The following is a 144179-nucleotide window of genomic DNA, read 5'->3' on the forward strand; positions in this document are numbered from 1 at the left end:
AGGCGCGTTCGGCTGGACTGATTGCCCAGTAAATATCCTCAGTGTTGTTCGGGCCTGGACTCCAGCTGGACAAGAATTGGTTGGAAGTACAGACGAAGGTCAAGTCGTCAGTAGGGACTTGGATTCATAGGGAATTGTCCTTGAAGGGTCGTGCGGAGGCATGTGCTACGTACGTATTTCCGTTGATCCTTTACCGCTTGTCTGTACTTCTCCTGCCTGCAGATCGCTGTAAGGCATTAGAGCGCCTTCTATTCAAACTTCTTTGGATGGGAGGAAAGCCGTATGTCCGCAGACAGGTCTGCATGCAGAAGCTTAGCGAGGGAGGCTTGGGAATGCCGGATTTGCAAAGTCACAAGCACGCAGAAAGACTGGCGTTCCTGAGTCGGACACTGATGGAGGAAACGCACTGGGTACCAGTCGTGGAAAGAGCTTTTCCACGGCTCATATCCGCCCCTACCGCTGAAGGTCGCAGAAGACCGGTGGGGGAACGGCGTTTCCTGACCAAATGCCGAGCCGTCCTTAGGGCATTGCCGAGGTCCAGAGACCTTGCACGGCCTAGGAGGAGGGTATATGAGGAGTTAGTTGTGGGTACCGCAAAAGATCCGCTAGTGGAGCGGCTACATCTGTCGAGGGGGGAAGTTCTCTCGCTGTGGAGTTCATCGCCTGCCAGTACCTTTATAAATAATGCGGAATTTTCCATAACATGGAGGCTAGTCCGGGACACTGCCATTCTTCGGCAGGCTAGCCAGGGATGGTAGGGATAGTGAATATTATTATCCCCCGTACCCACGCTGCAACGACGAAGAGGATGACGCGAGAAGAGAACACGCGCTCTGTCATTCCAGCGGGGTGCGGCGTCTCTAGGAGTATGTCGGAGAGGTAACGGCTCGCATCGACCCCGAGCGGTCGGTGCCACTTGATTTAGCGTATGTTGTTGACAATGTGGACCCGCTGTTTGCCAGGGAGAAACGGGCAGTGTTTCTTGCGATCCTAGCGGTAGCTCGATTAGTGACGTGGGTTACACGTCTGGCCATTGTCTATGAGGGGGCGATCTGTTTCGGATCAGGATCTGGTCGTTTATTTTAAGCATCAACTTAAAACTTCAAATAAAGATCAGATGTGATTGGCAAAGATTGCACCGCATAGACTTTGATAGGATATGGGTGCACAACACTAGCTTGTGCATCCGACGAGGCGCTAGGTTCGAGATTGTGTTCCCACCCTAGTGGTATTGGTCCTAAGGTGCTGGGGTTTTGTTTTACTAGGAACCCAGCCCTTCGGATAATACAAGGTTCACCTTGTAATATGGGTAGAGGGTTTGGGTGGTTACTCATCCTAACTAGCCTGAGTTGAAAGTATGTACTTTATTAGGGCCTAGACTAGGATAAGTATGTGTGTCGATCCTGTTCCCGTAGTCTTTATTTTTTGGTAGTCGGCACTAGGAGAGCTTCCAAAGATGGTCAGTCCACTTGTTTGTTTTGTCCCCGGGCTGTTTTACCCATTACGCATTTTATCTTGGAAGACGCCATCCATCCCTGTTGTCCCCAATCCCAAGTTATTTTCGCACGCAAAAGTGCTGTCCTTTTAGGTCCTCCACTCCCTACTAAGGAACGACCTGCTTGCTTTCACCTCTCCCCTCGGGGAGGGAACCGGAAGACAGTGGGCGTTTCATATGACAAACCAGCTGCTAGGAAGGGAGGGTCCCCTTACTAACCCGCCCCCATAGGCATTTTGTTTGTTTTCTTTTTGGGTGTTTTCTAGTTTTCTCCAATCCATATATATATATATATGATAGGGAGGAGAGCAAAGAGTAACAGGCTTTCCAAACAGATGCGTAGAAGTATTTATGACTGCTTTTATTCTGTGTCCTTACGAGACCTGCATTTCCTTCTATTCGCAAGGATAGTTTGCCTTACATCCAAAATAGCAATATTGTGTATCAATTTAAATGCCAGTGCGATGCTGGTTATGTTGGGCGAACATCCTTGCGCCTTTTGACTCGTGTAAACCAGCATGTTCCATCGAAGATCAGACAAGGGATGATGGGGTCTGGTAGTCTCCTTCCTTCTGCAGCCTTGGACTGCTATTGGCCAGCATTTGGTTGACAACCCGTGCTGTGTCGATAGATATAAAATTGAATGGTTTGAGGTGCTACATAGAGCAGACTCCAGAAACCATTTGAAGATTTTGAAGTCTGTCTATCGCGGTGCGGAAACCTTTGTGCCGGTAGAAAGAAACATCTAACACATTGTTTCTCTTTGGGGAACTGAATCTTTTCTCCCGTCTTTTTATTTTTTCGTTTTTTAAACGTTAATAAACTTTATTTTAGTGTCCCCGTAATTTTTGGCACATTGAATAGTTCTATCAGAACTCTTTACTTTTGACATAGTATTATTTTTACGCTATCGATTTTCTCCTGATGAGATGATAGCTGAAAGAGCTCTCCGTCAAGTATCAACTGAAAATGTGAATTAAGCTGGAGAAGGTGAAACTCGCTCCGGCAAATTTTAACGACAGGTGAATGAAAGTTTCGCGACTGTGTAGAGTGAATGGAGCTGATCTTGAGTTCCTTTCTTGACTTTGCTTAGGTTTCAAGAATTTGGGGTGACCTGAACAAACAGACATGCATCGGACCACTTAGAATCGGCTAGTTTAGCATTTTTGCCTGATTTTTAACTTAGCTAGAGTATGCATGTTGTCATCGTCCTAATCCCTTTTTAGTTTGTCCCTGTCCCATCGCCCCCGTTTTTACCACCTCTTTTGGTTCGATAATCCCCACTCCCAGTCCCACTAGGTGACGGATAGGCTGTTTTGTCAGTGATGTAGGTCCATTGTGATGTTTATTTAATAAAGTCAGTTTTCGAGGGACCTACATCTTTTCGATAGACAAAACTTTCTACCTGCCACAATTATTAATGAGGGGGTTCTTTTTACTAACCAACTTTTTTTCATTCGTCATTGTAAATAAGATTTTTATCCACACACACACACCCCACATCATGTATATATTTGTATTTTTGGGTTTTAATTAGGATGTCTACGGAGTGATTCTGGTATTTTGATGAATGAGTCTAGTTAATGTTATGTTAGGTTAACATTAAATCCCGTCCCCCCCACTTTTGGCCTTGTGCCACATTTTTATTTTCAATAAAATTAATATTTACCCCATTATAAATCAGCACTTCAATTGTCTGTGAGATACGTTATTTTCTCCTGTTCCTATTGTTATTGCTGCTGTTGTTACTTTTATTGTTATATAATAGGACTTTTACTGTGAAAACAGTTTTTGGACTATTTCCTGTTGTTTTAACTGTTCGGCTATGGCGGCTGCTGCTAGCGAGATGCCTGGGGACCCCACAAAGTCAACTATGGACACGGTAGAAGCTGCTCCGAACAATTGGAGTAAGCAGCCGAAAATTAAAATTAATGTCGATAAGTTTATTGAAAAAGCTAAACAATGCCCCCATTTAGTAACTGAGAAAGGCCTAATTGTGGATCTGCCAAAATTGGAAGAAATTCGGAAGCGTTCTTTAACCTTTGTAGACAGAAAAACTAAAAAGTTATTAGAGCTTCAGCTCACATCATTAATACGCTCTTAGCTACCACTGGATACAGAGTGCAAAGACTAATTAAGTGCAAAGGGTATAACACTTAGAGCGCCCTTTTTAACTTGGTCAAGACTGGATTACACTTTCGCAACAAGAAATCATCACTACGAACTACATTTTGAGATCTGAATATGTGGGAAAACGTCGAATAACAGTGTCCATATTCGATGTCCTGCATTACGTAAAATTGTAAACACTTAGGCGCCTTCCTGCTAAAATACGGAGAAATAGTATCCATATCCTGTGACGAATTCGATGGACTTGGTCATTAGACATCCTTTTAGATAAAGAAAACTTCTCCAACTTAAAGGGGGGGGATGTTGGCGAAGAGAAATTACCAATCACTGTAGCAGGAAGGCGCCCATCATGCTCGCACCGCGGAGAAATAGGCCACTTAACTTCCGAATGCCAATTTAAAATGCCTACACCTAACCCCAAAACCAGAGTGGGACAGCATTTGGAGATCAACATTGACACAAAAGATCCCCTCCCCGAAAGAATCACCTAAAGAACGAGAGCCCTGGTAGATTGTGATTGGTAAAAAAAACTCCTGGTCGACTATCCCTGGAACAAAGAGAGGGAGCCATGCTTGAAAAAGACCCTGCTAGAGACAAGTATGTGGAAATTGTCAATTTGGAAAAAAGACTTGATGGTAAAAAAAAAATAAAAAAATAAAAAAAAAAAAAATCTCCCCTAAAACCTCAGACCCCTTCACCTAAATTAAGACTTAAAAACAAACCTCAACCCTATCACGAAGTCTCCCACAAAAGCTAAAACCAGCTCACCTTCTAAAATGCCTCCTCTCATTTTATCTCCCGCTGCCAAAATGCTTAAACTTATCCCTCTCAGTTCCATTAAGTCTTCCACTCATGTCTCCCACGTCAGCCACCCCTCATTCCACCCTTCCCGCATCCCCCGCAAAACATCCCCCCTAACGCCATTCCCATGGACACGGAAAGGGGCCCCTCCCTGGAAAGAAAAAGGTTACATTACCTACCTGGGAGGGAAATTTGCTAACTTAGCGACCCCCAAATTAACTCTGGGGTCGACTTAACAAAATTAAGAGACTTTAGGGGGTGACAGGTAAGCCCATCGATGACCCCCTTAATTTCACCCAAGCAAAGAGTGCTCCCTCATCAGGAAAAAGGAGGCGGCAAAAGACCTATTGGCTTCATCTAGCATTGCCCATAAGGCGTTTAATCTAGCATTGCCCTTAGCAATCTATAAGGACTCGGATATTAGAAACCTGCAGAAATGTATTGGGAGGGTCCCTGTCAAACGGCACCCTTCCCTCTACAGGATAGCCAAATTAACTTACCCTTCGCATGTCGGCGGTATCACTCGTGACAAACTCATCGACAGTCAGATAGGTTCTTATTCCCTCACGAGAGCTGTCGGCACGCTTGCGACTGCGATGTTTGTTTCTGTTTCTCAACCCTAAGACATAATCATGGATCTCAAGTTTGCTAGGGTAAATGTCCGGGTGCCAGGGCCGACTCGCAAAAATGGCGCTCGAGTTTACACCTGCAGCACCTCGGAGTGGATATCTGTTGCATGCAGGAAACAAACTTTATTCCTGGTGACCATTTATGTCTAATACCTTTAGGGCTTACTCGGCGTACTTTAATTCTCACTCTAGATGGGTTTCCTGGCCAGTTAAAAAGGTTCCTAGATGCGCCGTATGACCCGTGCTACATCGATCCCGAGGGAAGACTATGCGTTTTGGATGTTACCATAAAGGGTAGGGTGTTTCGACTTAATGGGGTTTATGCACCCAATAGCCACGTTGATCTGGCTGCCTTTTTTCAGCGAATCGAGCAGTTCATGAATACTTCTCGAACGGTTATCTTAGCGGGAGTAGCACGCAGTCTTGGATCCCGAGTTGGATCGATTTGGGTTACCTTCTAGGGGAACTAACAGATCGGGATGCCGTTTTATTTCGTGAATAAGTTTGATCTTATCGACAAATTCCGAAATGAAAAGCCCCGTGACTTAGTGTGGACTTGGACAGGTAGACGCAGCTCCGGTCCAGTACAGCTCTCGAGCTATATCGACTGGTTCTTAGTTATGCGAGTCGATGTAGGAGTATTGAATTGTCCAAGTTTCCACAATATAGTTTACTCGGATCACAGACTTGTTATGATTTAATTTGTTGTTAAGAGTTATCCCCCTTGGGATTGACATTCATAATAAAAGCGTCTTGTTTCATTTTCCCGCTCGATCCTTTCAAGAGCGTACGTGTATTTTACAGTTAATAAAACCTTTCTAAAAGGCAATTCTTTACTTACTGATACTATTCACTTCAATTTTATTAACTGTAAAAAAAAAAAAAAAAAAAAAAAAAAAAAAAAAAAAATGGATCGAATCTTACGTCCCGACAGATTCGAGGTGGAACCTACATGCCCTAATTCCGAAAAATCCTATAGGCATTGGAAATTAACCCTCCAGAATTATATCCGCTCACATAATAACGGATTAATCGAAAACACTTCAGATAATTTCTTTGCCTTGATCAATTGTATTTCAGCCTCTGTTTTCGATTTAATAAGCGATAAAACCGACTACGATAGTGCATTAAGAACATTGGACGCCGCTTATTTAAAACCTGAAAATATTGTTTATAATAGATATCGATTGATGACGACGAAGCAACAAACAACACAAAATATAGATGCCTTCATACTACAATTGGAAATGCTTGCCAAAACATGTAACTTCGAAGCGGTTTCTGCTGAAGAAAACAAAAATCAATACATTCGGGAAGCTTTCATCGGTGGAATTTCTTCTTCGTCCATCCGACAACGACTGTTAGAAAAACCCATCCTGACTTTACAAGACACATATGCCACGGCCAGATCTCTTGAACAAGCAGAAAAGCATTCGATAAGCTACGCAAATAACTTTACTGTAGCAGCTACAAATAATCCTTCGGGCTACAATCGTATAGCTGTGACTACAGAAAATATGCATCCAAAAGGGGTTTGTTTTTTCTGTGGAAAATCACGTCATCCTCGATATTTATGTCCTGCACGAAACGCCGAATGTAAAAAATGCAAAAAAAATGGTCATTGGGCTAAAGTGTGTAAATCTTCTATTTCTAACACTCATACTGCTGTTCTTTATGACGACTCTGACTACCCCTCACCTTCTCTATCCTGACTAGGAACTAACTCCAAAGATGTCACATTCACTCAATGCCAAATTAACGGGCACTTCGTGAACGCTATGGTGGACTCCGGCAGTGTAAAAACATTCATTAATGAAAATACGGCTAAAAAACTTAAACTCTTCACAATACCTAAAAACAAAACTATAGCTCTGGCTGCTTCCGATCAACATGCTAAAATAACTGGCGAAGCTGTCGTGGATTTAATACTGAAAGATAAAACCCATTCTGGAATAACAATTGAAATCATTGAAAACCTTTTCATTGATTTAATAATCGGAAAAGATATTTTAAAAAAATATAAAAAAGTAACACTTAAATTCGACGGTCCTAGAGACAAACTTATAATTGGAGCTATAAACACGAATAATTTTTTTCCTACCATAAACGTTCCACCCCCTCCTCTCTTTTCTAATCTTTCTCCTCATACTACTCCTATTGCGACAAAATCCCGACGTTACACTTTTGCCGCCAACAAATTCATAAAAGAAGAGACTGCTAGAATGTTGAAAGAAGGCATAATTGAACCTTCGATATCTCCGTGGCGAGCGCAAGTTCTTGTAACTTCGAATGAGAATCATAAGAAAAGAATGGTAGTCGACTACAGCGATACCATTAATAGATTCACGGAACTAGACGCTTACCCAATGCCTAATATCAATAAGATGGTAGACGACATCGCTCAATATAACATCTTCTCTAGTCTCGACCTAAAATCTGCTTATCACCAAATACCTATAAATCATGCTGATTGTAAATTCACTGCGTTTGAAGTAAGTGGCAAACTTTTTCAATTTACTCGTCTTCCTTTTGGCGTCACCAATGGAGTAAGTGCTTTCCAGAGGAGCATAGACTATATTATAGAAAAAGAAAATCTAACCGATACCTTTGTGTATGTTGATAACGTAACTATATGTGGAAAAAATCAAGAAGAACACGATTACAATCTTCAAAAATTCTCCAAAATTGCTAAACAATATAACATCACTTTAAATGAAAATAAAAGCATAATTTCTTCTAGTTCTATTACTCTACTCGGCTACACCATAGAAAATAATCAAATAGCTCCCGATTATCAAAGACTAAAACCATTACTCGAAATGCCACCTCCGCTGAATCTTAAATCTCAAAAAAGAATAGTTGGAATGTTTTCCTATTACTGCAAATTCATTAAAAAAAATTGATAAAATGTTATTACTAAATCAAAACAAAGAATTTCCACTACCTCCATCTGTATTAAAATCTTTTCAAACATTGAAAAATGATCTAAAAGACGCCACTTTAATAACGGTAGATCCAAATAAAGAATTTGAAGTAGAAACGGACGCTAGTAACTATTGCATTGCTGCAACACTAAATCAAGAAGGTCGTCCTATTGCATTTTTTTCAAGAACTCTCAATACTAACGAAATTAAGCACCATGCAGTAGAAAAAGAGGCAGCCGCTATTGTAGAAGCTCTCCGTAAGTGGCGACATTTTCTACTCGGCAGGCACTTTAAAGTCATCACAGATCAGAAGAGCATCAGCTTCATATTCGACAATAAAAGAAAATCTAAAATTAAGAATGAAAAAATATGTCGTTGGCGTATAAAATTATCCCAATACAATTTCACTATAGTTTATCGACCTGGACCTGAAAATATTGCTGCTGACACATTCTCTCGCATCTCTGCTCTTACTTACAATCTACAAGATCTTCGTGATTTACATAAACAATTATGTCATCCTGGTGTTTCAAGACTAAGCCATTTTATAAGAACGAGGAACCTCCCTTTTACTTTGGATCAAATTAAGAATATTACTGACTCTTGCTCATCCTGTCAATTACTGAAACCCAAATTCGCCAATACCAATGGAGGGACTCTCATTCAAGCCATATTACCTTTTCAACGATTAAATCTTGATTTTAAAGGCCCTCTACCTACTTCTATACATGGCAACAAATATCTACTTACTCTAATTGATGAGTATTCCCGTTTTCCTTTAGCTTTTCCTTGCAGAGATATGACAAGCAAAGCCATTATCCACTGTCTAAACAAACTCTTTTCAATTTTTGGTTTGCCTGACATGATACATACTGACCGTGCTTCTGATTTCTTAGCAAGAGAAATAAAGGATTTTTTACACAAAAAAGGAATTGCTACTTCTAAAACAAGTAGGTATCATCCTGAAGGTAATGGACAGATTGAAAAACTCAACGGTACCTTATGGAAGGCCATTCAAACAACATTACATTCTAATCAAATGAAACTACCTTATTGGGAAGACATACTACCGGACGCACTTCATTCAATTAGATCATTACTTTGTACTGCCACTAATATGACTCCCCATGATAGACTATTTAAATATAGTCGTAAATCTGCTTCCGGAATTTCAATTCCTTCTTGGGTTAAACCAGGCCCAATATATATTAGAAACCACACTAAAACAAGTAAACATGACCCTCCTGTAACGCCTGCCACCCTAATAGATGTCAACCCCCACTACGCTTATGTTCAACTACCTTCTGGTACTGAAACCACTGTCAACGTTCGAGACTTAGCTCCAAACTCATCAAATGAAGAAAACTCTAATAATAATCCTACTACTTCAGAGACTTTATTTGAACCTTCTACTAATGAAAACATTGGTCATGAGGAAGACAAAAATCAATCGTCTGATCTTGAAGAAAATCAGATTTCACTAAAAAATAATACTGAAAATCAGCATTCCTGCCAATCTGTGCGGAGGTCGTCCCGAGTTCGACAATTCCCTAGTAAATATAAGGATTTTGTGACTAAATACTGAAAAAAACTGCAGTTTGGGTTCATATGTTATTTGTAAATAAAATGATTCTTATGTGATTGTAAAAAAAAAAAAAAAAAAAAAAAAAAAAATTTGTCTATAATTAATTACCCCTTACTTGAATACTTTAGGACGGGGAAAATGTTATGATTTAATTTGTTGTTAAGAGTTATCCCCCTTGGGATTGACATTCATAATAAAAGCGCCCTCTGTTTCATTTTCCCGCTCGATCCTTTCAAGAGCGTACGTGTATTTTACAGTTAATAAAACCTTTCTAAAAGGCAATTCTTTACTTACTGATACTATTCACTTCAGTGTATGAGTAAACTTAGACTTAAGCCTAGATTAGCCGGTTACTGGAAGCTCAACACATCGTTATTCGATGTGGAGGGCTTCCGTGACGGGCTATTACTAACCCTACAGCGGGAATTGATGGGGACAATTATTGGAAATAAGTGGTGGGTAAAAATTAAGGAAGCCATTAGGTTCTTTTCTGCCAACTTTAGTAAAAAAAAAAACTCAACCTAGATTCTAGGGCAGCTAAAGCGACACTAGAGTCTAGATTAGATCGGGCGGTGGAGGAGGGGGATAGTGCTAGCGTTAATTTAATTAAAGCCCAGCTTACCTCCCTTACTGAAAAGGAGCACCAAGCTTTAGCGCTTAGGGCTAGGTTAAGAAGAATGCCCCAGAAAGCAACAAACATGGCCGATGAACTGCGTGCAGAGGAGTTTAGGCAAGTGGCTGATAGGCACATCGCTCCTGTCACATTGCCGGACGGGTGTACCGTGAACACAAACCAGGGTGTGCTGGAGGCGTTTAGATCTCATTTCCAGGAGCTTTTTTTCCATGTAACCCGGTCTGTCAGTACAGTTCGATACCTATTTGGCTGACTTTTCATCTTTCGACGACCGAAGCGGCTAGGTGCGAAGGTGGCATAACGGAGGATGAAGTCATTGAAGCCTTAAACCGGGTCGGCCTTAATAGGTCTCCGGGGATCGATGGTCTGCCCTACAAAGTGTATTTGAGGTTGTCGCACATCTTTGTCCCTTTGCTGACGGTTTTATTTAACTCATGGTTTAGGAACGGCTCAATCCCCAAGTACTTTACCATAGGTGTGATAAAACTTGTTCGTAAAAGCAAAGATGGTGAGGATGGGTTAGGTAATTTCCGGTCCTTAACACTGAGTTAAAGATTTTGGCCAAGATTCTCACAAATCGTCTGCAGCTTGTCCTGACTCGTCTTATTAGCCCCAAGCAAACGTGTGCCGTGAAGGGCAGGACAATCCAGGATAACTTGCACGCGATACGCCTGATGAAAGAAAAAGTCGACACTGAGGCCGCGCTGATCAATTTAAATCAGTCCAAAGCCTTCGATAGGGTTGACCATCGGTACTTGGGGGCTGTTTTGTCGGCGGCCGGTTTTGGCCCGCAATTTTGCTCATGGGTTCATCTTCTCTATGCTAACCCCGCCGTGATGGTAGAAGTGAATGGGAAGGGGTCGAGACCCTTCCGTTTGTCATGTTCAATTCGTCAAGGGTGTCCGTTATCACCCATGCTATGTGCTTGCGATCGAGCCATTTTTGTGCAGGCTAAGGGTGAATCCGGTCCTACGCGGAATCACTTTGCAAAGTGCGGATGCCCAGGTAAAATACTCCGCGTTTGCCGACGACGTAACTGTGCTTGTAACGAGCAGTGCTGAGATTAGTGTCAGTGTAGAAACCAAATTGTATGAAACGGTAACAGGAGCCAAAACTGCAACAAGTCTTCAGGTTTGCGCATCAGTGCCTGGAAGGGTATGCCCCTTCAGGGACCCTTTAGTTGGAGCGACGAGTCTTGCAAGATAGTCAGCGTCTGGTTGGGTCCTGCACTCCAGCTGGAGAAAAATTGGTCGGAGGTTCTGAAAGCGGTTAGGTCCGCAGCTGCGCTGTGGATCAGTAGAAACCTTTCATTAAAAAAGGGAGAGTGGAGGTGTGTAATACCCACATCTATCCCATCTTTATCGTCTATCAGTGCTTCAAATCCCATCAGATACACTGATATACTTGCAGAGGGCTCTTTTCAACTTCTTATGGCTTGGAAAGGCCCCTATGGTCTGTCGCGATGTCTGCTATCTACATCCTTCTGAAGGCGGTCTAGGTATGCCAAACGTGGAGATTCTGCTCCACACACTATGGCTCTACTACCTAAATCGAATATGCACACAAGATAGGGAAAACGCTGACCTCTAGATGAAGGACACGAAGAAAGCCTTTCTGGCTTTGAGAGGGGGGCACGAGTCCGAGAGGAAGGCACACAGGTTGCCCCGAGGTGAATGCCCCTTCTACCGCGAGTGCCGGCGCGCGCTGAAGTTCCTCTTAAGAGTTAAAGAAAGCCTCTCCAACGTTCTGCTGTTGTCCCGCAAGGCATAATATCGGGTTTTACTAAGGGGATTCGTAAGGGACGGTGAGGGGCTCCCTTTGACGAAGGAGCAGCTTCGCTCAATCTGGCCTTGGGCGCCTGGGTCAGGATGCCTCACTAACGATGAGGCATCTTTGACCTGGCTGGTAATTTGGGATGCCCTCTGGGTCGGTAAGAGACTTCACTATGCTGGCTTGGCGACTTCGCCTATTTGCAAACGGTGCGGCGATGAGGTCGAGACTGTCACGTCTTCGTTTATTGTCGCATCGTGGTGCTGCTGATTCTGTCTGTTACAGGTCTCATGGTCCGCATACTGAACACATCTTCATTTAGCTTTGGTTCCTATCAATGGGCTCCGTCAACAGATAGGCTTAGAAAAGAATTGTGTTTGACCTTGCTAGTAGTGATGTGAGGTTTTATCTGGAACACACGCATGAGAGTGGTCTACGAATCTGAGGGCTTGACTTCCCTCGACCTTATACGAATCTTCTGTTATCATTTCAAGAGTCGTATCAAAGCCGAGAAGGTTAGACTTCGCCAAACTTTGTTGAAAGGTGGGTGTCAGTTGCGCGTGTGTGTCTGGTGAGAGAAGCAAGTCTTGACTGGTTCTTGGATGTTCCTTAGGAAAAGAATTTTGGGTAGCAGAAACGAACGTCAGCTCTGACTCGTTTTTAGTCCAGAGTAGGTCAGGGCAAAAGTAAGACCATTTTTTAGGCTCCTGTGTTCATAACCTAACTAGTGTGTGATAGGGATCATTAAGTTTGTCCTGTTTTAAGCCCCCATTAAGCGATCATTAGGCCCCGTTTTAAGTTTGTCCCGGGTTGTTTTTTTAAGCCTCATTCCCCTCCCCAATTAGGTGACAGATCGCTTGATCTGCCAGAGATGCGGGTTCCCTTTCGAAGTTTTCTAAAGAGGTGTTATAATGAAGCGTTCGGACCCGCATCACCCTTTCGACTGGCGAATCGGCGCATCTGCCACAGTTTAGTAACGGGGGAGAGGGTCTTTTGTTAATAACATTGTAAATATTTCATCTTTATTTTTGTACATAAAATTTTTACTTTCCCAAACACCTCTTTCTTATGGGTTTTAATTAGGTTATCATGGTACGATGTTCTTATGGTGACTGACGAAGGATTTATACGCTGATGGATGTATAGTATGAATGTGATATTGTGGTGGAAGTAGAGTGAAAGTAGGAACTAGTTAGGTTGGATTAAGTAGTATTTGACAGAAGACCGCCTCTTCCCCTCCATGTTCGGCCTCGTGCCAAATTTTTCTATTTTTTACTTTTGTAAAATTTCGAAATAAATATTTACCCCATATAAATCAAAAATATTGTAATAAAATATCTGAAAATAATTCGTTCTAATTCTTCGGCTTGACGTTCATAGGGAATACGAGTTTGAATTGATACATCGAGAGCATTGCCAAGGTTAATGCTAAGAAGGTGGGATCTCTCTACCGTGCTAGAAACTTATGCCTGAAAGTATTCTGTACCTCTACAAGGCCACCATTCGGCCATGTATGGAGAATTGTTGTCACATTTCGGTTGGTGCATTTCTGGACAGGGTTCAAAAGTCAGTCGCCAACATGATAGGTCCTGTCATCTAAGCGTCAACCTCTGTCCTTTCGGGGAAATGTTGCATCCCTCTGCCTGTTTTACAAGTATTTTAATGGTGGATGCTCCGACGAACTACAATCCCTTGTAGCCCTCGACATAAATACTCCCGACAAGTAAAGTCCCACCCCTACACAGACCTCTAGATGTAAGAAAACCTACCCTGACAGATTCTTCCCCAGAACTGCTAGGCTTTGGACTTCCCTTTCGAGTACCTGCTTCCCAACTGTACTGACATGCAGAAGTTCAAGTGTAATCTGAACAGACATCTTGCTGCTCAACTCCCTACATAGTATCCATGCAATTTATGTGCCTGGTAGTAGCCCCCTACATCAAAGTGACACTACCTTGTTTGGAGTGAAAATGTAATTTAAAAATATATCTTACTTGCAAACACATTTATTATTTGATTGTTTGGGAATGTAGGGAATATATACACATATGTACGTTTGAAATCGTGTTTAAACCAGTCATTTTTTATACATCTGTTTTAAGTTTTGCTAATTTGTGCCGTTTTATTTTCAATCTCCATTTCTTGGGGTTCCTCAACTTTGATGTTATCACATCAAGTTGTATTATTCTTTTACTTGAATTCTGCTTTTTAATTGTATTTTATTTTTTTTTTTTTACGTCTTTGTTAAAATCCGGAGAATTGGTGATCTTTGCTGCCTTTCACTTGTAGATTCAACCGTTCGAGATCTTTTGGGGCGTTTCTACGTTGTTAGCCACGTTTAATGTTTTCGTAATAGGCTCGGTAGGTTTTATTTGTGTATCATACATCTATTTAATGTTTTTTTTGTAATGATGGCCACTCATTTGTTTAAATTTGTTAACTTTTCTAAAAGTTTTTATAGATATCTACTTGAGTGGTGTCCTTGCAATTTTGATTTGTTTTTGTATAACATACGCAAATGTGTTCTCGGATAGTTTGCAACAATTTTTCTAACGTCTAACAATGTAAATTATTAATTCAAATATAGTCGCAGTGTCGACTATGTGGGTCGAACGTCGTTAAGATTAGATAGTAGAGCCCAGAAATGCATATCTAGCAGTATCAGTAATTGAGCCTACTTACCAATGGACGTTCCGAGTAATACATCCGGGTCTTCTATAGCAGATTATTTGCTTGAAAATCCGTTTTGTGCAACTTTAGCATTGACTTACTATTTTTAGCCGTGCTCATTCAGATTATCACCTGAAGATCTTTGAGACCATTCACGTTCTCTTTGTAATCAATGAATGTCTTAGTTTTTAACGCGATTGGCCTCTAGAAAATGTTATTGTACATTTATCATACGCAGGTTTATTTTAGATATATATCATTTCCTTGTTTTTTTTCTTGTTATTTTTGTCCGTGAGCACACTATTTTACACGTATATTTTTCCTCTTTAACTTATCTCCCTTTTATTTTTAACTAGCGGGGGGTACCCGGCGTTGCCCGGGTTTTTAGAGACGTGTGGTTGGGGGGGGGTAAAATGAAAACAAAGCGAAGTAATAACCCTGTTTAAATATTATAAAAACAATGTTGTGAAAAAAGAAAAAATGAACATGATGCAATACGAACGGTCCGGCGAAAACAAAAAAAAAAAAAAAACGTGATGAATTAACTAAAAATGAATTAGGTCAAATATCAATTCCGCGGTGAAGTTTGTTTTGGTTTATCGTTGCAATAATAAATATTAAAGAATGGATTCTTTGTGTAAAAGTAAATGTTTAGTTGGACGCACTAATAAATAAAGGTCATAGTTAGATTTCACGGTGAGAGTCGTTAAAACCGGAAGTAAAAAAAAAAAAAATAATAATCGCGTTTTCGTTTTTATTTTTTTATTTCTATTTTATTATGGGAAAAACAAAGCATAAATCAGTAAAAAAGATGAAAAAAAATACATAAATAACCTTGTACGATTCCAAACCGGTGTTTCGTTGTACTGTTCCTTGTGAACGCATCCGCTGCGGTGTAAATGAGGGGCGGGGAAAGGAGGAATCTAATAGAGAAAGATGTTGCAACTCCCATTGAACTCATCAGAAAAAATATAGGAATGTACCATTGTCGAGGAACAGTAGAGCTAATAGGCCTATATAGCATACCTCAGATAATGTGCTACAGTTTGTACGCATTACATTTGCATGTAATGTCATTTTTAATCCTATTAAGGTCAAAGTTGGAGGGGGAAAAGGAGTTCATTTTATTTATATAGAAAGATAGAAGATAAAGAGAAGATAAATCCTTCGATCCTACTGTAAAAGAGCGAGAGCGAAACTCGTCATAGGTAGAATCGACTACAAAAGAAAGGATCTGAAATGAATTAGAAAAAAATATTAGATGTACTTGTTCCAGAGGGGTAGGCACAAGTGCAACGAGTTCAGAGCATATTCCATTACAATATTTGTAAAACAGGCACAAAGATGCAACATTGTGGTTATGGGACAGGCGTTACATCCAAGTTGAGAAAGTGGAACCTATTTGACAGTAAACTTTTTAGGGCCTTATCCAAGAGGGAGGGGCCAGTGGCAGATGCACCAGCCCGGATGTGGCAACAAAACTAAAGTTTATCGCTTAATTATATTACGCTTATAACTTTTTTCGCATTGGTAATCTTTGTTTTCAAAATGATTGGCACTCATTTTTATGTGCTTATCAAATAGATATTAGAATGCAGTGGTTGAGGAATATTTTATTTTTATTTTGAAGCGTTATCTTTATCTTCATGGCAAGTGCTCAGCTTAGCTTCAATCTATGGTCCCCCCCTCGCCAAACTTTCACGAAAAACACTCGTCTAGCCAAAACCACTATCAATTTCCTACTTTATCTGTGCCTAAAACCTAAACGTAGATTCCATAAACAAAGCTTCTTTCTTAGAACTGTACGCCTGTGGAACTCTTCCGGTTGCCTGATTGTCTTCAAGTCCAACGTAAACAAATTCTTGAACTGTCCCCCTAAGGAATCCAATTTTCAAAATTCCGACTACTTATGTTTGCTACGCTATAATCACAATAACTAATGTATCTCCATTATCCCTTACTCTTGAGTGGCCTCCATGCCTTGATAAGTGGTGATTCCTGTGTAAAAAAAAAATCAGATCAAATACAGTTGGGATTCAATTATGGTATGACATGGCCAACTAATTGATCGGATTGGACCTTTTTAATCTGTCTAGCCAAAGGAAAGGCCGAAGTGGAAGAAGGATTTAGCCCACCAGGATTATGTCTTAAAGCACACCAGGCCGTTGCCCACGATCTACAGATCGACCCGTTTTCGGGAGTGGGGAGAGTTATTCTTCGGCATGGGGTTACAGTCAGCAAATTTGTGGCCAGCCTACAAGGCAGAGTTTCAGTTTGTTACAGACATATGTAAACATAACAAGCAGGCTACAAAGCTATTCGAATGGCACAGGTGTAGTAGATAAATATAAACTGTTCCTCAACACAAAAACGTAATAAATGCATATTGATTAGATGCTAAACTTTATATTTATAGTTTTTAATAAACGCATTATAGAAGATTCCGCAAATGAAATACTGCAAACGCTTCAATTTCACAAATACAAATCGTGTGTAACTCCACAAATATATACGCACACACAACCTATATCTACTAGTGAATATACTCGGCATTCTCCGGCAACAATTAGCTCTTATATATTCCCACCCAGATATCGTTTTTAAGCTTCTAACTACCCCTTTAAGTAAAATTGTTTGAATCTTTCTTGCACTTGAGTCATTTTGTATATTTGCAAGATAGCTTTTTTTAATGTTTTCTCATGAGTTCGTTTGCTCCTATAATTCCTGGAATTATGGAGATCTTATTAAGATCTCTCTATAGTAGAAAAGTCATTCTTGAAGTGGAGAAATATAACTCCAAGCAAAGAATGGCAGCATAAATCCGTTTAGAGAAATTTCCCCACGCAATGAATTCGGTCCCCATCAACAGAAACGTAGTGGTCTTCTCATTTTGACACGGAAACGATGAAGAATAATATTTAGTCGCTTTATAAAGCTTCTCGGCACCAGATGAGTTCGTTCTTATCAAACATCGTTATAAATAGGATCACAAATTTGTGGGAGCATACTCTTACACTAGTGTTTAGGTAATTGTTATTATATTGGGTAGTATATTATTGTTAAATTTTCATGTTATACTATTATTGTAACAGATATGATAGTAGCAATAATAATATAACAATCGTTCAAACACTAGTGTAAGAGTATGCCTTCGTATATTAGGGTGATTCTATTTAAAACGAGGTTTGACAAGAACCAACCAATAAGGTTGAACAGCGTTATAAACTGAATCTTGAACTTTTTAGCGTTTCCATATCAAAAAGATCATTTGGGTTTCTGCTGATTGTTATTTTACCGTCTTTTGTGGTCATCCATGGAAACCAACAACGAAACTGCGGATAACCCTGCTGTATCGAACTGGGACAAAAAGAAATTATGGCCATAGACGTGAAAACTTTTTTGGTTAAGACCGAAGAGTATAATGTGACTGATAATGGAATCATGGAAGATATTCCGGTTTTAGAATTGTTCTCTTAACGAAAACTTAATATCTGAGGGATTTTTTTTTTCAATGAGAGTCACAAAGGGCATAGTTCTGTAACTAAAAATATGCGAATATAATAACAAGAGGGTACAATACATGGGCCACACTGTTCCTCTCAGGAGGTTTACAAGAAACTCATAAGAATGGAGTATTTGGAGGAGACTCGGAACTACAACTTCCATTCTATAAGTTCCTTCCCATTTACGTTGCAACCTTTAATTGAACATGACAAATTTAATGCGATATGGACGCTTGACATTTTATTGAACCAAAAAGCGTTTAATGACGTCCCACATTCCATTTAGAAGGTTCTCCAATCAGCAGTAAACCATCCTGTTTTCTGGTCTCCTCGTCGCTGACGACTAGAATGCTCGCACTGGCGCTCGTAACCCGTTTACTAACTACAATGACGACGGCAGCCATTCATGTAGAAGACCGACAAAAATGTACCGCTTTGCATCTAAGGTTGCTATGAAAATGAATATCTCTGCAGGGTTCCTACCCTTCAAGACGATACGATTTTTTCCAACAGGGAAACCCTAGGAGGTTGATCGCTTTGAATACTTTGGCTTAATATTCGTTGCTACGAGTCAAGGATACGAGTACACCGGTGCCTTCATCGACAACACCCGGTACACTTTCAGTCGCTTTTAATCCAGTTTGTGATTGTGACGGAGATCAGTCACGAAACCACTCCAAGATTGGCATAGACGTCCGAGAGGTCAGCTGAATACGTGGTTGCATACAATCAAAGCAGACCTAAAACCTAGTCTATGTCCACAGGTGTATGCTGTTTACCGCTTATCCTGGAACTGACTACCCAACACTATGCCGGTCGCTACAAACGGTCATGCGTAGTCTGCATTTATCTGGGACGCTGTGTGTTCTACTGGGGTTGCAAACTCAACCCGTCCATTAATAAAAATTATCAAACGGAATTCTTTACTTAGGTTTTCTGGGAGCAAAGTATATCCCGACTTTTTAAGATTACCCACAATCATGCTAGGAATCGACTCTGACAGTTGTGAATATAATTTCATATAAGTAATATGCCAGCATATATAGCATTCAAAATACATTTCCCTTAAAACACATTGCTCGTAATAATCTACTGAGAGAGAAGGGGGGGGGCGATTAATTCAGATCAGACCATCCTAAACCTCATTAGGAAAGAAACATATTACATGTTTTTTTTTTGGGGGGGGGGGGGCGACAAATCTGGTCTACTTGAAAATCAGATGTAAGCATTTGAAATTCTTCACCATTCGAGTTTTGGGGTGAATCAATGAACTAATTGTTCAATATCTTATTTCATAGGTTATTTTTAGCAACGTATAAAATGTCACGTCGTATTTTGAAACATTTCCGTGTAGGAATAAAAATGCCGCAAACTAAAATGATTTTTCTTAAAAATTTGTGCGTTTTTTAATCATGAATTCAAAAGTAGACGTAATTTGAACGATTATTCTCATACAAAGTTTATACCCGATTACATAACATTTTTGGAAAGATAAGATTTGTCAAGTGACCTCTCCTACTTCCACGGCAGAATTTTAAGGTCATGATTCATCACGTGTAACTTTAATAAAGATTCAGGAAGACGTAAACATTTAGTAGGCGTGCTTTTTGTTTTGTTTTGTTTTTTTTAGTCATACCTTGCTTTCAATTTATTAGTTTATATATTTTGGTTTAGTTTCATGATTCTTTGAGAGAGAGAAAGAGAGAGAGAGAATAGACAGGTACATAAGGTAATAAAGCAACATTAGCTAATTAAAAAAATCTTGCACTGATTGATCCACTCAGTTAAGAACAAGTTGAATCCGATTAACAGGGCTAAATCCAAAGGACATTGCACATCTATGATTGTTCAAAATATTACTTGCTCCTCATACTGCATTAGATCCAATGGAAAAATGCAAAATTTGTCCACACTTCCAAGAGCTATTAAAACGTCCAAGTGTGGAAATAGAAGAGAATATTTTTATAGGATTACGTTGGTTCGGTTGTGGCGCCATCCGAACTGATAGTGAAAATGGTCGATGAATTACTATGATACGAAAAAAAAAAAAAGTATCAAAAGCTCAAATATTCAGTTCTGATATCAAGATGCTTTTTTGGTGACATCTTGTTAGGTTAGCCATCATTTGTAGCTTAGCATAAGCCTCTCATGATTGAAGATGTAGTGCAGGCCAGGATGAATGCTTTTGCAACAACCTATATTAGAAATATTAGAGTTTCACAATTTCTAACAGCAGCTGTTACTGAACACCATTTCATATGAATCAAATGATTTGCTGGCATTAGTTTCACCCGATACATTTCTAGTTAGAATTTTTTCTGGGAAGATATCAGGTACTTATTGAAGGGACAACGTGATAGTTTCAAACATCTAAGTGAAAGTGTTTGTGAAATTAACTGGATTCGAACTTGGAACACTCGGGAAGGAAAGGAAACAATTGAAAAAATGGTTTCGTTGACGGTATATCAACCAAACGTTTTATTTAATGCAGAATAATATTTAGTGGGAGTTGTTTGTATTTCTAAAAATACAATGATCTCGGCATATGTTATTTGTAAAAACAAATATACCGAGAATGGAAACATTAAGAAAAGACATTACTCTAAAAAGAAAATCTTACAGAAAGAAAGGTAAGATATTCCTCTTTAGCATTGATAACCTTTGTTCTCAATGTATGTATTTGGAAAAAAAAAATTTTGAGATACTTCCTTTATTGCGGAGATTTTAGCTCTCTCCAATGTGTTGCAGTCGGCGAATTCTCGACTCCCTGACATGAGTAGATGTTAATTGGAAACGCATTGTATATTGCCCAAGCTATAAAATAAAATATCACAAATAAACAAAACATTTAAAACTAAGATTCATTACAGGAAACCGAGACAAAATACGCCTTTATAATTTCGACATTCTAAATTCAACACATGAAATGGTTGCTTCAAGAACTAGTAAAGAAATACAAGTCCATGTAAAATTTATGAACAAAGATTTTATCTGGAAAAAATCATTTTCCAGATAAATATTCTTACTGAGTGTTATATTCTCTGGAATAATCTATTACCAAAAAGTTGTTCGCTATCCACGTCATTATTTACCATGATTGAGAGCACTGTGGGTGAATGCTGGTAAAATGAATATGAATACGTTCCGGTTTTGTCCAGAACAAAAAATCTTTTTTCGATGAAACACTGACAGGTATTATCACACGGCAAATAGACGCGGAGCATTGTTAACTAAATTTCGCATACCTTTCAAATTGGTATCTAACCAGACACTGATTTTAGATCATACTTTCGAATGTAAAATGTTTCCGCAATACGTTGTACAGAATTAAGTTTTCTAAAATTGTGGGTGTAATATTTCCAAAAAAAAAATAAATAAAATAAATAAAATAAAAAGGGGGGGTAATACTTAAGTTGTTTTTTTTTTTTACAGCATACTATCCATCTATGGATCTAATGCCTAATGTTATTAACTATAATTTTTATGTAAAGTGTGTGTATATTACATAAAAATTGGCGCGGTAAGTAGAACTGCCGACTATCAACGCGATAGTTCCAGGTTCAATCCTTGGCTAGGGAAAGGTGTTAATCTAGCTGCACTGATGCGTTTTGATACAACGAAACGGTATTGTATGTGGATGACTAATTGATATATCACTTATTTCTCCCAGAATGTATTGCATTATTCTTAGAAAACATAACACTAAGTTTTCCAGATAGCGAGAGTTCATTAATATATATATATATATATATATATATATATATAAAAGATTCTATGGGCATAAAAGTTCTTTTACTAATCAAAAATACGAAAAAGACATCATTATCACTTCAATATTGGAAATTAATAAAGGAGAATAAAACTCCAAAGTTAGAATGGCGGATCATAAAAAGATCGAAAGTATGTAATTCATTACACGCACCGTGCTTTTTATGCCTTCATGAAAAATTAGAAATAACGAATTTTAAAGACCGGGAGAAACTATTGAACATTAAACAGGAAACAGCAATTTCCTGTAAACATTTCCAAATACATTTACTGAAAAAATTATAATATTAACGAATTAATCATACCATCGACTTATTCTGGTTTCTGATTGGTTTGTAGCAGAACGTGAATTATTTGATTCGTCAGTTCTTAGCAGCATCGTTTCTAAATAGAATCGTTCGACTGTGTGGGATAGTATACGCTGCGATTATTTTGTAAGTTTGTTATCTCCTCTTTGTCTTTTTCCTTTTCTTCCTCTTCACTGAGCCGGATTTTTTTCTACACAACTTTTTTCCCCTCTCCTACTGTTTTTACTGTTATTATAACAGTTTTTGAACTTTTTTTTTAACCGTTTTTTAAAAACGGTTCGGCTATGGCCGCTTCTGCGAGCCAGACGCCTGTTGTAGTCGACACTATGGAAGCAGAATATACTACACCTGCTGAGACCAACAACACATGGAAGAAACCACCAAAAGTTGAAATTAACGTCAAGGACTTTATAGAGAAAGCAAAACAATGCTTGGAGTATGTTACAGAAACTGGGATAACCATAAACCTACCCAAATTACAGGAAATACAGAAGAGATGTTTAACCTTATTCGTGGTAGATCGGAAAACCAAGAGAGTAATAAGAGCCACAGCAGATATTATCATTAACCTATTGGCTTCAACTGGCGTCAGACCCCTACGCATTATAAAATTCAAGGGATATAACACTTGGAGTGTTCTGCTCAACTCGGCGGAGGAATGTTTAGCATCATCCCAAAAAGAGATTATCACGCAAAACCACATACTAAGAACTGAATACATGGGTAAACGGAGAACGACTGTCTCCGTTTTCCACGTCCCACACTATGTAGAAGGGGAACAAATAGGAGCCTTTTTCCTTAAATGCGGAGAAATAATATCTATTCAAGTAGATGAATTCCACGGCATTTGGTCTTTTGACATTTTGCTAGATAAAGACAACTTCATCAACATACCATTTTTCCTCGAAATATGAGAGGAGAAAATACCCATCATCGTAGCAGGCAGGAGGCCAACCTGCTGGAATTGTGGTGAAATTGGTCACCTTACTTCAGAGTGCCCCCTTAAAAAAAACCCTGTGAACCCCAAAACAAGAATTGGTCAGCATTTGGGAATGCCACGCTCAGTTAATGACTCCAACCCCCCCCCCATGAAAAGACTAATAATGACACCCCAGATGGATTACTTAAAGGAGAACCATGGCAAATCGCCACGGGTAAAAAAAACTCCTGGACGTCCGAGTCTTGAAAATATGAGAGAGGAGGCCATGTTAAAAAACGACCCAGGCAAAGCCAAGTACATTGAAATCGTGCAACTTAAAAAAAAACTTGACGCTCAAAGACAAACAACATCAAAATCTCCCCCTCCCTCTCCTTGTAAATCACAACACCTTCCCCCAAAACAAAGCCCTAAATTCCCTACCAACCCTAACACAGTCTCCAACAAAAGTAAAAACTCGCTCTCCAGTTAGAATGCCCCCTCCTGTCACATCTCCTCTTCCCCATAAACTTCCCAAGTTAATTCCTCTTAGCCCGATGGCAAAAACAGTAAACCAGCTTCTCCTGTTCCCTCCACCTCAATTACTCCTTCTGCCTCACCTGTAAAATCATCTTCCAACACACACACATGGCCATGGAGATTGAAAAAAAGCCCCTCCCTAGAAAGGAAAAAAACCCTCCACCTCCCGGGAAAAGACATATGCATTATCAATAACGCAGCCCTAAACAATCAAAAACTTTAAAGGGGTTGATATGTCCAAGCTGATTGAATTTAAAGAGGTAGGTGGGAAACTCATTGACATACCCACAAACTTCCCTAAAGCAAAAAGGTTACTGACAGTAATAAGGAAAAAGGAAGAAGCAAGGGACCTGTGGTCAATGCTTGAGGAAGCAAATCAGACTTTTAACGTTTCTCCTCCCCTAGTTGTTTTTAGAGATACTGATATAAAAAATTTAAAAAAATGTTGTGTTGGGAGGGTCCCGGTAAAAATGCACCCCTCCCTGTATAGGATAGCCAAATTAACCTATCCTCTGCATGTCGGCGGTATTTCTCGTGACGGACTCATCGATACTGCGATGGGTACCTATTCCCTCACGAGAGCTGTCGGCACGCTCACGACCGCGATGTTCGTTTCTGGTACTCAACCCTAAGGCACAATCATGGATGTCAAGCTTGCAAGTGTGAATGTCCGAGGACTAAGGGCCGACTCGCGAAAATGGCGCTTGTGTTTGGACCTGCAGCACCTCGGAGTGGATATTTGCTGTGTGCAGGAAACCCATTTTATTCCTGGTGACCATTTATGTGCGCTGTATAAGACCTTTAAGGATTATTCAGCGTACTTTAATTCTCACTCTAGAGGGGTCTCTTGGCTAGTTAAAAGGTCTCTAGATGTGTCGTGTGACCCGTGCTATATGGATACGGAGGGAAGACTATGCGTTTTGGATGTTACCATAAAGGGTAGGGCATTACGTCTTATTGGGGTTTATGCGCCCAATAGCCATGTTGAGCTGGCTGCCTTTTTTCGGCGAATCGAGCAGTGCATGGATACTTCTCGAACGGTTATCTTAGCGGGAGACTGGAACGCGGTCCTGGATCCCGAGTTAGATCGTCTTGGGTTACCTACTAGGGGTACTAACAGAGATCGGGATGCTGTTTTATTTCGTGAATTTGTGGATAAGTTTGATCTTATCGACAAATTCCGAAATGAAAAGCCCCGTGACTTAGTGTGGACTTGGACAGGTAGACGCGGCTCCGGTTCGGTACAGCTCTCGAGTTATATCGACCGGTTCTTAGTTAGGAGAGTCGATGTAGGGGTATTGAATTGTCCAAGTTTCCACAACAGTTTACTCGGATCACAGACTTGTCCGTGTACGGGTAAACTTAGACCTAAGCCTAGATTAGCCGGTTACTGGAAGCTCAACACGTCGTTATTCGATGTGAAGGGCTTCCGGGAAGGGCTATTACTAACCATACAGCGGGAACTGAGGGGGCAATTATAGGGAATAGGTGGTGGGTAAAAATTAAGGAAGCCATTAGGTCCTTTTCTGCCAATTTTAGCAAAAGACTCAACCTAGAATCTAGGGAAGCTAAAGCGACACTAGAATCTAGATTAGATCGGGCGTGGAGGAGGGGGATAGTGCTAGCGTTAATTTAATTAAGGCTCAGCTTGCCTCCCTTACTGAAAAGGAGCACCAAGCTTTAGCGATTAGGGCTAGGTTAAAAAGAATGCCACAGGAAGCAACAAACATGGCCGCTGAACTGCGTGCAGAGGAGCTGAGGCAAGCGGCCGATAGGCACATCGCTCGTGTCACATTGCCGGACGGGCGTACCGTGAACACAAACCAGGGTGTGCTGGAGGCGTTTAGATCTCATTTCCAGGAGCTTTTTTCCATGGAACCCGGTCTGTCATTAGAACAGTTCGACACCTATTTGGCTGACTTTTCTCGTCTTTCGACGACCGAAGCGGCTAGGTGCGAAGGTGGCATAACGGAGGATGAAGTCATTGAAGCCTTAAAGCGGGTCGGCCTCAATAGGTCTCCGGGGATCGATGGTCTGCCCTACGAAGTGTATTTGAGGTTGTCGCACATCTTTGTCCCTTTGCTGACGGTTTTATTTAACTCATGGTTTAGGAACGGCTCAATCCCCAAGTACTTTACCATGGGTGTGATAAAACTTGTTCGTAAAAGCAAAGATGGTGGGGATGGGTTAGGTAATTTCAGGCCCTTAAAGATGCTTAACGCAGAGTTAAAGATTTTGGCCAAGATTCTCGCAAATCGTCTGCAGCTTGTCCTGGCTCGTCTAGTTAGCCCCGAGCAAACGTGTGCCGTGAAGGGCAGGACAATCCAGGATAACTTGCACATGATACGCCTGATTATAGAAAAAGTCGACACTGAGGCCGCGCTGATCAATTTAGATCAGTCCAAAGCCTTCGATAGGGTTGATCATCGATACTTGGGGGCTGTTTTGTCGGCGGCCGGTTTTGGCCCGCACTTTATTCCAAGTGACCATCAGGATGTGCTCCTTAGAGACTTTCAGCTCTACTCAGCACATTATGATACCCACGCAAGGGGGGTTACCTGGCTAGTTAAGCGCACTCTTGATGCATCGTGTGACCCTATTTATGCAGATCCAGAGGGAAGATTGCTCGTTCTGGATGTTACCGTAAAGGATGTGGCATTTCGTTTTATGGGGTTTATGCGCCCAATAACCGTACTGAGCTAGTTTCCTTTTTTCGGCGAATCGAGCCTTTCATGAATTCGTCTCGCCGGTTAGTTTTAGCGGGTGACTGGAACGCGGTCCTGGATCCAGAGTTAGATCGCGGGGTTAATACCACAAGGGATACTAACCAGAACCGGGATGCTAAAGCGTTTCGAGACTTTGTCGACAAGTTTGATCTCGTCGAATAATTTCGGAACGAAAAACCCGGGGATTTAGCATGGACTTGGACAGGTAGACGCGGCTCCGATCCGGTGCAACTTTCGAGTTACATCGATCGGTTCTTAGTTAGGAGAGTCGACTTAGGGCTTTTAGACTGTCCAAGTTTTCATAGTATAGTTTATTCGGACCATAGGCTTGTCCGGGTTCGAGTAAACTTAGATAGTGTTAAACCTAGGATGGCTAGTTACTGGAAGTTCAACACGTCGTTGTTCGATGTGAAGGACTTCCGGGAACAGCTTCTAACAATACAGAAAATTGACGGGGGCTATCATCGGGGATAAGTGGTGGGGCAACCTTAAAAGTCATTAGGTCCTTCGCTGCTGATTTTAGTCGCCGGCTCAACCGTAGTTCTAGAGCAGCGAAAGCGGCGCTAGAAGATAGATTAGAAAGGGCGGTGGAGGAGGGGGATAGTGCTAGCTATACTATAGTTAAGGCTGAACTGGACTCCTTGGATAACAGGGAGGACCAGGGATTATTAGTTAGGGCTAGATTAAAAAGAGCGCCAAACGAGGCAACAAATATGGCCGCGTCACTGCGTGCGGAGGAGTTTCGACGTTCTGCAGATCGACACATCGCCAGTGTCACATTGCCGGACGGACGAACCGTAACTTCAAACGACGGAATCTTGGAGGGTTTTCGGACTCATTTTCAGGAACTTTTTACCAAGGAGCCCGGTCTGACTATTGAACAGTTTGACACCTATTTAGCCGACTTTTCTCGCCTGGAGGCGGCCGAAGCAGCTAGGTGTGAAGGTAGCATAAAAGAAGAAGAAGTCATTGAGGCCTTGAAACAGGTCGGGCTAGACAGGACCCATGGGATAGATGGTCTGCCCTACGAGGTGTATTTGAGGCTGTCGGCCATTTTTATTCCTTTGCTGACCGTACTTTTAACTCCTGGTTTAGGAACGGGTGCATACCTGAGTACTTTACCAGGGGGATCATTAAATTGTTACGCAAAGATAAAAATGGAGGGGATGGGATAGGTAATTTCCGGCCCTTAACAATGTTAAACACAGAGTTAAAGATTTTGGCCAAGATCTTAGCAAATCGTCTGCAGATTGTCTTACACCCTCTAATAAGTCCTGAACTGACTTGTTCTGTTAAGGGCCGGACGATTCAAGATAATTTGCACACGATACGCTTGATCGTAGAAAAAGTCGACACAGAAGCCGCGCTGATTAATTTAGATCAGTCCAAAGCATTCGACAGAGTAGACCATCATTACCTAGAGGCTGTTCTTCGCTCGGCTGGGTTTGGTCCCCAGTTTCGCTCTTGGATTTGCCTCTTGTATGCCAACCCCGGTGCTATGGTAGAAGTAAATGGGGTGAGGTCGAAACCCTTCATGTTAACAAGATCGATCCGTCAAGGTTGTCCGTTATCCCCAATGCTATATGTGCTGGCGCTTGAGCCATATTTGCGCCAGCTTCGGATGAATCCGGTCCTTCGCGGGATTAATTTGCCAGGTGCTCTACCCCGGTAAAGTATACCGCCTATGCTGACGACGTGACTGTGCTTGTAACGAGCAGTGCCGAGATTAGAGTCGTCGACATAGAAACAAGTCGGTATGCCAAGGTCACAGGGGCCATAATTAACTACGTTAAGTCTATTGGCTTACGTATCGGTGCCTGGAGGGGTATGCCCCTTCAGGGACCCTTTGGTTGGACTGATGAGCCATGCAAGCTACTCGGCGTCTGGTTTGGCCCCGGTTTCCAGCTGGAGAAAAATTGGTCGGAGGTATTGGAAGCGGTCAAGGGCGCATCTCATTTGTGGGCCTTGAGAAATCTGTCTTTGAAGGGTCGGGCGGAGGTATGCAATTCTCATATCTACCCCCTGATCCTTTACCGTCTATCAGTACTTCCACTCCCGGAGACCACACTAGTTGATCTGGTGCGTGCTCTTTTCGCGTTCTTATGGCACGGAAAGCAAGCCATGGTTACCCGGGAGGTCTGTTACCTGCATCCGTCTGAAGGCGGTCTGGGTATGCCTAGTGTGGAAATACGTGAACACACTCTTAGGCTGATATACCTGGATCGAATGTGTACACCAAGTGAGGGAAACGGTGTCTTCTGGATAGAAGACACTAAGAAAGCCTTTCAGGCTTTGGAGAGTGTGCATTCGGCTGAGGGGGAGGCACACATGTTTCCCCGAAATGAGTGCTCTTTCTATCGCGAGTGTCGACAGGCCTTGAGATTTCTTCTACGGGTCAAAGAAAGCCTCTCTGACACCCAGCTGTTGTCTCGCAAGGCGCTATATCGGGCCTTAATGAGGGGATCCCTTAGAGACGAAAAGATTGAGGAGTTCGGTTTTACGAAGGAGGAGCGTCGCTTAATATGGCCATGGGCGCCTGGGTCGAGCTGCTTTGATAATTACGAGGCACAACTCACCTGGCTGGTAATACGAAATGCCCTCTGGGTCGGCAAAAGACTTTACGCAGCGGGTTTTACGGAGACACCCAATTGTGTCCGATGCGGAGAACGGGAGGAAGACCTTGATCATTCTTTCTTCCACTGCGCCATCGTTCGACCGTTGTGCGAGTTAGTTGAAGGCTTCACGGTTCGCATGCTGAGCGAGCGTTTTTTTTGTGCTGGAGTCGGTTTCCCCGTGCTGCAATCATGGAGAAAGAAGAACGCTATGTTTTTCTGTGTTTACTAGCAGTTATGAGAGGCGTGATTTGGACGACGCGACAGAAGGAGGTTTACGGAGATGAGACCTTCACTGCTCCCCAGCTTGTCCTCATTTTCAAATATCGATTGAAAATGCGAATTAAGCTGGAGAAGGTGAAATTCGCTCCTGTGAATTTCAACGACAGGTGGGTGAAAGTTTCGCGACTGTGTAGAATGAATGGAGCTAGTCTTGAATTCCTTTTTTGAGTTGTTTAGGTTTTGTTTAAGGAATTTGGGTGACCTGATCAAACAGACATGCATCGGACCTCCTAGAGTAGGCTAGTTAGGCATTTTTGTTCGATTTTTAACTTAGCTAGAGTATGCATGCTGTCATCGCCCCAATCCCCTTTTGGTTTTTCCTGTCCCAGCGTTCCCCGTTTCCCCCCCCCCCCGCTTTTGGTTCGATAATCCCCAATCCCGGCCCCATTAGGTGACGGATAGACTGTTTTGCCAGTGATGTAGGCCATTTTTGTGGTGTTTGAATAAAGTTAGTTTTCGTGGGACCTACATCTTTTCGACTGACAAAACTTTTTATCTGACAATTATTATTGAGGGGGTTCTTTTTACTAACTATTTTTTATCATTGTATATTTTTCATTCAATTTTTGTAAATAAGATTTTTATCCCCAACCTCCCACATCATGTATATATATATTTGTAATTTTCGGGTTTAAAGTAGGATGTCCACAGAGTGATTCTGGTATTTTGGTGAAAGTCTAGTTAAGTTAACGTTATGTTAGTTAGGTCAACATTAACCCCCATCCCCCTTTTCCGGCCTTGTGCCACATTTTTATTTGTAAAAATTTATTTTTGCCAAATAAAATAAATATTTACCCCATTACCACTCTTGTGATGGGATGTGTGTCCTAGCGGCTTCGTCTGCATGGAGACAGGGTAGTACACGTCAAGGATTCGTCACTTGACACTCAGCCCAACAGGTAAGGGGCCGGGAACCGGCCCAGCGTCTGTTGGACTGAGGTACACCGCCTGGGTAATACCTAGGAGGTCCATCCTCCCAGGCCATGCCACCGGGCTTTCCGGTTGGGCAAGTTTATTGCTTGCTGCCTGAGGCGCCCTGACCGGGGAATGCCGACGGGGTTACTCAGGCAATTTTTAAAATTTCAGGAGTGCCCCTTCTTTAGGGGAGCCTGCGGGGTTCCCACTTTCTGGCCTTGTGCCACATAATGCTGATGTGGGCAGCATTTAAATAAATACCCCATTATCACTCGTTTTTTTTTATTCTGCGACACGTTACACTGTAAGTTATTATTATCTCCTCTCTGTTATTTTCCTTTCCTTCTTCACCGAGTAGGATTTTTTTTTCTTCCACTCGACGTTTTTTCTCTACTTTTTACTGTTTTTATAACAGTTTGTTTGAACTTTTTTAACCGTTTTTTAACGGTTCGGCTATGGCCGCTGCTGCGAGCCAGACGCCCATTATTGTTGACACCATGGAACAGGAAAATACCACACCTTCTTTGCCTAACAGTTGGTCTAAACCACCCAAAATTGACATCGACGTTAAGGAATTCGTAGAAAAGGCAAAACAATGCCTGGAACTCGTCAACGACACCGGCTTAATCGTCAACCTGCCAAAGTTGGAGGAGATTAGAAAAAAGTGTCTAACACTATTTGTTGTGGACAGGAAGACTAAAAAGGTTATCAGAGCAACAGCTGAAATCGTCATCAACCTTTTGGCCACAACAGGAGTTAGACCCTTACGCATCATTAAATGTAAGGGTTATAATACCTGGAGCATTCTTCTGAACTCTCCTGAAGAATGTATAACAATATCGCAGAAAGAAATAATTACAGCACAATACATTCTGAGGACAGAATACATGGGGAAACGACAAACCACGGTTTCAGTTTTTCACGTTCCGCACCATATCAAAGGAGAACATCTCGGCGCCTTCTTTTTGAAATTTGGCGAAATGGTATCCGTCCAAGTTGACGAGTTCCATGGCATATGGTCCTTTGACATCCTCCTCGATAAGGAAAACTTCATTAACATTCCGTACTTTCTGGAAGTGGGAGAGGAGAAGTTACCAATCATAGTAGCTGGTAGAAGACCAACCTGTTGGAACTGTAGTGAAATTGGGCATCTGACATCCGATTGCCCCTTTAAAGAAACCTACATCAAACCCCAAAAGACTCACCGGACAACACCTGGGAAGCACAACCACCACAAGCTTTCCTAAACTTACCAGCAACTATACAAACCCTGATGAACCACTCAGAGAACCTTGGCAGATCGCCCCGCAAAGAAAACCCCTGGACGCCTGAGCCTCGAGCAACAAAGAGAGCAAACCATGCTCCAAAACGACCCGGGCAAAGAAAAATATCTTGAAATTGTCAAGCTAAAAAAGAAGCTGGACTAAAAAAAAAAAAAAAAAACAAACAAACACCCCAATCCCCATGCAAATCACCTCCACCAAAAAACATAAAATTAATAAGTCCCCCATACAGCGGGAACAGACGGGGGCAATTATAGGGAATAAGTGGTGGGTTAAAATTAAGGAAGCCATTAGGTCCTTTTCTGCCAATTTTAGCAAAAGACTCAACCTAGAATCTAGGGCAGCTAAAGCGACACTAGAATCTAGATTAGATCGGGAGGTGGAGGAGGGGGATAGTGCTAGCGTTAATTTGATTAAGGCTCAGCTTGCCTCCCTTACTGAAAAGGAGCACCAAGCTTTAGCAATTAGGGCTAGGTTAAAAAGAATGCCCCAGGAAGCAACAAACATGGCCGCTGAACTGCGTGCAGAGGAGCTGAGGCAAGCGGCCGATAGGCACATCGCTTTACATTACCGGACGGGCGTACCGTGAACACAAACCAGGGTGTGCTGGAGGCGTTTAGATCGCATTTCCAGGAGCTTTTTTCCATGGAACCCGGTCTGTCATTAGAACAGTTCGACACCTATTTGGCTGACTTTTCTCGTCTTTCGACGACCGAAGCGGCTAGGTGCGAAGGTGGCATAACGGAGGATGAAGTCATTGAAGCCTTAAAGCGGGTCGGCCTCAATAGGTCTCCGGGGATCGATGGTCTGCCCTACGAAATGTATTTGAGGTTGTCGCACATCTTTGTCCCTTTGCTGACGGTTTTATTTAACTCATGGTTTAGGAACGGCTCAATCCCCAAGTACTTTACCATGGGTGTGATAAAACTTGTTCGTAAAAGCAAAGATGGTGAGGATGGGTTTGGTAATTTCAGGCCCTTAAAGATGCTTAACGCAGAGTTAAAGATTTTGGCCAAGATTCTCGCAAATTGTCTGCAGCTTGTCCTGGCTCCTCTAGTTAGCCCCGAGCAAACGTGTGCCGTGAAGGGCAGGACAATCCAGGATAACTTGCACACTATACGCCTGATGATAGAAAAAGTCGACACTGAGGCCGCGCTGATCAATTTAGATCAGTCCAAAGCCTTCGATAGGGTTGATCATCGGTACTTGGGGGCTGTTTTGTCGGCGGCCGGTTTTGGCCCGCAATTTCGCTCGTGGGTTCATGTGATGGTAGAAGTAAATGGGAGGAGGTCGAGACCCTTCAGTTTGTCACGTTCAATTCGCCAAGGGTGCCCGTTATCACCCATGCTGTACGTGCTTGAAATAGAGCCATTTCTGCGCAAGCTAAGGGTGAACCCGGTCCTACGCGGAATCACTTTACCAGGTGCGGATGCCCAGGTAAAGTACTCCGCCTATGCCGACGACGTAACTGTGCTTGTAACGAGCAGTGCTGAGATTAGTGTCGTCGGTGTAGAAATCAGATTGTATGAAACGGTAACAGGGGCCAAAATTAACTGCGACAAGTCTTCGGGTTTGCGCATCGGTGCCTGGAGGGGTATGCCCCTTCATGGACCCTTTAGTTGGAGCGACGGGCCTTGCAAGATACTCGGCGTCTGGTTTGGTCCTGACCTCCAGCTGGAGAAAAATTGGTCGGAGGTTCTGAAAGCGGTCCGATCCGCAGCTGCGCTGTGGATCAGTAGAAACCTTTCAGTAAAGGGGAGAGCGGAGGTGTGTAATACCCACATCCATCCAATCTTCATTTATCGTCTATCAGTGCTTCCAATCCCGTCAGATACACTGCTTTATCTGCAGAGGGCTCTTTTCAACTTTCTTTGGCTTGGAAGGGCCCCTATGGTCTGTCGCGATGTCTGCTATCTACATCCTTCTGAAGGCGGTCTAGGTATGCCAAACGTGGAGATTCGGCTCCACACATTACGGCTCTACTATCTAGATCGAATGTGCACACAAGATAGGGAAGACGGTGCCCTCTGGATGGAGGACACCAAGAAAGTCTTTCCGGCTTTGAGAGGGGTGCACCAGTCCCAGGGGGAGGCACACAGGTTGCCCCGAGGTGAATGCCCCTTCTACCGCGAGTGCCGGCGCGCGCTGAAGTTCCTCTTAAGAGTTAAAGAAAGCCTCTCCAACGTTCTGCTGTTGTCCCGAAAGGCATTATATCGGGTACAAGTGAGGGGATCCGTAAGGGATGTTATTGATGAGGGGCTCCCTTTGACGAAGGGACAGCTCCGCTCAATCTGGCCTTGGACGCCTGGGTCGGGATGCCTCACTAATGACGAGGCATCCTTGACCTGGCTGGTAATTCGGGATGCTCTCTGGGTCGGTAAGAGACTTCGTTTGCAAATAGGCGAAGTTGCCAAGCCAGCTGAGTGATGTGGCGATGAGGTCGAGACTTTATGTCACGCCTTCGTCTACTGTCGCATCGTGGTGCCGCTGATTGTTACAGGCCTCATGGTTCGCATACTGAACATATCGTCATTAACTTTGGTTCCTATCAATGCATGTAGCAATTGGGCTCCGACAACGGATAGGATTAGAAAAGAATTGTGTTCGAACTTGCTAGCAGTTATGAGAGGTGTTATTTGGAAAACACGTATGAGAGTGGTCTACGGATCTGAGGACTTCGCTCCCCTCGACCTTATACGAATCTTCCGTTATCATTTGAGGAGTCGTATCAAGGCCGAGAGAGTTAGAATCTCTTCGTCAGACTTTGTTGAAAGGTGGGTGTCAGTTGCGCGTGTGTGTCGGGTGAGAGAAGCAAGTCTTGACTGGTTCTTGGATGTCCCTTAGGTAAAGAATTTTGAGTAACAAAAACGAACGTCAGCTCCGACTCGTTTAAAGTCTAGAGAAGGTCACGGTTAAGGCAAGATTAGGACAATTTTCTAGGCTCTTATGTTCATAACCTAATTAGTGTGTGATAGAGACCATTGGGCCCTTTTTAAGTTTGTCCCGTTTTTTTTTAGCCCCATTCCCTCCCCAATTTAGGTGACAGGTCGCTTGATTCGCCAGAGATGCGGGTCTCCTTTCGAAGTTTTCGTAAGAGGTGTTGTATTAAAGCGTTCGGACCCGCATCACCTTTTCGACTAGCGAATCAGCGCACCTGCCACAGTTTAGTAACAGGGGGGTCCTTTGTTACTAACATTGTATATATCATTCTTTTTTTGCCGTATTGTAAAATTTTTATATCCCAAACCCCCCTTTTTCTTATGGGTTTTAATTAGTTTATCATGGTATGATGTTCTTATGGTGAACGACGAAGGATGTATACGCTGATGGATGTATAGTATGAATGTGGTATTGTGGTGAGAGTAGAGTGAATGTAGGAACTAGTTAGCTTTAGTCAAAGAAGACCGCCCTTCCCCCTCCCTCATGTTCGGCCTTGTGCCAAATTTTTCTAAAAAATAACATATATTTTTTGAAAATAAATAATTACCCCATTATCACTCCGGTGTGATGGGTTCGCCGTTCCCTACTCGTTAGTGACGGCAACGCTCGGTCTCTGCCGGTCAAGACCAAAGTCTATACTGCAGTCCACGCTCTAAGAGTCAGAGTTCTTTTTTACGCTTGACTTCGCAAGGACCAGCCCCTTCTTGGGAATTTGGACCAGCAAAGTTTTGCTTGTTTTACTTTGTTTTTGTTATTGCCTTCGGGCAAATTACTAATTGTTTTCGTTTTCCTTCTTTGTTACAGGTAGTCCAGTGTCTGGACCCGACTTAAGCAGCCGGCAGGGCTAAGGGAAACCGACGTGCCTTTTTAGGCGAAGGTCCCCTTAGTTTCCAAATCGGCGGGTCGGAGAAGGGCACTGGGCCATCAAAATAGATGGAGCAGGCCGCTGCTCCTGCCACCTTGGGGGACGCCCCAGGTGTAGAGAAGGGTTCGGAGGGTGCCGTCTCGCTAGGCACCCTCAGGTCGAGAAGGTTTTCGGGGGTCGCCACCCCCAACTCAGAAGGGTCGTTGTCGGTTGTGTCGCGGTCGGTTTCCACCCCAATAGCGTCTGGCAGGGTTGCAGACGCCGTGCAGGGCATCCCCAGTGCAGGTGCGCCCGGTTGAGTTTCGGGCGCTGGGATGACCTCCCAGGAGGACATCCCTAGATCAGTAAATGCAGGATGGCCTTGGATCACGCCTGCCACGGGAACAGCAACGTCCAGGGAGGAGGCTGTCGAGGCCTGGAAAAGATTCGTTGAAGAAACCCCAGGTGGACCGTGGAAGGGGAAGAAAAGGAGGCGTCCCGCAAGGCGTTGGGACAAAGAAGCGCCAACGATTTCGCAGTCGGCTAGGAGTAGCCCTAGAAAGTCGGCGGAAGAAAGCCTAAGGAGAACGAGGTCCATGGAGGTGTTTGTGGTGGATGGGTGCTCCCCGGGTGTGGGGGGATCGAAGATGGTGGAGTCGGAAAAGAAAGAGGAGTGGCCAGCTCTCTCATTTACGGATTCCCCAATACCGGCAGCACAGAGGGCAGCAGCAGCAGTAACACTGGAGGCAACAGCCAGTGAGAGCAAGCAGAGTTGGGGCCCGAAGCAATCAGCACCAGCGAAGTCCCAAGAGTACTACAGAAGGCTCTTTGAAGAAAAAGGACATTACAAAAGGGAACCAGATGGAGGTGGTTCCAGAGGCACTGACGAAGATAAGGGAGAGATCAGTGTCCCTACTGACGCTGGATGCCACCGGAAAGGGCCTTCTGGGAGTACCGAAAGACCGCATGATGGAGCTGCTGGGGGAACTGAGGATCCCCGCTCAATACGCCGTTAGACGTTTTAACGCCATGTGGGAGGTCCTCTTGCCAACAAAGGAGGATGCGGAGAAGCTGGCAAGAGGGGATCTCACATGGAAGAACATCAAGGTACGACCAGAGTACCTTTCAAAAGGGAGAACGCTGGTCACAATTACAGGGGTGCCGTGCTTTCTTGTGGAGGAGCAGCTGGGGGCAATCATGTCCCAATATGGAGAAGTTGAAGGCATCGAGGCGGTAAAGGGCCCTCGGAATATAATGTCGGGGGATTACAAGATCAAGAGGAGGCTGTCCCGCAAGGAATTCCACGAGATCCCGGCCAATTCACCTGCGAGGGCTGGTCAATGGCCGTCATTGTGGAGGGCAGAAGACCCCAGTGTTGGCAATGCCAAAAAACGGGCCACATAGCGAGGTTCTGCCCTCAAAGACAAGCTGGAATAGCCGAGACGGGCAAATCGGCGGAGAAAACCCCCCACAGAGACCAGGAAGGAGGAACAGCCCCAGCAAAGCAAAAGTGGAGCACAGTGGCGGTCAAAAAGGGGGCAAAGAAACAAGAGCCGGCTCCACAAACAACAACAAGAACGGTGGCAACAGCTACAAAAAGAAAGGCGAGAGGAAGCTCCTCGGGCTCCGACAGCGAAGGGGCCGAGGACAAACAGATGGAGAAGAGAGAGAAGAAAGAGGACAAGAAAGACCAGATTACTGAGCTTCAGCCGCAAAGCCCCCAGGAAGAAGATCAGCAAACCCCTATTCACCACTCCTAACGAGGAAACGGAGCAGATGGAAGCTCCGGTAGAAGAACAAGAGGTCCAAGAGGTAGAAGTACAGAAGAAAATGCAGGAACAAAAGTCGGCAGCCCCGAGGGAGGGGAAAACCAGGAAGTACCCTTTCCTTCCCGGGGAACAAATATGCAACGCAGTCTCTGATCTAAATGGGAGACAGAGGCGGTACCTGAAGGAATTGGAAAGTCTCTGGAAAGTGGACGGAAAAGAGGTGACAGACCCCAGGAACTTCCAGGATGCTCCGTCTATCATCACTTTCGTCCGGGTGAATAGGGGAGGAAGGGCGAAAGCGCTATGGCGCATGATAGAAGCAGCCAAGTCGGCCTTCGGGGGCCTCAAAATCGTGGACGGGGAGCACCCATCACTTGGTAAAATAACCACACAATGCGAAGGGAGGGTCCCGCTTTATGTTCGCCCCTCCCTTTATAGGGCTCTGAAAATGACGTTCCCTTGGACGTGGGAGGCCTGGCTCGAGACGGACGGCTTACGTCCGACCTGCCCACGGGCAGTCTTGGTCAGGCCTTCGACGTCCTCACTCCCGATGACTTTAGACCCTTAGTAGAAGAATATTACTAGTTAGGGAAACATGGCCTTGAACCTAGCTAGTTTTAATGCAAGGGGCATGAGATCTCGAAGCAAGGCTGCTCGCGTGCTGAGGGATCTCGTGGCCCTTGAGGTAGACGTAGCTGCCCTACAAGAAACCCACTTTGTTGGGGATGGGGACTGCGATGTGCTGGTAAACGATTTTCATGTTTACTCAGCATATGGCAGCCTCCATAGCCGGGGGGTTTCTGTACTAGTGAGTCGCACTCTGGCTGCGACGGTTACGCTTGTTCACGCGGACGCTCATGGGAGGCTGGTCGTGGTCGATGTTGCCGTTAAAAGTGGCGCGTTCCAGATCGTGGCAGTTTATGCGCCCAACATCCAAGGCGAGAGGGTTTCCTTTTTTCGGCGGGTGGAGGTGTTTCTCTCTTCGGGTCCGGAGCGGGTAGTGCTAATGGGGGACTGGAATGCCATCCTGGACCCCAAGATAGATAAGGTCGGGGGGGGGCTAGTGGGTTGGAAAGGTGTGACAACACCCTGTCTGGCTTGATGGCCTCGTGGGATCTGGTCGACAGGTTCCGTCTGGATCACCCAGGGAGGGAGATGTGGACGTGGCAATCTAGTTCGGCCGCCGGTCCGAGTACATACTTGGACCGGATATTAATTAGAAGGGGCGAAGATTTCCTATCTTGTCCCACGTTCCACTGGCTAGGTCATTCGGACCACAAACTTGTGTTGGCCCATTTGAAATTAGGTAATAGGCCTAGGTTGGCTGGCTACTGGAAGTTGAACGTCTCCTTGTTGGAGTCAAACGACTTTCGGGAGCAGCTGACAACACTAATTCAGAGGGAGTTAGTGGGGGCGGTTACCGGGAGTAGCTGGTGGGTTAATCTTAAGGTCACCATTAGGCACTTTTGTGTCCAATATAGCCAACGCCTCGCGCTAAATAGGGCTCGGACCAAAAGGCACCTAGAGGATAGACTGACCCGGGCGGTGGCAGGGGGGGGGGGATTCCCTAGATCTAGCTCTAGTTAAGGGGGACCTCAATCGGTTGGCTAGCGAGCGATATGTAGGTCAAGTAGTTAGGGCTAGGTTAAACAGAGTCTCCAAGCCGTGAATGTTGACGCTGTTGAGCGTAAGGCTGCTCTAAGACGTGGCTCGGATGGGTACATTCGGGAGATGAAAAACCTGGAAGGGCGCTCTCTCGTGTCGGCACGGGAGATCTGCAATGGGTTTCGGCAACATTTGGAGGAACGCTTCACCCAACTACCCAGACTCCGCGGCCAGGAGTTTGGCGGCTATTTAGCTGGCTCGCCCCGCCTTACTGTGGTCCGAGCGGCTAGCTGCGAGGGGATGGTTACGGAGCGTGAGGTCATTACTGCGTTGAAGCAGGTTGGCCGCAACAAATCTCCGGGGCTTGATGGTTTACCCTACGAATTGTTCTTGAGGCTGTCGCCCATGTATGTGCCCCTTCTGACGGGCGTGTTTAACCACTGGTTTGCCCAGGATTCGATCCCGAGGCAGGTAACCAAAGGAGTGGTCACGCTTCTGAAGAAGGGGGACCAACATGGAGGGGGGAATCTAGACGATTATAGGCCCATTACTCTGCTTAACGCAGATTTCAAGATTTTGGCCCGCGTTCTTGCGAACCGACTGCAGGTTGTTATCGGTGACTTGGTCGAACCGGATCAGAACTACGCTGTGAAGGGTCGATCAATTCAGAACAATCTGCACTTGATTCGTACGATCATAGAGGGGTTAGAAGACGACGCTGAAGCCGCGCTGATCAATTTAGATCAGTCCAACGCGTTCGACAGGGTGGACCATGGGTTACTGACGGCTGTTGTGGAAACCGCTGGCTTTGGTCCGGACTTCCGCAAGTGGATCTCCGCCCTGTATCGTGATCCCGCGGTAGTGGTGCAGGTAAATGGTAGGTTGTCGGAGCCCTTTGGGGTCTCTCGGTCGGTGCAGCAGTGTTGCCCGCTGTCGCCTCTGCTGTATGTCCTGGTGTTGGAGCCCTTCCTTCGCAAATTAAGGGACGAGGCGGCGAGACCAGTCCTGCGCGGCATAGCTCGGCCTGGCAGCAAATTTGCCAGGGTGTCCGCGTACGCTGATGACGTCACCGTGTTCGCTGCGCGGCGTAGCGATATTAGAGCGGTGATAGAGGCGATCGCTGAGTATGAAGTTGTTACAGGAGCCGTGATCAATCGCAGCAAGTCTGTTGGCCTGCGGTTGGGCGCCTGGACCGGGGTAAACTCGCTTCCAGGTGCGTTCGGCTGGACTGATGGCCCAGTAAAGATCCTCGGTGTGTGGTTCGGGCCGGACCTCTAGTTGGACAAGAATTGGTCGGAAGTACAGACTAAGGTCGAGTCGTCGGTTGGGACTTGGATTCGGAGGAAATTGTCCTTAAAGGGTGTATCTGTTCTTCCCCTGCCTGCGGATCGCTGTAAGGCTTTAGAGCGCCTCCTTTCAAACTGCTATGGAAGGGAGGAAAACCGTTTGTCCGCAGACAGGTCTGTATACAGAAGCATAGCGAGGGAGGCTTGGGGATGCCTGATCTGCAAAACCATAAACATGCAGAAAGATTGGCGTTCCTTAGTCGGACACTGATGGAGGAAACGCACTGGGTACCAGTCGTGGAGCAGGCTTTTCCACGGCTCATATCCGCCCCTGCCGCTGAAGGTCGCAGAAGATCGGCGGGGGAACGGTGTTTCCTGACCGAATGCCGAGCCGCCCTTAGGGCATTGCCGGGGTCCAGGGACCTTGCACGGCCTAGATGGAGGCTATATGAGGAATTAGTGGTGGGGACTGCAAAAGACCCCCTGGTGGAGCGGCTACATCTGTCGAGGGGGGGGGAAGTTCTCTCGCTTTGGAATTGGGCGCCTTCAATATAATTCTGAATTTTCAATAACGTGGAGGCTAGTCCGGGACGCGCTGCCACTCTTTGGCAGACTAGCCAGGGATTGTAGGGATAGTGAATATTATTATCCCCCGTGCCCACGCTGCAATGATGAAGAGGAGGAGGAAACGAGAGAACACGCGTTCTTTCTTTGCAGCGGGATGCGGAGTCTCTGGGAGTATGTCGGAGGGGTAACGGCTCGCATCGACCCCGAGCGGTCGGTGCCACTTGATTTAGCGTACGTAGTCGACAATATGGACCCGCCGTTTGACAGGGAGAAACGGTTGTTGTTTCTAGCGATCCTAGCGGTAGCTCGGTTAGTGACGTGGTATACACGTCTGGGGATTGTCTATGAGGGGCGATCTTTTTCCGATCAGGACCTGGTTGTTTGTTTTAAGCATCAACTTAAAATAAAAATCAGATTTGATTGGAGGAGATTGTCCTGCATCGACTTTGATAGGAGATGGGTGCACAACACTAGTTTGTGCATCCGATGAGGAGCTAGGTTCGAGTTCGTGTTTCCACCCTAGTGGTATTGGTGCTGAGGTTTGGTTTTCTCGGAACCCAGCCCCTTATGTAAAGTAATATAAGGTTAACCTTATACGATGGGTAGGAGTAGGCTAGGTAGGTGTGTAACCACCAAGAGTGGATAGCTTATGCTTTATTAGGGCATAGAATAGGGTAGTATGCATGTTGTCCTGTTCCCGTAGTCTTATTTGTTCATTAGATTGGCACTAGGAGAGCTTCCAAAGATGCCCAGTCCACTTGTTTTATTTTGTCCCCGGCCTATTTTTGCCCATCCCTGTTTACCCCAACCCAAAGTTATTTTTCATGCAAGTCCCTAGTTCCATTCCCCTCTAGGGAACGACCTACTTGCTTTCACCTCTTCCCCCCGGGGGCAGAGGAGCGGAAGACAGTGGGCGTTTCACACGACAGACCAGCTGTTAGGTAGGGAGGGTCCCTTACTAACCTGCCCCCCCATAGGCATTTTGTTTATTTGCTTTCTTTTTTCTTTATTTTTGGGTGTTTTCTAGTTTGCCCCCCTCCATCATCTCACCCCCATTATTTAAAAAAAAAAAAAAAAAAAAAAAAAAAAGAAAAATACTTTATTTTGTAAATAAATAAGTTTTATTTTGTTCTTGTATATATTTGTTTTTAAACTTTTTCAGCATGAATGTCGCCCGCCATCCGAGTAAGCTGGGGAGCTGTTATTTTAAGTAGGTCCTGGTAAGGCGGTTATGCAAATAGTGCATGATAGAAACTAGTGTAGGTTTTACTTAATAAAGTACTTGCTATCAAACGCAAGTCTAGCCTAGGACTAGCAAAGACCCCTATTTTTCCCCACTTCCCCCTACTGGCCCTGGTGCCTAAGTTGTTGCGGACCCCAAATAAGGCCTTGGCAGTAGATAATGCCAAGGTCGGGGTCGTAACGACTAAATACAATAACTCTGGTGTGATGGGATGTCTCCTAGCGGCTTCGGCTGCAAGGAGACAGGGTAGTATCTGTCAAGGATTCGTCACTTGACACTCAGCCCAACAGGTGAGGGGCCGGGAACCGGCCCAGCACCTGTTGGACTGAGGTACACCGCCTGGGTAATACCTAGGAGGTCCACCCTCTCAGGCCATGCCACCGGGCTTTCCGGTGGGGCAAGTTTATTGCTTGCTGCCTGAGGCGCCCTGACCGGGGAATGCCGACGGGGTTACTCAGGCAATTTTTAAAATTGCAGGGGTGCCCCTCCTTTAGGGGAGCCTGCGGGTATCCCAATTTCCAGGCCTTGTGCCAAATATTGCCGATGTGGGCGACAATTAAATATATACCCCATTATAGGATCAAAATATTGCAACAATATAGGTTGCTAGTACCTATCTTTCTTTTTAGAATGGTTCAACCCTGTAAAGGTTAATATAAAGGTTTAATATAAAGGGATGGTCTTTATTGAAAGTTTCGTGGATGGTTTTTGGCCTGATCAAGTGATTTTCCCTGCTAGGGGGTCATTGAAACACGTTTGCTAATGTGTAGCCAATAGCTCTCCAACAATCAATATATTGCTCTGTTTCATGCATTGAGCACTCTTTGGAATGACATATTGTGTTGTTATGAGTTACTGAAGAATTCTACTAACAGTACATATATATATATATATATATATACGCACATACTCGCAGAATGCATTGTCTAAAAAAGACAAATTTACAGAGGGTGCCAGCATTACAAAATTGGAAAACTGAGTACTCAAAAAAGAACACGACCAGTGACTCCTTGAATACATTACTCCTTTGCATTAATAATCTTTGTTCTTAAGCAGATTGACCCTCATCCAATTTATTTGAGTATCAATTTGAGGGGAAATAAGGTTGATATTTAGGAAAAAAGTTTGAATAATACGGTTGGAAGTTAACAAATTCCAAGGCATGGCGTGATCAGCTGACTAATTGGATCGGACACCAACGATCTCCCAAAGCAGGGATTAGGTAGAGTTACATATCGCGCATCACTTATGCAATAAAACCATAGACTATTCAACCACCAGGTACCTCAACTAAAACATGACCGTGTGCAAGCCACGACCTACTAGTGGTTCTGCTCGATGAATCTATTTTAAAAATGACGAGACTCCGTAGGTTCGTCTATGCCGCTTGTCTCAAACCAAGAGATTTCATCCATGAAGCTATATTTCCAAAACCACTCCAAAAATCGGCGTAGATGTGCGATAGATCAGCTGAAGAGACGTGGTTGCACACTATCAAACAGACGTCAAACTTTGTGTGTCCACATGTGTGCGAGGTTCACCGCTGTCCTGAGACTCGCTGCCCATCACTATTTCACAACTGCCGAAGTCTATTTACCAAAATGGAGTTAAGTTTGCTTCTACAGTAACACACAACGTCCCCAATGATCGCAGACCAAACACGACAGTTCGCAGCGAGCGACAATTTTATATAGGTATCATAATTAATCATATTCCAGAATACATTGCATTTATAATACATTGTCAGAATTTCTACGAGCAAAGGGAGAGATCAATTCAGATCAGACCACCGTAAACGCCATAGGAAAGGAAATATTTTACATTATTTCAGAGCCGGCAAATCTAGTTTGCTTGAAAATAAAAATGTAAGTATTTGCAATTCCTGTTTTCGAGTTTTGAGGTGATTCAAATTAAGTAATTGTTCAAATTCTTTGTTATTTCATAGTTTATTCTTAGCAACGTATGAAATAATGTCACATCGTATTTTGTAACATTTCCGTGTATGAATAAAAATGTCGCAATCTGAGGATTTTTCACAAATAACACTCATACTTATTTTTAAAATGAATTAAAAACTATATTTAAAAAAATAAAATGGACAAGAACAATCGTTTAAACCGTGTAATCCTGATTAGATACCATGTTTTTCTAAGATATTCTGATTTGTTTCCCCCTGTCAAATGTATACTACTTTAGTTTTGCAATAGCTTGTTTATAATTATGCAAAGTTTACGTAGACGAACAAGCGACCTCTTCTACTTTCGCGGCAGAATTTTAAGGTCACTGATTGATGACGTAAGTTTATTACAGACTCGGAGTAACAAGTGTTTCATAAGTGTGTTTTTAATTTATCCTTGCTTTTAATTTACTTAGGGATTTAGTTTTGTTTCATGATGTTTGTTTATTTGTAGTCTGTAAGGAGTTTATGGCCTAGATATCGAGAGAGAGAGAGAGAGAGAGAGAGAGAGAGGAGAGATACTTAACACTTCTTCACTGGGCGGAACATTCAGTGTAAGTTGAACCCGATTAACAGGAAGAAATCTAAAGGATGTTGCACATCTATGATGATTAAAAAAATGTCACTAGCTCTTCATACTACATTAGATCTAAAAGGAAAGTGCAACATTCGAACACATTTCAAGAGAACCATTAAAATTCCATGTGTGGAAGAGGATATTTAAGTTTACAATATAACAGTAATTATGAACGCAGGATCACTTGACAGCCGGCCTGCTAGTAAAATTGGTCGATGAATTATTACCAAGACGAAAGTAAAAATATCAGAAGCTCAAATATTCAGTCATGGATATAAATGTCCTTTTGGTGTTCATGAGAAAGAAACAATTGTAAGACCATTTTGTTACCTATTTGCAGAATAAAGTATTTAAATATTTTAGGTGTAGTAGAATTGTTTGTTCCTAAAGTACAATGATCTCTGAATATATTTTTATTAACAAAACTGAGAATGGGCGTATAAATAAAATGAAAACATTACTCTAAGTATTACAGAAAGAAAAGTTTAGACGTTACTCTTTGGCATTAGTAACCTTTATTTTCAAAATGATTGACCATCAGCCACCTCACTCTAGTATGTATTTGGAGAGAAGTAAAGTTTTGAAATGCCTTCGTTATTACGGGGTTTTAGCTATCTGCAAGGGATTGCAGTTGTCGAATTCCTGACAAAACGAGAGGATGACAAGAATTAGAACCGCATTGTATATTTTGCGAATGACATAAGATCACAAAAAGATAATTTAAGACTAAGATTCATTGCAAGTAACTGTAAGAAAAGATACGCCTTCATATTTTCGACATTCCAACTCCAACGTCTGAAATTGTCACCTCTAGAAAGAACCAGCAAAGAAATACGAATCCATGTAGAATTTATGAGCAGATATTTTAACTGGAAAAATATTAATTTTCCGATTAAAAGATCATACCGAATGTTATATACTCTAGAGTAATCCATTACCAGAAGGTTATTCGCTTTCCACATTTACCATATAAGTCAAATTAGTGAGAGCTCTGTGGGTGAATGTTGGTAAAATAAATACAGAATACTTTACTGTTTAGTCCGGAAATAAGGTTTCAAATTGATGTCTAACCGCGAGATACCAATTTAAGCTCATACTTTGGAATATGTAAAACACTTTTTCCCAATTGTGTTCCTAATTATTTTTTTCTAAAATAAATCTAAAATCTTAAAAATAAATAAAGTAAATAAATAAAATAAAAAGGGGGATTACTTAAAAAATAAGGTTTGTTTTGCGGCATATCAGTCATCTATTGGTTGTCTAATGCCGAATTACTAGAATATCTTTCTCCAATAATGTATTGCATTACTCAAAAAAAAAAAAAAAAAAAAAAAAAAAAAAGAATTACACTACAATGAAGTTTTACGAGGGAGGGGGGCTTGTAAAACTATATATATATATATATATATATTCGCAGAATGCAGAGGGCGCCATCATTACCCAATGTGAAATCTGAGTACTTCCAGAAAGCACCAGACCAGTGACGCTACTCCTCTGAAGATATTACTCTTTCGCATTGATAATTTTGTTCTCAGCCAGATTGATCTTCAATTGAATTGCGGTATTAATTCGACAAGAAATAAGGCTTTGATTTTGGACAGAAAATGTTGGAATAATACGGGTGAGCATAAATACTAGTACAGTGTGTCGGATCGGATCTCTACGACCTCCCAGAGAAGAGACTACAGTAAAGTTCCATATCGCATATTTATGCAACAAAGTTATGGACTGTTTAACGACGGGGTACCTGAACTAAGACATTGTTCACGCCACGATCTACGAGTGATCCTGCTAGATGGATCTATTTTAAAGAAGGAGACTTCGTTGTTTCTTCCATGATACTCGTCTCAAACCAGTAGATTTCATCCATGAAGCAATAGATCCAGAATCACTCCAAGATTAGCATAACGCCCGAGATATCAATTGAAGATGTGGTATCACTATCAAGCAGACTTCGAACCTAGTCTCTGCCCACAGGTGTACGGCATTCACCGCTGGTCCTGGGTCTCGCAGCCCATCATTATGTTGGTCGCTGAACAGTTGTGTGGTCTGCGTTCATCCGGAACGCTGTGTCTTACTGAAGAAGCAAACTCAACCTATCCAGTAGAGATAAAATTATCAAACAATTCTTCAGAATAATAATTTACTTTCAGAATATCCAAACATGTGAGGAATCAACTTCGAAACTTGAGAAATAATTTTATATAGTTAGGATAATTACTAAATGCCAGAACACATTGCATTTATATTCCATTGCTGTTAGATGTTCTGAGAGATAAATTCAGATCAGACCATCCTAAACGCCATAGGAAAGATACAAATATTTTACTTGTTTTCTTCCTGTGCCGACAAATCTGGTTTGATTCAAAATGAGACAAGCATTTGACATTCTTTTTTCGAGTTTTGGGGTGAATCAAATGAACTAAACGTTCAATATCTATTTTATACGTTGCCAAAAAATAACCCATGAAATAACTGTTACATCGTATTTTGTAACAGTTTTGTATCGGAATAAAAATGTCGTAAACTGAAAAAATTCTTCAAATAACACTCATGTACTAAAAAATAAAGTGAATTAAAAACTACATAATTTGAACGATTATTCTCTTACGATACGTTTAATCCTGATTAGATTAAATGTTTTTTTGTAAGATATTCTATGACTAACTGGACGCCCGGCGTTGCTTGCTAAAAACATATTTTAATTCATGCAGATTGATTCTATAATAATACATATGCAATCCTCTATTGAATATATATTAGAGGAATAATTTACCCGCTGTAGTAATTCGCAAAAAAATTAAAAAAAAAATAAAATAGTTCAAATTCCTTGTTTGTTTACAATATCACGTCAGCTGATATTTGGGTTTGACAATGAATGCCCTGGAAACTCATTTCTGATTAATGTTTAGTTTTAAAATATGAAAATAAAGAAATGATTTGCGGCGATTTAAAAAGGGTATCTCTTATCGTAAACTGAATTCATTAATAAGAAAAAATTAAAATGGTGAGATACACCCGGGCTTGGAGACGGGATCATTCGAGCTGTAGTCAAATGCTCTATCGCTATGTTTCCAGAAGTCAACAAATTTGATGTTTTCTAAGAAATTATTTGAGATTTTATCTCCTTTGCTCTAAAATATTCCCCTGTAAAAATTGTTTCAGCTGCAAGAAGGAGACTATTTTTAGGATTGAATTTTTTCGATTTTCGATACTTATCGGACGAATTTCTGTATATAACATGTTCAAGAACACTGCCAGACATAAATTATCTTTGTGAAATTTGCAACAGATAGGTTCAGAAACGGCTGAGCCTATGAGGAAGGAACTCACACACACAAAGTGACTTTCATATAATAGAGATTTGTTTGTACTTCTGCAAAATGTATACTTACTTTATTTTGCAATATCTTGTTCATAATTTTCGTAGACGAACAAGTGACCTCTTACTATTACTAGTGTGTCTTAATTATGCCTTACTCTTCGTTTTCTCATCGATTTATATTTTTAGTTTCATGATGCTTGTTTGTCGTTTATAAGACGTTTATGACTAGGTGTGTCAGAAATTTCGTGGAAAATAGTGAATAATTCCATTCCGTCTTTCCAAGCTTATAACTCCTCGAAAAATGTAATTCAAGCCCTAATTTATTTTTCAATTAAAAGGAGCAAGGACCAAGGTTTCATTAAAAAAAAACCCCAAAAAAAAACAACGTGGTTAAAAAAAAAGGTTTTAAACTGAACTTTACAGGTAAATTTCTAAAAAACACTACTTTTGTTTTAAACTTAATTATTTATTGACCTTTTCTCTTCAATTTGTGATATATAAAACTTTGGTGAGCAAATTAATTATTTACTTTTTAATAGACACTTGAAAATGGGGGGGGATGAATTTAAAAAAAACAAGTTTTCTAAATTATATTCGGTTTATTGGAAAGAGCATAAAATTTCACATTGACCCTGAAAATATCGTAAAAATAGAATCCATAGAAAAATTGATAGAATTTTAAAGTTTAAAAATTGAAAAATATTGAGTTCGTAAAATTCATTACTGTTTTTTAAAAAATAAAAATATTTCTATTACTTTTAAAACAACTTTAATAATTTATTTTGGAAGTATAATCCATACAGAAAATAAACAACCCACTTTTAAAAGAGAAACGAGTTTTTTTATATTTTATTCGCAGTTTCGTGTTAGGGGTGTCAAAAATTCCTACAAAAATTGATACACCTAGTTTATGGCCTATAAATATATATTGAGAAAGTAGTGACAGAGGTAATAAAGCAATTATATAAATTAGATAATTAAAACTGTAGGTTGAATCAGATAAACAGGGAATGAATCCAAAGAATGTTGCACATCAATGATCGTAAAAATATCACTACCTCTTCACACTACATTAGATCCAATAGAAAATTACAGTATTCCAAGAAAACAGTTCAAGTGTGGAAATAGAATATTTTTGTATGTTTACATTATATGTCAGTAAAGATGAACGTTGGATTAATTGTGGCGCCAGCCGAACTGATAGAATTGTTCGATGAATTACGGCTGATGCGAAAGTAAAAATACGAGAAACTCAAATATGTAGTCCAGATATCAAGATGTCTTTTTGATGTTTATTATAAGAAACTTTTAAGACAAAAAGATTGTTTGGTATACAATCTATAAACACTTATTTAATGCAGAATAAAGCATTCAATTTTATATATAGTTGTATTGTTTGTATTCCTTAAAAATAAATAAAATGATCTCGGAATACATTATTCTTCAAAAACAAATTTCACGTTGAGAATAGGAAGATTAAAAGAAAAACATTACAAGAAAATCTTACAGATAGACAAGGTAAGGCATTAATCTTTAGAACTGATAACCTTTGTTCTCAAAATATTGACCGTTAACCACCTCTATGTATTTGAAAAGAAATAAAGTTTTGAAATACCTCCGTTTTCGTGGTGATTTTAGCTACCTACAAGGGCTTGCGGTCGGCGAATTCCTGACAAGACGAGTAGACTACAAGAAATAAAACGCATTGGGCAAATTTTGAGGCTTGAATGCCCGTAGGCTTAGAACAAACTTAAACGATGTAGAGTCATTTCTCCTAGCAAACTCCCCGAATATCTTAGCGCTAATTTACATTTCTTTAACCCTTTTAACTAATTTAACAGGTCTGGTTATCTTTTCGATAAGAACCGACATATGCGCAGACAGTGTCTATTTTTGAAACATCCTCCCCTTGACTAGATAATCCAAACTAGAATCAAACAACCAGGTTTTCACGTGTTTCAGACTAAACATGCAACATTGCGTTAGCTACTTATATTTTCTCAACCATGTTCTTTTGATCCAGGCCTCTACCCTAAGAAACCAGGTCTCTGAAAGCATAAATGCAGCATTTTTGGCGCCCAAGTACATGTATTTGGTGACTGATGCCAACCACAATATTGAGCTTGGTTTCTCTAGTTATAGAGGTAGATGGTAGAATAACATTTTATATCACATTTTCTGACCATGTCAGTCACGTTCCTTCAGATTAACAGGATCAGCAGGCCTCACTTCAGTGTCCCGAGGACTGTATAACAAATGCCCATAACCTACCCCGGAATGTTCATTGTGATACTGGTTGGTTGTTTTACGGCATATCAACCCTTTTCAGTTTATTTAATGCCGAATCCAGTGATTTTGAAGTTTTAATAGAATATATTTGTTTGTTTTTTTTTTTTTTCAAGTCGATTTCTATTTAACCCATAGTTGGAACCCTAACAGGTACTATCACTCCGGGTCAGAGTGGACCTGGGAGCAATGGCAATTAAGGGTGGCTCCACACTCCAAACCCCGCAAGCTGGAGCCTCACCATCGGATATAGTTTAAGGTCATATCCAGGACCGTGATACTGGTAGAAATTACCCTAAACTTTCGACCCCAAGTGGAATTTTTACTTTTAACTGTTGTAATTGAACGGATATGTCGGTATATGGAGAATTCAGCAGAGAGTATGGCCATTGCACTTGCCATTTCGAAATCGTTCAACAGTGTGGCATCATTCTGATCATCTTCATAAACTTCGAGGTTATGATACTGGTAGTAAAGTTCTTGACATTATGAAGTCTTCTTTAGGAAGCTCGCGAGTAATTCTGGATATTGCCACTTAATTCTATTTTCCTATTAATACTATTGTTCAACGTGGCTCCGTCGATAGGACGACAGTACTTAGTGGAAAACAATCTGATCTCAAGCGAGTTGAGATAAACTTGTTAATAGCAAAAAAAAAAAAAATGGTAAATTCAACTACAGTTTATAGATAGGCAACGAATTGCTAGCAGACAGAAAAGATGCGGATATGATTCAAATGAAGGAATTATGCAGAAGTAAAGACACAAAACCAAAATGCAATTTGGTAAACAGGTGTGTACCATGCGCAGCTATTTCATACAGTAATACGTTACATGAAGTAATCATTGAACAGAAAATAATTGAGAAGTTTGAACATGTAAGATCCTGAGGCGTTCGACAAATGAATTTCTTGGGATGCAGGTGCGAATGGATAATGCGCCTTTTCAGTCAGATGCCCCGAAGTGATATTTTCTCTCTCATATATATATATATGGAACTCACCCATGCACAATATATGAACCATCTCCGTGGAACCAGCTACCCGATGAGATAGTAAACTAGCACACACTACAGGGCTTCAAGGCGACCTTGGGCAGGCGCTGGTCAGACCGCCACGGTTTTCTCCCTGTATAGTTTCTTTGTGCATAGCCCCCTAAATTCTGATTGACTTTCCCCCTTGTAAATGGCAATCGCTTATGCGTTTATTCTTTGCCAATTAAATGAGTGAACTAACGGTATAAATATACAGATAGGTACCACTTAAGGATGTCATTCATAGCACACCATATTTGTATTAAGTACTACAACTCTCGTTCACTGTGTATTCTGTCAGATACAAATAACTTTTCTAAATCATATCCGTGCCAGAGTCTTAGTGAGTTTTCTGGGCCACAACGTTAAGTGTACATTCTCATCAATTCATTTCCCAACCTTGTCGTTCTTTCGGACCTGTATCGGTCCACAACATTCGTGACGGATGATTTTTAAGGAACTTTAAAAGAACCCTACAAAAGGACGCTACAACACGAGTGATAAGGATTTTTAAAGTTTTATTCGGGGATAAGAATAAATGTGGAATTTTTCCGTCTTCCATAACAGAAAATAGAATTATCGTCGATATTATGAACCACTTATGACTAAAACTAACCGTAAAAACTTATACGAAAACGTACTAAAGTGATTTTTCTGGCGAGAAAAATGTTTTATATATTGCTTGCTTTCGTGTTAGAGAAATATTGAAACCTCTAAAAATGCTTTCAAGGCATTTGAACATGACCAATTTCAAATATACAATATTATAGTAAAATGCAAAATTTACCAACAGCAACCGAAGAAAAACCTAGAAAAGTAACTACAAATCGAAGAAACATTAAAAACACTTCTTCGCTGTCTTTTCGTTTTTCCGTTGTTGCAGTAGGTTTGAATCATTTTTCACAATATATTTTATATAAATTTTCATACCTTCTGGCACATGAACTGAACATCTTGCCCTCGTGTAGGAAATAAGTGAAATTGTCAATTGGACTCCAAATGGTATTTTGGAAAAATATGAGCAGGAATATCTATAACTTAGATGCATCTGACTGAAAAGACACATTGTTCGTTTTGTTTTGTTGAACGCCTCAGGATCTTAAATGTTCTAACTTTCAGTCATTTCGGTAATGTTGGTAGTAATGAGATCGCCTATGACATTATCTTGTAATAAATTTGAGCGTAACAATTCACATTGCAGAATGAACTAACGAAAATAAGTCTATAAATCCACAAAATAGATGATCAGTATAAACATAAGCACATGTAGGTAAAAATTTTTGAATAGAAAAGTCGGGCTACTCTGGGGGTTGATTTGTTTATAATCATCCTGTATACGTGAAAAATGTTGAATAAACCACCCATGCTTTAAAAAAAAAAAAAAAAACTTTTAGTACCCTAGCACCCCTTCAATTGTTGGCAAGTCGTGGTTGACAACGACGCAATGATAGAAAAAGGAAGAGAGATTGACGGAAGAAAGGACCTCTATGCGCGTTCTAACTATACTTACATACTTCATTAGATTATTCTTGGTTATTAAATTTTGTAATGTTAAATTTGGTTTAGGGGGCAGAGAAAGGGAGTAGAAATCCTAACCGGACTACATAGTTCAACCTTCATTACACTCACCTAAGCAGAAATCCTCTTTATATATATTATGTCGAAAAACTATTAAAACACATCCTAATTGAATGTAAAGAATTCGAAACAATAGAATCCTAGTTCTTTCAAGTAAACAACCTAGAACTTCAGCACTGTATAAATAAAGGATTAAAATTTTCTAAAAACAATCGGATTGTACTATAAAATCTGAAAATAGAATAACCACCTGCATTCTACAAGACAAAAGGGTTTCACAAATCAGAGACGCATCTACAACCTTCTCGTATTTGTCTCTAAATATAGCACCAGTGATCCTTCGCCCTGTAACAATTTAACGTAAAATGGATAATGGTGGTAGATCAACAACACCTACATAAAAACTTGTTTTCTGGCGATTTTCGGCTGTACTGAAAGCGAATATCGCATTCGAAATTTGGGCTGGAAAATAGTTTGCACGGTATTAAAAATGATAACTTTCTGCATGTTTCATGTAAGAAAATATGCGCGCTAGCAATTATAAATTATAACATTGCTTAATATCCGGAAAATTAATGCGATATTTTATAAGTGTTTATTATAAGTGTTGATCATTGTTGTACGCGCAAGCACCGGCATATTTTTTTTTACGCGCACGCAGTAAAAATATGTGCAAAGAAAAATGTCTCGAGGAATATGCCGGAATGTCATGTTAGTTTAACCTGAACTACCAAAGAATTGAGAAATGTAAAAGTAACAGAACGCAAGAGAGTTGTGTGCTCAGTCCGTCAAGTCCGAAAAAGCTGAGCAGCAGCTTTGTTCCCGCCAGTTTTGGCAAATAGCCAACGGAATCCTGAACAGAGGCGTGCGTTCTATCCCAACTATTATCAATGGATCCGAGATAATCTCGTCAGCATCAGACAAAGCCAAACTATTTGCCAAGAACTTTGCAGCTAATTCTACCCTTTGCGATCAAGGCCATCATCTCCCGTATTTCCTTCTATAACAAACACGCTATGCAACATACAGATATCTGTGTGTGATGTCGCCAATCAAATCAAGAACCTTCATTTCAGTGAAGCAACTGGCCATGGCGGCATTCCAATTATAGTGTTGATAAAAGCTTCACCCAAAACTAGCCCCCATACTTACAAAACTGTTTAAACGTTGTCTTAAGGAGAATTGCTTCCCATCACCCTGGAAAACCTCATCAATATGCCTTGTATTTAGGAATTCAGTTGATAGGTTACCTCCCTCTCAGTACAGACCGATAAGTCTCCTGTGTGTAATGAGCAAGTTGCTGGAATCCATATTAAATAAATTAGTCAACCACCTCAGCAAAAAGAAAAATTTAGTGACACGCAATACGGTTTCCATTCTGCTACATCTACAGCATGTGCTTACAGTTATATCTAATAGGATTAGCTAATCTCTCGACAGAGGCAACCTTTCTAAGGCAATTGCTCTTGACATATCAAAAGGCCTTTGATAAGGGTATGGCATAAGGTTTACTTCACAAGATCTCCAGCTATGGTATAGCTGGAAATGTCTTAATTATTAAATCATTTCTCCGATAGGTTCATAAGAATAGTAGTTGATGGGCAAAAATCAGAAGCTCACAGTATTAATGCTCTAATAATCTACATCAATGATCTCCCAAAACACCTACTTACATCATTCGTAGACATTTATGCTGATGACACTGCCGTCTATGGTAGCACATCTAAGACCGTAAACGACCAAGTTCTCTCCGATTCTCTCTCCTCTGATCTTGAGCACGTGGTACAATGGGGAAAGTTGCTAGTTACTTTTAATGCATCTAAAACTAAGCTTCTATCTTTACCTCACCAACGCTCTGATCCTCATCTGGCATCAATTGAAATGAATGGCTCTCGTCTTGGGGGAGGCCTCATATTTTGATAAGCTTTTTCTTTTTAACATGGAGTCACTTATCAAGGCCCGGAGGCCACTCGAGGATAAGAGTTATTGCGTGTACAGTAATTCGATAATATAGTAATCGTTAGTAATGGAGATTTGATAAATTGGATTACGTAAGGGGGCGGTTTATCAGGAATTTGTTTATGTTGGACTTGAAGACATCCAAGTTGTAGCCAGGTGGGAAACAGGCAAACGGAAAAGAGTCCACAGGCGTCCACTTCTAAGACAGAAGCTTTGTTCATGGAATCTACATTTTGATTTAGGCACATATAAAGAGTGAGGAAAATTGACAGTGGTTTCAGCTAGACGTGTATTTTTCGTGATAGGTTGGCGAGGGGGGCAGAGATTGAAGCTCAGACGAGCACTTGCCATGGAAATAACGATAAAGACAGGCTCCTAATGTCTCTTCTTTGGGAGAGAGGTTGCAGGGAAAGAAAAGTGCATCCCCCACTAAGCTACGAAGTCTATTTTGTACTATGTCATGGCAGGATGAGCTGTTTTGCAATTCTATATCTATATAAGAGCCAGGTACGTCCAAGGATTAAGTATTGTTGCCACATCTGGGCAGAAGCTGCTAGAAACGACATCCTGCGTTGATAGAGTTCAAAATAGACTTCGTAGCCTCGTATGAGATGTGATTTTCTCTTCCCTGCAACCTCTTTCTCACAGAAGAGATGTTGCGAGTTTTTCTTTGCTTTATCGTTATTTTCATGGCAAGTGCTCGACTGAGTTTCAATCTATGGTCCCCCCTCGCCAAACTTTCACAAGAAACACTCGTCTAGCTGAAAACACCAATAATTCCCAACTCCTTATCTGTGCCTAAACCTAAATTTCATGAACAAGGGTTCATTAAAACTGCACGCCTGTTTAACGTGTGTGTGCGTTTAACGGCATGTCCACCCTTGTTGAGTTATTTTATGCCGAATCGTGGTTTAGTGTTTAAATATATTTTTTATTTATAAACAAAAATATGTGAATGAATATATTTATAGTTGAAATATAGTTTGCATTAAAATTTAATTAAATTCGTAAACGTTTTAATACAAAATTTAAAAAAATAAATGCATGAAATGTATTAAAATGAATAAATTTGTAATAAAAAAATTTAATGAATTTGCGTTATGTGTGTAAATTTGTGATAAATATTTGCTACTTAGGTGTAGTTGCGTTTGTGTAAATTTGTAAAAATATTTAAAATAAATTTTCATTACGTGTGTTAAATTTGTATTAGTAAATATTTACTACTAAGGTGTAGTTGCGTTTATGTTAATTTGTATAAGAAAGTCAAATTTTATTTAATTATACTTATGTATGCTAAAAGTGCAAAGGATTAGTTTAGAAATACTAATTCATATCGATTTGTATTAATTGTATTGCTTATTCACATGTATATGAAAATCTATTTTTTGTATATATACCAATTTCTTTAAGGTTCGACTTTTATGTTTTTGAAAAGTTTTTATATTGCTGTCTTTGTAATATTTTCGTCTTATTTAGGCAGAAAATCAATGCATTCAGTAAGAAAATGTTTTGTCAGCAGAACCTGACATGCAATACACATTGGCTGGTCTTCTCCTTTAAGTAAATATGATTGGGTTAGGCATGTGTGACCTATACGCAATCTAGTTGAACCTTTCTATTTTTCCTGGAATGTTGTTTCCAGTTACCAACAGTTGGTTAATGTCATAGTTTATTGTTAGTGTAACCATTCTAATAAATGTGCCATTGTTTTTTTAATACATTCATCTATTTTTTAATCCTTATTTAATGTTGCATCTACCTGTTTTGAGCCTGTTTAACTCATCCGTTTTCCTGCTGACTGCAATATGATTATCTTCAAGTTCAATGTAAACAAGTTCTTGATGAGCCGTTCCACTTAATTCAACAAATTGACTGAATTTCCATTACTAACGATTACTATATTGTCCAATTGACTATTGCACACTCTTTAACCCATTATCCTCGAGTGGCCTCTGGGCCTTGATACGTGGTGATTCCTAAGTAAAAGTGTGAAACCTCAATTTGTATAAACTGGATTCAACAGTTCAATTTATGCTATTTACCAGTCAAAACTTTTCCAGCAAATAAAATCTAACGACTGGTTCGATGCAAAAAGATATCACCTTAACTGAAAGAACCTGTATTTAAAAATATACTTTTTTTATTCGTTACAAAAAAAAAAAAAAAAAGGAATTATATAGGTTAGTAAGGATCGGTATTTTATGAAATTAGCACAATGATTACATTATCCATTTCTAAGCCAGAATTTTTACAAAACAAAATGGAAACAAATTCATCTTCAAAAATTGAAATTGGTGATGCCTACTTCCAAATAACCGTTAAATAAAAAAAATACACGCATCGCACTATAACCTGAACCTCGAAAGCATAGTTGCTAACGACGCAAACATGTACGGAATATGAGCATGTATCTTAAAATGCCAGAAGGAAATCACAAGCTCATCACTGACGCATAGAGGACTTATAAATCTAAAAGAGGGTATTAGGAATCATTTTCAGTCATTAAATTCCGTTATATACAAGGAACAATTTTAATGTTACAAATTTCTCAGTCATTCACCATTTTCAGTTCACAAAACGTGTCTGCCTATATGTATGGAAAATCATAACTTACTTGACCAGCATGTGATGTGTGCGTGCTTCAAATGGTCGGTCGTGTAACAAGGAAAGAAAGGCTAAAATGACGACACCTTTGTCTTATGGTTGACGTCACGTGAGCGACTCAAGCTGTCGTCGTTCCTACGCGAATGACAGATGAATAAAAACGGAAGTGAAGTGAACAGGGTAACGAGTTGGAAGGCGTGCTACGTATGTAGTTGTGCGCAAGTCTGTTTAGGGGGGGGGACCACCCTCCTAATGGACTAATCCATCGTCCATATAGCGATCCCGGGAAGGATCTAATTCCAGAGCGACCCTCGCATACTCGGTGAATTACCAACACTTTCCGTTGTTTTCATGTAATACATGTTTTAAATTGTTATCCGTTGTTCTGTTCTTGTAGCTATTTGCGAGCCATAATACTGGCGACATTGGATTCGAGAAACATACGTCTGAAATAGTGTTCCGAAAACACTAACGACGTCGGACTCAAAAGTTTATCACATCTAAGAAAGTGTCCAGCATAATACCTTCGACTAAAGGATTCGCAGAAATTTAAAATCAGATTAACAACTGTGATAATTGACCCTTAAGAAAAACAAAGATAAGGAGTTGTGGAAAAAAAACGTTCGCTGCTTTTCTCTATCAAGGTAAATCGCTGCTTTTTTCTAAAGGGAAATGCACTTTATTTTTTGAACGATGAACTGTTTCCCTAGATTAATATTTTTTGGAGCTTGTTTTGTCTTGAGAGAAAACAAATCAGAACGTTTGTTAAATCTAACCAGATAAACGTTTTTCCAACCAGATAACGTTGGAAAATTGCTAAATCCAGACAGAATTGCAAAAACTGTCGGCCGAACGTCAATTACGAACAGAGGAACTACTTTTAGAAATTGTCAAGAATAACGCGCATGCAGATGGCAATTCAGCTTTTTCTCAAAATACAATATGGTCTGCAATGGATAATTTTAAGTACGACGATGAAAATTCATTCGCAGCATATTTCAAGAGATATGAGGATTTTTTTCTAGACCAGACTGCTGCTACGAAAACTTGAAACGGCTGAACATGACTACATCTTGCCATGGAAAACTGAGACGGTAAATCTATTAATAGAACTACTCTCCCCGAAAACGTCTTTTTCATAAGCGATGGAGATGTTTGACTGTGGCCATAGACGATAATTACGACTTTGCCACGTACGCAGCAGTAGTGAACAAACATTGTGATGACTTAATTGTATAATTAACAGACAATTTTAAATGCCTTGTTTTTGCACAAAGTTTAACCTCAGGAAAAGATGTGGAAATCAGGCGCAGAGTTCTTTCGAAGTTAGAAAACGAACCGAACTTAACACTGCAAAAATTGACTGAGGATTGTCAAAAACTGGAAATAAAAAAAGATGCGAGAACTATCGAAACAGGCATCGCAAATATAAAAAATGACTAAGAAAAAAACCGTCGAGACGGTCCACAGAGCCGCAGAAAACAGGAGGAAGCAGAGATCTACCAACACAGCTCCTTCCGCCTTTTCCACTACCCAGACGACCACCCACACATGCCCCCACTGCAATAAAGTCTGTAGGTTAAGAATCGGCCACCACAGCCATCTGAAGACCCACAAATGACCAGACCTAATCTCACCGACGGGAGAACGATCATACTCGTCACGAGTAATTGCCGATGACACTTCCCTATCAAATAACTGTCAATTTTCGATCTACAGACTCGCAATTTTGGAAAATCTTTAATCAGGTGTCGGCCAGAAATTTTGCTGTTAAGGGATCAAAGATTTGACCTTTGAAAACTATCAAACTCCTCCGCCAATTTTGGGTCTTAACACTTGAAATTTTAGATATAGGTTACTTGGACAGATCTAACTTTATAATTTGATTTGAGCCCAAAACTAAATGCTAAGGGGTCATAATTGGGATTAAAGTTTTAAAAGATTGACCTGCGTTCTACGAAATTACTCGGGCAATTTTTGGTCTAAACATTTCAAATTTTACATAAAGGGTATTCAGATATGCAAGCTTTTTAATCAGTTTTGGGGGCGAAAATTTCGCTGCCAAGAGGTCAGAGTTGAAAGAGTTGCCCTTTGCAGGCTCTACTAAATTCCGATAATTTTGGGTCTAAAAGACTTGAAATTTTACATGTAGATTACTTGGACATGAGTCAAACATTTTAATTTGATTTTAGCCCAAAACAATGTTTGGGGTCAAAATTGTGGTTAAAGTTAAAATTTGACCTGTCTACCAATTTTTCTCTATGGTAGTTAAGGAAGCCTATTATGTAAAAAGGTATTACTGTAAATATGCAGACTTCAATATATACATTTGCACATGAAGTTATGAACAGTGCATAGGGCCCGAGCAAGGCCGGGCTGAACTGCTAGTATGTAATAAAATCGGACATAAAATTTCTCACTGCAGGAAAAATCAGTACAAAAGGCATGTACGTCAAATAACTAGAGACGTCGTAGATGAAAACATACGCAAATACGTAACGGTCAACATTCTCGGCAAGGATATTAAATTTCAGTTAGACAGCGGGTCGGATCTTTTAATAAATTTCAAAACTTGGAAGAAATTACGAAAATCGACTATGCTAAGAACCAACAGAACGACGGCGGCGGCCGCCAATGCTACAAAAGTGAGAACCTGTTTGGTTCCGACAACATGGAGTTTCATCTGTGGGATCTTCCTATACCCACATTTTGCAAAAAAAAAAAAAAAAAAAAAAAAGTTCCGTTCGCATCCCTGAACAAGATAAATCAACTGGATAGATTGGAAAACATCGGTATACTGGCTAAAATTGAACATAGTGAGTGGGCTGCTCCAGCAGTCTAAAAAAAAAAAAAAAAAAAAAAAAAAAAAAAAATTTTTTTTTTACGTAAAGTCCGGAGAAATCCGCGTTTGCGCTGACTTCTCGACCGGACTCAACGGATCGTTAGAAGACTTTCACTATCCATTACTCAGCCTAGAAGTGTTCACGAAATTAAATGCAGCAAGTTTTTTGTTTTTGTTTTCTTAGATCGATCTGAGCGACTCTAAGAAATTCCTGTAAACCACAAAAGCGCTAACCTCTGTATTAATACTCATCGGGGTTTGAAAGGCTCGCGTATCTAGATGACATCATTATAGCGAGCAAAAGCAGGGAGGAACACGCAAACCATATCAGACAAGTATTCAGTCGAATACAAAATTATGGGTTTAAGGTCAAAGACGACAAGTATGGATTCTTTTTACAAAAAAAAAAAAAGAAAAAAAAAAAAGCAAAGGACATATCATTGATAAAGATAGCAGACGCTCGGACCCAGACAGAACGACCGCTATTAGAGAAATGCCGGCACCGAAAAACACCATTACAAAGCTTTTTAGGCTTGGAAAATTACCAAGGGTTTATCCTCAACATGCACAAATTGCGTGCATCGCATTACTAAAAGATAAAACTTGGACAGAAGATTGCCAGACATCATTCCAAGAAATAAAAATTCTTACTTCAAAACTGTTCCTAGCTCATTTTAACCCGAAGTTGGACATATTAGTGGCTAGCGACGCTAGCCAACATGCCGTTGGCGCGTGCATGTTACATAGGATGCCAGATGGCTCAAAACAGCTAATCGATTTCGTATCTCGGACTGCTTCCTACAGATAAAATTCTCAGATCGAGAAAGGGCTGGGCATTATTTTTGATGTTTCGAAATTCCACCGGTTCCTGTACGAAATACATTTTATCCACAAACCGACCATAAGCCTCTGATATCCATTTTGGATTTTAAAAAATGGGGGGGGGACTTCCCACATTCACGGCGAACCGACTATTAAGATGGGGAACTATTCTAAAGAATTTTACAATAGAATTTCTTAAAACTGGCACTGTCGAGACTAATTCCTGCTCAAATGGAACCTCTGGATGACTTGGTAATCGCGGCACTACGTATTAATAGTGAATTTAAAACCACGATTAATAATATCCGCCAACTGCTGGTCACACTTCAGGAAATTAAGGCAGAATCCGTGAATGACGATTTCATCCAAACCACTAAGTTAACACTGGGTGATACCGTTTCAGACATCCCGGGGAGGGATTTAATTCCAGAGCAACCCTCGCATGTCGGTGAATTACCAACACTTTCCGTTTGTAGCCTTTCCCTCGTTTTCCTGTAATACGTTTTAAACGGTTATCCGTTGTTCAGTTCTTGTAGTTATTTGCGAGCCATAACAAAGTCAACTTTAAAGAGTGTCGCATTTACCCGAGAAATTGTTAGTTTAACCATACCATATACCCGGTAAATGGACAGTAGAGGTGGGGATAATACTAAACTACAATATTGAGAGAATACCTCACCTCAGAAAGAAATCTCACACTGGTAGGTTATCAATACTAGTTCCGAAATGGAACCATTGGAAGATTCCGTGATTGCTTCCCTGCTAACTGAGGAAAATAAACATGAAGTCCCCGCTGGAGAGTTCAATAACCGTTCAAAAACAATTACAGAAAAATGAGAAATATACTTCAGTTTTCCTTCATGTGACTACATAATCCTGTACAGCGATGGAGTAGTCATTGTGAACTCGCTTGGTTGAGGTAAAACCTTTTCGATATACAGTAAACCTGGCAACATGGATGAAACAATTTAAAACCTCGAATTAAGAGCGAAGTAAAAATATATTCGAATTCAACGAGTAAAATTTCAAAATTTCGAAAAGAAACTGCTCTCTATGACAACATAACTTTTAGACTGAGATGACTCAAACTGGGAGTAAGCAATGAACATATCGAAAATGTATTTACCTCGTTTAATATCACAGATGATAAACGAAAGCTATGACTTGATTTTACGGGTTACTTAACTAAAAGATATCCTCAAAACTAACACCGGATATATATACATACAAATATCACTGGACGAATGCAAAGGCATGTGAAATGACGTCATCGTAAGGAAAAATAAATCATGTTAGCTACGTTATGGCCGTAACTAAAAACGCGTGGCGAGAGAATGAAAAAAAATAAGTGTTACAAAAAAAAAAAAAAAAGTTATTGTCCTGTTTTGTTGCGACGTGTTAACATTAAGGATAACGTTAAAGATAATTTGGTGCCGTATCGACCATGATGCTTCTAACTTAGTTTTATTTAAAGAAAAATAAATGAATATTTGCTCACGGAATTTTCCTATTTAAATAGATCGTTTTTATTTATATGCGTTTGGTCTTTTGCCTTAATTATTACTGTAGAATTCAGTTGAATAAAGCCTTCAGTCTTTCATTTGTCTTCGTGACTACAAGTTATTCCACTGATTTTATTTTTTTACTAATTTTTTTATAGAAAGGGTTTATTTGACTGGACAAATTCGATGTATCTTCTGCAGACCCTCAGTCTAGAAAACTCTGGAGATTATGGTATCGTAATTTACCCACTATTTGTCTACTATTGCTCCTTTGAATCCAGTCAAACTCGAAGTTCTTTTAACATTAATGCTACTGTTGATATTATCGAGGGTTGTTCTGGGTTCGAACATGCTATTGAATTACTAAAAGCCGCCTCGATCTTTCTACGCGCCTACAACAGGAAAAGGAGTTGATAGAATAGTATCTTCAAGCACTAATCGCCTTGCCGCTAACTTGCTTCAGATATGTTCCTGTTGCTACTTACAAAATATGAATCTGCTTTTGTACGTGGCATTCGGTCTTGTGATACGTGTCAGACTGCTTGAAAATGATATGTCAAATCTCCAGAAGACTGCACAATGTGCTAGAGCTTTGGAACAAGTTCACCTTCGTGCAGAGTTGTATACCTGTCAGGTTGTATCTGCCGCTGCTTCTACGACAAAAAATGTTGTTGATTCTGCCAGCACTTCGGAAAGGATATCTTGTGCATGTAATTTTATATGCAGTAATCATGTAAAAATGATGTAACAGAAGACCTGAAATCAGGATGGCGGCGACTCGAGTTTGGTGAACCGGACTGAACGGATCGGAGATTATAACAGCGGACGAATTGATTAATGTACAAGAAACCTATCTCATTTAATCTGATCATTTTGGGATTGCGTTTACTCAGCATATTTTAATTCTCATTCGATATGTTTCTGGGCAAGTTAAAATGGTCATTAGATGCGTTGTTTGTTACCCGTGATACATGGATCCAGAAGGAAAACTGCGTTCTGGATGTTACGATAAAAAGGTAAGGCTTTTCGTTTCATCGGGTTTCATGCTCCTAATAACCATATTGAACGAGCTTCTTTTTTCTGGTGAATCGAGAAGTTCATGAGTACTTCCGGAACGATTATCTTAGTGGGAGTCCTGGATGCCGATTTAGATTGCTTTGGCTTACCATCTAGGGGGGTACTTATCGAGATTGGGGTTTCAGGAGTCTGTCGATAAGATCAAGCCATCGACAAATTCCAAAATTAGCATTCAATATATCCCCGTCATTCAAATTTTCTAATGTGTTTGATCACTAACTTGTGCCTTTATTCTAGATCTACCTAGTCTATTTTTTCCGTACTTATTGCCAGGCGAAGGACGAATTCAAAGATCAGTTATGGCCAAGCAGACTGCAACAATGAGTGGAAATTTTGTGCACTTTGATCAAGGCAATATCAAAGACAATAGTTCTCTTGTTAGTAGTCCAAGGAAGGGGTTGCATCAATAGTTATGTTGCAACTTTTAACTGCGGGAAATAGATTGCCTCCAATGGTTTCGTAATAGTATCAAAATTTAGTGAGCAATTTATGTACTCATTCAACTAATGAAAGCGGCCGTTACATAACGTACTATATTACAGATAGGGAGTTGTGATTAAATTTCCTTTTTCCTAGAACTGCAGGCAAGTCTTAGTAATTTTGAACATCAAAAGACACTTGCAGAGGACACCAACTATGTAGGAAATGTGATGAACGTGCCCAAAACCACAGTGAGTGCAAAAATATAAAATGTGCAAACTAGCATAAAGATCACCATGCCTTCAAGGAACTGCAATGGCTATAAGAAAAGTAGACAATTTATGTAAAACACCCAAAATTTACTATTCCCAGAAGCTAGAAAAATTGAAAGCTATATGGGAACAGAAACATTTGTCAATATTGTACAAAAATAAAAACTAAAAGACCTATAGAAAAATTTGAACACAAATGAATGGCTATCATTTCCAGATACTTTTTACAAAATGTATTCAACAGAAATAAAACCAATCGACCCTATTACGTAAACAAAATTAAATGCAGAAATACCCAAAAAGATCTACAAGTAAAAGGCACCAAAGATCAATGCAACTTCCAGATTCTAACAAAGACAATTGTATTTTTTGTTTTTCAATTAAGAGTTGAATTTGCATCACAAAATGAAACAATTGCCTACCCTTATCAATAATCTTCAGGAGCTGGATTACAAACTTGATAGGGGTCTGGATGAATCAGCTGATAATACTTGGATAGTTGGGGGTTGATCTCTTTCAATTTATGGGGCCATGGGAGAGTTTAATGTATGTATGTATGAGGTGGCCTGGTAAACATCAAGATGAATAGTACCGTTTAGAGATACAAGGAATTTTTTGTATCCTCACCAAAATTGGACAACAGCCCCTTATGATGAAACTGAATTCTGTAGTGTGCCCGATTTCTATGGTTAATAATGTTCTTGATTCTTGTCTATCCAGACTCATATCAGGATATTATAGCACCAACTCTTAGACTCGATTAAGAATCCCTATTCGACTATGATGCTGTAAGAGTTCATGAATGAAAAAAAAAATTCAAAACAACGTTATTGGGTGCAACTACCATGGTACACAGAAAAATTAGCTAGGGTGAATTCTAATTATCATGTAGCCCTCGAGGTACAAGACTGAAGGATTTAGAAGAAAAGGGCTTGTATAAAGATTACTTACAGGTGTTTGCTGAACAGGAAGCAGAGAACTTCCTTTACTAGCAATCCGAGAAAATTTAGGTTATCAGGAAGGTGAGATCACTGACCACCTGGTATATGTAGCCGGGTGCTCTCGGGAGGGAGAGGAGGTACCAGACAAAAGACTAAGAGAGTGAAGGAATGGCCAGCCCTAGATTGATGGAGTGGATGAGCAAGAAAATATAAAAAATTTTATGGCCGAATTCATTGAAGACGCCTAGAGTCACTCTCCAAGACATCGGAAATAAGTTGATCGAAAATTATGAGATTCGTGTGACAAAAGAGTACATAACGCACCTATATTCGATGGCATTTACTTTAAAAGCGGTTCATTTTGAACCAGAAGCTGCCAATAATATCAATAAGGCGAAACCAAAGGATTATACTTGCTTTATCAGAATCAGTCCTAAAAGGTCTGCCAATTCTGTCTATGGATGAAGCCAACTTTAATCTTCATATTTCAAGAGAATGTGCTAAAAAGAAAAAGATTCACTACAATTGCAGTTATTGGATGTTTTACTAACAATGGATCAATTCATCATAAAATTAGAAGAGGCTTTTTCAAAAAAAGTGGATGCAAGAGAATGGAGCAGGGAGTGCCTTAGAAAAGCGAATGAAGTTTATGAAAGGGTTTCATCTTAGTTATTGATAACGCCTCTCGTCATACTTCAATTGACGGCGGATGAATTTTCATAACAAATTTGCCCCTTTAGTCCAATAACGTAAAGAGTATGGCAGACTCAATTGCTGGAATTTTAAGGGGTGATGGCCAGGGGTCTTTAACGAGTTCGCCTCAGCAAGTAAGAAGCGATGATCTCCGAGGCTATTAATATTTCCCGAGACTTGCACTAACGTCACATCATTACTTCCCTATGTCATTAAATTAGATGATATTTTAAAATTTCTTTGGAACACTTATATAATTTTAAGTAAAAAAGAAATAAATTTATGTATTATATTAATTCAAAATTTGAAGTTGATTAATTCTTACTTGAAAAATAAGTTCATTTTGGAGTTGATTAGCATTCTTAGCAATAAGGTGTCTTGACAATCCAGGGTGTTCCAAAAGTCTTGGGCACATTAAGCAGATATGAGGACTTGAAATGTGCTCAAGACTTTTGGAACACCCTGTATTCTGAGGAGAACGAGATTCTCAAATTGTTCAAATGGTTGCTACCTAAAATAACCAGTAACAAGAGTGTATTCGTCAAAAATGGACTCCAGGATATAAATGTATGGAGGCTCAGAGTCGAGAGAAATACAATTTCACCATAAGGTATGAACACATCCCTTTTAAACAGAATCCAGCAAATCTAATAACTATACTATAATTCTATACTGAAAACCCAAGTTCAAAGAAAATCTCGCCTTTTGGTGCTCAGGACCCAGTTAGCTTGCTAGCAAGAATATGTCATGGCCTAACAGCGATTTTAGTTGAAGTACTCGTAACCAACAACTGATCCGTGCTGATTTTTTGTATTCTTGGAGAGTACTGCACAGAACCTATTGTCAGTTTGGATAGATTCTTTAGTTACAAAAATCTAGAAGCTGTTGTGTCCAGAGCGTAGGAATTTGTAAACAGGAGAACTTAAATGTTACGCAATTAGCTTCAAACATTCGTTTAAGACAATGTAAATTCAAGCATTTCCTGTGGAACTGGAGATTTTGTATTACCCCTCCGACAAACCTGTCCCAGCCAGAGTTGTGCAATTGAATCTAGGGTCTAGGATTATTCGTGCCAAGAATCTTTCCCAGATATGAGGTGCTAAACCTAGTAATATTCGTAAAGAATCACTTTCAGATCTGAATGTGAAAGATATTCACACGGAAGTCAAGCACCTGGGTGTACCAAATACCCTTAGCAGAACTAAGAACTAAGATAAAGGCATGCTGTCTGTTTCGGAAATTTAACATGTCCTTCACATATCCTATATTGACGGATCTACCTAAGAACAGACTCAATCTTATAAGATTTTCTTCACACAGGTGTGGATTATACTGGACATTTGTGGATTGGCGAGCAGAGCCGGCGGTTTAAGTTATACATATTGATATTGACTTGTCTGGAGATCAGAGCGATTCATCTGGGATTGGAAGACATGACAATTCGTTCCTTTGTTCTGGCATTTACCAGATTTGCTAATATATGGGGTTGTGTCTTATTCATAGTGACAATGCCAAGCTCTTCATTATTGGAGGAGACTTAATTCCTTAGGAGTTTACTGCTGACAAATTGGAAGAAAAATACAAGTCTTACAATTGAAAACATGTAAAGATACGCCTACATTCTCCTTGGTAGGAACGTGTTTGGGAAAGAGTAATAAAGACTTTGAAGGAATGTCTTTATAAGTCATAGGGAAATCCGTTTGCTGTAAGTTGGAGCTTCTTGCTATTTCAAGCATCCAACATGCTGTAAATGAGACCACTGACATACGTAAGTTCAGACACTTCCGGGTGGGAGCTGATCACACCCAATCACTGCCTTCACCCAGATCAGAAACCCAACCTTCTGGCATGTTTGGAAAACACTGATTAATGAAAGCGAGGTGCCCACTAAAATACTGCCAGAGTCACTCAGAGCTAGAGATAAACTGCAGAAAGAGTCTAATAGAATTTGGTATGAAGATTACCTGCTCTTAATAGAATAACATTGAAAATTTAATTTACACCCTGATGTTCTAATTAGAGACATGTCAATAAAATTACCCAACAAATCGAGACCCTTCTGGGCATCATTCAGCGCAAGTAGTGCGAGGTTATGGAAACGTGTATAATCACACCATAAAACATCTGTAGCAGTTAGAACTTCAGGCCGTACAAACCTCGGATCTAAATGAAGTTTTGGCATCAGAAAGTAGTCGGGAGGAAGAGGGGATGGAGCAAATTAACGAACAACTCTGGATCTGTTTGAACGTAACCTTCCAGTTGATGATTGGTTGTTTTTGTTTTACGGCATATCAACCCTTTTTAGGTTATTTAATGCCGAATCCAGTGATTTGGAAGAAAAATTTAATAGAATATTTTTTTTTTAAAGTCAGTTTGTATTTAACCCATAGTTGGGACCCTAACAGGTACTACTACTCCGGGTCAGAGTGGATCTGGGAGAAATGGCAATTAAGGGGTAGCTCGACACTCCAAAGCCCGCAAGCTGGGGCCTCACCATCGGATATAGTTTAAAGGTCATAACCAGGACATACAGTTGATGGATCAGCCATGATATGCCGTGACCAATGCGATTTTTGGTTCCATTTTGAATGTGCGGGTCACATCGATATAGTACGGATGATTTTTCCACGGTTGTTTGAGGCGAAATTAACATTTAAAGTAATATGGAGTTTGTTTAAAATTGGTGGATTTTTATTTCATCTGGTGAGTGTTAAAAATAAAGTGATTTTAAGAGGAAAAAAAACGTTACTAAGTGATAAACTTTGCTTAAAAGTTATTGTTTAGTGACAAGATAAGTTTCCCGATTGAGAAATTTTGTAATTCAGAAATATCTTCAAGGGAAATTAATAAGTAGTTGATTCTTACTTTGGTGGAGAGTGCGTTGGAAATTACAAAAAGACTTACCTGCAGTTCTTGGTAAAAGGAAATTTATCCACAACTTTCTGCAATATACTATGTTGTGTACCGACCGCTCTCATTGGTTGAACGAGCACATATAAAGTATCTACTGAGAGTGGTCGAGGGTAGATATTTTTTGGCACCAGTTTGGATTGTGTATTTCTTCCCCAGTCACTAAATTTTGATCCTATTACGAGATCATTGGAGGAAATCTATTTCCTGCACTAACGTCTTTGAGTGGAAATTTTGCACAATGATAACCAAAGTTCTGGTATTTGAAACATCGCAGGGGAGCTGGTATAAATTGCTCTACCCTTTCTATTGCATAACCAATCCAGATATCTTCTGGTATTGATAGTGTGGTTAGAAGCAAGAAAGAGAAGTCTTACCGTGGGTGCTCAGCGAGTGAGTTCAGGCGAAGAAAAGGAAGAACAAACATGGCGGCCAGCATTTTTATTTCGTCCGTTCTCGCATAATCTCATGTGTGCATGAAGATGGAAACTATAAAACGATGTTCATTTCTCGGTGCTCGGAGATTATTCCCGATCAGCCAGGAGAGAAGGCAACGAGAGTAGAGACAGGACTGTAGCGATAATCTTTCTTGAACATTCCGTTTGTGTATTTGAGGTGAGCCCCCCCCCCCATTATACTTCAGATAATTTATCAAAAAGGTGTATATACGTGTGTCTGTATGGTTTCATTTGTTGCTAAGGAAAGTCCCGATTCTTAAAACGCCATTTGGAGGTATTTAAGGAAGCATGTGGATATGCTTTGCATTTGATGTGGAATGTATTCATTGAGATTTTCTGCATATATTTTTGAACTTCCATTAACAGATTGCCATTTTGGAGTCTTAACATTTTTTTGGATTTGAACTTTTTTTTTGTTTTTTCAATCAGAAAAGGAATCATTTGTTCAGTTTAATTTCATCCAGTGATTAAATAAATTTTGGAAATCTAATTCAGTTTCAGAATCTGAGTGATTAATACTTTTTGGATTGTTTTGAAGAGGAAACCATGATTGAGTTTATTTTTATTGGTCCTATTCTTCACCACCATTCACAGAGTCCAACTACAGTTGGGAATGAACTAAGGGGACAACCCTTAACCTTGGCCGAGACAGGGATGCAATATCCATCCGATTCTCTGCCAAATTCTGGGTTTTGTTTTGCTCAATAATTCAGCAGGAATCATCAGATCTTTTATCACAATTGACCCTCAGTCCTCGCCGTCTAGCTCATAATACAAGGGGTTGGAAAGTGTTCCACAAGAGCAGATTGGAAATGCAGTGGGGGAGAAAAATTATATAGACTAGGGCATGTCGGGATCAACCAATTGATCGGATTGGGCCTCATCCGACTACCCATCAGACCAAGTAAATGTTAAAGTAGTGTTGCAAGCCATTGACCACCGTTGCCGGATCAACTACCAGGATACCATCCTAACGCCTTACAGGTGGCCTCCTTGGGTCTTAATCCTCTACAGAGGTGCAATCGGTATATTCTACAGTCCTAATCGACAGGATGGGCCAGATTGGTATGGTATCTAGAAAGGAACAAATTAACCAAATATTAATAGGTTTTTAGAAGTCGAAGAAGCCCAATATCTGATCAGAGTGCTCAATATTTCTAGAAAGGCTTCTGTTAAGTCTTACCCAAAGTATAAATGTAGCGATATATTGGGTAATAATTTTTATGTTGATAATTTAGTAACCAACAATGATATTAATGAACATAAGGATGCTGAAAAAATAAGGGAAGCACCAATGCTAAGGGGGTGGAGGATCTGAGAGGGTCAGTTCTACCCTAAAGCGTATTCGACTGCCATTTTATGTTTGTGAGGGTGATTAACGTATGTCCTGGGAGGAGGGGGGGGCTTGGATATGTATTAAACGTGCCTTGGGCCAGTTGGGGTGAGATTAGTAGATTAGTTAGTGTACACCACTTCATTCCATAGAGTTCTGAGGGATGCCAACATCGAACGTGTTCTGCGGTGTTCCCAGTCTGCCTTTATAGCTTCTTGCATTTTGCCTATTCATGTAGCAGTGCCTCAGTGAGCATTTCATTTGTTACCAATTGGTTGCCGATGTACATGCACCATATCGAGTCTGGGAGTAATAATGAGGTACACTGGGATGCGGGTGTCATTGGTTCCTTTCCGAGCTTGTCCAGCAACTCAGAGTCGATGTGTCATCTGTTATCCTCTAGGTGTTAACTGAATTTCGAATTAGAGTCACGAAATAACCATTTCACAATCCTTTATACTGGCGCCATCTCAGAGCATTCAGTCCATTAGAGTCTGAATTAAATTTGACATTATACAATGTTATGATAGAATGCAGGAAGGTGGCTTCACTTTAAGGTCATGGAATTCTAGATGAAACAAAATCTAATGGAGGCTGCAAGTGGATTAGTAGAATCCCAATATTGTTGGAAAATTTGGGAATTGTGCTTCGTAATTTGCATATGTGAGTTGATTGTAATTTATCAACACTAATTGAGAGTAATTATCTCAAAGAACTTTCAAATAAAGGAACTCTCCTATATGGGAGAAAAATTTACCTCACCTCTATCAGACAGACTAAACTAAAGGAACATCTTCCAGAACAGTTTTTGGAAACCCACACCGTACATCTTTGTTGGTTTGTCACTACCTGTAACGGAACTAAACAATCCATTGGTTCTGCAGAGTTGAGAAAATAGGATTCACAAAAGAACCGCTCTCATTTGAACCCAGCATCCGTCCAGTACAAAGAAAAGATGCAAAGGGATTAAGTGACTGCATATAAGGACGGTTTATTTTTGCGAAAGAGAATGAGATCTTTGAATTTATTGCTACGGTACGCACTTTGTTATATTGTTTTCATCGTTATTCTTACAACGCCAGATTTTTTTACATGCCTCTTATCTTTTGGAACTGAAACTCCGAGTCTCTGGCCATGGCGGTTGCAAGCCACAAGGAGCCAGAAATGACCACGGAGTGGGGCAGGGGAGACGTCTACACCCAACTAAATTGAGGAAACCCCCAAAAATGATTAACGTTAAAGAATTCGGGGGGGGGGGCTGAACATTTGCTCATAAAAGGTTTATTAATCGACATATCCAAGCTGGAAGAAATCTTCAAAAGGACAATTGAAATGTTTGATAAAAACAAAAAATCAATTTGACAAGAGACTTAGTTCTCAAACTCATGGCTACAAGAGGAATAAGACCTATAAGAATCGTCAAGTGTAGAGGTCTACACACGTGGAACCTACTTTTCACAACACTGGAAGACTACATTGAGCTAACACAGAAGGAAATTATCACAATGGAATACAACTTGTGTATGGAGGATTTGGGTCAATGAAGGACCTGCATCTGTATTTCATATTGAAAGAACACAGGGCAGCATTCCTAATGAAATACGGAGGCATAACCAAGATCGCCTGTGGTGAGTAATTATCGACATGGAACTTTGAAATAATTCTAGACCAACAGGCTTTCAAAATTACCTATTTCCCTGTAAATAGAAAAGATCCTAGTGATCGTTGCAGGCAGGAGGCCCTCATGTTGGACGTGCAGACAAATGAAGCACAAGATCAACATAAGCCCCCCCCCCACAAAAAAAAAAAAAAAATCAGCAGGTCCAACAGTGAACCCTAAAAATAAAGTGGGAGTTCACCTCGGCACTAAGGTCGGGACATCCATAAGAACATCTTCACCTGAGATCACTCCCCATAACAACAACGATTTCCAACCTTAGCACAACAAAGCCTAATAGAGAAAATGAGTGGGTACTAGTTATCGGAAAGACCCCGGAGAGACTTACTCTGAACAGCAAAGAGAAAAAAAAATTAAAATGCCGGAAAAAAGACCATGAGGAGTAAAGTTTCTTGAACTGAAAAACCTTGAAATTTCAAGCTACGAACACTAGTACCCACTCGTCTCCAAGCCCAAGTACTCCCTTCAAAATCATCGCCAGCCCTATTAAACAAACCTAAAGAGAAAAAAAAATCATCCCTCCACCTACACGAGCATAACCTTTTGCCACATCACTTCCAACATCAGTTCAAGAGGCAAAGGACAAATACATCGGCCTAAGAAAACTGAGACTAACATAAATGGGGTCGGCATTGAAGATCCAACAAAATTCCCAAACGCCACCAGGATTGTAACAATTATACTTCAAGATGAATCCAAGGATCTCTGGAGGATGATCGAGGAAACAATCTTTACTTTTGACATTCCCATGTTTATAATAAAAGACCCCAATTTGCGTGTTTTGCGAAAGTCTTGTTTTGGAAGGATCCCATGCGAATTTACCCATCACTATATAGGGCAGCAAAACTAACTTTTCCTTTTTGTGTACCAGGATGGCCTTATTAATACTGCCATGGTTGAGTATTTCATGAGACGTGCCATTGACATGTTCGTTCTAGGTACCCAACTGTAAGTTATCACAATGGCACTCAAATTAGCAAGCCTGAATGTCTGAGGGTTGAGGGCTGCCTCTCATAAACTTCAACGCCTTAGTGTGGATATTTGTTGCCTACAGGAGACAATTTATTCTATCGGATTATCACCGTTTGCTGGAGAGACTTTCAGCTCTACTCAGAACATTTTGATATCGAGTCCAGGAGTCACCTGGCTATTTAAGCAGACTTTGAATGCATCATGTGACCCAGTTTTTGAATCCTGCGGGAAAGCTGTACGTTTTGGATGTTATCGTAATGCTTGTAATGAGGGTTCAAAATCGATAAAATCTGATTCCTTCGTAATTACATGGGCTGTTGCCCCAGAATCGACAAAGTTAATGTTTGTTGAAGTGTAAAACGTGCAAAATAAATGCATGTTTACTCACATTAAAGCTTACATTTTTTAAATCCCCTTTGAAATTTTTGTATCTATTAGGCTAGTGCAAAAATATTTTTTATAAGTTGAACGTCAAAAATCGACATTTTTGCACCAACCTAATACATTGAAAACTTTAGGCCGACAACCTCTTGAATTGAAAGCCATGTTTAACTTCAGAAGAGTTTCTGATGGCTAGCTAACCTGTGTAAATATTCAAGATGAAAAAGATTGCCGACAAAGAACAAAGATCTTTCTGGTGTGGACATGAAAAATGTGAGAATTCTAAAAGACAATATTTTTATGAAGCAATTCAGGTTTCTGATTGCTAGCAAAACGTGGCTCCATTTGATTGGTCAGTTATCGCCGAGGTCTAAGTAGAAACTTAGAATTTTCTTTAATCATACCCTCTTCATTATATCAAAAATATTACAACGCACTGTTTGTTTTAATATCAAATGAACAGATAACAAATGCAACTTTACAATTATTGACGAGATAGCAGTGACATGACGGAGTGGTCGGTATTGATGTGTCTGGGGGTAGGCATGCAATGCAGGGCGACACCGAAATGTCTTCGCCTCATGCTGGCTCTCTAATCTGTTATGCTCGTATATTAACATTTTATCTCATTGTTTCCCGTTGATATTTCAACTCTGGTTAGAACGTAGGACAATCTCATTGTTTATGTTTTAGGTCATTTTCTAGGACCCCAACTCTCGCTATGATTGGCGTCATCGGTTCTGCAATCGGGCGATATCTGGCATTGTGTGTGTACACATTCGATATTTTCCGGCATCGTCTCGGGACAATATTCAACAGTAGGTCAGATTTATCTTGGAAAATAATTTAGATGAGGTCGTTAGTGAAATTACAAAACTGATAAAGATCCTCTCGACAATTATGACTACATCAGAAGCAGAACATTGTTTTTCGACTCTGAAAATAAAAACTAAGGAGCACTACGAGTTCTAAAAGACTAAATCCACTTGCAGTGCTTTCAATTAAAAACGTCATTTAGAAGTCAAAAAGAAAATTAATCATTTTTCAAATTAAAACAAGAATGGAGTTTACTTTTAAATGCATTAAGTAAAATAAAATGTTATTAGTAGATTGTATGAATTTTTATGCGTTTTGTTTTCCTTTTCCATGAAATCAAAATAGGCAAAACTTTTGATGCAACAACTTTACCAATCTTAACCATTGCTTCTAACTAGGAAAATCCTAGACAAATATTAGGTATAGTTACAAGGATGACCATATACCTCCACTCCCCATAGTTTTTAACTGCCTTGTGCTTAATTTTGATAATGTAACATTTTTAATGAATATTTTGCAAAGAATAAATAGTAGCAATGACCGAACGGATCACAATTAAATCTCAGTTTTCATTCTTTTTTTCTGTTCAATAATTTTATTAGATTATTGATAATTCGTAATATCACTGGAATTAGCAATTTGCAATGTGAATTAGCTATTCAGAACCATGAATCCATCATTTCTTGTATTTTTACGTTTTATTTGACATTCGAGAGTATATAAAACGAGACTGTTCAAAATCGTTCTGCAGACACCGATATCAACCCATAAAGAACTTTTGTACAACTTGGCTAAATTCTTTCGACGTAAATGATTGATGCGACATGAATGTCATCTTCCATTTTGGTCAAACGAAAACGTATTGATCGCCGACAGCACTCCTCTCTGCACTTTTGTGGTAAAGGATCAGTTCAACCGGCATTTGTGATTTTTAAATAGGATGGTTTTATTTTAGCCTACATTTTCGCAACAGAATACACAGTATGAAATGTTGGTTGTAATCTAAACAGATCTAAAAGGAAATTAAAATGTTGGAAAATCGGATATTAAAAATATTGTATGTACATATATTTTAAATATCGTATATAAACTGGATATTTTAAATAGTTTAACTCCATAGAATGGTTGGTTGGTTCTTTACGGCATACCAACCCATTTTGGGTCATTTAATGCCAATTCGGATTTTATACAAGTAAATTTCAACAAGTTTATATATTTAAATACATTTAAGAGATTCATATATTTAAATCAAATATAAATGATAAATTTTCAATAGATATGCATTTTATAAACAATTTTAATTTAACTGTTTAGATTCTATGGCATATCAACCACTATGAGTTATCAAAAACAAAAATCAAATCCAGTCTACATCCGTCGTGTGCATATATATATATTGCACATACTACTTGCAAATACAACATATTCCATACGATGTAACTTAAACAGAAATATTAAAGGAAATTAAAAGGTTGAAAACTCGGATATTTAAAAATATATATTGTAAATATTGTCAAAACACTTGGATATTTTAAGTTGTTTAAGTTCATAGAGTGAATGTGGTATTTTGGTGATTGAACTAGTTTAGGGAATATACTAAGTGAACGATCTCCTAGACTTTTCCTCCCCCATACCCGTTTTGGCTTTGTGCCACATTTAGAATTCATTTTATAATTTAAAAAAAAAAAAAAAAAAAAAAAACTTTTGCAAAAATTATTATGTATTAAACAACCCTTTATCAAAAAAAAATAAAGACTAAGCTTTGCAATTTCAAATATCCGAGCCAATTTTGATTGTATGAAGCCTCACCATCAGTTACAATTTACTGACATCCGGATCCTTATTGATCAGAGTAAGCTCGAGTAGTTTGTGTAGAAAAGGGAATTGTCTTAGCACGAGACAGTTATTGTTTAGAGGCTATGAGCATTATTTTCATAAGCTTAACAGCTTGATGCTTATATGTAGCTGAGAGGACAGTCAGGCGATGTAATAAAAATTGGCATTATTCCACCTACCCTAACGCAGATTAAGTTATACTTAGCGAAAGTATTATGCCCATCGTTAGTTTTGGCTTGTGGCATGTTAACCATCTATGGGTTATTTAATGCCGAATAAAGTTGTCAAATATAATTCTGTAGAGTAATTATTTATATTCCTAGAATACACTGCTTTAAAAAAAAAAATTTTTCAAGATGGTAATATTACTACTAGAAAGTGAGGGAACTAAAAATTTTAAGTTTTGTGGCAGTTATAATCTGTTCACAACGTTACTGACACTCAGCTACCGCCTTATATCTAGAGTAGAATAGAGGGAAAGAGAAAAAGGCTTTCATTTTTTTCTTAAGATATAAATACTAGGACATTGGCGGAACAGAAGATCGGAGAAGCCCGATCTGATCAATTCACATAAAATAGACAAATGTCTATCCACTAAAACTCAGTTCTACAGCATCACAGATTGCTATTCACGGCCAACAGGTGGACTCGTTTTCAGATGGTTAACGGGGGGGGGGGGTCAGCCCTCTGCAAATTCGTGATCTCACCAACAAGATGTTTCCTGTGGTGTGAGAGAAGTAAACAACAAGTAGCAGAAAGGACACTGGCGACATGGTATTACTGTAATATAATCTTCCATTCTTGTCAGCATGTTTGTCTTTAGTGTGCCGTTTCAATGATGTAATAGCAACCTTCATAGATACCGTAAGTGTTGCAGGAACAAATCAAAGAAACAGATTCGATCTTATCGACAGGGGAGACTATCGTGGCTTTCTGATCTGCTTTAAACTTGATTTGGTAATATGAAATACGTTCAGAAGTATGGACGAAAACAAAAAGATTAGGAACTTCAAGTGAATGTCCCGTCTTTGGGAAGAAGTTAGTTGATGGTTAACTACTCGAGGCGCCCCCATCAAGCAATTTTTAAGGAACTAGAGTGCAGTTGTTGCACTGGTTTATTCTTTTTTATCTCGTGGCCTTGTGTCACATCTTTCTGCAGTGGAAGAGTAGTAAATAAAATAGCAGAAACTATAGTTGCACCATTGTATGTAATAACAGAATCAGATTAAATGCAGAATAGCTGTTGTGAGGAAAATGTTTATGAATATGAAAGGCGTTCTAGATGCATGAAATCCGAGTCTTGGAATCAAGAAAAGGCTGCTAAAGTGTTACGTCTGGTCAGTTCTGACATATGGATGCGAGTCTTGGACAATCAAAGCAATGAGTGGACGTTTGGAGGCAGCTGAGATGTGGTTCTATCGACGAATGCTGAGCATTTCTTTGATAGAAAGTGTCAAATGAAGAATGAAGATCGATGGCTAGCTGATGCAGATCAAGGAAAAGCAGTGCCGCTTTGAGCGGCTATTGTTATGTAGTAGGTCGAACGGAAGAAAGTGTCTATTTCTGTATTTATCTTGATCTATCTAACTGGAGAGATAAACAAGAGACGAATATGAAGAATATTCATAAAAACTGTCAAAATATAACAAAGCTAGATCATAGAAGGGTGCCCTAAACATGAACTTCACCTTAGCAAGAAAAAGGTTAGAGTGTGTCGTGGCATGTTCATGATTACCGGAAAGTCTGGCCAACTGATCGGATCTACGTGTATGTTACGTGGATCAGGTTAGCTGGAGATCATAGAGTTGGAATTTGGGCGTAAAGAAGAGTGGACGGTTTAACAGGTCGTTCCCCCTTCACTGGGGAGGGAGCTGACGTGTGAAAATAGAGACTTAGAATTAACCACACAAGCAAATATATTCACTTTCCATTCTTCTGCGATCGACACCTGGAAAGTGAATAAAAACTATAAAACCAACCAACGTTCTTGGAAGTGATTGAATATTCGTCCAAACAGGTTCCAGAACAAGATGAATTCCAGGTGGACAAGATCATGAAGGCATGTCCAAAGTACATGTATCACACACACCCGCATATAAACAATTAGATATGAATATAATAAATAGACAGCAACAATTCTAGGGTTCAAATAGTGAAGAAGCAATGATAGACATTTAGGACACGCACACACATCAGGATGAACCCTTCATCTCAAGTACACATATCGACGTGTTATGGTACACATTACACAAAGACTCCTTTATGGTCCATCATACGTTATTGAGTGAAAAAGAGGGCATCGAATGGCACATCTTGGAGAACAAAATAACCGAAAGAGAGCCAGAGGAAGGCAAAGGATAAGGATGTGCAGAGAAATGGGTGTCAATAATATCGGACTCCGAGAACAAGAAATGGACTGAAGCCTCAGGATTTTGTCTACGGCATGAACATGCCACGACACAACCTTATTCTTGCTAAGGTGAAGTTCCTGTTTAGGGTACCCTTCAAGAATAACAATCCTTCAGATACCGTAATAGTTCTGCTGGAACAAAATGAAAATGGAGATTTGACATAATTGACAAAAAAATATTCTGGTTTTCTGAACTGCAATCATTGCATGTAGATGAAGATTATGTAAAAAACACTGATTCTCTGAAAATAATTATACCAACATTTTCTATATTTTTCATCCTTTATTGCCTTTTCAAGCTTGTAGTTTTACATAAAAAAAAAGTATGTTTAACATTACTTGTAACAAAGAAAAAGGTTTACGGAGAATTAACCATTTATGGATTATTTGAAGTTAAGATTATCACAATTCCATAGATTGGATAATTATATTCTCAGAATAAATTGTTCTGAACATATTACTGAATGAATAAGAAATTTTACAGCATTTGGGAACATTCATTTTAAAAACATTCATTTTAAAAACATAACTCAGAAAACAATGAAAGCATTACTCTTTGGAACATCTTACGGCATACATTATTCGATATGGCTCTTCAAAAATCTAAGACAAAAAACATTTATCGATATACTTCAATCCTAGTAATGAGCGGATCAGTTATTGCAGGAAGACGGTCTTCATGTTGGACCTGTAGACAGATGGGCACCTGACCATGAAATGCCCCAAAAGAATTACAAAAATCAGCAGGTTCAGTTAACCCAAAAATCCTGGGTCTTAAGATCAGATATCCAATTAAATCATCAGCATATACCCCCCTCCACACACACACATTTTCCGATCTTAGCAAATACAATAAAAAACTATTTGGTACTAATCATGTAAGAAAAAGCCTTGGTTGACTCTCAAAGAGATGAGGGAAGAGGAAAGGATAATAGTATCAAAAGATGCAGGAAAAATCCTACAGCTCAGGCAACTAGAAAATGATCTAAGAACCGGAAAAAGACTTACCCACTCACCACAAAGCCATAGTCCCAAGTTTTCCCCCCGAAAAATATAACTTTACACCCGTCAATATTAAGTACATGACAATGTAGTTTGATAGGCAGTAATTTGCATATCAATGAAGCTACACACCAAAATGGGGTAATATAAGCCCGGAAGTCAAGATGCGGGAGTAGAGTTCGAGAGAACCGGATTAACAGGTCGGAACTTAGAACGTTGTTCGAATGCTGACAAGAATCCTTTTAAATAAGCTATTTTGGCCTGAAAAATAAAGGCGCTGTGACAGACGAAATTTGAAGGTCGTTGAAAACTGAAAACATTGAGAAAAGGGAAAATTAAATGAGTTGATTGATTGGTTGGTTTTGTGGCATATCAACCCCTTTTCAGGTTATTTAATGCCGAATCCAGCGATTTTGAAGAACAATTTTTTAATAGAGTATATATATATATATATATATATATATATATATAAAAATTTTTTTAAGTCGTTTTCTATTCAACCCATAGTTGGGACTAACAGGTACTACCAGTCCGGGTCAGAGTGGACCTCGGAGCAATGGCAATTAAAGAGTGGCTCCACACTTTCCAAAGCCCGGACCTAAACGAGTTGTTAGAGAGGTTAAGATATGACAATGAAACAATGAGATTGTCGGACTGACTTCCTCATCTTGGTTGTTATCACAACGTTTCGGCCGTTTTGCCCTCCAGCCTTCATCAGGTGTTTTGTATCGAACTGGGGAACCGTTCGTTAGGAGTCTCGAACTCAACCCTTTATTATTACGGGGGTACCGTGTTCAGACTCCAGCTAGGCTCTGGGACATAGTTGCTGATTCTGTTTTGAATGTTACTTTTTACTGCCTTCATTCAGGATTGAACTCAGCACCTTTGGGTAACTAAACTTTGATACGTCTAGGACCATTCGGCCATATGTCCGAGTTTACAGTTACCCAAAGTGCTGAGTTCAATCCTGAACGAAGGTTTGTATTCCCAGGGGGGGGGGCAAATTCGTTGGATTTTCTATAATTGTCGTCGTGAAATGAAATGGCCGAGTATTGAGGGATAGCTGTGTCTGACCGAGTAGTGTGGGTTAGTAGAGATACTAGCAGGGTTTTAAGTTTGAGGTAATTTATAGGATCGGGGGGGGGGGGGATGTTTGATAGACAGTAATTTGCATATCAATGAGGCTACACCAAAATAAGGTAATATAAGGCCGGAAATGGTGGGATTGGAGTTCGGGAGAATCAGGCTGAACGGATCAGAACTTAGAATGTCATTTGAATGCTGACAAGAATCAATTTTTTAAATTATACCCATCTATTACAGCACCCATCAAAGATGAACACCCTTTTACTTGAGATGTCGAATAAGGTGTTTTGTAATAAAGTGTTTGCGCTTGTATCACCTTTTTCGACTAGCAAATCGGTGTATCTGCCACAGTTTATTAATAGGGAGAGGGGTAGTTTTACTGTTATAATTTTATGAAAACAAAAAAAATTGTTATAATTTTGTTCACGACTTATTTAAATAGGTCTTTTTATTTATACGCATTTGGCCTCTTGCCTTCTGGTTTCTACTGGGAACAGGTTTTGATGACACACCTTCACATAGGCCATACGTACATCATATACCATTGTTTACTGGAGGACAGAATCCTCAAGATGTACCGCATGTCAAGATTTAAGTGTAAAACATTTTAGAACATTAGAGTATACAAACTTAGAGTTTGAAAGGAGTATTACCAAGCGAATAATTTGAAAGCGTTAAAGAAACAAGACCAAGCAGGATACTCGAACTTGTAAAAGAAATTGGAATGTAATCAAAAATATTGAAATTTGAATTTGTTAAATGTTTTTAAAAGAATTTAGTATAAATCTGTTAAATGTATTGATTTTAATATAAACTTGTTGAAACTTTAATATTTGAGCGATTAAAGAGTCAGAAATGTTTGTTAATGAGTCTATGATCTAACTAAAAGTAAAAAATAATCTTGTTAGATCCTTGATATTCCAGGAAATGACAGGGCAAAGAAAGCAATGAAAGATAAAATAGCAACAAGTGAAGCATGCATGGTCCCCCGTGAATGCACAGTAATTATTTTATGCCTTGTTCACTAAGTTTAGCATCCCCCACCCCTTTAGCCCCAAGTCCCCAGGGGACGTCAAATCCTGGTGAAAATGAAGAAACGGTGCAGTTTTAGGCCTTAACATATGTAAATTCGAGTTCTGCACCAAAAGAAATGACTAAGTCAATCATTTAAAATTCGACCTAACTGTTGACAAAAATCCTGTCTCTACTGGACTAACCTTAAAATAACAAAATGAAGATTCTATAGAAGAGATTGAATCTGAAAATAGTTATACCAAACCTTTCTAGGCACAGTCTATATTTTCATGTACTTCTTTCCATAAAAGAACAATCTTACTAATGTCTAAAAGGGACAAGAATTGATTTTATTGGTTTTAATGACAACCTTGCCAGGAGGGTTTTTTTTTTTCTTTTTTTGCATCAAATCACTGTAGTTAGTAAGAGCTGAAGTGGAAGAAAGACTTAGTGACCAGGATATTGTCTTTTAGGATCATGAGTCACTACACATGATCCTTTCAATGGCCTTGTTTCAATTGATGCAAACATTCTGGTGGGTAGTGGAGAATGTGAGTGATCATTAATGATGGCCTAGCAGCATTATCAGGTCTATAAAGTAGTTATTCTTACTATAGACTCGGAATTGGCTATCAATATTGTGACTGAAAATGGATTTGGATGGTCAGGAATGAGTTATCACAAGTATAATCTATGTCAAGCTTAAGAAAAGTGTTTAGTGATTGTTTGCATGTCACTCAAACTGAAGAATGGGGCAGTCAAATATGCAAATATTAATTTCATAGCAATAGATGTAAAGAGGTATATTTTATAAACGATTTTATGAATTGGTTTCGATAACTTTGCTTGGAGATTTTATTCTTTACATCAAATCAATTTGGAGTTATTTACTTTAGATGTCGGTATGGTTTAATGCTTGTGATAAGTGTCTTTTCATTCTAATTTCGATTAAGAATATGAACACATTTTCGATATTTACCCTTACCAAGCTAGAGATGCAGATCAATTTAAACAAATTTTGATTGGGTTTAGGTGTTTTACGTCATCAACCATCAATGTGATTTTTATTTCTCATGCAAAATGAGACATGGTTTGAGAAGGGAGATTGAAAAGTCAGAGCCCTAAAAGAAGGAGCACTGACCCCTACAAAAAAAAAAAAAAAAAAAAAAAAAAAAAAGATGCCTGTGCAGCCCTGTCAGCATTTCCCGGCAGAGGCACCTCAGATGATTAGAAATAAACTAACCTCTCAAAGAGAAGACAAAATCTGAGAGTGGCCCTCCTATAACTGAATAAACAGCATTACAAGCAGCAGGTAACAGATCATTACAGGAATTTTCTAATCTCAGTTTTGGGTTGAAAAGATAAATTCCCAGCCAAATACAATTTTATATTTCTAAAATGATTTATTCTTAGAATACAAGTTTTACAGAGGCTAGGAACAACCAGAAAACATTACTGCTTGGCAATCTTACTCATATTTGATCCTCAGCCTTTGATTTCTAATATTTGGGAATAATTTAGCTTTTTAAAAAGAACCGGATTGAATATGGTTGAGATAAAGTGAGATACTAAAGCAGGACATGACCAGCCGAGTGATCAAATTGGGGCTGAAGTGGAAGACTAACTCAGCCACCAGGATCTTGTCATAAAGGTATCACATGCCAGCCAGGTAGCCCCATTTTTGAGGAGGCAGGAAGTTACCTCTCTACATGTTTTTTGTGTATTGATATTCATATTAAAAACCCCTTTTTTCTATTTAAGAAAATTATATATGGGTCGTGGAATTACATTCATCTGCAAAAGATGAAGTTAATTTGCATATTCTTTTGAACATGCATTTTAATTCCTATTAATTTTTCGGTTTTATGGGATGATCATCTTTACTTAACTATTACATGTAATTATATTCATGCAGATATTCTACTTGCGTAATATTTGCATAAATAGGTTATAGTAAACAAACCTTTCTATATGTACATGTATAAATGTTTAAAAAATTTGCTGACTAAACTCAATTTTTGGTCTGCAGACAAAACTTAATATATAGGGTATTCGAACCCATGTGAAATTTTATATTTGGGTTTAAGCCGGGGAAAATCAGTTCAAAAGTGAAAATTTAAATGGAATTTGCTAGGTGAAGGTCGAACGACGGCATTACGAATATGCATGCATAAAGTAATAGCTATTGGTTCAGGTTTTCATTTTTAGCCTTGCAAACAGGTCTATAGCTTAGGCATTAACGTCAAAGGAATAAAATCTAAGCTAAACGTTTTGGTTTCAATTCTCCGTGATAGCACACAAGCGTGTTTTTTTTTTTTACTTTTTAAATCATTACTATACATTGGGTCCAATATAATAAATACAAAGTCTGCATTAATTAAAATATATTTAAATGTATTTTACTATCGGGCAATGCTGGGCAGTCTGCTAGTAGTATAATTGCTTTAAATAGGTGTAATGATTTAAGAGAACCTTTTTCTTATGAAGGTGTTAAAAAAAAAAAAAAAAAAAAAAAAAAAAAAGAAGTGCTAAAGTTTAAGCTGTTATTTTAAAAATTTTCATAACAGTTCAGCATAGGATCTGTCACCTCACATAACAAAGAGGGTGTAAATATGGGAACTATTAACTTCGAAATGAAGTTAATTGGATTTACAAAATTGAGTACTGCTGGTGGACTACTAAAGCTTATTCAAATACAAAAATCATAAGTAATTGCTTCCATACAGCAAGAAAAGGTGACAAATACCTGATACAATGCTGCACAGGAACTTCCATTTTCCCTTAACGTAATTAAAACTTCAGATAAATTCATAAAATATGAAAGACAAATTTTAAAATAAGACAACTTAAAAATTTAGAAAAACGAATTTATTAATGTTATTTATTAACTCGTTTGTTACTTAAAATTCATATTTTGTTTTCAGTTTTCTCCATTTTAGTCATGAATAAGCTCAGTTTTCTAAATTTTCAAATTAAAGTTGCGTAATTTTTTAAAGATGTGACCAACTTTCACAATTTGTGCCAAACAAATACACAAGCAGACTTCACACCAATCGTCAAACTGGTACACTTAGAGGCTGAACCACCAAGAGCAAAATTAATGGGGGGGGGGGAGAAAAAAAAAAAAAAAAAACTAAGCCTATGAATTGTTTTCACAAGTTAAAAAAATGATTTTAATTAAGTTCTCTAAATTTGTAGATAAAACTTATGTTTCCAAAGTTTCTCCAGGTATTATCTGCAACAAATGTATTAAATGTGCTGTGAACGAGTTGTAATATTTATTATTACTTCAAAGAGTTTCATTTAAGAAAATTGTCCGAATGAAGAGCTACATTAACAGGATAAAAATGTTATTTAATATTAATGTTATCAATTCATTAACCAATTGACAGTTAAGTTACAAGATCTAAGATCAGAAGCATTTTTTCTTTCTATCTTGCTTTTTGGCCAATTCTAGTTTGAATTATCTAATTTTAATCTCTAAATGAGATGAGGTTTGCCAGACTAAGAATTGCTTATAGACCAGGAGAAAAACAAATCACATTGAAAACTAAGTTTTCCCATGGACACAGTAAATGGCAGTGTCGTTATTTCCTCTTGAGTAGAATTGGACAGTATTTTAATGAGGAAAATCCAGTTAAAGAAAAAGGATTGTGACAATAAAATTAGCAGTCTAAAAAGATTGAGATTGACAAGACAGAAAAGTGCATCAGAACAGAAACTACACTTTGTTCCTAGCCAAAACGTTGCTATGTTAGCCATAACATTAAAAATATTTAAACTTTCCCAAAAATCTTATGAATTAATTTTTATATTTCGGACTATTATTCTCATCTTTATTAGTTGTTTTTGATCAAAAACAAAGATGAGAATAATAGTCCGAAACAAAAAATAATGCTCATCTCAAAAATGAATTCCAATAAAGGAATAATATATATATATATAATTAATTTTTAGTAAAATTTTAATTAACATTCTCTTGATAATTATCAATTAGATATTTATGGGATCAAGAGGCTAAATTTTAATCGAATTACAATTTTTAAATGCAGCTAAAATCCAAATGTTTTAAAAAGCAAATCTGGTAATCCTTAACCGAGATTAAGATTTTTTGCCAAGGAAAGAATGCAAGGGCGACAATCATGTAAAAGTTGCCTCCCTTTATTCTTTGCGCACGAGTTGTTATACTTATGCGTTTGACTGTTTTTGGCATAGCAGTTATGCTTAAATCCGCGTCCCAAATCAAACTCAAATTACTTGATTATTTAAGTCGGATTTTTTTCTTTTTTTAATTACACTTTAGAGTGGTAAAAGATCATTTCAATTTTTACATAATCAAACCAATGTAATTTATGGAACTCAATAAGCGAAATATAATTATCTTTAAAATTGGAATCCATTAAGATAAGCTCAAGCAAGATTGAGCAATTAAAAGATGAATAAAATTGAATATTGATCAGATTCAAGCAATAAAAATCCATAGATTAAAGACTTTACAATTCTTGGTTTGAATTTAATGAATCAATTTTATGTGTCGGGAAGTTTTTTTCTTTTACACACAAGGTAGTCACCCGGAAGCCACTCGGGGAGAAGGGTTATTGTGTGTACAGTACGTTAGTGTTGGAGATTTGAGAAAGTGTCTTAAGGAGGCGGTTCATCAGGAGTTTGTTCACATTGGACTTGAAGATATCCAGGTTGTAGTCAGGTGGGAAATAGGCAACCGGAACAGAGTTCCACAGGCGTGCACTTCTAAGAAGCTTTGTTCATGGAATCTAAGTTTTGATTTTGGCACAGATAAGGAGTGGGGAAAATTTTTGACAGTGGGTTCGGCTAGGCGGGTGTTTATCGTGAAAGATTGAGGAGGGGGGCAGAGATTGGAGTTCAGACGAGCACCTGCCATGGAAGTAATGATAAAACAGACAGGCTCGCAACGTCTCTGTGGGACAGATGTCGCAGGGAAGAGAAAAGGGCATCACCCACTAGGCCACGAAGTCTATTTTGTACTCTGTCAAGGCAGGATAGGCTGTTTTTAGCAGCTCCTTCCCAGATGTGGCAGCAGTACTCCGTCCTTGGACGTACTTGGCTTTTATACAGATAGAGAATTGCATCAGGGGTGAGATATCTTCTGGAGCAGTAGAAGGATCCTACCATTTTTCCAATGATCTTGGCAACTGACTATGTACATATTCCATTTCTGGTCAGGAGTAAAGGTCAAGCCCAGAAGCTTATCAAAACATGGAGCTTCCCCTAGAAAGGAGCCACCCATATCAATTGATGCCAGATGGGGATCAGAGCATTGATGATGTAAAGATAGGAGCTTGGTTTTAGATGCATTAAAAGTAATCAGCCACCTCCTCCCCCACTGTACCACGTGCTCAAGATCAGAGGAGAGAGAATCTGAGAGAATTGTTATTTACGGCCTTTGAGGTGTTGCCATAGATGGTCGTGTCATCAGCATGCATGTGTTTTGGGAGATCATTGATGTATATCAAGAAGAGAGTTGGGCTCCGGATGGACCCCTGAGGGACTCCAGCATTAATATTGATGGCCTCTGATTTCTGCCCATCAACTACTACTCTTATGAGCCTATCGGAGAGAAATGATTTTATGATTGAGAAAACATTTCCAGTTATACCGTAGCTGGAAATCTTGAAGTAGACCCTTATGCCATACCTAATCGAAGGCCTTTGATATGTCAAGAGCAATTGCCCTAGAGAGGAAGTCTTTGTCAGGAGATTCGCTAATCCTATGAGATAATAGCACATCTGCTGTAGATCTGGCAGAACACTCAGAAAAAAAATAAAATAAAAACAGGGGAAGGGGTAAAGAAATATAAAAGTCTTATTTCAAAACTAAGATTTTAATTTACAAAAGTTTGCAAATTTTTCCCTTTGCAGTCATTGAATACAAAAACAGAACGCCAAAGTAACACAAAAAAATGCTGGTTCTTATATTGAAAATGTATCACTGAACAAATACAATATTATAATCCAAATAGGAGTAGTTCCTAATTACTCTTAAATGCAGTAAATTTTAGGAACATACTCATAAATTGATGGCGGTCATGCATGTGCGTTTTTCTTTTAATTTAAAGTCTTAAATTACACTCCTTCAAAATACATGCAAACCATAGTCACATAAATAAAGTCTTCAGAAGTTTGCTTCGTCGCATCTGGTGTTCTGTTGCCGGGTTATACTTCTGAAGGAGGGCTCTGGAAATTCCTTACCTGCACCGGGCAATGAATTTATATCCACTCTCCAGGCCACCGGAATTCAAAAGAGGCCGATTTTTCATGCTGGGCTCGTGACGTCATCAGGGAGCTAGCACCGCTCTCATTCAAATTAAAGGGAGTTTTGTACGAACCCAAAATATACAAAACTAAGAATCATAAGATACAAAATACAGAAAATCAAATATAAATGTACAGGCATAACTAGCTAACAGTTGATAAAAACAGCGGGCGGAATCTCTAGTGCAAAAACGTGAAGTATTTTTTTTTTTTTTCTCTAAACTAATCCTAAATGTTTTGTTACATTGTTTTAATTTGTTTTTCGTGTTTTATGTATTTTGTCTGTATTTCTCCTGTCTTTTTGTCTGTATTCCGTATAATCCGTCCCCCCCTCCTGCTACAAAGCTGAACGTTTTAAAAACAAACAAAATGCCGGCAACTAACGATAAAAAAAAAATGCCAGAAATTATTCTCTAGAGTAGATAAACTTAGGATTTTATTTAAGTAGTATACTTAATATATATTACTTCAAGCTTGCCTGTATTGAAAATACTTTCTTGTTTTCGAATCCTACCTTATATAGTTAGCTTTATGTTCAAGTACATTCGAAATATAATACAGTGCAAAGAAAGTCACTCATGAAAACGGACCTCCTAAATTAAAACCTTGAATAATTATTTAAACTCTAATGTAAATTAATATTAAGCAGTCTTTACAAATTGATAATAGTTAATTATTGGATTTTAATTAATTATAAGATGAAACTTTAATTATTCAAACTAGATAGATAACGACAAACTTCCACCCATTAATATGGGAGGGGAGATTATCACCAAAAGTGTCATGAATTATTAAGTTCGCACCGGACTTACTACTTAGATATAAGTCACTTGTACCCATTCCCCTTTCTCCTGCCCCCCCTTTTTTTTTTTAAATGGAGAGTAGATAATACAGTGGATGTGTTATCGGCAGCTCCAGTAACTCTCGCTTCTCCTATTTTGTCATTCAGTCCTCATTCAATGAGTGATGCTTCTGACAAAGGGTGAAGAAAAAGCTGCTTAAAGGTCGGTACTACTTGGTGACCAGTAGTCTGAGATGTCGGATATTTTTCTGTCTTTGTCGCCATGTCACTAGTAAGGGTGCTGGAGGTAAACGTTTTGTCTGGGCTGATGTTATCCGCCTGATAGTCAGGGACCCGAACATTGGATTAACCACTAAGGAGGCTGTCCTATCAGCAGGCGCAAAGTACTGGGACTGCTGTATTGCCATTTGGTGAGTGGATCTGGACCATGCAGTAGTTTCTGGTGGGGCCCTCTCGATGCCATACTAGTGGGTAATTGTTACGGCTTTACCTTTTCGTGTGCTACAAATAAAAAAAATTTTTCCTGTCTTTTTCTCTTACTTTCCCTCTCTGTACTGCTCTAACCAAGTATGCCGACCTATTCCACAAATCCCAAAACCTCAACATGAAATATCTCCAGAATAAAAACTCGATTAAACCTAGAATCCCATCTTCCAGCGTAGACCCCTACTACCAGGTCTCCTTCTCCAATATCAGGGGTCTACGTTCCAACCTTCCAGAGGTTGAAACCCAATTACAGGAGACGAAACCGGACATATTTCTATGTGAAACTGGAATAGGGCCGACCACTTCCCTAGATGAGTTCATAATTAATGGATACTCCAATTTAACAGCTAAATCTGACTCCCAAGATCGCCATGGGCATGGAATATGTGCCTACATTAAGGATGGCTTCCCATGTGGCAGGGATATCTCTAGAGAAGATCCTAATTTACCCTATATGTGCTTCAGGGTTGCACTTGCTAACACCACTGCATTTATATTTGCCCTCTATAGGCCCCACAACAGCGGAGTTACTATCTTTAAGAGCATATCTGAGAAAATAGACCACATACTGTCTTCACATCCCTCGGTTAACATCCACATCTGTGGTGACTTCAACGTCCATAACGTGGAATGGCTGACCCATTCAAATAAGACAGATGATGAGGGGGAGGTTTTGTCATGATTTTGCCATTGCTTATGACCTCACTCAGATTGTTCGCGAACCCACCCGTGTGCCCGATACACCCAATCAATATGCAAGCCTCTTAGACCTTTTTCTTTCAACTTCCCCTGAGCTATGTTCGTGTACCGTTCATTCTCCTTTAGGATCCTCCGACCACTCCGTCGTATCAGTTAAGATAAAAACAAAATGTAAGAAGCCATCAGACGTACCCCTCCACCGTACTGTATACCGATACTATGGCTGACTAGGATAGCTTCCGTACATTCATATCTGATTTACCTCTGCACTCCATGTTTAAAAAAGAAGTGTCCTCTATAGTATCAGATATGACCGAATGGTTAATTGTAGGCATAGACCAATTCATACCATCTAAAAAATTCCAACAAAAACCTAACAGCCAGCCATGGTTCTCCCCAGAATGTGCTGCTGCTATCGCGCACAGAAATCACTTTTTCCATAACTACCAACGTAATAGATGCACTGAGACTAAAGCTGCTTTCAGGACTGCCAGCAACCACTGTAAAAGAGTAATAAAAAATGCAAGAGAGCTATATGCCCAGTCTGTTAAATCCAAGGTAGCTGATCAGCGGCTTGGTTCCCACCAGTTTTGGCAAATAACAAATAGGAACAGAAGTGTGCGTTCTATCCCAACAATTATCAATGGACTAGAGGTCATCTCGTCAGCGTCAGACAAGGCCAAACTATTTACAAAGAACTTTGCAGCTAATTCTACCCTATGCGACGAAGGCCATCAACTCCCCATATTTCCTCCTATAACACAGAACAAGCTAGGTAACATACAAATATCCGTGCATGAGGTCGCCAAGCTAATAAAAAACCTAGATTCCAGTAAAGCAACTGGCCCTGATGGCATCCCAATTATAGTGTTAAAAAAGCTTCAACCAGAACTTGCTCCCATACTTACGAAACTATTTAAGCGCTGCCTTAAGGAGAAGTGCTTTCCGACCCCCTGGAAGACCTCATCGGTTTGCCCTGTATTTAAGAATTCAGGTGGTAAGTCATCTCCCTCTCAATACAGACCAATAAGTCTTCTTTGTTATGAGTAAGTTACTGGAATCAATATTAAATAGAGAAATAGTCTACCACCTCAGCAGGAATAACCTTCTTAGTGACACACAATATGGTTTCCGCTCTGCAAGATCTACCGCAGATGTGCTGACGGTTATATCCCACAGGATTAGTGAATCTCTTGACAAAGGCTTCCTTTCTAGGGCAATTGCTCTTGACATATCAAAGGCCTTTGACAAAGTATGGCATAAGGGTCTACTTCACAAGATTTCCAGCTACGGTATAACTGGAAATGTTTTCTCAATCATTTCTCTCCGATAGGCTCATAAGAGTAGTGGTAGATGGACAAAAATCGGAGGCCTGCAATATAAATGCTGGAGTCCCTCAGGGGTCAATCCTGGGCCCAACTCTCTTCCTGATCTACATCAATGACCTCCCTAAACACATACTTAAATCATTCGTTGACATCTATGCTGATGACACGACCATCTACGGCAACACATCAAAGGCTGTAAATGACAAAGTTCTCTCTGATTCTCTCTCCTCTGATCTCGAGCGCGTGGTTCAGTGGGGGGGGGGGGAAGATGTGGCTAGTTACCTTTAATGCATCCAAAACCAAACTCCTATCCTTACATCATCAACGCTCTGATCCCCAGCTGGCATCAATTGTGATGGATGGCTCTCGTCTGGGTGAGGCCCCGTGTTTTGACAAGCTTCTGGGTTTGACCTTTACTCCTGATCTGAAATGGAACACGTACATCAAGTCTGTTGCCAAGGTCGCAGGAAAGATGGTGGGATCCTTCTACCGCTCCAGAAGATATCTCACTACTGATGCAATTCTCTATCTATATAAAAGCCAAGTACGGCCAAGGATGGAATACTGTTGCCAGATCTGGGCAGGAGCTGCCAAAAACAGCCTATCATGCCTTGACAGAGTACAAAATAGACTTCGTGGTTTAGTGGGGGATGCCCTTTTCTCTACCCTGCAACCCCTCTCCCACAGAAGAGACGTTGTGAGCCTATCCTTGTTTTATCGTTATTTTCATGGCAGGTGCTCGTCTGAACTCCAATCCCTGGTCCCCCCTCGCCAATCTTTCACGAAAAACACCCGTCTAGCTGAATCCACTGTGAAAAATTTCCCCCACTATCTGTGCCTAAATCAAAACGCGGATTTCATGAGCAAAGCTTCTTTCTTAGAACTGCACGCCTGTGGAACTGTTCCGTCTGCCTGCTTCCCTCCGGACTACAACTTGGATGTCTTCAAGTCTAATGTTAACAAATTCCTAATGAACCACCCCCCTAATTAAACACTTCATAAAATCTCACTAACGTGATGTACTTGCAATAACCCTTATCCCTGAGTGGCTTCCGGGCCTTGATAAGTGGTGATCACTGTAAAAAAAAAAAAAAAAAAAAAGAACCACAGGGGGATGCATAATTATTGGTACAAGAAAATTCCAACATGAGATTAAATTTAATGTTTACACATTTCTTTTGACTAACCACTGTATTTTTCATTTCCAAATTGTTTAAAAATCAATTTAAATCTGTTAAAATACGTCAAGTTATTTCCCTTTTCCAACCTAAAATAAAAACGATCCAAAAATTTAAGTTGCATGAAACTTTCAGGATTGGCAAGTTTCTTTTATGTTATATATCAAACACTGGAAAGCGAATCCAATCAATTTGGTATACATTTTCATGTTTACTGTAAATTACTCATTATTTGCTTACATTTTTATATTTTCAACGGCACAAAGCTTTTCAGGCGATTGTTATTTGGGTAAGAGTTCTTTATGCTACCAATATTGGTATTTATATTTCACAGGTAAATATGTTCCCGTCATACCAAAACTTAGGGTATGTGTTTCCAAGGCATGTATGTGCTGTACAAATATGTAGGCCGGATTTGATCTTTAGATAAGCTATAGTGGTTGATATGCCATAGAACCTAAGCAGCCAAATTAAAATTGTTTAAAATGTGTATCTATTAAATTTTGAGCTTGACCATTACTCCTGATCTTAAATGGAACACGTATATCAAATCTGTTGCCAAGGCCGCTGGAAAAATGGTGGGATCTTTCTATCGATCCGGTAGATATCTCACTGCTGATGCTATTCTCTATCTATATAAGAGCCAGGTACGTCCAAGGATGGAATACTGTTGCCATATCTGGGCAGGAGCTGCTAGAAAGGACTTGTCCTGCCTTGATAGAGTTCAAAATAGACTTCGTAGCCTCGTAGGAGATGTCCTTTTCTCCTCCTTACAACCTCTATCTCACAGAAGAGATGTTGCGAGTTTGTCTCTGATGTATCGTTATTTTCATGGAAAGTGTTCAACTGAGCTTCAATCTATGGTCCCCCCTCGCCAAACTTTCACAAGAAACACTCGTCTAGCTGTAAACACTATCAATAATTTCCCCCACTCTTTATCTGTGCCTAAACCTAAACATAGATTCCATGAACAAAGCTTCTTTCTTAGAACTGCACGCCTGTGGAATTGTCTTCCGTTTTCCTGCTTTCCGGCTGACTACAATATGGTTGTGTTCAAGTCTAAGGTAAATAAGTTCTTGATGAGCCGTTCCATATAAGTTATTAAATTTACCAAATTTTCATTACTAATGATTACTATATTGACCAACTTCTACTGTACACTCTTTAACCCTTATCCTTGAGTGGCCTCTGGGCCTTGATAATGTGGTGATGCCTTTGTAAAAAAAAAAAAAAAAAAAAAAAAAAAAAAAATTAGGGTATACTTAATATCAAATCCATTTCATTTTCATCCTTAACCCTTCAGTTTTTACCCTATTTTTCTTTTCCTCAATTGGGTGACAGATTGCTTGATTTTCCAACAATTCAGGTCTGCTTTTGTGTAGTGTACAGACGACCACATAAGCAGCAACAGCTCATGCGTTACAATTTTGAATCTGGTTTATAAGCTCTGGTGCAACTTTCATGCTCGTCCAATCAGAAGCCATCTTAGGTGAGCTGAGCATGTGAGTTTTTTTTGTTTTTTTTTAATGGTTATATGTTTACTTCCTTTTCTTGGTCAGAACACTGCATCGACAACTAATTTCTCTTGGGGGTACAATAGAACCCTCCCAGCCTTCTGACCCGAGCTCAACTCAGACAAGATACATGATCCACCATCGCTAATAACAAGCCACAGTTCACCCTTGTACAATAGTGTATCACAAGAGTACACACCTCAGTTCTGTAAACATTTAAGTATCTCTTCATGGGACAACACTGACACGAAAATAGTCCGTGTGCAGCTTATAGAATTAAATTTTACCCTCAAAATTACTTCAGATAAAACCCTGCCAACAAAAGTGAGTACCCTCCTCAATGTCCAAATTGAGTACCGCTTGTCATTTGTCCAAAATGTTATGTTACTCAATGTCACTCGGTCAAGGTGTGCATAGCAAGTAGGTGTGTTCAGATTTGTAGTACAGCTCTCACTCTCATACTGGTCACTGAAAGTTTCAACATGGCACCACATGACAAAGAACTGAGGATCTTAAGACGTTGTGCTACATGAAGAGTGCCACCACCCTGAAATCGAACTGCAGCATAGTGGCCAAGATAATCCAGTGTTTAAAAAAAAATTTAAAGGGTCCACTGAGAATAGGCCTCAGGTAGGTCATCCAAAGAAGCTTAGCACATGTGCTGAGCATCACATCCAAGTGCTTTTGAAAGATTGGCATAGGAGTGCTGTCAGCATTACTGCAGAGTTTAAAGAGGTGGGGTACATGGTTGTCACATCAGGAGACGATACACGAGAAAACCCAGTTTACTGAAAACTGGTCAAAGCACATGGATTATTGGAACCAGGTCTGATGAGAAGATTTTTGGTTCTCATGGCTTCAAGCATGTCGAGGCGACCAAATGAGGAGTACAAAGATACATGTGTCATGCCTACAATCAAGTATGGTGGTAGGAATGTCATTGTCTTGGGCTGTAGGAGTGCTGCAGCTGTTGGAGAGTTAAATTCAGGGGAAACATGAACTCAATATGTACGGTTAAATATTGCAGAACATAATCCCCTCCCTTCAAAAACTGGATCAGTGTTCCAGCATGATAATGACCCCAAACACATCCAAGACGATCACTGCTTTAAAAGAGGCTGAGGGTTAAGGTAATGGAGTGGCCAAACAGTCTTTATGAAGATTATCAATAAAATGGTTTTCAGTGTTAGAATAGAAAGACAATCTCATTCTAACATAATTTAAAAAGGCGTTTGAAGCTAGAGACCTGCATTTACTTTTTAACTAGCAAATTGCTTTAGCACAAGTTGGTTTGGTTGTATTGTTTTACAGCATACCAACCCATTTGGGGTCATTTAACAGACTCGAATTTTATAAATCAAAGTTTAAATAAATATATCTAACACATTTATATATTTCAAAATTTAATAGATACACATTTTAAACAATTTTAATTTGGCTGCTTAGGTTCTATGGCATATCAACCACTATAGCTTATCTAAAGATCAAATCCGGCCTACATATTTGTACAGCACATACATGCCTTGGAAACACATACCCTAAGTTTTGGTATGACGGGAACATATTTACCTGTGAAATATGTTTGCTTTCAATCTCATTTACTTCAGATTCCTTGACTTTGATGCCGTTATCAAAGCAGGTCATTTTACTTCAATTCTGCTTTTTAATATTTTTTCAATTATATCTGTTAAAATCCGGGAGGTCGAATTGGTGATCTTTAGCATCTTTCACTTGTAGATTCAACCGTCCAAGATCTATGGGTATTTTTACATTGTTATCCACATTTAATTGTTTTTGTCATAGGCTCGGTTGGTTTTGTTTCTATTGAATGCATAAAGATTTTTTAAATGATCAGTCATTTGTGTTCAAATTTAACTTTTCTATAAGTTAATTATAGTTATTTATTGGAGTGGTGTCGTGGGTTTTGGGTTTTTAATGTTTTTGTACAATATTGGGAAACGTTTTTGTTTCCACATAGCTAACTGAAAAAAAAAAAAAAACTTGGGGGGGGAGGGGTTCTACATTCTCCTTTTCCTGTAGTCATCGCAAGTCCCTGAAACCGGGTGTTCATGGCAGTTTGCACATTTCCACTGGTCTGGGTTACGTTCACACTTCCCCACAGTTGGCGTCCTCTGCAAATGTCTGTTATGACCAAGTTTTTGACATTTGAAACATCGCAGGGGAGTTGGTATAAATTTCTATACGCTTTGCTATATAGCAAATCCTGATATCTTCTGGTATTGATGGTTTATCAAAAAGGTGGGTATATACAGTGATGATCATATTTATTGGCACGGTAAAATAAGTTAAATTTTGTCTAATAAATTCTAAAAAAGGGATTAAATTAAAGAAAATAACAAAGTATATTATGTATTTTTAACTGGCCTTTCCGATGCAGCAATCGGATTTTAGAAAAAAATAAATAACAAAGGAACAACAAACATAATTGCAAAAAACCCTTGTTCAAAATTATTGGCACGGCTTTGTTTTTCTTTTAGTATCAGTATAATATCAATCAATTTCCGGTTTACGTGCTTTCTGAACTTTTTTATAGCCATATTATGCTTGTTTAACGCTAATTCAGTGAATAATTTTTTTCAGATAATTTTTAGATAGCGATTTATTTAAACTATTATAAGTGACTAAATTATAATTTTCAATCGCCATGGTTAAAACTAAGGAACACAGCGAAGACGTCAGGAAGCTTGTTGTAGCATGCCATACCAATGGGGAGGGCTATGATAAGATTTCAAAGAAGCTAAACCTTCCCAAATCCACTGTTAGAGCCATAATAAACAAGTTCAAATCGCAAGGCCACGTTATGAGTTTAGAGGGTAGAGGGAGAAAAAGGATTCTTTCCCCAAGAGATGAACGGAAAATTGTTCGACAAGTAAAACAAAACCCAAGGATCTCTGTTGGGGAGATTATTGATGAACAGAGCACCTCTGGAGTGAATGTATCTCGACATACAGTTGGTAGAGTTTTGAAGAGAGCTGGTTTAAAAGCATGTCGTCCGAGAAAGACTCCCTTATTGAAGCCTATGCACCTGAAAGCAAGGCTAGCCTTTGCAAAACGTCATATTGATAAAGATGTTGCATTCTGGAAACGTGTTCTATGGACTGACGAAACGAAAATAGAGTTATTTGGCCATAATAAAGTGTCTTATATTTACAGAAAATCTGGCGAAGCTTTCCTGCCTAAGAACACCATACCCACAGTGAAGCACGGTGGAGGCAGTTTGATGTTTTGGGGATCCTTTGCTGCCTCTGGACCAGGGCGACTTGTTAAGGTCACAGGTAGCATAAAAAGGAAGATTATGTTAAAATATTGGATGAAAACCTGAAAGACTCTGCTAAAGAGCTCTCACTTGGTCGTCGTTGGTGGTTCATGCAAGATAATGACCCAAAGCATTCGGCTAAACTGACTAAGAAATGGCTTGAGGACAATCATATTAATGTTTTGGAGTGGCCATCACAAAGCCCAGACCTTAATCCAATTGAAAATTTATGGAGAACATTAAAATTGAGGGTAATGCAAAGGAAGCCTAAGAATCTTATTCAATTGGAGGATTATTGTCAGAAAGAGTGGGCTAAAATTACTACTGAAGAGTGCAACAACTTGGTTGTAAACTATGAAAAGCGACTGAGGAAGGTAATCAAGGCCAAAGGCTATACAATTGATTAAATAAATCGTGCCAATAATTTTGAACAAGGGTTTTTTGCAATTATGTTTGTTGTTCCTTTGTTATTTATTTTTTCTAAAATCCGATTGCTGCATCGGAAAGGCCAGTTAAAAATACATAATATACTTTGTTATTTTCTTTAATTTAATCCTTTTTTAGAATTTATTAGACAAAATTTAACTTTTATTTTACCGTGCCAATAAATATGATCATCACTGTACATGCGTCTATAGTTTGGTTTTATCTGATGGTAATTCTTATATTCCTCTATGCTGTTTTTTTAATGCCGTTTCAATTTCTTTTGGTGTTGCTAATATAACATGACACCTTTTGATGCTTTGCATTTGATGTGGAATGTATCTAATAGGAAAAAAACCTGGGCTGGATTCTTGGCAACATTCTCCGCTCTAACCACCTTCAGTCCAGTTCGAGAACTCGACTCGATCCGACCTCTTCACTGCCGGCCTTATATTGTCTCATTCATGCAAATTAAGACGCGATCGAACCTGGTGATTTGTCGCCTGTGTCTCGTCGGTCGGGTTTCGAGTTCGCACATGCCACCCTTAGCAGTCCGCCTCCATGACTGCAATCACACCAAAATTTTCCAAAATTTATTGAGATTTTCTGCATGTTCCATTTAACATCCACTAGCAGATTGCCATTTTGAAGTTTAACATTTTTTTTTGAATTTGACCTACTTGATATTACTTTTTCAATTTAAAAAGAGGGGGGGGCATAATTTGTCCATTTAATTTCAGTAATAAATTTGGGGAAGTGTACGTCTGCTTCAAAATCTGAAGCTGATAAATACCTTTTGGATTTTTAAATAATAGAATTGTTTTTTTTTATTTGATCTTATGCACCAAGAAAAAAATATCCTCAACGAAATTCTGGGTTTTATTTTGTTCAACTTAACAGGAATCAGTTCTAAATTAATTTTTAACCTCCGCCTTCTAGCTTATAATATAATTGGTTGGGAGAAAAATAACTTTCCCATACTTTGTCAAATGGGGCCTCGATTTGATCAAATCGGCTGGCCCCGACATGCCATAGCTCAAAGTGTTTGTTGCAAGTCATTGACTATTGTTACAGGATAAGTGCCTGCTCAATCACTAGGATTCCATCCCAACACCTTACGAATCGCCACTCAGAGCCAACAGATGGCCTCATAGGGCAGGAATCTTACCCTCTATAAATATGCAGTCAGTGTATTCTACAACCTAATCTGGACTTAGAAAGTTGGAGTTTTTATATTGAGTTTTCATTGTAAAACTGTTCAGTCTTCAATAAAAATTTTTATTTCAATCCCACTTCATATTTTACATATGCTTTTAAGTGGGGGCATTTTGGTAAACGGTGGATGAATGCTTAGGATTGTGATGGAGAAATAATAGCACAGTCAAGGCATGTGACTAGATTCCTTAGTTTAAGCCAGCAATTTATGCAGTTTAAAGACCATGCTGAAATAGCGTTATTTAGAATTCCAATATTAACATGGTTGAAGGTCGTTAACTATTCTGTACCTTCACCTCAATCTAAGATACCATAAAAATTGAATTTAACTTGAAAATTCTAAAATAGCATGGTTTGTAAGCTGCATAAGTATTATCAGATAAAATAGAATTCTCATGCCCCTTTTTAGATCTTGTGCTATAAAAATTTTAGTTACTTTGTTTCAGAGTTGGCTTTCAACCATCATTCAGCTAACAATCAAGACGGCCCGTTTCCTACTGACTGAGGTATGTCTGATCCTGAATAGTTCTAGGTAGTTCACCCTGTTAGGACTTACCTTCTTTGAGAAGGAATTAATCACTTGAGGCACCTTTACTGAGGAATGCCAACGTTGCTGGTCTGGCATTTCATAGGATAGAATGCTCTTCCTCTAGATCGCTGGCTTTTCAAATCCCATTTTCTGACCCTTGTGTCACATCCCATTATGGTATGAAAGATGAAGTTCAGCTGTACACTTGGTTTGGGAAAACGTTTTCCTTACATTTTGGCACCATTGTTAAGTTGAAAAACTTGTATGCAATAAGTGATTCTACATAAGGACTGCAGTCTAAGAAAATCTGACTGATGAGTATGGGCAGCAAAGATCAAATAAAAAGCTGAAAATGCCAGTAAATTACTCCCAGAGAATATCCTATACCTCTACAGCCATAATTCGTCCATGCATGGAGTATTGTTGCCACATCTGGGCTAGTGCTTCTAGTATTAGTCTCACACATTTAAAAACAGTCAAATTGATTAAGTCCCCACACTGTTGCATTCATGTACTTTTACCAGTACTTTAATGAATGTGTTCTGATGAACTCTTAGCACTTGTGTCCCTTGACATACATACTCCCAACTAATTCGGTAAGCAGCAAAATCTTTACTGTTGCACTCCATACTATAATAGTTTCTTCCTTCTGACTGCTAGACTTTGGAATTGCCGTTCCCTTCATTGTACTAACCTGCAAAAGTTTAATGTACTGTAAACAAACATCTTGCGGCTCAACCCCTCAGACAAGCTCAAATATGGGGTGGGCCGCTTAAAAGTAGCCCAATCTATAATCTCTTAACGACCAACCAACACAAGACAAAATGCAATTCTTTTTCCAACAAAATGGCACTACATACCACACGTCTCAGATTACTGACGAGTTCGTGATGTTTACAGAAGAGAAAAAGCAAAAGGATATGGCCATAATGTTCCCCGGACTGGTCATGTGATTTTTATCTTGTAAGGGGGGGGGGGCTTTAAACCATTTTATGCAAATAATCCTCATAATCTGGACCAACTAAAGGAGAACATTACCAACACTATCAGGAGAATCACAAGAGAAGATCTACAAGCAATATCTGCAAACATTGTTAAATATGTCCAGAAATGCATAGATGACAACGTGGAGTACTTCCAGCATCTTTTATAACACTAACTACGGATAACTTAAACACTAAAAGAATGTTCCTCTACTGCATTTTCTGGGCTACTTTTAAGTGGGCCACTGTATTATCCTCTTGTGCTTTAAGTGAAAATGGTCACTAAAAAATTGTTTATGCTTACACTTGAACCTTTCCACCCATCCTATATTGAGAACTTTCGTTTCAATAACTGGCAAAGTTTCAATTGGAAAATTAAAAAGGTTAGATTCTGCCTTAGTTTGTTTTTCCATTCACAATTTGTGAGTGAACTTAAAAGGAATTAAATTATCGGTTTAAATTTATATATAGCTACGATTCTCGTTTCTATCTACAATTATACAAAGGCCGAGGCTTCCTAAAAGGAACAAAGAATTGTTCAAAATCTTGTAGAAAATACCATCCTGAACCAGAGACTAGAGTCATTGGATCGCAATATGCAAAGGATATCCAATCTTGGCATAATTGCAGAGGAAGGATTGTCAAATTAACAGGTTTCGTGTTCGTTTTTCATGTTAGTTGGGATTAGAAAGTAAAGCTTTGCATTCAAATTGTCAAGTTTATATGCATCACACGAACTGATCACATCTTTCGAAATGGATACAAAACAGTAAAATGTGCAGAATTAGAATTTGTTAAAGTTTTAATTTGTCCTCCATTAGAACTTCAGGATTTCTCAAATGTCTTGCATGATTAAAACAAACACTTGTTAATTACTGAATCAACTAGTGCATATTTCAATTGAGAATAGCAGGAAATGTTGCAGGCAAAAGGTCACCTCGCTGCACCAAATGTTAAAGTTTTTAAGATTGTTGGAATATCAAAGACAGGAGATGGTTTTGTTTTACGGCATATCAACTTTGTTTTATATTCTAGCTGGGAATGGGCCATTCTATCGGATATTCTAGAGATGATTAATATTCTAACCATTCCTTTAAGTAATTATCTCTTGCACTTTGTCAACCGGGTATATTTGTCAGGTAGTTTCTGAACTTCTTAGGAGCCCAGTTGTTCCTATAATTATTGGAATTATAGTGGAGAGTAAAAACTTAGAAGCAGCACATATGGTACCACGTTTACCCAAGCAGATCTAGTATAGAATTTAATACAATATGGGAATCGTTACTTAAGGCTCAAATACAGTTAAATTATCCATACTCCTAGGAAAAGTACTTTTTACTACACTGTGCTCTTAAAATGCTCTATTCACAGACAGGCTTCAGGTTTAACAATATGGATTTGAATAAAGACTTGAAAGAATCCGGAAAGTACAAATAGTCGAATTGTGAAATCAAATTGTGTTCATAATTATTCATACCTTTTTAGAACACCATCCATACTGTAAAAACAGACAATGTTGACAGTATGAAAATTGAGCAGCTAAAAAAAAAATTAAATTAAAAAAATCAGCAAGGATGCTGAAAAGCTTGCTTTGGATTTAGAATGGAGGCTTCAACAAGACAATGATGCCAAACATACTTCCAATAGTGAAGAAATTAAATGACAACTAGATAAATGTTCTGGAATCGCCAATAGAAAATTCACGGCACAAGCTTAACAAGTCAGGAAGAGAAATCTTAACAAGTTTAAAGAACTGGAGAAATGCTAAGAATGGTCAAAGTGTTGCAGTGTGTAGGAATACTTGACAAATATCCCAATCGTTTGCAGGAGATAATTAAGGCCAAGGATATGTTATTGACCATTAATACTAGGTATGAATAAATTTGAACCTGTGTTTCTGTTTTGTTAGTATTTCGTTACAAAACAGAAATCTATTTGAAAAAATGCAAATTGCTAGTTTTCGTTTTAACTTTTGAGGTAGATATGAAATTCCAGTTCATTTTTGGCAAAACTTTTAGCTTAACTGTATATAGTAATAAGTCGTGATCTAGTGAAAAGCAAAATTGTAAATCTAAAAACAGGTTTTAAATTCCCAAAATTCATAAAGTTATCTGCAAATATTTGGTAAAATTCAGTTTAAGTCACTCTTCTGGGAGGTTGAAGGTTCAATCCTCAGTGTGGATGACAAATTGCATATTACTAGGATTTCTACCCTGTCATGGCTGATAGAATGAGAGAATGCTACAGCTGTTGATTAAAGGTTCTGTTCAAAATTCGGTGCAGATTCTAAAGTTCTACAAGGTTGAAGGTTACATCGACTGAAACGTGAAAATACTCAAGATGAAGACAGTAGTTCAAATAATCCAAATATTAGTTTTGTGGATTAAACTAACAACCATTAGAATTTAATGGACATGATTTTGTGCCAATTTTTCTGAGATGTAGAAGGACCTTCATTCACTTTTGCATTCGGGCAAAAAGGGATCATGACATTTCATGTGTTTGTCCATTTAAAATTCAGAAACGACCAAGGATACGTACAGAAGTTCCATATTCTGATGTAGTGGCACCTTGATCTGGTTATGGTAAAAACTTCAATATTTTGGTATTCAAAAATAAAGGTTTATTTTGAATCCTGCCTCAAGTATATTTTTAAACCAATAATTCAGATCACTTATCCTCAATTTTTAAGAGTTGGTGCTAAATGATACTTTGAGGCTTTCATCCCTTAAAAGATTATTGCTTGTAAACAAACCAATGTGATTAATAAATGAATAATCAGAACTATCCAATTTTAATGAAATTTTCAGCATTTATTAAAGTGTTTTACATTTTTAAGTGTTCGTTCTAACAAAAATATCAAATATACATGTATAAAGCTTAGACCGATTCTGCCTAAGCATACTAGTCAAGGATCCTTCCAACAAGCATTGTCTTCGCATTTTGGAAAGATAAGCAAGGAATTAATACCAACAGGGCTGTTCAGGCAATTTTAAGGAGTTAGTGTACCACATCTTTCTGTGGTAAAGGAGAAAAACAATTACATATTCTAATACAGTATAATCAAGATTATGGTGTTTATTATGCAAGATTCATTCACTTATCCAGAAACCAATTTAGTTTATTTGTAATCCAGAAAATAAACTTATGATTACTGATAATTGTAAAAGTAAATAAGATAACACTGAAACTAGATCAGTCGGCTACATTGCACAAGTAATTGAATTAACAGGTCCAACTAACCTTTACTTACTGCAAATTGGCGAAACCATGTGATTTCCAGAAATGTTTTATGGCATATGAATCATCTAAGAGTTAATATTGAATAACGTTATCAAATAATTATACAAATTTTAATATTAGAATACATTGCTCTCAGAATATATTTCATTACTTAGAAATTTCAGAGAGATCCGACATTACTCTTACACTAAAGACTGTCACCGATCTGTTCAAAATTGACCCCATTAGCCACAACCTAGCATCAATTTGAAAAGTTTGGATGGTTTGTTGTACGGCATATCAACCCTTTTAGGTCATTTAATGCCGAATCCAGTGATTTTGAAGAGTTTAATGTTTTTTCAAGTCAGGGTTCTATGGGTTAAATAGAAACTAACAGGAGCTACCACTGACCCAGAGTGGACCTGGGAGTAATGGCAATTAAAAGGTGGCTCCATACTCCCCAAAGCCCGCAAGCTAGGGTCTCACCATCGGATATAGTTTAAGATCATATCCAGGATCAAGTTTGGAAGAATCAGACTGAATACAGTTATGGATAAATTTATATGCTATGGCATGACATAACCAGCCAATTGATCAGGCCTCCACTACCTCCCACCTAGCTAGAGTGGAAAATTGGATCAGCAATCAGAATCCTGTCCTATGGCATCATGAATCGCCACCCATAAGTGTCCAGTTTGGTGAGTTTTACCTTTCTGCATGGAGTTGCAATTGAATTTGTGGCTCTGCTGTGCCAGATTGGTATTACAGGAATTATATCAGGTGTTCTGACCACACACAGAAATAATTCCCTTGCCAGTGATAAATACAGAGTTATCTTAATATCTTGCAACGATCAAAGTTATTTCCCTTTAAACTGCTGATGCTATTGGCATAAGGAGAATTTTGGAAAGTGTTGTAAGAATAAAATTTTTTACACCTATAACTCACAAGTCGCACATGTTGCAGAGCAAAGGAAAAATTCAAGGTGAGATTCTCCAAATCCATCTAAAACTATTTGGTTTATCCTTTTAAAGTTGTCTTGATGGTTGAAATATTTACGCAAAATATTGAGCTTGCCACTGAATATGACAAGTCAGTTGCAAATATGTGCCAAGCATTGAGTTTTGATTTACTGAAATGGAGATCAAAAAGAACTTCTAGAGCCAGTGAATCACTTGAAAACACCTACCAGATAGAGCACGGAAATCAATGTCAAAAAGATTAAGCTTAGGATGAATAAAAAATAAATAAAAAGATCAGTCTCAGTGAATCTTAAAAATCTTAGAATGTTGAAGAGGATTCAAATACCGAAATCCTAATAAAACTGACGCAGACAGCAGTAGCAATGGCAAAATTAAAACCAATATGGGAGGACAAAGTTCTAGTGTTAACTAAGGTGACGCTATTATGTTCATTAGTCATGTCAATCTTTATGTGTATGTGAAACATGGATACTAACTGCAGAAATGCAACGAAAATTCTAGTAGTTAAAATAAGGTCTTAGAAAAGACCTCAGTTCTTCATGCATAGATCTTATCACCAATTAAACATTGCATATGATTGCTACCTGTACACATTAAAACCACTTACTATTGTAAAAAAAAAAAAAAAAAAAACACGGTATGGGTATGTGATGTACCAACATGTAAAAGTTTAACATGTGAACAAATATCTTGCTGCACAATTCCCCTACTTAAGATGCCCCTATAAATCTGGTATGTCAACTAACACAATGAAATAACAAAATGGTTTCAACTCAAAGTTTCTGAATGAGACTTAAAAAGATCCACGATGTATGATCTACCTTAAATCAATGAGGGTTTCGCCCCAGGAAATCCACTTACGGCTTTACTTTGAGAAGAGGTTAGTTTATTGCTAATTACCTAAAGTTCCCTACCGAATATGAGTGGTTTACAGCATATCAACCATTTAATGCTAAATAAAGTCAATTTTAGGATTGTTCAGAATAGATAAGTTGTAGAAATCTTACAAGGGTGGGTGGCATTAGTCCCAGAAAACTCTATATTTGTTATCTTTATTGAACATGATTGGCCCTCAGCCACTGCCTTTTAGTATTTTTTAGAAGATTGGGTTAAACTTAAGGCATGATGTGACCAGCCGAAGCGTCAAAGTGAAAAAATGGCTGAGCAACTAGGATCAGATCCGTCAACTACATTTCTGTGTAATGACAGATGAAAGGATCCACACCAAATATATGTATCATGAATTCGATGTGAGTCACAGGTGGCAATTTGTAACCCTGCCGACATCTTAAACATCTAGCTTCCCCCAGAGAGAAATAAAATAAGGTAGTCCTGGTTGAGACTAATATTTGGATCGATTCACGATATAAGAGACCCAATGACCAAAACATTGGGTCAATAGCATTGGATTCCTTTCACATTTAGCTTTGATTTATGGCATATCAATCAGCTACGAGTTATTTAATGACAAATAGAATTTTATTAGGTAGGATAAATACTGTGTTTGAAAACAAATGAAATTAGATTAAAAAAAAAAAAAATGCAACTTGAAGTCTAAAAACTTCCTTTGGCTGACCCACGTCTGGCCCCAATTGAAATGAACAGCTCATCTTGAGGATGCTCCATGTTTAGACACTTGGCTTTCACTTCTGATCTGAAATGAAGCACATCAAATCCGTTGCCAAGGTCACTGGAAAAATGGTTGGATCATTCTACTGCTCCAGTAAATATCTCACTGTCTATGCAATCCCACAGCTGTATAAGAGCCAAGTACATCTTAGAATAAAGCACTGTTGCTACATCTGGACAGGAGCTGCTTGGAGCACCGTCTTGACAGGGCAAAACCTACTTTGAAATCTAGTAGATAATACCCTTTTCTCTAGTGTCAGAAAAAGTTACGGTACTCACCTCCCTGCAGCTTCTGACGGTGATACTTGAGACGAAGAAGTGAGTGCCTTGCTAAGGATTATTTTTATTTGCAATCAATGTCACTTGGCACTCGTTTTCCATAAAAGGGGCTCGGTGCACATCTTTTGCTGTTTCTTCTTCCCTTTCACAGCTCAAAACATTTTACGCATTGCATTTCCCTATCAAGATCCTTTCGGATCTATTTCCCTGGAAATTACCGGACCTTGGTGCAGGAGTTTATTACACGAGGTCGCAACATCAGCAATCTGTTGCAAGAAAATTAAGGTAAGGTATTTTCTCTTCTCCGTCGGTTGCCGTTAGGTGAAATCACTTCTTTTTCCTTGCTAAGGCCAACCCCTCCCTCTTGTGCTGATGCTTCCCACTGGAAATCGGCACATCTGCAACCTCTTTTCCACAGAAGAGACGTTGCAAGCTTGTCTTATTTTCATTGCAATTATTCGACTGAGCTCCAATCTATGATCCTCCCTTGCCAATTTTTCAAAATATTGGTCTAGCCAAAATCACGATCAAAAAATCCCCTCACTATCGGTGCTTAAACCTAAACGTGGATTCCATGAACAAAACTTCTTTCCTAGAACTGCCCGCTTATAGAACTGTTCAACTGGTCTGCTTTCCAAACTACAAGTCATTTTCTAATCCAATGTAAACAAGTTCTCATTGAGCTGTCCTATTAATCTAGTTATAAATTTTCATTAACGATTACTAATTGTCCCAATGGCTACCATCGAGTGGCCTCCAGGCCTTTATGTGGTGACCGTTCTGTAAAAAAAAAAAACAGTCTGATATAAAGTCAAACATTCATAGTTTAAGATTTTTAACGATATACTGAGACTTCATGTTTATGATTAAGATTTGTAGATTTCATTCACAAACTGGATTTTCATTCCAACTGTTTTTTTAGCTCTGGCCTGTTCCTGAATGTACCTCTCTAGACCATTAACATCTGCATTATTGCAGTACATTGACGCAACTCTTCAGAGCATTTGTGGAACTTAGACACTTGGCCACTAAGCGTATCAGCTTCACTTATGAAATATGCCAGCAATTCTATACCTTCCTCTGGTTCTAATCTTTGAGTATCATGGATTTTCAAGAGTCTGCCATTTAATCATACTCCTAAACCCTTTTGTTAGTGTTTTGTGAATAACTTATCACATTTAAGTCTCAGCACAAGAGAAGCAATTTTTCTAAAGATGCACAGTAAACCAATATTTACGGACTTTAGTTGGGATTCCTTTGCCACTACGAACAAAACGATCAGTTTGATATTTTGGTTCATCCAATTTTCGAATTGGATGAACCAAATTATGCAAATTTACAAACTATAACAATTCTATACATTGGATCAGTTTATAGTAAAGAAAAAAAAAAGTAGCAATGAAAAAGCATCTACCATGAAATTTTTGAATAAGGGGAATTCTACCCTAGAAATTGTTTATAAGGGCGTAACCACAGGACCATTTGTCTGAAAGGGAGAAAAAAAATGTAATGAGGCCCAGAGAGGAAAACAAAGATCGTGACATCTGTGAAACTGGAAATGGCAAAGTAGCTCAAGTTCCAGCATCTTTTCTGCAGTTGGACTTTATACTCAAGACTTCTTGCAATTGTGTCTTGAAAACATTTGGAAAAGTTAATGCCCAAAAACCAATGAACCCACAATACAAGGCTCGACGACTTGCTTGGTGGCAAAAATACATGAAATTGGATTTCAGTTTGGTAATTTGGATGGATGAAATGAGAGCCAATCTTGATAGTCCTGACAGTTGGGCAAGTAGTTACATTGCTGAAGGATTCGATGCTCCATTGCAGTTCAGAAGACAGCAAGGTGGAGTGATAATTTGGGCAGTGATAGTGAAAAAATGAGCTCATTGGACCATTCAGAGTTGTCGGAGTTAAAATGAACTCTTAACTACCAATTTTTAGAAAAATTTTATAAGTTAGCTGAAGAAAACTGCTTATCAACGAAACAAATGTCTATGCATGATAATGTACCTGCCATGGACTTGCAGCCACTGCTGAATGGTTAGCATCGAAAAAATTAAAAAGGTCGCGTTATGGAGTGGCCTGCTTACTCCCGATTAAAATTGCAGAGAGAACTTGCGGGCCATCTTGAAAAGATGGTTTATCAAAATGGTAAACAGTTTACAAAGAACTTATGGGAGGTTATCGTGAAGGCAGCAAAATCCATTGAAATGGAAAATGTAACGAATCATGAGTTTTCTGATGAAGAAAGACGAATACAAATGAAGAGCATCACATTGAATATTTCTCAGCTGCTGACTATCCGGACTCAAATTATACTGATTTCGAGGTTTTGTGATGTTATACCTGAAAATATACAATTGTTTGCATAATTTGGTTCACTTGAAAAATCAATTTTTCATATTTTACTCCAGATAACATTTTAGAATCTGGATTTATACAAATGTTTCGGACAAATAGTCCGGCAATATACCAAATAGATTACGGGGGGCGGGGGGAGACTTGAATGATTTAGTTTGCACTGTAGAAATTTGTTCCCTCCTCCCCCAAACACTTGGAACTTTCAGAGGGTGCCATCATTACCCAAGAATAGGAAAATTGAGCGCTAGTGACTAGCGAATACATTGCTCCTTAAATTGGCATTGGTAAGCTATTTGGCATGATTAGATCCTTAGCCACCACCTACTATTTGGGGAGGAAATAAGGTTTCGAATTGAAGGACCAGAGTTACAAAACTTGGAACATGTTATTTGTCAGTCCAGAGCTGTCGCTATTCAAGACGAAAATCAATTCACATGGAATATTTGAAATGAAAGATCTCAGCTTCGGTATATAATGCCACATTCTATGTGGATGGAGAACAGGCATTCAAATGTATGATCAAATGCACTTAGAAATTTGAATGTAGATCTGATTGTGAACCCTTTAAAAAAAAAAAAAAAAAAAAAAAATCCAAGTTCACCTGGTTGCAAAGTTAATTGCAGCTAAAGTAGGGGAACCATTTCCCCCCCCCCCCCCAAAAAAAAAAAGTTTTCCTTGATCAACATGGAAAGAGTGAGAAGAGTCTGCTGATATAGAAGACGTCCGATAGATTCACTCCTACCCAAGAAGAGAAAAAAGTCAAAGGATCTGGGCAAGGACAAGTTTGTAGTTTATGCAGCTCAAAAAGTTGCTCGGGACCTCACGCTCTCCTTGAAAACTGGCTCCCACCTGTCACTAGTATAAAGGAGTAGAAATATAAAAATGATTTTAAGTCCTTTTCGCCTCCCTACAAACACCAAAATACACCTGCTTCCCCTTTAAACTTATAGCTTTTCCCAACAGAAAGCTACTCCACCCCATTGAAAACAAGCAATCTGTCCATCTCTTTCAAGTCAAATACTAAGCCTTCGCCATAAAATGGTGAGAAAAGTCAATATTTGCTCCTCTGGAACGGATATGGAGAATCACAGAAACGTCTGGAAGAGCCAACTTAGTGATCAAACGGCTGTTTATTTTCAGAGATGGAAAACTTATTTCCTTGTAGAAGATTGACATATTGGAAAATGAAGAGTCTACAATCTGTTTGCAAGTAATCTGCATGTCATACAGAATCTGGCTATGACAACATCTCTTGCCTTTCTGTGTACTTCAATTTGGCATTTGAGATTCTTACCATTTTTCATTTGATAAAAAGCTTATAAAAAGGTCGAAGATCAGTGTATTGAGTCTTAGTATTGGAAAGACATGTTCAGAGACTTTTTGCTTTGTTTATCATTTTCATGAAATGTAATACGAGTACCCGGCACAATTTAGTTTTACTTTGCTGGTTTAGCGATTAAAGATTCAATTGTCAGATTCTGGCAATGAATCAAATTTCCAAAATTTGTAATCTCTAGAAGGTACCTCTTGCTAAACCGTCACCTTTTATGATGGAAAAGGTGATAAGCAGGACAAACTCCAAAAGAATGATCAGAAACGGTTATGAAATCAAACCCAAAAATCCATTGAAAACTGAATTTTACAGGTGAAAAAATTACGCCAAAAATCTGAACCCTTTAGGAGTCATTCAAACTTAGCTTGTTTTAGTCATGGGAGAGGAAATCGAGATGGTATTACATAAGCAGAGGCTGGGGTCCTCATCACAAAATATCTATGAAAAGTGGTTTGGTTTATGGCATATCAAGGTAATTTAATGCCAAATTCTAAGGTATGATAATTATATTCATAGAAAACTATTACATAGCAACTAAAGAAATCTCATTTCTAAAGGTTACAAGAATTCTGGAGGCATATATAAAAGTCCAATCCTACAATACAGGCAAAGATCCCGAGCATCTATCGAGATTGGTAAACACCAAGAAAAATTACGGCATATCAACCGTCTATGCTATTTAATACTTAACTAGAATTTATTCTTAGACATGCCTTGCAGAAAACTCCGAGTACTTAAAAATACTCGTCAGCATTGGTAACCCTTTGTTCAACATGATTGACTTTCAGCCATAGCCTTACGGTATCTATTTGTGAAGAAAATAAATTTCATCTTTACTGTTTTACTGGAGACAGCTTTGTGGAGTGAAAATGCTCGTCAAGATCTGTTATGTTCATTCGACTTAAGGCACTCTAGGTATAATGTTCAATGCGCTAGATTGAACAGGCGAGTAATACAGTAGCACGTTTGCTATGTTGTATACACTTGCTATAGAATGGGGAATTAAACATGCCTAATACAGATACAGGTTTCATATGTTTAAGAGTGAGGATGTCAGAAACTAGATGTTTGAAAATAGTTTAACCCGATCAGGGTTTTACATTAATACAAGATTAATTCTTGTGATTCCTGGCAACTCAATAGCTCTGCTAGTCCAAAGTTAAGTTTTCGATGCAGTTAAATTCTAAAAATTTAGAAATCCTTTTAAAACACGAAGTTAAATACAAATTAACTTGTGCTTATAAAAGACACCCAGACTAAATCTTCAGATTCACTTGTTTTGAAATCTAATTTAAACTCAGTTTCGCTTATGACCTCAACCATATGGATTATTTAAGGCATAATTTGTCAAATATGATTCTACCTATAGTTATGTATATTAGAATACATAACTCAGAATTTAAGAGGACGTCATAACAAGGAAACTAACGATTCCCAGACCCAGAAACCATTATATATTAACGTTAATGCAAAATGGCTAAGGAAGATTTGTTTCAATTTCTAAACCTCATTCTTTATGCAAAAAGAAAAACAGTAAACCAAATTCTGTACCGACCTATACTTTTTAAAGCGGAGGAAACAGTCAAATTTCAATGTTCGTGTGTCAAGACACGAACATTGAGAAAGCGACATCGCTAAATTTAGATGTTTTGACAGTCAAAACTAAGTCTTAGTCCACTGTAGAGAATTTAATTCTATTTGCTATAAATTGTTTTTGTACAAGTTCGGCTTTACCATACTTGGCATGAAGTAATACGATTAAAATATAGTCTTGGAGACTTTAGACAGTTTCGTTAATAGTTAACTATACGCCTAGTCGTTTTCATAAGGCAGATTTATTTAAACGAATCGGTACAGTTAAAGTCGCCCGATTCGCGAATACAATCTATGTACGATGTATGCACGGAGTTGCGACCCATTCAAGCTGGGTTTAGTTACGGTTTAGAATATCAAGTCATCTCAGATGCGTGGTGAAAAATGCAAAGGTCATCTTTGTTAGGATATAGCGCCAATGTAGCAGTCTAAAAATGGACGATAGTTTGGTCTGATAACTGATACAAAGTTAATCATCGCAACCCACGCGCGCTGGATGGTGTGCTTCGAGGATAAACTGTCGCAGATAAAACTTCCGACAGAACATCGAGTGCGAGTGTAGTTTCCAACCAGGCAAGTTCGTCAAATTTCGCACCGAGAGAAGGATCGACTAATAGACTTAGTAAAGAAACCCTTAAAAACATGCAAAGATGTGGCAAAGTTAGCAGGCGAAACCACTTGAAAAATCGCAAGAGAACAAAGGCAACTGAATTACAATCCAGAGTCTACACCCCGGCCCAAATTAAGCGAAAAAAACTTCAATAAAATTAGTTTAAAAACTAGTCGAAAGTTTTTAAATCCATGAAGTTTACGTTAAGAATTTGCCTTAAGTTTAATAGAAAGCCTTAAAAAAAAAAAAAAAAAAAAAAAAAAAAAAAGTCAGTTATCAACAGTCTCTGGACAGTTTGAATATTGACGAACATTCATTTGTCTTCTGTATTTGAAGACATTCTATTTTATTGTATTTATAAAGGTTTTATCGTTATTCGGAGCGAGTACATTTGACTCGCTCTAGTTTTACTGCACAAGTTTGTAATCGGCAAACATTTTTTCAGAGAATAAGCCCTGTGCAGTGATTGGGGTCAACCGGAACTTCAGACCTACTTCCAAACCTTTCGAGAATTGCAGGTCAGACAAAACGCCGAGCAAAGCTTTTCAATCTGAGATTGAATTGCTCCAAGATTTTGGGCAGCCAATCGATCTTTGACCGCGATACGGTTTTGACTTTCGGCAACGTACAAACGATGTAGATCACTTAAACGATGTAAACGGGTTAATTTTCTGTTCGTTAGTTTTAATTTTAGGAATTGTCTAAGTACATGTAAAGACAATGATAAAGTGTTTTATATTAAGAGTTCCGATGAACGCTATATGAAAATTACGCAACTAACAGTGCGTTGCATTTCATCCTTTTGTTTGGTATCGAAATTTTAAATTAATTTCATATACAATTTGCATATTAATGAATCAGTATAAAAATACAAGTGGTTGGCACGAAAGATAAGTGTTAAGTCATGCAGATGCTGACTACAGTTCACAAGCTAATTTGGGTGAGAAATCAAGGTTAAATTACGAGACGAGATTAGTTTGGTTTGTTACAGATGGCGGCGTCAAGTTATAGAATACAATTCGAGTCGGAAGTGAGAAATACTATCGTCAAGTTATGGAGAAAAGTATACGATTCAGTTGAACGTATTAAGATTCGCTATTAAACTTAAATTACAATTACAACTGAATATTTTAATTTGGCGTCGTGTAGTGTGGGCTAGCTGTGTCCGGTAGGCCTGCAGTTAGATATGGATTAATTTGCACATCAAATCAGCCCTAAAAGACAAAAGGCCAAAGGCGAAGACTTAAATGATTTGCACGAAAGATACGTTAAAAGTCGTGCACGTACTGGCAATATTTATCTTTAGAGACCATATTAAGCAAAATGGATACATCACGTTTTATAGCTATAGTCCCTTATATGAAGAGTTCGAAATTATAAAGATGGGTCAGACAATGACCAGTACTACCATTCCAATTAGAAATAGCAATTAAGGGGACTCCAAAGCTTCAAAATTTAGAAGCTCATCGAATTTTTTATACTCTGGTAAAATCTATTTGAATAGTTTGGACTTAGAAGGGAAATAACAGGAGTTTGGCCGCTTTATGGCATGTCTATCGGTTAATGCAGAATAAAGATATCAAAGTTATATGGGTAAGGTAAGTATATACTTGTAGTACAGCGTCCAGAATACGTTGCATTATTGTAAGGAAATTTTACAGAAATGGGGCTTAACTCGCGGAATACGTTGCTCCAGGGAGCACCAGTATTCAAGAATAGGAGAATGGGGACTAACATTACTCAGTATTAGTCTTTCAACGATTGACGCCTTAGAGGAAAATTAATTTTCCCGTAGAATCAATTTAAAGTTTTTAAAAGGGTTGAAAACGTTTAGGTAATCGACTGTGGTAGGACGATCTCATCTAGTCAAAGGAGTCGAAATACATGAATAACTTAGCAACCAGCATCCATCCCAACGGGTTACCTTTTCAAAGGAGTGTTTGCAGCCTGAATTTATGGGCCCGCCAACAGAGCGCAATGAAAAATTACCAAATTGAGCTTGCACAGGAAACCTATGACTGGTTTGGGCGTAGATGGTACTAATTTATAGTACTTAGAAAGACGTAGCACAAGTCCGGAAAGGGGAGTACTCCAGTTGGGCGTGTTTTACCTCTGCAGAATAGACCCATCAACATTCAGATAATGTCAATACCTATCAACGAGATAAGGTAATGCTTGGAAGGTTCGTCTAGTACGGAACCGGAACATCAATAGAAAAAGAATTGGGATCATTACAGTAGCTCCTAGTTTTGGATTGGGTGCTTAGGCGAGTCGGTTTTAAAAAGCACAAAAGCTTAAATGCAATTATCAGTGTCTCATACTACCGGTCTTTTGAGAAGAGACAATCTTACGGTAATTTGAGATCTAATGGCAAAAAAAAGTTGAATAGACCTAGAAATATCCGACAGACAACTCAAGGACGTTGCTACAATTAGTTTCAGCCATTAATTTGTTGCAAAAATTTGAAAATTCTTACACCTAAGTGTGCATATACCATTCGATAAGTACGAGAACGTATTATAGTAGATTTTAATATCAAGTAAACTAAAACGTGAACAGTGATCAACGAAATACAAATACTAAATTCGTAAATCTGTTCAAACTAATCCGATGCGAAACATGTACCATAATGGCAGAACATTTTCGTTTACGGTATATGAACCTCGATGGATCATTTAATGCAGACGGGAAATTTCAGAATTTGGTTTTAGAGTTTCAAATTTCTTATGAAAAATTGCTCAGTTAAGTATTTCGAACAGATACTTCGGGTTACGCAAATTGCAGTATTTTATCGATTAAGGGAATATCCAAAGGATGTGATTAATTTTATGGCATATCAACCAACTATGGGTTGATTAATGTCGAATAAAGTTCTTAAGAGTCCTAAAGTAGGATAATTCATATTCTTACAGCAAAAGTGTACCATAAGGCCGAAGGCAGAGTTTCAGAGGGGAGTATTGGCTTTATATAAAAGAGCGTCATCGAATTTCAGCGTACTCCTACGACTGAACTGAATTGTTTCAATCCGGCAAAAGGGGCCTGGTATTAGCAAGGCAATTATGTTGGACCAGTACCAAGAATGGAAGCAGTGTCTCGAGGAGTATGAAGAGACAGGCGATTCAAAGAGAACGCGCCCTATTTAAATGAACAAGCTCTTTACGATTTAAAATAGAAAATTCGTTTACATGAAACCATTTAACGTCGTTGCCAAAATGCTGAATACAGATTTGTCACAAGAAATATTTCCTTTATGCTGTAATTTATGCTAACAGCATTTTAGCCAATTTTACGTTACCGCTTTGCAAACTTCGCTGGTTAAAATTCTTGGGCCATTAACTTAATTACGACCTTTGTAAATATTGTGCCTAGAAAGTCTCCAAAAATCCTCAGGTAGAGATTCAAAGGATTTCCCCCTTTTCCAGGGTATTTACGTAATTGGTGGGGATGAGGGACGCGTGCGGGGATTGATCAAGATTAGCAGCTCGGAGGGGGAGGCCTGCTTCCATCGCAAAGATCCAGAGTCACAAGAAGGATTGCTTTATCTCCAAAAAGACAAGTTATGAGCTCTGCAAAACTAACCAGCTGAGCAGTCTAGGCCCACTATCATTATCCTGAAAACGTAATCTAGCAAATATGGACCAGAAATCTAACAGGTCTCCCCAGTTTGTACTCAGATTTAGTACAACCAGATTGAATGCGATAACTTTTAGATTAGGACAGGATTCATCCTCAGCCATTGCCTTACAGTATTTGGGAGAAAAGTTTCGATTTTTAGGATGCTTGAATATGGTTAAGCATGAACATATTAGGGCTTGACGGGGCCAAGCCTCTTCGATCTGTCTAGTGGAAGTTAGCGGTATTACGGGTCCCCACTTAACCAGAGGGGGGTGGTCAGCCTTTTGCACGAGGTTGCAGTCGAATTCATGTCTGCCAACAAGTTGGATATTTACGACCGAACAGCAAACATAGGAATGTTAAGAGTGAATTGGGCAATATAGATATTACAGTAAGTTTTATTTACTTACTACTAGAACAGGGTGTGACAAGAGCGAAGGCAGAGAAATAATTTCAAAGGAAACTCGTTTCGTACAAACGGTTTTTGTGGCATTTCAGAGTAGAAATGCTTCCAGCGGTCGGCAATAAGCTAATCTATCCTTAAGGATGGACTGCCAACAACCGAGTTCAGCTACAGTACAACCTGGCAGACTGGCATTGCCAAGGCAGGACCGATCTTGTAGGGCCAGTGCCAAGAACGAAGTTAGTGCCATTGACGAGTATTAAAAAGACGAAGGTCGTTTTAATCTCTTAACGATTTAAATAGAAAAGATCAATCATTTAAGTGAACAGCCATATTCAACCTCCGTACCCAAAACGTTCACTACTGACTCCTCACAAAGTTTCCTTTATATAGATATAATTTGTAAGTCATGTTAATCAGAAAATGTTACTGGAGTAGCTGAAATTTTTTTTTTTTTTATGCTAACAGTCTTTCAACCTTTATTTATTTATTTATTTATTTATTTATTTAAATACAAAATTAACATCCGGGGTTTTTTTTTTTTCAATATCTCCGCGCTTTACTTTCGTGAATATTTTGTATGAATTTTACTTGAAACATTAATTTGAATAACAAATATTTAATTCATAACTTTGTTGTAAATACGAAACCAAATCTGTCTCATTTATTCATATGGATATATTACCATTCGAAATTTTACTAATTTCGATACAAATTTATTTAGCTTTGAAATATGATTTTAAAGGAAATATGAAAAATAAACAAATAAACTTTGCACTTGCAATTTAGAAATAGATCCCAATTTGTTGAAAATCAAGTTGGTCCCTCTAAAAAAAGGAACATTTGAATACAAATGTTAACTATTTGTGCAGGAAATAAAACAATAGTGCGAAACAGAACTACTTGTTACATTAAAAACATTATCACATATGTATAAAAAAAAAAATGGTGCGATTAATTTGTAAAGTTGAATCAATTTGAAATGTAGCGTTTTTTTTTTTTTGTGGCGACTTAATCGTCAAGTAATTTCTACGAACGCTAAAAAGCAAATGGCTATAATTACTTATACTCTTTCCTTCTCCGCTGTGTTGGAATTCGCTTTACTTCTAACTCACCAAACAAGAAAGTTTTCACATGAACATGTGAACTCAACAGAATTTTTAACCAATGAAAATCTTTCTAAGCTCCACAAATTAACAAATACGTAATAAGCCAGTGTCAGCTAAAAGAAATCCCTACAAGACCTTTTCCACAGACTTTACCAGCCGCGCCTGCACGAAAGACTACAAGAACGTATTCTCTACAAACCACTCCAGGCCCTTTAACGGCAAGGCAAAAGAACGCAATGATACACGTATCCAGCCTTCATCATCTCACACGCGTCTATACACGCACTAAAAAGAACAGGGTAAACGTATACATATATACAATAGCACACTGCTAAATACATACATATATTATTCACACGATGAACATTTTGACTGGTGACTACTAACGCAACGTTCTTCACCATACACCTGTTTGTATAAATGACTGAAAAATAACTTTTATATTCTTATATCTTACATATTTTTGTAAAATTTCGTATTTCTCCGATTTTTCATTTACAAAACTCTGTTTGTTTTAAGTAGTAGCTTTCTATTCTCTTCCTGTTTTATTTATTACCATTTTTATATGCATCGATACATAATGGCCGTTACACTTTAACCGAGTTGTTACATTTCAACCACTCAGACCCTCACTTTGTCTGGTACCGTCGCAAAGAGACAAACGAAAAAAGGAAAGAAATAAAAATCCGTCTTGCCATTTTCTTTAGTGCAAATCAAATGAATTTATTTGCAATTCTTCCAAAATAACGCATGTCATTATTTTTGACAAGTCTTTTCGAACACACATGTTTTACAACGCTCTGCCGTATACATGTGATTTTTAAAAGTCTCTCTCCCCACCACCTCACGCCGGCACTAGCCAGCGCTTTCTCGCTCTCGAATTCACGCGTCCATCTTCCGGGGATCAACTTGCCTTTCTCTTTTTCTTGATCATGTGTTGTCTTTTTTTTTTCTCCTTTTTTCTTCTTCTCGTGACGTCAGCGCGTGCACACTTGCTTAATTTGCATATGCGTTAACACGGCTACTGCTGCTGCTAATATTTTCGCTAGTCAGCTATCCTACGGCTGCTGCTGATTTTCTCACACGCGCGCCTAACGCTCTATGTTACAATTTCTTCCTTTGCTAAAACAACGTTTATACTCCAATTGAAATTTAAAATCGGTATTGTCCTTGATTCTACCAAAAGATGCTCGAAAATTGACCCTACCAAAGCCAGGGACCACGCCACAACTACATCGTTGGTGCGAGAAATGGGGGCAATTTTCACATTTATTTTTTTTAGATGACTACGCTGAGCGATGATGAGAAACGAAAAGAATAAGAATTGAAGTAAATCTTTGTCAAACAAAAGATGAACATTTATCAAGACACACTCTATTACGAATGCACACCAAAAAATATTCTCTGCTAGTGTTCGCACTAATATTCATATCCATATAAAATAATGTCTTAACCTTTAAAAGCTTTAAAAATAAGAAAAACGCGTTTCAAACCGGAAATTAAAAAATAAAGTAAAAACGTATCAATCGGTATGGACAGAAGGAAAAGAAAACATCTCCTTATGGAAATTGAGTAAAGTTGCTATTTGCGAATTTATTTTAGAGGGTATTGTCGTACTTGCTATTTGCTTACCCCCTTTCCGTAAACATTTGACATGTTTTCGTCCGGCAACTTTTTTTTATTCGCTAACTTTTATGTCACTGGACGGATTTATTTTTATTTGTATAGAAATAAACACGCATTGATCTTTATTATAGACTGAAGGAGTTTATTTTACTTAATTTAGTTTATTTTACGAAATTTGAAATAAGTTTAATTTAGATCGCTAAGATTTTTGTGATTTTATTAAAATTTCTTCGTTTAATGTGGAATTATTAGTTAAGTAATCTAATATATAAACGGCTGTATGTCTGCCTGTCGGCCTGTGTATATACGAAATCTGGACAAATTAAAATATCATATTTAAGCGCATTTTATGACCGGGCAAAGCCGGGCGCCCCCCGCTATTGTAATATATAAAAGGCTATATGTCTGTCTGTATATTTTCAAACTCTATTTCTTCCAAAACTATAAGTTACAGCGCGGCAAGGCATTAGGGGCCTCAAATGATTGGATTTTTTTATGAACCGTTCATGGGCCTTTAGCCAGTTAAAATAGTTTTTAAGTGATCAAAAATGGGTCAAAATTGAAAAAATCTTTATACATTTTTGTGCATTCATCTTAGTTTATTTTTGATTTTTAATTTTTCATTTTTCATCAGTTCATTACACCAGCTTTGAATGCTACAGTTTTGCTTTCGGTTTCGATTCTAGCTGATGGCACCCAAATAGTTTTTTTTTTTTTACTTTTGAAATCACGACTCTATAATATATACTAAATCTGGACAAATTAAAATATCATATTTAAGCGTATTTTATGACCGGACGAAGCCAACCCCCTCGCTAAATAACTAGAACAAATAATGAAAGAACCCAGAAATGTAATTAAGTTCAGTTTATGTAAAAGGAAATAAAATTAGTTGCTTTTGTTTCCGAAGCTCCGAAACTTTAAAAGTTCCGTATGTAACAATCATATAAAAAAATTCCATAAGTAAAACATTCAAGACAGAAACGAAACGTACATTTATCACGTTTCTCTAACAAAATAGAAAATAGACAGACTTACTTGGGAAAAAAAAAGACGGCTGAAAATAATAGATGCTTAAAGTAACAAATTTTTATTTTATTTTTTTATTTTATTTTATTATTCTGTTTGTTTCAGTCCAGTATAAAGAAAGATGTTCAAATATGTAAACGTTTAAAAGTTCTGATATGTAATATATATGGAAGACAATGTTCTGTTTCTTTTTTTTTCTTCTTTTTATTTCTTTAAATTGTATTCATCTTGCTTGGTAGACTGTCACCTGAAACTAAAACACTTCGATATGATTCTGTTTCTTTTTTCCTTTGGACTGGATATGATTTTTTTTTTTTTAAGATTCCTTTACTGATTATTCCTCAGGATTCATTTACAAAATGAATATGAAGGAAAAGTGTCGACGGTTCACTGGACAAATACTTAACATAACTAAATCCTTCTCAAATAAGAGAAAACCCCAGGTTGCCCTAGATGGTCGTACATCAAAACAATATAATATAAATGCGGGTGTACCACAGAAGTCGATCCTTGACCTTTTATTATTCATAAATGTCCTCCCTGATAAAATTGTCTCTGAGATGGGTATATTTGCTGATGACACCACGCTCTATAACAAGCACGAGGGGAAAACAAATAAACACATATCCAAGGTAATGGTGGAAACCCTAGTGGAAGACCTCCAGTCTGTAGTGAAATGGGAACAAAAAAAGTAGTAATGTTTAATGCTGCCAAGACTAAGCTTGATTCCTTCAATAATTACAAGAAACCTTCTCAACCACCAATAGCTATGGCTAAAGATACATTACCTAAAAATACTTTGTTCAAACTACTCGGCATAACGTTCACAGAGAACGTAGGTTGAAACAGATAGATACATCAAGGGCATTATCACCGCTGCTGCGAGGAAAGTGGGATCTCTCTACCGTGCTAGAAGATTGCTTACACCTGAAAGTATCCTGTATCTCTACAAGGCCACTATTCACCCACAAATCAAGTGTTGTTGTCACATTTGGGCTTGCGCATCTGTTACTAATCTTTCACTCCTGGACAGGGTTCAAAAGAGGGCCGCCAACCTAATTAGTCCCGAACTGTCAGTTAGGCTTCAGCCACTGTCCCATCGACGAAATATTGCAACCTTCTGCCTGTTTTACAGATATGTTAATGGCAGATGATCCAATGAACTAAAAGCTCTTGTATCTCATCGGCGTAAATACTCCTGACAAACCTGACAAGCAGTAAAATCCCAGCCCTACTCAGTAGAAATCCCCAGATGCCAGAAAGCCTTCTATTCTAACAGTTTCTCCTCTAGGACTGCTAGACTTTGGAATTCCCTTTCGAGTTTCTATTTTCCCGACTGTACTTACATGCAGAAGCTCAAGTCTAATGTAAACAGTCATCTTGCTGCTAAACTCCCTACACAGTGTTCCTGCAATTACGTCCCAGATAATATCAAAGTGGCTCTGTGCCTTGTTTGGGGTGAAAATGGAAAAAAAATCTAGAGAGATTTGTTTTTAACGCGCATCATTCTCTTTCTTATCGCATTTGCATTTCTAGAAAACATACTGCGAAAAATAAACCTGATTCAAATGTAAACCCAAAGATATCTGCGTAACTTACAATTTTCTTTAACCGAACCAGGGACGTTCTGGTGTCTGAATCAATGAATCTAAGTAAAACCAAGCGCAAATCAATTGGAATTTCCAGTTAAAAAAGCGGATTAGAAGAAAGAGAAATCTATCTGAAAAAACTGAGGATGATATTGATCAAACGTTTGAGCAAGAAGTTAAGAGATCAATACAAATGTCGTGATCGGATTGTTATTGAACAAGAAGCAATAATTTTTCATCTGCGAACCGTCTTCTCTAGATTATTGTCGCCAGCAATCCTAGAAGACATTGAGGAGGAGTTGTAACAGAAACTTAATGGTCTTGCAAGAAATACGCTAGGGACTTGAATGCTTTTATGTTGCCTATTATATGGGCCTGCGCATTAGTTAATAGTCTCTCTCTCTCTCTCTCTCTCTCTCTCTCTCTCTCTCTCTCTCTCTCTCTCTCTCTCTCTCTCTCTTGGACAAAGTCCAAAAAAAAAGTCTTCAATCCAATAGGTCTCGCATTATCAATCAGGCTCCAAACTTTGTCTCATCATCGTAATGTTGCATCCCTGTACTTGTTTCAGAAGAATTTTAATTAAATGTGCTCCGACGAACGTATAGCACTGGTACCCCCTTAACGTAAATACCCCTCTGACTATCCCAACAAGTAGCAAAATCCTACGCTATCACTCTGAAAGTTTCTTTCCTCGAACTGCTAGACTTTGGAATTTCTTCTTTGTATCCAGCTTGCTCGACTATACTAACATGCAGAAGGTTTAAGTGTAAACTGAGCAGATATCCCATTGCTCAACTCCCTACTTAAAGTGTCCCTCAAGGCATGGTCTCTAATTCACAGTTACTTGCAGTAGAAACTTACCTTGTTTAGGGTAAATACGAGTAAAAAAAGATAGGGGTTTTAGGGGGCATAATATAGGCACAAAATTCCATTTGAAAATTCAAATATTTCAGATTTGCATTAAATTTGATCTGTAAAACAGTCAATAAACGCCAATCTATACGCCTTTGAGTTTGGATTTTTTTGTGTATTGATATTCATATTAAGAACCGTTTTTTCTATTTATTTAAAAAGCAAATAAAACTTTGTTATATGGGTCGTGGAATTGCATTCATTTACAAAAGATTTGGCTAATTTGCATATTCTTTTAAATATTTATTTTAATTACTTCTCTATTGTTTTTTTTTCGGTTTTCTTATAGGATGACCATCTTTAGTTAACTATTACGTGTAATTATATGAATGCAGATATTCTACATGATTTATACTTGCGTAAAAAAGTTATAGTAAACACAAATCTCTCTCTCTCTCTCTCTCTATATATATATATATATATATATATATATATATATATGTGTGTGTGTGTGTGTGTGTGTGTGTGTGTGTATATATATATATGTATATATATGTATAAAAATACGTATATATATATGTATAGATATGTATAAAAATATGTATATATATGTATATGTATGTATAAAAATATGTATATATATATGTGTGTATATATGTATAAAAATATATATATATTTATATATATGTATAAAAATATGTATATATAAGTGTATATATATGTGTATATATGTATATATGTGTATATATATGTATATTTATATGTGTATATGTATGTATATGTACGTATGCATATGTATGTATATATATGTACGTATATATATGTATGTATATATATGTATATATGTATGTATATATATGTATATATGTATGTATATATATGTATATATATATGTATATATATATGTATATATATGCATGCATATATACGTATGTATGTATGTATATATATGTATGTATGTATGTTGGCGTACATCTGTATGTACATGTGCTTATTTCCATGTGTATGTGGGGTGGAGAGGGCTCCTGTAAGCCATGGTGAAGGCAACCCCTTTAGGAGAAGCAAATCTTTGATTTGAAAAACCATAAAGCGGGAGACCAGTACCCGCATTAAGCTGGTCTGCAGTTTGACTTGTTGCTGGCTACTTTGCTCTTGCTTGTTGCTGGATGTCAGCATTTTGAACCGAGAGAGAGATTTAGCTGTCGTATAAAGCTAAAACTCTGTAACGTCATCTTTGTATAGATACTGCCTCAGACATTTGTCTATAAAAATAGTCCCGTGGCGATGAAAAAGTTGTGACGCATGTAGGCCTGAAATGCTGGAAGCATGTAATAATTGATCTGCCATCATTATATGTATCTATGTATATATGTATGTATATGTGTATGTATCTTTATATATGTACATGTGTATGTGTATGTCCGTATACATGTTTGTGTGTTTATGTATATACATATATATATGTTTGTATGTATGGATGTAGATATATGCATATATGTGTGTATGTGTATATATGCATATATGTGTGTATGTGTATGTACGCATGTGTGTATATATGTGTATAAATGCATATATGTGTGTATGTGTATGTACGCATGTGTGTATATATGTGTATATATGCATATATATATGTATGTGTATGTATGCATATATATATATGTGTATGTGTATATGTGCATGTATGTGTGTATGCGTATGAATGCATATATGTGTATGTGTATGTATGTGTAGGTAAGTGTATGTATATATATATGTGCATATGTGTACCTATATGTATGTATATGTGTGTATATATGTGTATGTATGCATGTGTGTATGTATATGTATGTATGTATATTATGCATTGTGTATGTATATATGTATATATGTGCATATATTTATAGATATGTATGTGCATATGTGTATATATGTATGTATACGTGTATATATTTATATGTATGTATGCTAATGACCGTCTTGTGTATGTTTGCACGTGTGTATGTGTATGTATGCATATGTATGTGTATGTATGTGTATTATGTATTGTGCATGCGTGTATGTATTATGTATATATTGTGTGTGATATGTATGTGTATATGTGTATGTATGTGTATATATATATGTATGCGTGCATGTATATATATGTATGTATTTGTGAATTCGCCGGCAGGACTAAATAAGTAATTTTCGGATTCATGGGCTTTCAGTGTCTGAGGGAGTGGCACTCGTCTGACCAGACGTTGCAATCATATATATATATATATATATATATATATATATATATATATATATATGCATGTATGTATATATATATATATGTATGTATATATAAACTTATATATATATGTATATATACATATATATATGTATGTATATATATATATGTATGTATATATATATATATGTATATATATACTTATATATGTATATATATACTTATGTATATATATATATGTGTATATATGTATGTATACTTATATATGTATGTATATATAGATATCTGTATATGTATGTGTATATATATGTATGTATATATATATGTATGCATATATATGTATGTATATATATGCATGTACATATATATATGTGTGTATATATATATATGTGTGTGTATATATATGTATGTATATATATGTATGTATATGTGTATATGTATATGAATATATATATATATATATGTATATACATATGAACGTATATATATGGATGTATATATATGTATGCATGTATATATATATGTGTGTAACGGATCACATGCTTGTATATATATATGTGTGAAACGGATCACATGCTTGTTAGAGCCAAGCTGAAACTCCACATTAGGAGGAGATTCCGGTCACAAGGTGCGCAGCCACCCAAAAGACTAGCCACAGGTAAGCTAAAGTCCAAGGCCGTGCAGAAAGAACTACAAGTCGCTCTCGGAAGTGCGGACTACGATGGTTCATGGGAGAAATTTAAGTCGACCGTACACAGTGTCAGCTGTGAAGTACTAGGTGTCGTGAAACAAAAGAATCAAGACTGGTTCGACGAAAATGATGCCATAATCAATGAACTTATAGAGCAAAAAAATAACGCACTCCAGAAAATGCTCGGAGCGCCCAAAAGGGACCGGCCGAGACTAAAGCAGGAGTTCAAGGAAGCGAAAGCATCGCTACAACGCAACATACGAAGCATGAAGAATAAATTGTGGAAGAATATATCCAACCAGGTGCAACTGGCGTTTGATAGCAAAGATGCAAAAACTATGTACCACCTTATCAGACAGGTATTTGGGCCTCAATCCTCAGTGATGATGCCCCTCAGATCAAAGGATGGGGCGTCGCTAAATAGGAGCCCGGACAAAATCATGCAGCGCTGGACAGAACACTTCAGAGATCTGTTCGACAACCCCTCAACTATTGATGAGGAAGTCATCAGGAATCTGCCACAGCAGGAAATCAGACAAAAGATGCTGGCTCACCCGACTCAACATGATATCAGCAAAGCTATTAGCGAGATAAATACGGGAAAGTCGCCGGGGCTGGACGGCATTCCTGTCGAGATTCTCCGATATGGGGGCAATCAAATTACAGCTGAAGTACACCGATTGATATCCAAGGTCTGGTCTGGGTCTCCTGTACCCCAAGATTGGATCGACGCGATACTAATCCCACTGTATAAGGGAAAAGGACAAAAAGTCCTATGTGGGAACTACAGGGGTATAAGTCTGTTGGAGGTAGTCGGTAAGGTATTTGCCAGACTCCTACTAAACAGACTAAATGAATACATTTGCCCCTCAGTACTGCCCGAAGCCCAAAGTGGGTTCAGACCCGGACGTGGCACAATGGACATGATCTTCTCAGTCCGTCAGATACAGGAAAAATGCAAAGAACAAAGGCTAGCTCTATACCAGGTATTTGTAGATCTGAAAAAAGCCTTTGACACTGTAAACCGAACTGCCCTGTGGATAATATTGGGGAAACATGGATGTCCACCTGGTTTCGTAAATATGATCAAACAACTGCATGAAAACATGAAAGCGCGTCTCCAGCTAAACGGCACAGTTTCAGAGAGCATTGCCATCGACAACGGGGTTAAACAGGGAGATATTCTAGCTCCAACCTTGTTCTCAATCTATTTCGCAACAACACTCGCGTTCGCATTTAGAAACTGTGAAACGGGAGTGCTCTTTCGATTTCGGACAACGGGCAAGTTATTCAACCTTACTCGTTTCAGGGCCAGATCGAAAACATTTCACTCACCTGTCAGGGAGCTGCTGTATACTGACGATGTAGACTTCGTCGCACACACGGCAGAAGATATGCAGGGCATCATGGACCGCTTTTCCAGGGCGTGCACTGCCTTTGGCCTCACAATTAGCCTGGAGAAAACCAAGGTAATGTTCACCCCAGCTCCAAACAGCCGCTACGAGGAACCGGTCATCTGTGTAAATGGAACGAAACTGGGCACCATTGATGACTTTGTATATCTTGGCAGTACTATATCGAGCGACGGAACCCTCGATAAGGAAATCTTAGGAAGGATCAATAAGGCAAGTAAGGCCTTTGGTAATCTCGAAAAACGAGTGTGGGCAGACAGAGCCCTGACCTTCAAAACAAAGATAAAGGTATACGAGACTTGTGTACTACCTGTCCTCCTATATGCCTCGGAAACATGGACGACATATCGCTGTCATATCAAGGCTCTGGAAAGATTCCACCAGACATGCCTACGCAGGATATTTAATGTCACCAAACAAGCTCTCTTGTCCGATGAAGAGGTGCTCAAGAAGGCGAGCACATTCAGCATAGAGGCTCGAGTCTTTCGAAACCAGACTCGATGGGCGGGTCATGTAGTGAGAATGGAGGATTATAGGATACCTAAGCAATTGTTCTATGGGGAGCTTGAATGTGGCAAACGACCCAATCACAAACCTCGGAAAAGATACAAAGATGTAGTTAAGGGAAACCTGCGGGCACTTGGCATAGAAATAACAAGGTGGGAAGAGATAGCTGAAGACCGGGAAAGTTGGAGGCGCTACGTCTATGCGGGATGTGAGAATTTTGAGGTTTTGAGAGTTGAGCACGCCACTATAAAGCGAGCCTTACGAAAGCGAGAGGATACAGGGGACTTTGATCTCGACCCCACGTACTCGTGCGGGATATGCGGCAGGGTGTGCCTGTCAAAGGCAGGCCTCAAGAGTCATGGAACTATGCACGCGGGACATGAACTGGGAGCATGGGAGGGAGGGGGGCGGTCACCAACAAGGTTATCCTGCAGAATATGCGGCAAACTGTGCAGGCCGGGTGGGGCTATGTGGAATCATATGCGGACTCACTCACACGCCATCGTATCGTGAGGGTTGGCCGTCTTCTGTAAAGAAGTGGCAGTCACCATATATATGTGTGTATATGTATGTATCTATATATTTATATATATATGTATGTATATATATATATGTATGTATATGTATGTATATATATGCATGTATATATATGTGTGTATATGTATGTATCTATATATTTATATATATATGTATGTATATATATATGTATGTAGATGTATGTATATATATGCATGTATATATATATGTGTGTGTGTGTGTGTGTGTGTGTGTATAAACAGCGAAACAGCACTGTATGTGGATGACTATAATGCTCCCTATCTTAGGTTGAGCATTTGGAAAGTGATATACAAATTACATTACAGTATGAAGCGATGCTCTTTGTGTAAACAAATTGAACTTATGTACTTTGGATAATGTCAAAACATTGTTAATTCACTGCCCACATTGCAGCAGATGTACAGTGCAATGGTTAGAAGCTCTGACTGCTGTTTGGGCGATCAGGTTTCGATCCTTGCTTGAGGTAGTTTTTTGTCCAGCCGCACTGATGAGCTGTGAAACAACGAACAGTACTGCATGTTGATGACTGTATATATATATATATATATATATATATATATATATATATATGATGACTATATATATATATATATATATATATATATATATATATATGAAAGTGTACGTGTCTGTCTGTATGTGTGTCTGTCTCTGTACATTTCCCTATGCAATAACTCGGTCAATTTTACGTCTACAGACTCGAAATTTGATATACAGCGTACTGAGATTTGGGAAAATCTTTGTAACCCGTTTTTGGCCAGAAATTTGGCTGTTAAATGGTCAAAGTCCAACGATTTGACCTTTTAAAACTCTACCAAACTCCTCCGACAATTTTGGGTATAAACAATTGAAATTTTAGATATATGTTCCTTGACATGAATCTAACTTAATAACTTGATTTGAGCTCAAAACAATAAATGTTAAGGGGTCAAAGTTTTAAAAAATTGACCTCTGCGGTCTCTACCAAATTATTCGGACAATTTCTGGTCTAAACATTTGAAATTTTACATAAAGGGTATTCAGAGATAGGGCAAGCTTTTTAATCCGTTTGGGTCGAAAATTTGAGCTATCAATATGTAAATGTATATATTTATGTTTACATGTCTGCCTAAAACTTTCGACAGAGGCGACGGATTTCACAAGATCAGTATCGTTTTGATGCTCGACCCTTCAGACGACAAATACCGAAAAATTGGCTAAAAACATTAATTTCTTCACCCTCAACTGGACACTTTTCTACAGGGAGGGTTCGCTTTTTTCGACGATATTTTCGAAACTCATCCCCTCTTTTCGATTGTCTAGCCTTTATTTAAACCTATGTCACTTCCGGTTTGACGGTGGTCGTTACAGAAGAGACGTCACGTTTTTTTTCTCGTTCTTTTCCTCCTTCACGGTACAGGTTCGAGCCTGCCTTCCTACTATCACTTTTCTTTTGTTCAACACACACCTCCAAACAACCAGGCAACGCCAGGCACGCATGCTAGTATATATATATATATATATATATATATATATATATATATATATATATGTATAAGGAATGAAAAAATACCAGCGGTGGTTGACGTTATGTTTTGAGAAAAATAGATAGATACATTTTTATTTTTTATTTCAATTATCCTGAAGATGTCCTCTGAAATAAGGACGAAACGTTGATTTTTTGTAATAATTTCATTCGGTTTTTCTATTTTTCTCAAAACATATATATATATATATATATATATATATATTTCAGAGGAAACATAATTTAATTTAAATACCAAAAAAAACAAGAAATGGGCAGGTGAAATTAAAATTTTCCCTAAGGCCTTATCGTCTGACCCTCTAAGAGGAAACGTCAGAATGATAGATTAAAAACTAAGAAAACGAATGAGGGAAGAGGGGAATTTTGGTTACAGTTGGAAGAACAGTGGAGAAAAAAAAAAAAAAAAAAATCTCACTGTTCAGGTGGTTTTAAATCAATGAATATCTCCAACTGATGTCTAAGAATCTTTTGTCTACACAGGCTAGGTGTCTAAGATTCTTAGACATCAGTTGGAGATATTCATTGATTTAAAACCACCTGAACAGTGAGATTTTTTTTTTTTTTTTTTTTTCTCCACTGTTCTTCCAACTGTAACCAAAATTCCCCTCTTCCCTCATTCGTTTTCTTAGTTTTTAATCTATCATTCTGACGTTTCCTCTTAGAGGGTCAGACGATAAGGCCTTAGGGAAAATTTTACTTTCACCTGCCCATTTCTTGTTTTTTTTTTTGGTATTTAAATTAAATTATGTTTCCTCTGAAATTTCTCCTTCCATTCTGCTGTACCAAAAATTTACTTATATATATATATATATATATATATATATATATATATATATATATATATATATATATATATATATATATATATATATTTATTTGTTTAAAAACTTTTGCCTACCAAACTCCTCTGTCAGATTTTGGTCTATAGACATGCAACTTCATATATAGAGTATTCAACTCCATGCAAAACTTTATATTTGGGTTTTAGCCGGGGAAAATTGGTACAAAATTGAATTTTCCAGGTAAAAGTCGAACGACGGCATTATGAATATTCCTGCATAACATATAGCTATTGATTTATGTTTTAATTTTTAACCTTGCAACAAACATGTCTTCATAGCTCAGGCATTAATGTTTAAGAAAAACGCAAATCGTAAGCTAAACATCGACAAATATAAAAAAATTGACGAAAAACATTAACTCTTCACCTTCTACTCGGCACTTTTCTACAATGAGGGGTCGCATTTTTGCCGATATTTTCGAAAATCATTCCCTCTTTTCGATTGACTAGCCTTAAATTAAACTTTTGCCACTTCTGCTTTGGCGATGGACGCAACAGCAAATACGTCACGTCTTTTGGAGTTTTTTTCACGTTCTTTCCCTCTTTCATGGTATGAGTTCGAGCCTGTCTGTCTACTCCCACTTTTTTTTTGCTCAACACACACTTCCAAACACCTTACCACACCAGGCACCCAGGCTAGTCTATTATATAAAGAGCAAAATTGGCTGAAGCCTTTGTATATGTCCTGGAAAGGCTTTTTGCATCAGGTTCTCGCGTCGGTTAGATTTCCCAAGAAGATTTTGCATACTGAGGCAATTACTATTTATTTGGATACTGCCAGAGTGGCCCCTTTTTGAGAGACCTGGTTTGCCCCCACATTAAAAATGAACTTGTGTCTAATTTGCTTTCGTGGGAGGTTTAAAAGCAACGCCATTTCTGCAAGTCATCTTTTGTTTTTGATTGACTACGTTAAATTTGAACACTTTAGACTTCTGGTCACGTCATGAAGTAGCGGTAAGACGTCCGATTTTCTGTCACTTTCTTTTCTGTCTTCACGTCACAGGTTCAAGCCTGCCTGCCTCCTACCACTTTTTTGGGGTTTTTTTTTTTTTTTTGCTCAACACACACCTCCAAACATCCGGACAATGCTGAGCACCCAGGCTAGTCTATAATATAAATCTCACCTGTCTGTTTAAATGTATGTATGTGTGTATGTATGTCTACTTAAAATTTTCAACAGAGGCGACGGATTTTCATGAGATCGGTATCGTTTTGAAGCTCGACTCTTCGGACGACAAATATCGAAAAATTGGCTAAAAACATTAATTCTTTTCTCCTCAACTGGGCACTTTTCTACAAAGAGGGAATGCTTTTTTTTTGCCGATATTTTCGAAAGTCATTCCCTCTTTTCGATTGACTAGCCTTAATTTAAACCTTCGCCACTTCTGGTTTGGTGATGGACACAACGGCAAAGAAGTCATGTTTTTGGGGGGTTTCTTTCACATTATTTTCCTCCTTTTGGTACGGGTCGAGCCTGCTTGCCTGCCTACTACCACTTTGTTTTTTGCTCAACACACACATTCAAACACCCGGGCAACCTCGTGCACTCAGGCTAGTCTATTATATAAATCTCAGCTGTCTGTTAAAATGTGTGTTTGTATGTCTGCCTAAAACTTTTCTCAGCGCCATCAGACCGGGCCAAAACCGGTACTGTCTGAAAGGGCGATGTCTCAGTCGAATAATATGTAAAAATTAGAAAAAAAAACAGCTATTTAGAAATAAAGGTTTGCAATTAGGGAGTGTAGCAAAAAATCATTCCTTAATGACAATTTAGCCAAACACGTATGTGCAGAAAACGTTCTTTCTTGAATTAGTTTAAAAAGAAAAAAAACAATGTTACTTCGCTAACGTGATTGTAGAGCAGTGGTTTTAGTAACAGCATCATTATTTTAAGGTTGTACATTTTCACCAACATATCAGAAATTTTTTCGATTTTTTAAGTTTTAATATTTAATGTTTGCTGTTTCGTTCGTTTATTCTTTATTTTCCTTTTTTCTTATTTTTCCATCATGTTCACTGTTTTGTTTTCGTTTTTGTTTTTCCCATTTTTTAAAAAAGTTTTAAAAATTAAACAGTGTTATTTGTGCCATTTTTTCGTTCGTTTATTCCTTATTTTCCCTTTTATTATTGTTTTGATTTACCCCACACCTGGGCAACGCTCGGTAACCATGCTAGTATAATAATAAATATGAAATCTGCATCAATCATATTTAAGCGTATTTTACAACCAGGCAATCCCGGGCAGCCTGCTAGTTAAGTAATATCGAGGCTACCAAGATAGATATATCTCGGTGGCCGTGGTAATATTCCCTGAATTAAAATATTTGGTAATTCTGCATAAAGGGAGAGCCTGAGTTGCAACTTGGGTCACTCGTCTTGACTTCAGTGGGATGACATTTTTTTATCGACAACTCAAGAAAAAAAAGTTCTTTATTTCAAATTTATTTTTATTGCATAAGGAAAAGAACAAAGAAAGTTGTCCATTTCAAATTTCTTTTGTTTCATAAGAAGAAAAAATACGGCGGAAAGGAACGCCCGTATGCTGTTGGTTCGGTGTCAATTTCGTGTGTGTAATCCCCTCCAAAAACCTTGTCTACAAAAGAATATTTTTTTGTGGTTTAAAAATAAAACTATTCAGGGAATTTATTTAATGCTTTGTGCAGATACTGTTAACCTTTTGTTTTATTACTGTGTTTAAAAAAAAAGAAAAAGAAAAAATTGTTCAATATGGAACAATTAGCCGAGTTTACAAAAAATATACAATTAGCACTGGCAGTTCAACAAAGTCAGATGGAATTTTTACAAAAAGAACAGTTAAAACAAAATGAAGTATTAAAAACAATATTAATGAAACAAGAAGAAAAAAAGAATTGTCAGTTCACTCCGGAAGGAATTGCAAATTCCCTAACAGAATTTTTATATGAACCAACTTAACATTTCCAGCATATTATCGTAGATACGAAAATATTTTTCCAAACAATGTCAGGCCTGGTCGGATGAAGAAAAAATTATTTTACTGTTGCAAAAACTGGGTTCCCATGAAAATACAAAGTATACCAATTTTATGCTCCCAAGGAAACCCGAAGATATTTCTTTTAAAGAGACTATAGAAATTTTATCAAACATTTTCGGGGAGCGGCATAGCTTATTTTATACTCGTTATAGGTGTTTAAATATTTTGAAACAAGGTGATGAAGACTTTATCGCCTATGCTGGGAGAGTAAATGCCCAATGCGAGTTACTTAAGCTGAAAGATATAAAAGAGGACATGTTTAAGTGCTTAATATTTGTGCAAGGGTTAACATCCTCAAAGGATAAAGAGATTCGTTCTAGGATATTATCCATTATGAGCCAAGACATAGAAATAACCTTACAGAAAGTTACTGAGGAATGCCAGAAACTGTTATGTTTAAAACAGGATAATACTAGTATCGAAGAGAAAAATGTTGACAAAATACAAGGGGTAAAGCAAGGTGACCACTATGTAAAAAATACTGTAAGACGTGTGGAAGAAAGAATCACTTCACAAAAGAGTGCTACTTCAAAAGCAAAATATGCTATAAGTGCGAGCGTAAAGGACACAAGTCAACAGTATGCAAAAAGGAGAAATGCTGTAAGCCTGAAATAAAGACCATTGATTCTAAAAAAGAGTCCATGTATGGTAAAAAAAAAAGGAAATATATTCAAGTTAGAATTAATGGCCGGAAAGTAAACTGTCTTTTGGACACTGGAAGTGACATATCCTTAATTGATGAAACAATATGGAAGAAAATTGGTTCTCCAAAGCTGCAAAATACAAAGAAAATTACCAGAGGAATGTCTGGAAATAGATTAAAATTTAAGGGTGAATACCCGGAAAAAATTCTAGTCTATTTTGTATAGATTTGATGATACTTTTCAATTTATGGGAGAAACCAATAAACTCATTTTGCAAAAGAGTAAATGTGACAGGATCTGAAAGTTCCAAACTGCCAGGAAGATTTGTTGGGGATTTAAAGAAGGATTTTAAAAATGTATTTTCTGAAGGTCTGGGTTGCTGCGCTAAAACTGAAGTGAAATTTGAACTGAAAGATGAAGCGAAACTGGTGTTTAAACCCAAAACGAAGGTTCCGTATTCAGCATTAGAAACAATCGAGAAAGAATTAAATAGACTCGAAGAAATCGGAGTAATAAAAAAGTGGACTACTCTGAAGAGGCATCACCCGCAGTTTATGTGAAAAAGAAAAATAAAAAAATCAGGGCATTTTTTGACAGGACTGAATGAGTCCTTAAAAGATCATAACTATACACTCCCTGCCCTTGAGGAAGTATTTTCTAAGTTAAATGGAGGAAAACTTTTCACAAAATTTGACTTATCAGAAGCATATTTGCAGGTCAAAATCCACGAAGATTGTTCTAAATATCTGCCAATGAATACTCATAAAGGATTATTTTCCCTAAAACGATTGCCATTTGGGTTGAAAGTAGCACCAAATTTATTCCAACAAATTATGGATGCCATGCTAGCAGGCTTGGATTTTGCAATGGCTTATTTAGACGACATTTTGATAAGAAGCAAAAATGTTGGAGAACATAAAAACCATATTTGGAAGGTATTCGAGAAAATAGAAGACTACGGATTTAAAGTGGCTCTCGAAAAATGTAATTTTGATATGGACAAGATTAAATGTTTGGGAAAAATAGTTGATTTGAAAGGTAGAAGACCTAACTCAAATAGGGCAGAAGCAATTAGAGACATGCCTAGACCAGACAATGTAGTGAAGTTACAGTCATTCTTGGGTCTAGCAAACTACTATAATTCTTAAATCCCAAATATGCATGAACTAAGAGCACCATTAAGTGAATTATTGAAGACGAATAAAACATGGCTCTAGACAAAAGAATCTGAGGAAGCATTCCAAAAAATTAAAAGATGCTTGTTATCGAATCTAGCGTTAGCACATTACAATTCGAAAAAGGATTTAATTGTAATGGCAGATGCGAGCAAATACGGTTTAGGAGCTGTGTTTTTACACAGAATGGAAGATGGATCTACTAAACCAATTTCTCACGCCTCAAGGGTTTTATTACCCACTGAAAGAAAATACAGTCAGATCGAAAAAGAGGGTCTGGCGATTGTCTATGCCGTGAGAAAGTTTCATAGATTCATTCATGGAAGATCTTTCGTCTTGGAAACGGACCATAAACCATTACTATTGATTTTTTTGTTTAGAATAAGGGATTCCTACTGATACGGCAAATAGATTACAGAGATGGAGTATCATTTTGCTCAATTACGATTTCAAAATGAAACACCAAGCATCTAGTAAAATTGCACATGCAGATATTTTGTCGAGATTGATCCCCAGTAAAACTGAATTTGAAGAAACTGTTATAGCAGCAATAAAAGAAGAAAATGAACTAACATATATTAATAAATATTGTTAGGGAACTTCCTGTTACACTTGAGGAAATAAAGAAAGCAGCGAAAACAGATAAATATATTAACAAGATAAAAACAAGTGGGACAAGACGAAAAGAATAGAAAAGGATTAAAAGTGTTTCCATTTTTTGTGATGAAACTCTGATGTACGCAGACAAGTATTGCAAAAGAAAAGCATAAAAGAATTCCACATGGGACATCCTGGAATCTCCAGAATGAAGCCCTTAATCAGAGGATTCACATACTGGCCTGGAATGGATCAGGACATTGAGAAAATGGTGAAATTATGCCAACGCCGCTAGATCTCCCCCCCATACGGATGCAATCTTGGCCTAAAACAGATGTATCCTGGACACGCATCCATATCGATTACGCAGGACCTCTGAAGGGATATTATTACCTAGTAATTGTAGATAATATGTCAAAATGGCCAGAAATTTTTAAATACAAACACCCTACAGCAGCAAACACAATAAAAGCGCTGGATGATGTATTTAGTCGGTTTGGGGTTCCGAAAACAATTGTTAGTGATAATGGCACTATGTTGACAGGTCAAGAATTCAAGCACTACTCTGAGGCACTGACCATTGAACACATTACAACACCAACTTTTAACCCTCGATCAAACGGACAAGCGGAAAGATTTGTCGATACTTTTAAACGAGCTTTAAAAAAGAATAATAACATCGACATGGAAGAAAAAAGCATTCAAAAATTCTTAGCAATATATAGGATGACACCAAATCCAAATACAAATGCTAAATTATCCCCAGCTGAAATTATGTTTGCCAGGAAGGTGCGTTTGGTGTTTGACCGGTTAATCCGAAGAGAAAAAGTAAAAAAAAGTATCAAGCATAATGTAAAACACAAGACTTACAATAACGGGGATAAAGTTTTCTTCAAAAATTATCAGGCAGGGAAGAGTTTTTGGGAAGAAGGCATAATCTAAAGAAGAATTGGGAGAATGGTTTACATTATAAAAGGGCAGACTTTTTTCCACAAAAAACATATTAACCAACTGAGACTCCGATACATAGAAACAGTCAGAAACCAAGAGTTACCAATGGAAGTGCTATATGACACTTTCCATATACAACCTCCGAACAAGGAAGTACCAGTAACTCGAAATCCAGTCACTCTCCAAAAGTAAAAAATCGGCAAACACAAATGGTAAGAAGTGAAATGAAAAGGAAAAGGACCGAATTTTTGGACAAAGTCTAAAAAGGAAAAACTGATAGAAACAAAATTCTATGGAAGAATTTAATTGAGAGGAAGGTGATGTAATGGAATAACCTAACATCCCTTAATAGATGAAATGAACTATGGATATATTGACCCTCTCACGTGATTGAGGCAGAGGGAAAAAAGACAGGAAGAGAATAAGAAAATATGTCGAGTAACTCTCATGTCACATGTATTCCCTTGTGAATAAACCCCTTTGTCTTTCACCCATAATCCCGTGTTTCGTGCATTCTTATTTAAAGTAAGGATATAACAGAGAGTCAGACTTATTCAACCATTGTTTTCTTTGCTTTTTGGGGTTTTTTTTGTTCAATCTATCACTCAGCCATATATAAACTATATATATATATATATATATATATATATATATATATATATATATATATATAATTATTTTTACTATAATAATTAAATACCTACAGATACTAGTGTTTCATCCTTTCGGGAATCTTCAGTGCAGGGTGTCAAGATTAACACCAGTCAAACGATTCGAACTCGGCAACACAAGACATCTCTGGCTCCATTAGCAAAGACCGTATCCATTCGGCTGCCACTAACTGCGTAAAATAACGTTGAATTTAAACATTTTACTTTTAAATGTTCTTATTTATATATATAGTATTTATATATATATATATATATATATATATATATATATATATATATATATATATATATATATATATATATATAGTATTTATATATATATATATATAGTACGACATAATCATGTTGACACGCCAGTTCTTGTTAGTTCACCGAACTAAAGCAACATTGAGCCTGGTCAGTACCAGCTAGGTTACCAATTTGGGAATTCCAGGCGCTGTATATAGGAGGACGTCAACACATCCCTGCAAGAGTTGCAAAAGCCTAATGGCGTCATTTCCCTTAATAAGGATGTACATGCAACGGGAGTCCGCTTGTGAATCTCATATTCCCATGAAACTTCCTCCTTTAGAGCAAACTGATTAAACCCGCACAGAGTTAGTGCCATTGCCATTTTCCATATATATCGCGATATATACTAGTGGACGAACAACTAATGTAATCAGTGCCCATATTAGAAATATTTTATACTTCCATGAATTATAGCAATTAGTAGGCAGGCACTAGTCCTAACTTGGCCTAATGGTGGAATTTCATATTGCTAGCCACACTGATGAGACACTGGAGGTCCATCCAAAAAATAGTGTCACACTCCTACGGGCATTTAATATAGTTCGAACCTTTTCTTTCCTTTTCTTTTTCTGCCCTTTCTTTCCTTCTTTTTACACCGTCTGAATTCCAACATTGTCATATATCAATAATATCTTCCAAACTAACTGTGCTGACATGTTATAGATTGCTATGTAAGCAGGTAAATAAACATTGTTAAAAATTAGGTATTAGTAATGAAAGATGATAAATAATGACCAACACGGGGACCAGATTTGTAAATAACATATATAATAGTAAAAGTAATGATGAAGATTTGTAAATAACATATATAATAGTAAAAGTAATGATGAAAATTTGTAAATAATATATATAATAGTAAAGGTAATGATAGAGGATTTGTAAATAAATTATATAATAGTAAAAGTAATGATGAAGATTTGTTAATAACATATATAATGGCACAGGTTATTATGAAGATTTCTAAATTAATTATATGATAGTAAACGTAATGATGAAGATTTGTCAATACCATATATAATAGTAAAGGTTATGATGAAGATTTGTCAATAACATATATAATAGTTAAGGTAATGATAAAGATTTGTGAATAAATTATATAATAGTAAAGGTAATGATGAAGATTAGTAAATAACATATATAATATAAAAGTAATGATGAAGATTTGTAAATAACATATATAATAGTAAACGTAATGATGAAGATTTGTCAATACCATATATAATAGTTAAGGTAATGATAAAGATTTGTAAATAAATTATATAATAGTAAAAGTAATGATGAAGATTTGTAAATAACATATATAATAGTAAAAGTAATGATGAAGATTTGTTAATAACATATATAATAGTAAAAGTAATGATAAAGATGTGTAAATAACATATATAATAGTAAAGGTAATGATGAAGATTTGTAAATAAATTATATAATAGTAAAGGTAATGATGAAGATTTGTAAATAACATATATGATATAAAAGTAATGATGAAGATTTGTAAATAACATATATAATATAAAGGTAATGATCAAGATTTGTAAATAACATATGTAATAGTAAAAGTAATGATGAAGATTTGTCAATAACATATATAATAGTAAAGGTAATGATAGAGATTTGTAAATAACATATATAATAGTAAAAGTAATCATGAAGATTTGTCAATAACATATATAATAGTAAAGGTAATGATAGAGATTTGTAAATAACATATATTATAGTAAAAGTAATCATGAAGATTTGTAAATAACATATATAATAGTAAAGGTAATGATGAAGATTTGTAAATAAATTATATAATAGTAAAATAATGACGAAGATTTGTAAATAACATATATAATATAAAGGTAATCATCAAGATTTTTAAATAACATATATAATATTAAAAGTAATGATGAAGATTTGTGAATAACATATATTATATTGAAAGTAATGATGAAGATTTGTAAATAACATATATAATAGTAAAGGTAATGATGAGGATTTGTAAATAACATATGCAATATAAAGGTAATGATGAAGATTTGTGAATAACGTATATAATATAAAGGTAATAACCAAGATTTGTAAATAACATATGTAATAGTAAAAGTAATGTTGAAGATTTGTAAATAAATTATATAATATAAAGGTAATGATGAAGATTTGTAAATAACATATATAATAGTAAAAGTAATGATAAAGATTTGTAAATAACATACATAATAATAAAGGTCATGTTGAAGATTTGTAATTAACATATAGTATAGTACAGGTCATGATTAAGATTTGTAAATAACATATATAATAGTAAAGTAATGATGAAGAATGTAAATAACATATATTATAGTAAAGGTAATGATCAAGGTTTGTAAATAAATTATATAATAGTAAACGTAATGATGAAGATTTGTAAATAACATATATGATAGTAAAAATAATGAAGATTTGTAAATAACATATATAATAGTAAAAGTAATGATGAAGATTTGTAAATAAATTATATAATAGTAAAAGTAATCATGAAGATTTGTAAATAAATTATATAATACTAAAGGTAATGATGAAGATTTGTAAATAAAATATGTAATAGTAAAGGTAATGATGAAGATTTGTAAATAAGATATATTATAGTAAAAATAATGATGAAGATTTGTAAATGAATTATATAATATTAAAGGTAATGATGAAGATTTGTAAATAAATTATATTATAGTAAAAATAATGATAAAGATTTGTAAATAACATGTATAATAGTAAAAATAATGAAGATTTGTAAATAAATTATATTATAGTAAAAATAATGATTAAGATTTGTAAATAACATATATAATAGTAAAAGTAATGATGAAGATTTGTAAAAACATACATAATAGTGAAGGTAATGATGAAGATTTGTAAATAACATATATTATAGTAAAAGTAATGATGAAAATTTCTAAATAACATATATAATAGTAAAAGTAATGATGAAGATTTCTAAATAACATATATAATAGTAAAAGTAATGATGAAGATTTCTAAATAACAAAAGTAATAGTAATGGTAATGATGAAGATTTGTAAATAACATATGTAATAGTAAAAGTAATGATGAAGATTTCTAAATAACATATATAATAGTAAAAGTAATGATGAAGATTTCTAAATAACATATATAATCGTAAAGGTCATAATGAAGATTTGTAAATAACATATGTAATAGTAAAAGTAATGATGAAGATTTCTAAATAACATATATAATAGTAAAAGTAATGATGAAGATTTCTAAATAACAAAAGTAATAGTAATGGTAATGATGAAGATTTGTAAATAACATATGTAATAGTAAAAGTAATGATGAAGATTTCTAAATAACATATATAATAGTAAAGGTCATAATGAAGATTTGTAAATAACATATGTAATAGTAAAAGTAATGATGAAGATTTGTAAATAACATATGTAATAGTAAAAGTAATGATGAAGATTTGTAAATAACATATGTAATAGTAAAAGTAATGATGAAGATTTTTAAATAACATATGTAATAGTAAAGGTAATGATGAAGATTTGTAAATGAATTATATAATAGTAAAAGTAATGATGAAGATTTGTAAATAGCATATATAATAGTAAAAGTAATGATGAAGATTTGTAAATAACATATATAATAGTAAAAGTAATGATGAAGATTTTTAAATAACATATGTAATAGTAAAAGTAATGATGAAGATTTGTAAATAACATATATAATAGTAAAAGTAATGATGAAGATTTGTAAATAACATATATTATAGTAAAGGTAATGATGAAGATTTGTAAATAAATTATATAATAGTAAAAGTAATTATGGAGATTTGTAAATAAATTATATAATAGTAAAGGTAATGATGAAGATTTGTAAATAACATATATAATAGTAAATGTAATGATGAAGATTTGTAAATAACATATATGATAGTAAAAGTAATGATGAAGATTTGTGAATAAATTATATAATACTAAAGGTAATGATGAAGATTTGTAAATAACATATATAATAGTAAAATAATGATGAAGATTTGTAAATGAATTATATAATAGTAAAGGTAATTATGAAGATTTGTAAATAAATTATATTATAGTAAAAGTAATGATAAAGATTTGCAAATAACATATATAGTAGTAAAAGTAATGATGAAGATTTGTAAATAACATATATAATATAAAGGTAATGATGAAGATTTGTAAATAAATTATATAATAGTAAAGGTAATGATGAAGATTTGTAAATAACATATGTAATAGTAAAAGTAATGATGAAGATTGTTAAATAAATTATATAATAGTAAAGGTAATGATGAAGATTTGTAAATAAATTATATAATAGTAAAAGTAATGATGAAGATTTGTAAATAACATATGTAATAGTAAAAGTAATGATGAAGATTTGTAAATAAATTATATAATAGTAAAGGTAATGATGAAGATTTGTAAATAATATATATAATAGTAAAAGTAATGATGAAGATTTGTAAATAACATATATAATAGTAAAGGTAATGATGAAGATTTGTAAATAACATATATAATAGTAAAAGTAATGATGAAGATTTGTAAATAACATATATAATAGTAAAAGTAATGATGAAGATTTGTAAATAACATATATAATAGTAAAGGTAATGATGAAGATTTGTAAATAACATATATAATAATAAAAGTAATGATGAAGATTTGTAAATAACATATATAATAGTAAAATTGATGCTTAATATTTGTAAATAACGTATATAATAGTAAAAGTAATGATGAAGATTTGTAAATAACGTATATAATAGTAAAAGTAATGATGAAGATTTGTAAATAACATATGTAATAGTAAAGGTAATGATGAAGATTTGTAAATAACATATATAATAGTAAAAGTAATGATGAAGATTTGTCAATAACATATATAATAGTAAAATTGATGCTGAAGATTTATAAATAACATATATAATAGTAAAAGTAATTATGAAGATTTGTAAATACCATATATAATAGTAAAAGTAATGATGAAGATTTGTAAATACCATATATAATAGTAAAAGTAATGATGAAGATTGTTAAATAAATTATATAATAGTAAAGGTAATGATGAAGATTTGTAAATAACATATATAATAGTAAAATTGATGCTGAAGATTTGTAAATAACATATAATAGTTAAAGTAATGATGAAGATTTGTAAATAACATATGTAATAGTAAAGGTAATGATGAAGATTCGTAAATAACATATGTAATAGTAAAGGTAATGATGAAGATTTCTAAATAACATATATAATCGTAAAGGTCATAATGAAGATTTGTAAATAACATATGTAATAGTAAAAGTAATGATGAAGATTTCTAAATAACATATATAATAGTAAAAGTAATGATGAAGATTTCTAAATAACAAAAGTAATAGTAATGGTAATGATGAAGATTTGTAAATAACATATGTAATAGTAAAAGTAATGATGAAGATTTCTAAATAACATATATAATAGTAAAGGTCATAATGAAGATTTGTAAATAACATATGTAATAGTAAAAGTAATGATGAAGATTTGTAAATAACATATGTAATAGTAAAAGTAATGATGAAGATTTGTAAATAACATATGTAATAGTAAAAGTAATGATGAAGATTTTTAAATAACATATGTAATAGTAAAGGTAATGATGAAGATTTGTAAATGAATTATATAATAGTAAAAGTAATGATGAAGATTTGTAAATAGCATATATAATAGTAAAAGTAATGATGAAGATTTGTAAATAACATATATAATAGTAAAAGTAATGATGAAGATTTTTAAATAACATATGTAATAGTAAAAGTAATGATGAAGATTTGTAAATAACATATATAATAGTAAAAGTAATGATGAAGATTTGTAAATAACATATATTATAGTAAAGGTAATGATGAAGATTTGTAAATAAATTATATAATAGTAAAAGTAATTATGGAGATTTGTAAATAAATTATATAATAGTAAAGGTAATGATGAAGATTTGTAAATAACATATATAATAGTAAATGTAATGATGAAGATTTGTAAATAACATATATGATAGTAAAAGTAATGATGAAGATTTGTGAATAAATTATATAATACTAAAGGTAATGATGAAGATTTGTAAATAACATATATAATAGTAAAATAATGATGAAGATTTGTAAATGAATTATATAATAGTAAAGGTAATTATGAAGATTTGTAAATAAATTATATTATAGTAAAAGTAATGATAAAGATTTGCAAATAACATATATAGTAGTAAAAGTAATGATGAAGATTTGTAAATAACATATATAATATAAAGGTAATGATGAAGATTTGTAAATAAATTATATAATAGTAAAGGTAATGATGAAGATTTGTAAATAACATATGTAATAGTAAAAGTAATGATGAAGATTGTTAAATAAATTATATAATAGTAAAGGTAATGATGAAGATTTGTAAATAAATTATATAATAGTAAAAGTAATGATGAAGATTTGTAAATAACATATGTAATAGTAAAAGTAATGATGAAGATTTGTAAATAAATTATATAATAGTAAAGGTAATGATGAAGATTTGTAAATAATATATATAATAGTAAAAGTAATGATGAAGATTTGTAAATAACATATATAATAGTAAAGG

The sequence above is a fragment of the Euprymna scolopes genome, chromosome 9, assembly GCF_053919585.1.
Source record: "Euprymna scolopes isolate OS-2025 chromosome 9, ASM5391958v1, whole genome shotgun sequence".
Lineage (NCBI taxonomy): Eukaryota > Metazoa > Mollusca > Cephalopoda > Sepiida > Sepiolidae > Euprymna > Euprymna scolopes.